General features: G+C 34.6%; 1 protein-coding gene across 1 annotated transcript; it reads left to right on the top strand.

Annotated features, from left to right (window-relative positions):
- The first annotated feature begins 25,059 nt into the window (after positions 1-25,059).
- Positions 25,060-109,737, top strand: PTBP2 (polypyrimidine tract binding protein 2). Its single transcript, XM_080801986.1, has 14 exons — positions 25,060-25,360; positions 27,038-27,068; positions 51,139-51,214; positions 71,842-72,014; positions 72,892-73,035; positions 77,142-77,306; positions 77,399-77,509; positions 83,413-83,608; positions 101,106-101,260; positions 102,725-102,758; positions 103,176-103,268; positions 107,572-107,788; positions 107,891-107,968; positions 108,142-109,737. Exons 1-14 carry the CDS (start codon positions 25,353-25,355, stop codon positions 108,272-108,274), a joined length of 1,614 nt encoding a protein of 537 aa, XP_080658112.1. The 5' UTR covers positions 25,060-25,352; the 3' UTR covers positions 108,275-109,737.
- Positions 109,738-144,179: the final 34,442 nt, after the last annotated feature.

The following is a 144,179-nucleotide window of genomic DNA, read 5'->3' as shown; positions in this document are numbered from 1 at the left end:
ATTGTCTTAATGAAACCACCAATCCAGTCATAAGATAAGAAAATTCACTGGAAGGTACCTTGTTTTGCTAAAATACCTCTTTTGAGGAGCCAAAAGTAACATATGTGAAAGTGCCTATCAAAGATCATGGCACATAGGAGTATAAGAAATATTGATTGACTTGGTGAATATTACTTTTAATAATAACTATCATTTTAGTTATACCAGGCAATGCTAAGGATTTGACATGCATGCACCTCTTTGTTTAATTCTCACATCAAATTACAATAACCATAATGATTAGTTCAGGGATGGACATATGACCCAAGCCATCCAGAGTGAATCTCAAAACTTTCAAGGAGTTACAGGAAAAGAGGCTTACTTTTTCCCACTGAACATGAAGTTGAAAGAATACAGGCCAGAATCATCTTCACGCACTTGATGAAGATCCTCTCTTTCTCTTTTTTTAAAAGATTTATTGATTTATTTGAGAGAGAGAGAGCATGCATGAGAGGGGGGAGAGGCAAAGGGAGAGGAGAAGCAGACTCCCCACCAAGCAGGGAGCCTGAGGCTGGGCTCCATCCCAGGACCCTGGGATAATGTCCGGAGCTGAAGGCAGATGATTAAGGGATTGAGCTACTCGGGTGCCCCAGTGAAGGTCCTCTCTAAGAATGGGACCAACACAGAAGAAACAGAGCTTAAGAGTTAAAGAAAAAGAAGATCTTAATGTAATCGTTTCAAGTTCCTCTGCTCAAAGTTTTCACATGTTCTGTATCAGTTATCTGCCACTATGTACAACAAAACAAAACTGCAAAGCTCAGTGGCTTAAAACAATAAGCATTTGTATTTGCTCATGAGTCCGTGCATCAGCTGAATACTTATGTTGTTCTGGTCAGGCTGGTTCATTTTGACTAGGTTTACTTATATGTCTGTGGTTGTCCGGGGACTGACTGGTCTGTGATGGCTTCATTTACATACCTGGTGGTGAGTTGTCTATAGGTTGCAGAGAAATAGAACTACAACTGATCCTTCATTGTCTGAGAGGCTAGTCCATGTTCACTCACATGGCAATGACAGTGTTTCAAAAGAGGGAGCAGACTGTACAAGGACTGTTTACTCTTGTATAAGAGCCATCATTTCTGCCAAATGCTACTGGCCAAAACAAGTCACAAGGTAAGCCCAGATAAAAGTGAGAGGGAATAGACTCTGTCTTGATAGAAGTCCCATCGGAACAGATGTGCATACAAGGAGGCATGAAGAACTGGAGACAGTTTTTAAAGAAATCTACACATGGGCCTAAATTGAGTTCTACTCTTAGATGTCTCAGTTATATGAAGCAATAAATTCATTTTTTTTTTAGTCAAGTTGATTTAAGTCTGGTTTCCTATCTCTCATGTCTATTGGAGTCTTAACTGATACAATGATTGCCTCCCCATTGTAGCCATATTTGGGGCTCCTATAGGGTGAGGGTCACATACATTTATGTCCCTCAAAGTTACTCTCATTAGGTGTTTGAGAAGTTTACTATTTTAGGCTACTGTAGTGGAGGAAATATCATATCAGAACTGTCCAATGGTAGCCACTAGTTATATGCGGCTATTGAGCACTGAAATATGGCTAATTTGTACAACAAACTGACTTTTAATAGTATTCAGTTTCTTAAAATTCATGTTTATATAGCCACATGTGGCTAATGATTAGCCTAACTGCACAGGTCTAGACTGATAATCTTACCTATTCCCCAGGCTAGTTGAATGACTATGGGTCAGTCATATAAACTTTCTAGTCTTAGGTCCTCCTTTACCTATTTGATGAAGTGACCAGACAAAATGTTTTTTAAACAAACTCTTAACTAATATTTTATGATTGCAAGTAATTAGTAACTTTTGCCAGAAGGATGAAAAATTCTGTAGGAATTTTGATATTTTGTGAGGATATACAAATTGTATGAAAGATTTTTTTCCTTTTCTAAAATAGTATTAATAACTTTTTTCCCTGCATTAAGATTGGTACATGAATGCTAGAGAAAATTGACAATAAAGGAAAGAGGAAAATAAAAGTTGGCTATAACTGGATCAGAATATAATTTATTGTCCAAATACAGACACTTTTGAGAGTGAAAAGGACACTAATGACAATTACAGTGGGAGAAGTGGAATCCAGAACTGTCCCAAACAAACTAGGCTATATGACACTCAGTATATAATTAACAATGTGCCTTAATATAAACTAACAACATAACATGGGGTTAATGTAATGTGTCCAGGTGTATATGTTTTTGGATGTTCTGTCATACTATAGGGATAGATTTTATAGTATATAAAGAAAGAAATGGATGACATAGCTTTCAGTCAATTCTTCAAAAGTAATTGTTTCTTCTGGCCAGTGCTTCAAAAGATATCAAACAATAATCAATTAAAGATCAGTATATCAGGAGAGAGTCTCTATAAAATACTGCAAACTAAAACCAGACCCATGTCTTCTAACAGCCAGTCAAACACAGGGTAGAAATTGCCTCTTCTATTAATTAGAATTAACAGTTTCTTGTGAAGAAGATACTTATTACTGCTTTAATTCTATGAAAATGGGGGGAAATTTTCTCATTTATGTGAATGAGAAATGAGAAGGTAGTTTAACTATGACAATAATAATGGTGTTTTAGACTTCTTCATTACAATATTAGAAATAATTTTACTTTGAAAATAAAGTGGACCTTAAAAAGATCAAATACTATCATTTTACGTAGCATTTCAATCTGTATTAACTAATTTCTTTTTTTAAAACATTTCTCTCTCTTTTTTTAAGATTTTATTTATTTATTTGACAGACAGAGACAGTGAGAGAGGGAACACAAGCAGGGGGAGTGAGAGAGGGAGAAGCAGGCTTCCTGCTGAATGGGGAGCCCAATGTGGGGCTCAATCCCAAGACCCTGGGATCATGACCTGAGCCGAAGGTGGATGCTTAACAACTGAGCCACCCAGGCACCCCTATATTAACTAATTTCTTTTCTTTTCTTTCTCAACCTAACTACATCTTTGGCAGACAGTATATAGTTGGTTTTGCTATTTATCCGGAACTGATAATATCTACCTTTTAATTGAACTATTTAGGCCATTAACATTTAATGTTAGTATTGGTAAAATTGGATTTAAATCTACCACCTTAGTTTTCCTCCCTCTTTATCCTATCTTTATCTTTATCCTACCTGCTTCATCATTTCCTTTTTCTTTTTTTGCCTTCTTTTTGGTTTTTGTTTGCTTGCTTCTAAGCTTTTATTTAAATTTCAGTTAGTTAATGTACAGTGCAATATTAGTTTCAGGTGTACAATGATTCGACACTTCCATTTAACACCCAGTGCTCATTACAAGTGTACTTCTTAATCCCCATTCCTTTCACCCATCCCCCCCCACCTCCCCTCTTGTAACCATCAGTTTGTTCTCTATAGTTAAGAATCTGCTTCTTGGTTTGCCTCTCTCTCTCCCTCTCTCTCTCTCTCTTTCACCTTTGCTCATTCATTTTGTTGCTTAAATTCCACATATGAGTGAAATTGTGTGGTATTTGTCTTTTTCTGACTAACTTATTTCATTTGGCATAATATGCTCTAGCTCCATCCACATAGTTGTAAATGGCAAGATTTCATTCTTTTTTATGGTTGAGTAATATTTCATTATATATATACTACATCTTCTTTATCCATTCATTAGTCTGTGGACACTTGGGCTATTTCCATAATTTGGCTATTGTAGATAATGCTGCTATAAATATCAGGGTGCATGTATCCCTTTGAATTAGTATTTTTGTATCTTTGGGTAAATACCTAGTAGTGTAATTGCTGGATCATAGGGAGTTCTGTGTTTTTTGTTTTTTTTTTAAGATCTTATGTATTTATTTATTTGAGAGAGAAAGAGAGAGAGAGGATGAGCAGGGATAGGCAGAGGGAGAAGCTAACTCCCCGCTGATCAAGGAGCTGGATCTCAGGACCCATGAGATGATGACCTGAGACAAAGGCAGCTGTTTAACTAACTAACCCCAGGTACCCCAGGGTAATTCTATTTTTAACTTTTTGAGGAACCTCTATACTATTTTCAAGAGTGGCTACACCAGTTTGCATTCCCACCACACTGCAAGGGGGTTTCCTTTCCTCCACATCCTTGCCAGCACCTGTTGTTTCTTGTGTTATTGAATTTACCTGTTCTGACAGGTATAAGGTAATATCTCATTGTAGTTTTGATTTGCATTTCCCTGATGATGAGTAATGTTGATCATCTTTTCATATCTTTTGGCCATCTGTATGTCTTCTTTGGAAAAATGTCGATTCATGTCTTCTGCCTATTTTTTAATTGATCATTTCTTTTTGGGGGGTGTTGAGCTTTATACGTTCTTTGTATATTTTGGATACTAAACCTTTTTATGATATATTGCAAATATCTTCCTTTCCATAGGCTTCCTTTTAGTTTCCTTGCCTCTTTTGGACTGAGTACTTTTATGACACCATTTCATCTTTTCTACTGACTGTTTAGCAAAAATTTAGCAATAATTTTTTTATATTTAGTAATAATTCTTTGTTATATCCTTATAGCAGTAGGCTTTACAATATTCATCTTTATCACAATCTCCCTTTAAATACTATACCACTTCATGAATAATGTAAAAAGTTCACATCATTCTTCCTTTCTTCCCCCTCCATCCCACATGTCATTATTGTCATATGTTTACTTCTACATGTGATATTTTTATTACAATATTGGAAAATGATTTTATTATTGAAATAAATAAAATACATTGAAATGAAATACATGAAAACACCAAATTTTATCATTTCATATAACATTTCATCCAATATTAATGACTTTATCTTCTTTTAACTCACAATAAGTTGTTATTTCTGCTTTAAGCAGTGAATTATCTTTTGAAGAAATTCTAAAAATAGAAAAATTTAAACATATCTACATATTTATCTTTCCCAAAACTTTTTATTGAGACTCAATTTCTCTGTAGTGTAATTTCTTTTTATCTGAGAAACATTTTTCTTGTTGTGTAGATTGGCTGAGAAATTTTTTCAGCTTTGTCTGAAAAAGAATTTTTTTCCTTAATTTTTGAAATATATTTTCTCTGGATATTGAATTCTAGTTTGATAACAATTTTTTTCAACACTTGAAAGATGACATCATATTTCTGAATTGAATTTTTTTTACCAATGAAAAGTCCACAATCATTCTTTTTATTTTCTGACTGCTTTTAAGATTTTGTCTTTATCATTAATTTTTAGCAATTTGCTTTTGATGTGTCTTAATGTGGGTTTTTGTGTGTTTATCTTGCTTGTGTTTGTTCAGTTCTTAGATTTGTGGTTTTATAGTTTCTATTAAATTTGGAAAAATTTTTAGTCATTAAAATTCCCCTCCTCCCCTCCAAGTCAAAATTTCAATTGCACATGTTTCAGACTATTTAATATCATACCATGGGTCTCTGAAACTTCATTTTTTTCCAGTCTTTTTTCCTTTTCGTGTATCAGTTTGTATAGTTTCTAATGAGTTCTATGTCTTTGAGGTCATTGATCTTTACGTATGCGCTTAAACCTCCATTAAGCCCATCTACCAGGTTTTTCATTTTAAATATTATCTTTTTCAGTGCTAAAAGTTCCATGAGACTTTTTTTTGTTATATATGTTATATAATAATGATTTTATATATAATAATCTTTATACTTTCATCTCTGTCATTACATTTATGTTTTTTCTTTAAGCACTTGGCTTTATTTATAATAGCTATTTAAAGTATGTGCTAAAACCCCTTATCTCTACAGTTTCTGGGTATATTCCTATTGATTGATAACTCTCTTGATATGAGTCTCATTTTTCTGCTTCTTTACATGTCTTGTAATTTTGTATTGAATTTTAGACAGCAAATTTTATGTTGCTGTGTTTCTGTGCTTTGTTGTCTTTAAAGAGTGTTGAATTCAGTTTGGTAGGCATTTAAGTTACTTTTGGATCAATGTGAGGTGTTCATGATTTTCTTTTTGTAACTTGGTCAGGGATGGTCAAGACCATTCTTAACACTAGTGCTAGTTGGCTCTACTGTTAAGATGTGAACTTTCTGGGGGTTTCTGTTGAATGCCCAAGGAGTTCAACAAAGGCTCTTTACTATGGCTTATTAGAACTCAAGTATCTCCCACTCTTGTGTATCTCTTGGCACTGTGTGAGTAATGGACATTGCTTAGTTTATAGCTCCTCAATCATTTTTGATGAGTCTTATGGAGTTTCACCCTATGCATGTGTAGCTCAGTATTCATCAGCAGACTCAAGAATAACTCGTGCAGATTTTTGGAGCTTTTTCTCTATTCTCTTTTCTATCCAGTTCTCATCAGCTCAAATTTCAGGTGTTGAGCCTCTCTTAAGTCTCATATCTGTCACCTCAACGTATTGAGAGTGTCATATTCTGCTTTGCTTACCTCTCTTCTTACCATATTCCAAACTATCTTCAGGCACAAAGCTAAAGAATTCATAACATTCATCTCATTTATTTTCTTTTTTCTGAGTTATGCATTGCCTGTTGTCCAATGTATGAAAACAGTTGTTTCTTTATATTTTTTTCAAGCTTTCTAGTGTTCATTTTATTTAATTTTTGTATTTTTAAAAAATATTTTATTTATTTATTTATTTGAGATAGAGTGAAAGAGAGAAAAAGCATGAGCAGAGCAAGAAAGGCAAAGGAAGAAGGGGAAGCAGACTTCCTGCTCACGGTTTGATCCCAGGACCTAGAGATCATGACCTAAGGTGAAGGCAGACACTTAACCAACTGAGCCACCCAGGTGTCCCTCTAGTGTTCATTTTAATGATAGAGGGGCAAGTCAGGTCCCAGTTACTCTTTAATGGCTAAGAATGCTAATGAGCCTAGCTCAGATTCTTATCTATGGTTGAAATGTCTTGACTCTTTGTTAGGGAAGTTTCTGTTTTCCTCTGCATGCTGCTATATTTGTTGAGAACCCTGATTTCATCATATAGAAGAATGTTCAATTTGAATTACTCGTCAGAGCTGGAGATGGAACATAGCAATCTTAGGGGAAAAAAAGAAAACAGAGTGACCTACTCCTTTTGGCCATTATTTCTGCCGTAGCTCAAGGATCTTGTCCCCAGTGCAGCTAAGCCAAGTGCCCAGACTGGTGAACTTTGTTGCTACCAGGGACTCATTCAGGACTTTTGCCATTATTTTTTAACCCAGATGGTATTAATGGTTAATTCCATTAACACTCTAAACTGCTTATGAACATTTGCATGCAGTATGTATGAAATAGTTCACAATACAAATTAAGACTTTTGCTTCCAGTAAGGATAAAATGTTGAAATTATGAAGTCCACATTTTGTATTTTAACCATTGTGATATAAACACATTCTGGTGGGCACAGTACTACCATAAAACAACAAGCAAGCAAAGAAACAAGCCAAGAAATAAAAATTTACTTGCCAATGGACCATGAACTCCAAAGGCATCCAGAGAAAATTTTTAATTATTATGATGATTTTGATTAAATATATTTCATTCTGTAGTATGGTAAGAAGAATTGGTAGATCAAGGTGAAAAAACGTAGTTTCTACAACTTAAGGACCTACAGGCTGTATGTGGTGGTGGAGTTGGGGAGCCTCAAGCTTACAGAGATAATTCAAAAATAATAGATAAGAATGGGTGAGGGAGAACCACAGAATATTACAGTAAAAAGGGAGAGATTTTGTGTTGAAGTGATATATTAAATGACTCCTATAAAATAAGCAGAAATTAAAATAGAGAAAGGGCATATGCGGTGTGGTGTGGTATCGTGTGGGAAAGTTGGAAAGGTCATAAACAGACATGAACAGGACACTGAAGCAAAAATGGAATGATAGGTGCAGGATATTGATGTTCTATTTGTCTGGAGCATAAAGGGGGAGAATGGCAGTGCCTGGAAATGAGGCTCAACAGTATGAAGAGTTTGTATACTATGTTAACAAACTTGGACTTCACCTACAGTGAAAAGGAGCCATTAGAGGATTTTAAGAAAGTTAGTTCCAGGGACGCCTGGGTGGCTCAGTTGGTTAAGCAGCTGCCTTTGGCTCAGGTCATGATCCCAGAGTCCTGGGATTGAGTCCCACATCGGGCTCCTTGCTCAGCAGGGAGCCTGCTTCTCCCTCTGCCTCTGCCTGCCTCTCTGTCTGCCTGTGCTCACTCTCTCTGACAAATAAATAAAATCTTAAAAAAAAAAAAAAAAGTTAGTTCCATATACAGACTTATTTTTGCACAGATGTCATGGAGTATAGCATTGATACAAATAAGAACAGTTGTTTAAAAAAGCCAAGTGATTATTATAGTAATTGAGTTAAAAGATGTCTGCCCCAGGGCACCTGGGTGGCTCAGTGGGTTAAAGCCTCTGCCTTGGGCTCAGGTCATGATCCCAGGGTCCTGGGATCGAGCCCCACAATGGGCTCTTTGCTCAGCAGGGAGCCTGCTTCCACCTCTCTCTCTCTCTGCCCACTTCTCTGCCTACTTGTGATCCCTGCCTGTCAAATAAATAAATAAAATCTTTGGGGAAAAAAAAAAGATGCTTACCCCTTGGGGGGAAAAATTGATAGAAGAGGGGGAGTAATTGACAGATCAAGGGCCCAGAGAGTATAGCATTAAGGAACTGGAAAAGGCACCCTTCCCTTCAAAATTAGAGGAAAGGAATATGTGTGAATGGTGTATGTAAATTATTTCATAGGTGAGAGATCAGCAAATTCAGGGAGATTATGTATTATGGCCTTATTTTGTCAATGAAAGTGGCCTGAAAGTGAGTGGAGAATTGGATGAGATTTGTCCAGATTTGGAATAGTAGTTGAGGGAGAGGAAGCAAAATACAGCTCAAGGGATTAGTAGAAGAAGCTGAGGATCTAGCTGCAGTTTGAAATTATGATTTTATGGTGGCAGCAGTTATAAGACTGGGAGATTTTTCGCCTAGTGGCACTCAACTGCTCAGGTGTAGGAAAGAGCAGATGATAGATTAAAGCTCTGATTTGGTTTTTGTTGCATTGAGTTGAGATGGTAGGGGTTCAGAGTTTTTCTGAGTAGCAATTAAAAGCTTTCTTTAGATAATCAAAACCTACCTTTTAAGACTTCTCTCTCGGGGCGCCTGGGTGGCTCAGTGGGTTAAAGCCTCTGCCTTCAGCTCAGGTCATGATCCCAGGGTCCTGGGATCAAGCCCCTCAGCAGGGAGCCTGCTTCCTCCTCTCTCTCTGTCTGCCTCTCTGCCTACTTGTGATCTCTGTCTGTCAAATAAATAAATAAAATCTTTAAAAAAAACCAAACAAACACTTCTCTTGTCTCCTATAAGGAGGGAAGAAAATGTATTCATCAGGGGTCCTCTTGGGAAGAACAAAGTATAGTATTATTTGGAAGAATTATTTCTTGGAGTGACCTCCAATTGCATATTGAAGCAATAAATGACGCTCACTAAAATGATAAGCATGAGAAAGGGAGGAAATTTTGCTTTGCTTTAACAGAGAGAGGAGAGAGTACAAAAACAAGAAGAAAGAAGGAAGAGAAAGGGGCTGCAGATATCTAACCTGCACAATATAACTCCTCATTGTCACCTCTAAATATTCAGGGACAATGTAACAAATACTTGGTAGAAACTAATTTATCATGTCATTAGATAAAGGATGGAATTTCACATACAGGTTAGTGCAAAATGTACAAATGCAGGAAACACAAACATAGGAATAAGAGGCAGAGTAGATGAGAATTCAAGCTCCCAAGAATGGACATTGGCGATCCAAGACAAGTTTACCTACAGTGTCAGGAAAGCCCCCCTAACAGCTTCTGAAGGACAGGATTCAAACTGATCCCTCTGTAACTCCTGACTGTCTAGCATACGCCTTATGCAGAGGAAGCATTCAGTAGATAAACTCTATTCTGAGTCATCCTTCTCAAGGATGAATGCTACCTTTTACAAGAGGAACAGAAGGAAAAAAAAGTGACTGGTTCTTTGACCTTTCACTGCCTTCAAATAAACAACTCAAAGCACAGCTCAGCCCTGTCATTTTCAAATAACAAGGGCACGACATTTTCAGACATTGGAATACTGTGATAGCACATGTAAATTTTCTAGGAGAGACTGTATAACCAGAAACATATGTGCATTCAGTAACTATTATAAATTCCTGTGACTAGGCTACAAGGAAAGCCACCCTTATAACAACTCTGTACCAAAAGCCACAGACATCTGTTCTTAAAGGTAAGTGCTGGCTCTCAGCTCTCTGATTGAGGTCATTGTCTGGAAGAAATTTTTAAGGTTGGTCAGTACAGCAGTTAGTATTGGATTAACCAATTATCAGGTTAAGTTTGTGTTTGGGATGCGAGCAAAGCTAGGATATCATATTTATTTATTTATTTATTTGTTTGTTTGTTTGTTTGTTTTTAATGAAAGGATTCCAAGTATAGTATAGGAAAATTTGTTGGGCAAGGTTTACTTTTTGTTTTTGTTTTGTTTTATAGAGTATATTGGGAGCTGATGAGATGTGTAGGAGAGGAAGAATTTTCCTCAACCTTCTTAGAATCCTTGGCTGGGTCTGAAAATTAAACTGGTAAAGATAGATTAAGAAAAGAAAAGCATACACATTTTATTGACTTTTTACATGTACATGGAAGCCTTCACAAGAGAATGAAGACCTGAAGAAGTGACCAGAGTAGGAAGCTGTTGTTCCTTTTAGGAAAAGAAACAATACATTTGTGAAAAATTGATAAAACAGAGGGGTTTGAGTTAGGGTAGCAAGTGGTGAAGTAGTCACTGGGAAGATAAGGATGAGTTTAACAAGGTTTGTTTGCACAGATTTCTCAACCACAAATTCTCCACCTTTGGTGATAAGAATGTCATCCTTCTTCCTTACACAGGGAGAGTATCTTTTATATGGGAGTTTCATGATTTATTTCAAGGAATAGGGGTGAGGTGGATGATGGGAGGTCAAAGAGATCTTCCTGCTTCTGCCCTTTTCTCAAGCTTGAGACATTCAACATGCCAAGTTTCCATATTTGGGGGTAGCATGTCCTGAACCCCATAAGATGGAAACCATACTTTTGTTAGTTTTGGTAGTAATTATGTCTTCAAAAATTATACTGTAGGTGGATATTTTCAGCAGACACAATGGCATTGCATCCTAAACAAAGAAGTACCAAACAAATTGGGATAATCGCTGAGGAAAAAGAAAATATCCAAGTTCATTTGACAAAGATAAGGGGCAGAAAATGTTAGATTTTGCCTTACTCATTCAGCTATCAAGTCTTAAGCAATTCAAGCTTACAGCTAACAATATGTTGACTAATAAAAATCCTTGGGAGACTGATTTAATGAATAGATAAGAACTATTCACATATTAATTATAATTAGCATATCAACTGAATGTAAATTAACTACTTTTTTGAAGCACTGAGTGTATTGAAGGTGCTTAGAAACAGTTGACAGTCTATGTTATCTTAAACACTGCTTACTCTTCTACAATTAAATTGTACTGTTCGTAAGCAAGGAATTATTTTGACAAAGATGAACTTTATTTAAATTTAACTCAAGCTCATGTTCTAAATTACACAAAATCTGAATATTATGGAGTATGTTGTAAGGTTTTATTGTAGCTTTTAAATTCTCTTTTTTTCTTTCTTTTTTTTTTTCTCTTTGTAGTGATACCAGGAGGGAGTTCCAGAAGATATACCCATACTTGACATGAGTAAAAAAAGGTTTAAAGACATATTTTATAAATTATTAAAACCTTATCTTAAAATATACCCTAACTGGTCACATTGCATTCCACAGCCTGTATAACATTTCAGTGGCCAGATTGGTATCTTCTTTTTAACTATATCCTTGTGCCCTATGGGATACAGGGGAAGGAAAAAAAAAAATCTCTTCCTCTGCCTACCTGAAGTTCTCCAACTGGAATCCTGTAAATTAGACTGACAAAAGAAGATTAATAAGAGAAAAACCAAAAGAAGTTTACTGCATGTATATTACACCTATACATGAGAGAAACTCAGGGATTAGTAACTCAAATGGGTGGCTAGATCTTGGGCCTATATAGCTTTATAACAAAGGAATTATATATATATATTATATATATTGTAAGGACCTATTGTATATTTTTATTTTAGCAAGAGGCTTCCATTGAAGTTAAACAATAACTTTGTTGTTTAACTCTTAAACTGTCCCTGTTCCCCTTCCCCCAGGGGACTTAAAAACAAGTCCCAGAAACCAGTTCAAGGTAACAAAGCCCAGGTACAAGGGTGGGTCAGGCCAGGTGGAGACATCCCATCAGTGGGGGCGCATACTGTCTCTAGCTACCAAGGTGATGGGCTAGTTTCCATGGCTACTGTAGGGTGAATTGTAATTCAATTAGCCACCTGTGTATGGCCAGGCCCAACCACATGGCCTTTCCTCTATAAAAGTTAGTCTGGAAAGCAGGGAGGGGTTGTCCTCTCTGTAGGGGCATCCCCGATCGGTCAGTTTGACAGTGGGTCTGATTCTTGATGCTTGGCGCGAAATAAAGCTTTGCTTGACCTTTGCTTTGTATCAATCTCGCTCCTTTAATCACGGACCCATTATTGGGGTACCCGTTATTGGGGGGACCTAACATATATTTTACATATATATATATATATATATATATATATATTTTTTTTTTTTTAAGAGGTAGCAAGACAAAAGGAAAGTACCTCGAGATTCTAGGGCTCAAATCATGGGAAGGCAAATATCTGGGAAACTAACCATAGATAAAGTCTGCTTAGTAAAGTTTGTTACCTAGAGTCTACCCTTGCTGTTTCCAGGCTGGTAAGGGTCTGAAGTTGTCTCCAGTGATCTACTTTTTTTGCTCCTAGTGGAGGGTAGGAAGAACATCTTTATAAATTTACGTCCTGCTTTTAGACAAATAGGAGGGGAGCAGATTACATTTTATATATTTGCTTCTTCTCAACTGCCTTCAGCTCAAAATCATCCTTTTGCCAAAGTGGCATATTTTGAGTGGCAAATTCTACGCTTCGAGGACAAGATTTTGCTTATTCCTGCCCAAACTTCACAAACGTCTCTGTATTTGTAGAAAATGTGAGAAAGGGATAGCTTTTGATAAGATACAAATAAACTGTTTTTCTCATTAATGTCAAAAGAAAGTACATCAGTCCATTGCATTTACCAAGGTAAAAACAAGGCAATATTATCATATTATTAGCAATAATATCGGTGGGAAAAATATCTTATTGGCCTATTGTAGATGCTTTAAATCAAAGATAGTTTCCAGACAATACTGTATCCTGAAAGAACAACTAATATAAATATCTTGCTTAAATATCCTTTATGCATTTCAATGTTAAAGAGAAACTATAAATTCATTATATTGGCTTTTATCCCTTCTGAGATATCAAATGTGTCAAAGAGGTAACAATTTTGTGAAATAGCCTTATTACTTCAAAAAAGTTAAAATTTCAATGTCTACTCTTAACGTTTACCCGAATATCTTTTAAGGACCTCATGTCCTCCCTTGTTTAAAACCTTCCAACAACTTCCTATTGCATTGCCTTTAAGTTAAGATTCAAACTCATCAGGATGGTGTATGCAGACATTTCAGGATCAGGTTTTCTCTTCACTCTCCATTCCTTATGCAGAAATCCTCACCACCATTAATATCTCTCTGTGTGCAGATTCTGGTTTCCTGCCTCACCTCTTGGCAACCTGACAGTTAAAGCTTCAACCACCCAGAAAACCTGACCATGTATCCTCAATCTTCTCCAGTTTACATTAAAACAAACAAACAAACAAAAAAAAACATTGTGTGGGAGATGTTTTCTGTGCTTTTCCTGGTTGTGCTGGTGCTGCACTGATTTTTTTTTTTTTTTGCACTGAATTTTAATAATTGATTTTCTCATCTCTTCTCTCTACCAGAAGTCAAATCACTTCAGGTTGAGGACAATTGGGTTTTTTTGTTTGTTTGTTTTCAGTACCTTGCACAGGGATTGAAATATAATTTTTCAATAAATAAATGTTAGATGCCTTAATTTTCAAAAATTTTGAGCAGACACAGTCAATATATTTCTATACCTTTATAGCCTGGATTATCATACCTGCAGTCTCATTCTCTTCTCTTTATCTTCTTTCAAGTCTCTGCTTAAATGTCACGTTATCGGGATGGCCTTTCCTAATCTCCCTATTGAAACCCATCACTCAATTCTCATCTATTACCCTCTTTCTACACTGCCTTGCTATTTTTCAATATTGCAGTTATCATCTCCTGACATACAGACATACATGCATAAATATTTTTTCTGTCTCTCCCACTGGAATGTAAGTTCCTTGAAAGCAGAGTTTTTGTTTTGTTCTCTGCTATATCTCTAGTCCCTAAAATAGTGTCTGAAACATAGAAAGTATAAATTTCATGCATTTAACAAATACTTATAGAAGCCAGGTACTGTTCTAAGTGCTCAGGGTACACTGGTGAACAAAGTAAGCTCTTTCCCTTGTGAGTGGCCAGGGGGAGGCAGTGGTGAGGGAGGAAAAAAAAAACAATAAAAAATGAACATAGTATATAAGGAAAATATTTGCTATATTGGAAGATATTATGAGAAAATGAATATAGAGTGAAGACGATCAGGTGTGCTAAGGGGGCAATTTACACTGTTAATAGGGTGGTCAAATAAACATTTATGAATAAATAAATATTTATTGAATAATACATATTTGTTCAATGAATGAATGAATATCTTCTATTCCATATGGTCAGCTATTTTATATATACTTAAACTTGGATTAGTTAAATAACTTCAGCTCGCTAACAACCACAACATGAATGAAAACCTTTGGAATAGAAAATTATTTTGTTTGAATGGGATATTTCACCTAATGTAAAAAAAAAAAAAAAAATCCTTAATGTTTCATCCTATTTGGTTTAGGCAGCTAGAGGAAGAGCAAATGCTCATGAATTGCCAGTCCATTGTTTTTTCCATTATATCAAACTGGTTCACATCCAAACTTACATTTCTGAGTTGACCTACTAGCCTTGTAGAAAGACAGCACATTTTATGTATATAGGTAAAGTCAACTTGTTTTTCTGTACTTCAGTCTTTTGAGCTATGAAATAGGATAAGAGAGAAAAGATTTGCCATCTGGTATGCGGGCATATCACTAGAAATATAATGTTCCTAAATGAACTTTCTGCTAACTTCCCACTCTAGCTCATTTGTCTTATATATCTATGTAATTACTTATTCATATATTCAAACATTTCTATTGAGTGCCAATTCTGGTCCAGGGACTGTGCTAAGCACTTAGGATGTAGAGATGATTACCACTTTTTTTAACAAAGCCTATTCATTAATTCATTCCATAATTATTTATTGACTATGTTCTTTGTGTCAGGCATTGTTCTAGGTGTTGGGAGGGCAGTAAAGAACAAAAAAATGCAAATTCACTGTTCTCATGTAGGTTGCATTTTGGGAGGAGAGACAAATAATAATCAACAAAACATGTAGATACATGATATAATGTTGGGCTGTTAATTCCTAAGAAGAGAAATAAAATACGGAAGGAAATACAGTGATGGGATAGAGTTGCTATTTTAAATAAAACTCTCCAAGGAGGCCCATCTGAGAGGGTCTCTTCTGAGCAAGACTTAAATGAAGTAAAGGAGAAAACCCTGTACAGATGTGGAGAAGAGCATTCATGACAGAAAGCACAGCCTGAGGCAGACTTTCTTTGGCTGTGGGTTCTAGACACAAGGTAGCCTATATCAGTGGGTATGCCCTTAAGAGCCAACTGTGCTTGGATATATTATGCTAATACGTGTTTAGTCATGTTTGTAGCTTAAAGTGACCATGGTGGAAGTATTTATGTCATGCAAATCAACAAACACAACAAATCAGAGTTTTTTTTCCCAGAGAGCCAGTTGTTAAACATTTATTAACATATCATTGACTCTGTTGCCAAGTACTGAGAGAGGGGAGAGTGATAGAGGTGAAACAGCTTCCTTAGGGGCCAGATCCAACTTCTGTGAGACCAGTTCTCTTGGTGGAGACCTAGCCAAAAGGTTCCGGTTGTTTCTTTATTTTTCCTTTCCTGGCCCCCAATGTTTGAGATCAGGGAGTAAACTTAGTAGTCGCTGTTCTGAGTAATTGGTAAATGATATCAATGAAAAAGCCCTTCCTCCCTACCCTGGCACTTCTGTGCCGCTTTCAATTTTTTTAAATGTTTAGTCCATAACACCTGTCTTATCATGTTCACAGAACCACCACCAACTAAACCTGAAAGAATCAAAAAGCTAAGTGGAGGACCGAATGGAAAATACTACGACCTCCTGCTCCCGCCAAAAGCAAGCAGGACATAACAGCATTAAGTTACCTAAATAAAAATATACAATACATTTGTGAAGCCCCCAAATACTCAACATTTTAGAACTGTTACCACAATTTTTAAGATTTTATTTCAAGTATTAATATGATGGAAATGAAGGTAAGGCAACTAATACATTGCAAAAAAAGTCATACAGCGTATTTTTTCCCAATTAATTGACAGTGTATGCAGTTCCAGTTAATGTGTAGAAAGAATCTTATTTTACCCATTTTATATGAATGATAGAGGATTCAATTAACCCAGATCCTATACACATAAACAATAGTTAAAAGCAAAATAAAGTGTTCTTGATTGTAACTCTTTGGCTGCAATAATAGAAACAACTTGACTGACTTACAGAAAGGGAAAGAGTTAGAATACCAATGGACCTTAGGAAGTACTGGAACTAGGAACTAGAAAGCCTGATAGCCAGGCTGTACAAGTATAGCCTCTGTTACTTAGTGTTGCTCTTTCTTTGTTTCAGCTTCAATTCTTTATTCCTTCCGCAGGCCAGTTGTCTCCACTCCTTAGCTCACATGGTAGAATATAATTGCCCATTACTTCTGAGTTAAGATGTTACCTTTCTAATCACTTAAGAACACTGAGTAAGAGTTTTTCCTCCTATATTTAAGTTTCTAGGTTAAAAGTTAAAGAATCCCATTGACACACTTTGCTAAGCTGCCCATGCTTGGTCTAACCAGCTATGTCCCAAGGAACTGGGTTCTCACCTTACAAATATGGCTGCCAAAAGCCCATCATGTGAAGAGAGTCAAGGAATTGAGAAAGAGATATTTCACAGAGAAAGAACATGTATTTATGGGCTAAGCAAACATACTATAAGTGCTCACATCAAAATACTTCATAGCAAATTCAAAAAAATCACCTAGTTCAATCCACTGCCCTGTGCTGTGATCTCTTCCATCCTGTCTCTGATGGATGCATTCAGCCTCTGCTTGAACATATAATAACAGAGAGCTGACTAAAGCATGAGACCACTCATTCCAATGTGAGACACTTTTATTGTTAGAAGGTTCATTCTTGCACTGAGCTGAAATTTGCCTCTCTATAACTTTAATCCATTCTACTTTGTGGAACAATAAATAATACACTAAATTCCTCTTTTTACATGACAGCCATTTACTTATTTAAGTATGACTAACATGCTCTTCACTGGTTTTCCCTAGGGTAAACATCTCCAGCTCCTTCAAACATTCTCTGATATGAATCCCTCATCCTTCCCTATTTTAGTGGCTAGTTTGCTTTTTATTGTCTAGAAAAGATATTCCTACTCCAAATGTATAAAGCAGTAAAGGAATCTCCCTGGCTCATATCACTGGCTTCTGCAGAATCAGTCTTCAGAATGTAGGTGATCCAGCAGCTCAGTTACTCATTCATCCTTCAGCAAATGCTTGGGGAGCATCTACTTTGTGCTAAGCATTTGTACTAGGCACTTACGATACATCAAGGCCAAAACAAGCTGTTGGTTCTAGAACTTATATTCCAACAGAGGGAGACATATAGTAAGCAATAAATATAATAAAAATTAATTATATAGTACATTAGAATGTGGTGAGTGCCTTTAATAAAAAGAGTAGATAGAGCAAGGAAAGGGGGACTGAGATGATTGGAGCAGGGTGGCTGGTGGCCATATTTAGTAGTGTGGTATCATTGAGATTAGAATAAAGACTTAAAGAGGAGAGAGTTGGGGGGGGGGGTTGTGCATGTGAAGTGGGCAAACGTATTTGCAAGAAGAGTCGAGTGGAGAAACAACTTAAGTGTCGGCCCTAAATGAGACAAGGCCTGGCATGTTCTAGGACCAGCAAAAAAATCCAGTACGTGGCAAAGAATCAGTAAATGGGAGTCATTAGGATTGAAGACAGAGGACAGGTGACCAGATCACATAGGATTATAAACTTCTGTAAGGGCCCTACCTTTTACTCAGAATGAAATCAGTTTCCATTTCACGGTTCTGAGCCCAGGAATGATATGATCTTAGTTGCATTTTAGAAGACCCTCCCTGGCTCCTATTCAAAATAGATTCTTGGGAGGTAAGAATTTCCTTTTGTTTTTCTGTAGTCTTTACATTTCGGTAACCACCTTCTTTTGTGATTATAGTGTGGTTGCTTGCAATGATCGGAACTATATGCTCCCACAGTTGTGTCCATCAAGCCGGAGATGATGATTATTACCACCATCAAATGATGGCAAATTTCATGTTGATTGACTCACCCCTGAACCAATCCCTGGGCTCAAAGGAACGTCATATTCTAATTGGTCTTACCTCTGAATTACCTGAAACTATCACTATGGAAGGGGAATTATTACTTTGTTGGCTTATCCATGAAGCTAGGAACGATGGTTTAACTACTCCACAGTGGAAAACTGAATGAACGTTGAGCTGCCAACAATAACGCCCTCTGTAATTATTCCAGTCTAACAGTTTCTTAACATTTATTCTAACTAAACATAATCTGCTGGCAAAATTTGAGTACAATACTTTCATTTCATTAACAAATCCTAAGATTATTTTGGTTCAATACTTTATGATTTCTTTTTTTTTTTAAAGATTTTATTTATTTATTTGACAGACAGATTACAAGTAGGCAGAGAGGCAGGCAGAGACAGAGAGAGGGGAAGGCAGGCTCCCCGCTGAGCAGAGAGCCCGGGGGGCCGGATCCCAGCACCTTGGGATCATGACCTGAGCCGAAGGCAGAGGCTTTAAAGCACTGAGCCACCCAGGCGCCCCTTTATGATTTCTTTATAGGATCTGTCATCAAACCATGTATCCCCTAATGTGTAGAGTATTTTGCAGCTATTTCTTTTAACCTAAATAGGAGACCTCACATCTATATTCCTGTTGGATTCCTTTCAATATCATCTGGAATGCTGATTCTATCTTCCTAATATAGGTTATCTGTGATTTGCAAATTTGGTAAACATATTCATTGTAAATATTAAGTGACAAAATCATATTCTTCTTTTATTAAGAAGACACTTTCTTTCCCTAATAGAATATGGGTATAGGGGGTCGGGGAATCATAGACAGAGATGACAACACTCCAAGAGAGACATCTATTGCAAAAATAATTAAGAGACTTAACCAAATCTGAACTTTTTTCAGCTCTCAGTTCTCAGTTTTTCATTGTCAGTGTTAAGGAACAAATGTATCCAAACTACTTTTAAAACTTTCGAAATATTGAAAGATTTTGAAAAGGCTGATGGTTTCCATTTGTTATTTTGTTCCTTTCTTTGTGAAGTTATCAAAGAAGAACTCATCTGAGAAGAGTTACTTATTCCAGGAATGAGTGTATAACCTGTATTTTTATTTGCAAATTGCTTGTCAGTTGTCATTTATATCATAGAGCCATATAACTTATTACATGGATTTTATAATATGTTTATAACATTTCATAATTTATAATACTTTAAAGCAAAATAATGTTGTTTCCTTTGTATGTAGGATTTTTTTCATCTTTTATTTTTCTGTGTATTTTTCTTTACTTTCCTCATTCTCTCTCCTAGTTTAGTCCTTTATGCATGATCATTCTAAAAACTGCTGATCCACTCAAACTATTGTGTTCTCTTCCAAGAATAATCTCTATTATATGCACAGTATAGGAAGGACAGCCAGCTATGCTGAGCTTTTTTCAGTGAGCATGTAGATAAGCAGTCACTTTTGCTGAATACAAAAGAGGCAATGTTTGTGCTAAGACAGTTCTTTGCTCACTGCCATCTAATCCTTTCGTTTTTTAATGTAAAATGTATTTTTATCAAAGTAACACATGCACAAAGCTTAACAAGAAAATAGTTCTGGAAGATTTATCATGAAATAAACAAAACCCAAACTATACTCTTCTGTTTCACCCTTTTCTTATCCCCAAGTACCATGCCCCAGAAACAACCACTTTGAACTCTTTTCCCTGATTCTCCTGGTATTTACCTCTATGTGTCTGAATGATATGATCATTTGCTATTTTCTCACCTATCAATTCTAGACGTATTCTGTTGACTTCCTATTTTGGAATGTGAGAATTTATATTTCACCACACACACATGCACACATCCATACTTCTCTTCTCTCCCCCCATGAAATTATTTCAAAATCTTAATTTTATTAATAGTCAGTGCTTACATTATTATGAAGATATAACTATTTTTACTATTGATCCATAGAGTGCGTTGTGATTTATTCACTTACAACTTTTTATTTATCCCAGAGTTAATTTTTTTTCCCCCTAAGCTTGCCAACAGCACTACAAAACTCTGCTCAATATAGTCAGACATTTTTGGTATATAAGTTCCATACTTTTCCTTGGAGAGATCTTTCGTGCGTCCTTCTGGTCTCACATTGTACTGGAACCCAAGGACTGCTGTACCACAGTACAGCTCTTGGCCTAGGTCTTCTTTGATCAATATCTGATTTATTTTTCCTCTCTATATGTTGGACCTCTGGCTTCATGGAAACCATATGTTCTTTATTGATGTATTCCCTCATTGGGAAATACATCTTCCAGAAGATTTCCAAGAAGAATGCATAGGGAACAAATTTTTTGACATACAAATATAGTATATTTAGAAGTATCTTCATTCTATTTTATACAGATGGATAGTGTGGAAAGGAATTCTCGTTCTCAGTACTTAGGAAGCTTTGTGCTATGTCTGTCGGGGAGGGAGACAGGTGAAAAAGGGTATCTTAGTACAGTTTTATCTTGAATTTCTCTTATTATAAGGGAGGTTGAGCATTTTTGTTTTTACTTTTCTGTAGTATTTATCCATGTTCTATTTGTATGCTTACTTATTTTTCTATTTGGTTGTTGACTTTTTTATTTGTAGGAACTCCTTATATATTAAAGAATCAGACCTCATTTTTATAATAGGAATTACTAGTATTTTCTCACAAGGGCTCAAGGATCTGGAAGACAATTTGGTAGCATTTTTAAAAATTAAAAATGCATTCTAGGGTGCCTGGGTGGCTCAGTCATTTGTGTCTGCCTTCAGCTCATGTCATGATCCCAAGTTCCTGGGATCGAGTCCCGAATTGAGCTCCTTGCTCAGCAAGAAGGCTGCTTCTCCCTCTCTCTCTCCCCTTGCTTGCATTTCCTCTCTCGCTGTGTCTCTCTCTGTCAAATAAATAAATAAAATCTTTAAAAAAAATTAAAATGCATTCTACCCAGGAATTTAGTATGTGGTATTTTTCCGGCAGATATATTCACACATATGGGAAATAACTTAGCAACAAGAATATTGATTGCAGAATTGCTTGTAAAAAATAAGACTGGAGGCAACCTTAATGTTCATCAATGAGATCCAGTGAAATAAATCATGATTTACTCATTTGGTAGAATATTATGTAGCCATATATAAAGAATGAGACAGTTCTAAATGTACTGATAAGGAAAGAAGATCTCTATGACATATTTCTCAAGTTAAAACATAAGTTGGGGGCGCCTGGGTGGCTCAGTGGTTTAAGCTGCTGCCTTCGGCTCAGGTCATGATCTCAGAGTCCTGGGATCGAGTCCCGCATCAGGCTCTCTGCTCGTCAGGGAGCCTGCTTCCCTATTACTCTCTCTGCCTGCCTCTCTGTCTACTTGTGATCTCTCTCTGTCAAATAAATAAATAAAATCTTAAAAAAATATATATAAGTTGCAGAAAAGTGTGTACTGTAATTACTACTTGAGAATAAAAACTAAAACTATATATGTAATCAACTTATGCATTAGAACATTATGCAATAAACTGGTAACATGGGTTGCTTCTGGAATACAGTGGCTGAGGAGCAGGAGTAGAAGGTATACGTGTTTTCTTTTTGTAACTGCTTTATTGATATATAATTTATATATGATGAAATTTGCCAATATTAACTGTATAAGCCAATGAATTTTAGTATGCTTAGTATATTGTACAACTACCACTACAATCTAGTTCTAGAAAATTTCCATCAGCCTAAAAATAAACCTATGTTCATTTATAGTTAGTCCCCATTTTCACTCCCAGTCCTAGGCAATCACTAATCTAATTCTGCCTCTCTATATTTGCCCTTTCTGGACATTTTATATATGCTTTTATATCTTTTGAATTAACTTTCCCTATTTTGAATTTATATCACCTATTCAAAAATACATACCAAAAACCCTGATCTAATTGATCATATTATTACTCCTTCTTCTCATAAGAAGAAACTGCTTTATGAAAAAGTTAAAGGAAGTCTTTGGTACTATAAGCAGATGAGAGGTGGAGATAGGAATAAAATCAGAACATTATGAACAAGATCCTATTTCCTACTTTTATTGCATCCCTATTAGATCTCATTCTGACTTAGCATACACTGAAATTTAGATTTAATCATTGTTCACATAAGTGTAAATCTCTGTAAAAGGTCAAAACATTTACCACTCAGAAGGGAAAGAACAAATCATTACACTGAAAAAAGATATGGGTATGAAAATAATACTGTACAGGCACTTCACTTTTTATTGCCTTATTTTGTTAGGAATCCATAAACACTAATATAATCCTGTCATATATTACAAAGGTTGGCCATCTGCTAATGTTGAGATTAATAATCTGCCCCATAGTTAACTCATAAAATCATACAAATTTAGATTTGGATGAGGTTTCCGAAATTTATCTATGACATTTTCCCAGATTTATTTCACTAGATACCAGCCAATCTAATTACTTCAGTGACATGTTTAACCTTTGTGAAAATCTCTATATAGATTTATTTATACCAATATTGTTGGCTGTTAACAATCCAAGAGCTAAATTTGTTACCAGTTTCTTGTCAAGTGAATAATAATAGTTAATAACAAAAATAATAAATATGATTATAGCACCCTTTATTGACTATTTACTGTAACCCATCGCTGAACTAGAGAGGTGCTTTACATACATTAAGGCATTTCGATTTCACCACCATCTAGAATAAAGGCCCTATTTTTAACCCTATTTTCATTTTTAGTAAAGTAAATCCCATTATTTTCAGTAATGGAAACTTTTTCCTGGAGAGTTTAATGAACATGCCTAATGTCACACAGCCGCTAAATTAAAGAGCTCAAATTTGAACCCAGTTTTTAATCAATGTGCTTTTGTGATATACATTGTTGCATTAGCCTTATTCCTGACTCCATACTATACTTTTGTTCTTTTATCTTATTGCCTCTTATTTGACTTTGTTATTTCATCTAGTATTTTATATGACTTGACTTGTAAAGAATCGTAAATCTCTTCTACTTGGTGATGGGTTTAAATAAGCAAGCATATGACTATTGTTTGTTCATAGTCTTGCACTTTATTAGGAGAAAAAGCAAAGAAAAACATGTTTTTGTGAATACTGTAACTTCTTTTGGCACCTACGGACAGGCCTCCCCTCATAAGATAGTTTGTTTTTGCCAATAGATCAATATTGATTGAGTCAATGTGGAGAATACAGAAAATTATGCTAGAGTTCTTGCCCTTTGGGAGCTTACATATTAATTGTTGAAGGAAAATACATGTATAAAACCACAAATAGGTGAAAAGTGATTATTAATGGCATATAAAGGGCCCCTTATGTATTGTTAAGTCAATGGTGAAGTCAAAGGGAAGGTATTGTGGAAATAAATATTTTTAAGAATGGCCAATCCCTGAGGTAAGTCAAGAATTTTTAACATTTGTGTGCTTTGAATAGTTCCATAGCAAAATATTTGGACAAGATGCTCTTTAAGGTTTGTCTGCCTTAAAAATAATATAATTTTATGAATTATATAGAAAGCAGCATTTAATGTACAGCGAAATTCCAATTAATAAAGGAGTAAGAGGGTTGCATGAAGGATGCACAGGAAAACCACACTGGACACTGAGAGTAACTGGGGAAATATAGGGAATATTTTTCTTTTCTCAGGATTCCAAGTACATTTCTGTTTGTGTTGTGGTTGGGGGTGATGGGTGAAGAGGGCAAATAGCTGGCAAAGTAGTCACCCACTGAGCAAATTTCCCCCAAACGGATGCTTGTTCAAACTTTGTTGAACCTCTGAAAAACATGTTAAAGAAAAGGTCCAATATGGTATAATTAAAATGGAGACTGAGATACATGGGAAAGGGAGTTAATTTGTGTAGCCCATTTTAACGTTCCTTTCATCTCTAACCAATGGTGAAGACTGAGGTACCACTCCCATCCCTGCTTTCCCTTTGAAGCCCCCAAATGATAGATCCTAACTTATCATAGCATTTTTCGTACCTACTCTATCACACGGCTCAACCGGTCTTCTTTTCCATCTAGGGCATTGTGACTATTTCCTACAGGTGCCCACTAATCATCAGCTGAGGTGAGAATCACATTTTTCTCCAGCTGGCGTGGAAGTGTCTGGAAGCAAAAGCCTAGGTTTCGGTCTGATACCTAATAAACAGTGGTCTCATTCAATGGGGTAAATGTGTTTTGTTTTTTCTATCTGTTTTTGTTTTAGAGGATGGAGAGGGTCTGCAAATAAAAGATGGCGTAAAAGGAAAACTATCAAATAGTTTTTCCTCGGCTCGGGTAGGTCGAGGGTAGCCAAGTTGGGACCTGGTTTGGAGTGAAAAGTGGAGGCTGCCTGTGGTAGTCCTGCGGTTCAAGGACCACCCTCCTAAGGTGCAGGGCAGTGGGTGTGGAAGGTTGAGAGGTGCACCACTCACGCCTCTCAGGAAAGACATCAGGGACTTCTCACAGGCAAGCCGCCGCGCTCTACAGCAGTAGGCCGGGGCCCAGAGGGCGGAGGGCGGAGGGCGGAGGGCCCCAGGCGCGCGGCGGCGCGGAGGAAGAGACGGCGGCGGCGCCCACTCCCCCTCGTCCCCGCGCCCCGCCGCTCTCCTCCCGCAGCCGGGCGCCGGCGCGCTCGGGTCTTTCCGCCGCCGCCGCTGCCGCGCGCTGCCCCGTGCGCTCCGGCACCTTCGGCAATTTCCGTCAGGCCCTGGCCGCCATTTTCTCGCCGCTTGTGTGTCTCGCTGGCTGCGTGGCTCGGTTCTTGTGAGCGAAGCTTTGTCCGGTTCGGCAATGGACGGGTACGTAATGGGGCCAGCGAGGAGGTGTGTACGAGGGGAGTTGTACGGTTCTTCGGCCGGGTCCGGGGTCGTCCAGAAACCCTCCGGCGGCCCCTCCCTGGGCTGGGCTGCCGTTACCCAACCCCCGCCCCATCGCACACACCCCTCCCTTCGTTTCCCCCGGCGGGCTCCGGTCGAGAAAATGAGAAGAAAGCGGGCTTGTAGACCGGGGAGGCATTGGGGCGATGGCGGGGGCGACGACCTCGGAGGGGGAGCAGGCACCGGCTTGACGGCGGGGGATGGGGCGGGAACCCCAGAACGCCTGGCCCGTCCCTGCCCCCTCTTAGGAGCCATTTCGATCCGTAACCTGGGACCCGAACCCTGGGTAGCCGCGCCTGTGGAAGCGAGTGTAGTGCAACAGAGGCCTGTGTGGGGATTGTTAGGGGAGAGAAGAGAGGCATCTGTGTGCACCCCAGCCGTCCCCAGCCTCCCCGGCCTCGCCCGGCCCGCCCTGGCAGGGGGAGATGCCGGTGGCGGGAGCTCGGGGAAAGCTAAGTGGGAGCCGCTGGGGAAGGGGGGGGCGGGGAGGGCGTGCGGCGGCGCGAGGAAGGGGGAAGGCAGATGTCATACTCCTTTGTTTTCACTTGAGTCTGGTAGTGGGGGCGGGAGACAGAAAAAATGCCTTTTTGTGGGGGCCTAAGAACATTCAAGGCTTGGCAAAAGGGCCCAGAAATTAAATCATCTTAAAAAACCAAGTGTTTGTGGTCGACATCAGTCACATGGGCAAAGGCCAGCCATGGCAGAAACAAGAGCAGATAAGTCAACACAGGGCCATTTTTTTTGTCACTTTGACCAGTTTCTGGAAAAACAGAAACAACTACAAAAAGCAAGACCCGTGCTACATCTTTGAGAGCCCGAGTGGAGATAGAATGTTGAGGGACGTGAGGCAAGGGCTTTGGGAAATGATACTGACCCGGGTCTCCCTGGTACTTAATGCTCTACATCTGAAAAGACTCAGTGATTTAGCTAATTGTTAGAAAAGAGGCACCCTTGAGGGCGAAAATATAGCTTTATTCAGCCCTTCTGGGGGTTGTAAAATCCGTATCATTTAAAGAGCACATTTATTAGAGTCAGTGACAACATACGAAGAGCCAAATAAAATATAAATTTATTTTAAGTGTTTGCAGTTTAGTGTTTTTAAAAGATATTAAGGATAGACCATATCAAAGTTAACAGAGTAACAAAACTTATATTATCCTAGAGGTTATCTAGAGATTGTTTTCCACATGAAACGTAAATCTAGAGAAGTTCTCTATTTCACCAGATAAACATGGAAATTGATGACAGAACTTGGCAGTGGAATTAATGTTTCCTGATTCTATCAAGATAAAGAGTTGGTTTAAGTTTTAAATTATTTAAGTGTACAAGCTTTGAGTAAATGGCATAGTGTTTGGGGTTTTGTTCTTTTTGATATTTAAAGGGTTTAAAAAATACAGGAAGTTTAGTGAATTTCATCTCAAGTTTGAAAGTAATTTCTAGAAAACAGATGAAAATAGTGCAAGGAAGTGTCAATGACTTGTTTTCCATTTGCATGGTGAGTGGATGATTTATGAATGATGAACCACCCTAAAAAGTTTTAGAGTCTAACAGTGATCATTAGAAAAATAATGAGGTTGAAACTATTTTTTTTCTTCACAGAATTGTCACTGAGGTTGCAGTTGGCGTGAAGGTAGGAAAAAATTGAAACTAATGAAAACTGAATTGCTGAATCTGTTGTTACCATTGATGGAAATTTTCAGTTAGCTTTTGAAGTTACAGTTAAGGAAAGTGTAAAGTGCTTAGCTGAATTTTAAAAAAGTTGGGTTATATAGTTTATAATCTAAATAGACAGAAACTAAGTTTTTCTAGAAAAGCAGTCTGAGAACATTTTAAAAAGTAGTTATGAATGCTGTTTAGGGTTGAAAACGCTATCAGACATGGCTTTTTATGAATACATAAATGATATCCCAATTTTCTGAGGGAAAATTATGGTTTTAAATGGACAGATACATGATTTGACCTAAATCATGTAATTTTGTTAATCTAAGATTTTTTTTAACTTTTGATTATGTAAAATATGTATGTCAACAATGAGCTACATTAGAAATCAGTTATCTTGATACTTAACTTAAACTTGTTTAGGCAATTAGCTTCAAATTAGAGTCAGAAGTTAAAAGCTGGTTTGGCTTTCCATTAAAGGAAAATAGGCCTTATGGTACAGATAATTTGGAATCTTTCCTCACTTTCTGGCCAGGAAAACTACTCCTTTAGACCTTAGTTCTAATGCCTAGGCCTTTTATTTCCTTGAATCCTTGCATATTTGAACAGATTAATATGTTAAAATTTTTGTTTGCGAACCTGTCTACCTTGTTGGGTCCTTGTCTTCTCTTTTTTTAAATTTTTTCAAACCTGGCACATTCTTACAGGCCTCATATACAAATACTTGTTGATGCAATGACATTTCCCCCTTTGAAGTGTGAGTAGTCTTGAGAGGATGGTGACTATTTATAATATTTTTTGGAATTCTTAAAATTTCATCCGCAACAATGTGGTATTCTTTAGAACACTTTAAGAGATACTTTGTTTTTTCTTATTTTCTGTTCTCTGCCCTATAATGCACTAGATATTTGTCTATACTTTAGTATTTAGGCTTATTTTTTGAGTTCATATTATGTAGATTGGGGGAGAAATAGTGAGCTTTTTCTGGGGGAAGGTATTCTTATTTGGCAATGATACTTTCTAAGTTGAGGTAGTTGAAGGATTTGAAATCTGGAATAGGCCAAAACTGCAAGATACAGAATGTATACTTACCATCCAAATTGGTATCCTCTGAAATTTTGTAAAAGAATGAATGATACAAGTCTGGGTTGCCCACTTGTTAGTGTGGATGAGGAGAGAAGGAACTCAGACAAGAGGCAAGAGAATGAGAAAAAGAATTGGATGTCCAGGTATGGTTTATTGGTTTTACCAGTTTTCTTTGGTAGTAGTTCGAGGAGAAAAAATTGGAAAATGATGTAAAAATAATTGCCAACTTTTTTTTTAATCCATTTTTAACATAAAACTTTGAATAATGGAAGTTTTGTTTTATGAACTTTACTGAGGTAGTGGTTAAGAATTTTTGCTTGAGAGTCAAGCCTGTGTATTAGTAATTAAGTTTTCATATGTATTTTTTTTTAATGTGCATGGTTAAAATTCATAGTGGTAAATATTTCTCCCTGAGTCCTAGTCCTGTTTCTCAGGTGTAGTTAATTATGTTAAATTTTTTCTGGTGCATTTTTTCCTGAAGTGTTATTAGTTTGTATCTTATCAAACAGTGTCATCCTTGCTTGTTTATACAGAGGAGTTCATACCATGTGTACTGGCTCACATCTTGCCTTTTTAAAAAAATAGCTTTATTGGAGCGCCTGGGTGGCTCAGTGGGTTAAGCCTCTGCCTTCAGCTCGGGTCATGGTCTCAGGGTCCTGGGATGGAGGCCCACATCAGGTTCTCTGCTTGGCGGGGAGCCTGCTTCCTCCTCTCTCTTTGTCTGCCTCTCTGCCTACTTGTGATCTCTCTCTCTGTCAAATAAATAAAATCTTTAAGAAAAAAAAAGATTTAAAAACAACAACAACAAAAAATGGAGCTTTTAAAAAAATAGCTTTATTGAGATAAAATTTGATGTAAAATAAACTGCACATATCTAAAGTGTACAATTTTTTGATATATGAATACACTTAGGAGACCATTACCGCAACAGAGATAATGAGCATTCATCACCCCTGTTAGTATTGTTTGCCTTGCCTTTCCTCAAGCAACCATTGATCTGCTTTCCGTCACTGGAGGTTAGTTTGCATTTTTTAGAATTTTAAATGAATCAAAATGTACCCCCCCCCTTTTTTTTGGTCTTATTTCCCTCAGTGTGATTATTTTGAGATTTACTTATGTTGTCTATCAATAGTCCATTACTTTTTCTTGCTTAGTAATATTACATTTTATGGATATACAGCAGTTTGTTTATCCATTCAGCTCTTGAACATTTGAGTTGTTTCCAGTTTTTGACTATTTTAAATAATGCTGGCGTGGATATACTTATAAAAGTCTTTGTGGGAACTTTCATATCTCTTGGGGAAATACCTTTGATTGGAATGGCTGGATTATATGGTAGGCATATGCTTTTAACTTTTTAAAGTTTTAAGAAACGGCATACCATTTTCCAAAGTGGTTGTACTATTTTACATTGCCACCAGTAGGGTATGAGATATCCAGTCCTTCCATATTCTCTCCAATTCCTGTGATTGTTTTTGATTATAGACATTCTGGTAGGTTGTGAAGTGGTAATCGCCTTGTGGTTTTAATTTGCATTTCTCTAATATCTGTGATGTTGATTATCTTTTCATGTACTTTTTGCCAGCTGTATATCATCTTGGATGATGTGTCTCTGTATCACTTGCCCACTTTTTGAACTGGGTTACTGTTGAGTTTTAAGAGGTCTTCATTCTGCTTATAAGTCCTTAATCAGATACATGGTTAATATTTCCTATTATTTATGTTCACTTTCTCAGTAATGCCTTTTGAAGAACAGCAGTTTTCAATTCTAATGAACTAAAGTTTACCAATTTTATCTTGTATGTCTCGTGTTTTTGTTGTTATATTTAAGCCATCTTTGCCTAACCCAAGGTCACAAGATGTTCTCCTTTGATTTGTGATTGAAGTTTTACAGTTTTTTGTTTTGCATTTAAGTTTCTTTGAGTTAATTTTTTTTTTGAAGATTTTATTTCTTTATTTGACAGAGATCACAAGTAGACAAAGTGATAGGCAGCAGGGGTGGGGGGTGGGAAGCAGGCTCCCCGCTGAGCAGAGAGCCCCATGTGGGGCTTGATCCCAGGACCCTGAGATCATGACCTGAGTGTAAGGCAGAGGCTGAAGCACTGAGCCACCCAGGTGCCCCAGTTAATTTTTTTTAATATGTGCAAAAAGAAGTCAGCATTTTTTGTTTTGGGATATGGACTTAAACTTTTTCCAGCACCGTTTGTTGAAAAGGCTGTCCTTTGTTCATTGAATTGGCTTTGCACCTTTGTCAAAAATCAACTATCTTTGTATGTATGATTTTATTTCTGTAGTGTATCCTTTTCTATTGACCCATTTTTGTCCTTCCAGATGCCTAAAACCTGATGTCTTAATTACTATGATTTTATATTAAATAGTCTTGAAATCTAGCCAGTCATGGTCCTCTTTGTTCTTTCTCAAAGTTGTTTTGGCTCTTCCCATGTCCTTTTTTATATGAGTCAATTTCTACAAAAAAGCTTGCTGGGATTTTATTGGAGTTAACTTGAATGTGTAAAGCAGTTTGAGGTAAACTGATAATCCTAACAGTCTTGTTTTCTCACTCATGAACACAACTCATCTTTCTGTTTACCTAGATCTTTTAATTTCCTCCAGAAGTGTTTTCAGTGTACAGTTTGTATACATTTTTGTCAGATTATCCCTATTTCATGTTTTTTGGTGCTATTGTAAATGGTGATGATTTAAAATTCTCAGTTTCCAGTTGTTACTAGTGTAAAGAAATACAAATATTTTTGCATGTTCTTGTATTCTTTACTCTTGCTAAACTCACTTGTAGATACTATCATTTTTTGTAGATATCAGATTTTCTACACACACTTACCTTATTCATTTCCTGTCTGAATGCCTTTTTTTCCTGCCCGTGGCATCTTGTACAGTGCTGAGTAGAAGTGATGAGAGCAAGCATCTTTCCTATGTTCCTTATGTCAGGGTGAACCCCTATATGATATTATTTCCTAAATGTTTGGGGGCAATTCACCAGTGAAATTGTGTGGGCCTGATGTTTGTTTTCTTTATGGAAGTTTTAAATGATACATTTATTTAATTAGATACAGGGCTATTTGGGTTATCTATTTCTTCTTAAGTGAGCTTTGATAATTTGTACCTTCCGTAGAATTGGTCCATTTCATCCAAGTTACTGAATTTATTTGCATAGAGTCATTTATGATACTACCTTTTTATACTCTTGATGTCTGTAGAATCTGTAGTGATGTCACTTCTCTCATTCCTTATACTGATAATTTGTCTTTTTTTTCCATGTCACTTTAGCTAGAGATTAATTTATTAATATTCTCCAAAAATCATCTTTTAGTTTCACTGAGTTTTCTATTTCCTATTTTATTGATCTGCTGTTTTAGTTTTCTTCTGCTTGCCATTTAGTTCTTTTTCAACTTAGTTATGTTGATGCTGGTATCATTAATATGATACCTTTTCTAATATAGAGGCTTACTGCTTTGTATTTCCCTTTTAAGTACAGCTTTCATGGCATCTCTCAAATTTTGACATGCATACTTTTTATTCAGCTCAAATACATTCTGATATACTTTTGACCCTTGTATTATTCATAAGTATATTATTTATTTAATTGCCAAATATTTGGAGTTTTCCATAGATGTTCCTGTTACTCTAATTCCATTGTAGCTAGAGAACATATTTCAAGACTTGAATCGTTCGTAAGTTTGTTGAGACTTGTTTTATCACCCAAATATGTATCTTAAGTTTTACATGTACTTAATAGGGATATGTATTCTGCTGTTCGGTAGTGTTGTATAAATATCAATTAGATTAAGTTTATTGATAACACTGAGGGTGATTTCTGTATGGGAGTATCTGTTTCTCCACCCCTTATGCAATTCTGGGTTTTAGAAAAATTTAGAATGTTAGCTAATTTTAGTCTAAAAGAGTGCTTTTTATAATTTACATTTTTGAAATGGATAAGATTTTAAGAATGTGACCTTATATTTCTTGTCCTGTGAACTGCCTCTGTATACCTGACCTATTTTAATGTTCATCTTTGTTAGATTTCTGTGTAAAAATTGACTGATACCATATTCATCATTGGTACATTTTCTTCTGGTTTATTTGAATTTTTTTCCCTAGCTTTGTGCAGTGACGGTATTGTATCCAATGAGATTTATCCGAGGTGCTGTTATTGCTAATTGGATTTTTTTTCTGTTGGGTTTCCTCAGGTAGTTTTGGGCATATAGACTTATTTGTATTATTAAGTAGTATAATTTCTTTTTTGTAGTTTATTTAATCTTAAACGTTTTTAGCTTCTTTTCGTCCATCTTTTAAATAGGATTATAATAGCTTTGAAGATTAAATCTGATTATGTAGGAAAAGTATTTTTCACAACTAGGTCTTCAGTTAATGTTAACTGATTTACACTACATATAGAATATTCAAATTTTATAGCTTTAGGATATGTTGAAATTTCACTTTTCATTATCTTTATAAATTTGCTGTAGTTACTCAGTTGATTTGAGACTCCTTTTTTGGTTAGCCTAGTGAGAGTATAAAAGGAAATTTGTAAATTTTTAATAAGAGATTTGCATTTCTTTAAAATGGTTTTTTACATTTCTTGTAATTCGTAATTTCAGGGTTTAATTTCTATACCCTTAACCATTTGCCACTGTGAAATCTTTGCAAAGTAATTGGACTGTTACATAGGAAAACAAAAATTCCTGAAGTGATTGCATAGTAATTCCAGATGATACTCAGTATGGTAAAATGTTAACTTTTTGGATGGAAATTTTAAATAGTGAAATTTGTTATAGTTCTCTTACTAAATGAACTAAAGGAAACCTTTAAGACTGGACAGTTAATAAAGAACATAGTTGTTAAAATAAGTTGTTAGCATTTTCCAAGTTGGATTTCACTAGTATTTTGAAAGCACTGGTTGTAAAGTGCTGAACTTAACTGTATAAGTTTTGGTATAGCTCTTGAATTTATCAACATTGGCTGTTTAGATAGTTGAAATGAAGTAATGCCAACTGTTACTTGTTAACAATTGAACATACGTGATTATTTATAATAGGTATGTTATTGAAAACTTTTATTTGGGATTTTAGGTTCTGATATTTCTTAAAATGCTATATAGATATTCATGCTTAGGTATTTACATTAGAATTTCCAGTTGCAGACCTTTTTTTAGTGTGTCTACTAAATGACAACGTTGTTAGTTTGTAACTCAAAGGCTGAGAGAATATATGCTTCTTGAGGGTAGAGGTATTCAACAACAATAAGTTGTTTTATTGCTCCTCCATCATCAATAGTATGTGTTAAGTAGTACATACTCAGTAAATAATTAATGACTCCTAAAGGGTCTCTGGCTTCAGTACTCTTATAATCTTGTAAGCCCCTTATCAATAAAAAGATAGACACCAATTTTATTTTACAACTTTCTTCCTTTTTGCTGTAAATATGAAAGAGGTATGTCTTTTAGGACTTCGTGTAGTTGAAGAGATGAGTACCTAACATTTAAGCATGTGCCATATGGCCATGATAGGAGAGATTGGTTTGGTTTGGTAGGATCTGAGTAGAGTTCACAAAAGTAGTGAGTTGTGATATATGCATTGTAAATAATTTGGGATAGGAGGTAAGTAATATATGTTGAGGGAATGACATGGCTAAAGTTGTGTTGATGGGCTGGCGCAAATTCACAAACACTGAATAGCTTCTGTAGCAATAGGTTTGTATAAGGGTTTGTGTGTGGATATGAGAGAAAGAGAAGATGGCAATATGTTGTAGAAAGCCTCAAGTGCAGGTTATGAAATTTGTACTTCATCTGGTAGGTACTACTCTGTATACCTTTAAGTTCCCATTCATGAAAGTAGCTCACTATTATGCTGTTTTTGGAATTTGGAGAATGAACTCTGAAGATTGGTTTTGGTATTACATGGAATGCTATGAATTAGAATAATGAGTCTTTGTAAATGTTAATATTTCGATCTCTTATTTGGTCGATTTGTATTGCTAAATTGTAATAGCTTTCTTAGTTTTGGACGTACTGCAATAGGGGTTAACGTGGCTGAGTAATATTTTTACTTTAGAAGTAATAAAGTGTCACAGAAACTTATGACAAATGAGTGTTTTTGAAAAATGATTCGTTTAATATATTGTGAATTTTGAACATAGAAAAAGGCAATAGTTATCATGAACCAATATTTACCTGTCACTTAGTCCCAATAATCATCAGTAAACCATTGGTAAAATTTGCTATATCCACTCTACTTTTCTCTTCCTGTAGTATTTTGAGACAAGTTGCAAATACTGCATTTTCATTATTACTGTTATTTTTTTTTTTTTAGAGAGAGTGCTTCAGCAGGTGGGGAGGGGTGTAGGATAAGGAAGGGGAGAGAAGGAATCTTAAGCAGGCTCCAAGGTGAGCATGGAGCCTGACATGGGACTTGATTTCATGACCCTGAGGTCATAATCTGAGCTGAAATCAAGAGTCAGATGCTTAACTGACTGAGCCACCCAGGCACCCCTGTTTTATTTTATTTGTAAATGTTTTGGTGTGTCTCTAAAAGAAAAGGACTCTCTCTTTCTTTCCTATTTCCTTTTTAAAAAAAAATATAACCACAGTACTGTTAGGATGTCCAAAAAAATGAACAATTCCATAACGTTATCAAGTGCCAAATCTGTGTTAAAATTTTACTTGTCTCATAAAAGTTAGTATTTTTACAGTTTTTTTTTCTTTTTTTCTTTTTTTTTTTTTTTTAGTGGGAGGGGAAGATCAGGATCAAGTAAGATGAACACATTCAGTATATCGATATGCCTGTTTTATTTCTTTTAATCTGTAAGTTCTCCTTTCACCCCTGTGGGTTTTTTGGTTTTGTTTTGTTTTGTTTTACATTGCATTTTATTTTTGAAGAAAACTTGTTGGTCCCACAGAGTTGCCCCAGTCTGCATCTACTGATTGTGTTCTGATGTTGTAATTTAAAATGTTCATGTATCGTGGGTATTGGATCTAGAGACTATCGTATTCTCTTTTTGCTTATTTTTTGGTAATATTTTATAAGCTGTGGTATGTTTTTTCATTAGAAGACATGTGTTGCATGATGTGTGTGTGCGTATGTGTTTATGTACAGTGTTATTCCCAGTAATATTTCTTGTAATAACTTCTTTCTCCTTGTTTGTGGTCAGCATAGTCTGTGTGCAATAAACATCTGTTCATCAGTTTTCTTAAAGCATATGTAAAAGAAGTGTATCTTAAAGTTCACTTATAATTTGTATAATAGAAACACAATATTTAATGTAAATTGAAATTATTGATGGTGGACAAGAATGTTTTTTCAATGGAGGTTTTGTCAAGTTAAGAACATGTGATCTAGAATTTGCTAGTAAGCTAGGGTTTGGCCTCTATAACATTGAAGGTAATCTCTAATCTTTAACAAATTTTTAAATGGTTTTAATTTAATAGGACCTACCTCAAAAGTTATTTTGAAGATGAGATAACACATAAAATTTAGCACAGAAGGGCACATAAGTGCTCAAATGATGATCACTATTGTTACTATAGTTCTTTATATACCTTATTTGGAAGGTGCACCACTTCTGGATGCCAAATAATATAAATTTTTTACATAGCTATTAGAGATAATTTTTTGTTCAAAAGTTAAATTTTTTAAATTGAAGTGTAGTTAACCTATAGTATTAGTTTCAAGTGTACATCATTTTTAAAAATAGTTTATTATTATTATTATTTTTAGTAATATCTGTGCCTACTGTGGGGCTGAAACACATGATTCCATGATCAAGAGTCACATACCCCTCTCACTGAGCCAGCCAGGTGCCCTCTCAAGTGTACATTTTAAATTTTTAAGAGAACCTGGAGTCTTCGTTAAAAACAGCTAGTCAGATAACACTAAAGAGAGAATTGGTTAACTGAAAGATAAAAATTACTCGATTTAACAAAGAGCAACAAAAAGATGAAAATAGTTGAGGGGTTAAAAGATAGGAAAGGAAGAGGAATTCTAACAAGTATCTAATTAGAGTACCAGAAAGAGAAAGTAAAGATTGCAAAGAGAAGCAGAATATGAAAGTTTAAAATAGAAAAGTCATAATTTTCCAGAATTGATGAGTTTTATGCATTTTTAGGTTTAGGAAGCATAAGAAAACTTAAGACACATCATAGTTAAAAGAGCAGACCATCAGGCACAGAGCTCTTTAAAGCAGCCATAGAAAAATCAGATTTCTTAAGAAAGAATAAAAACTGGAAAGACACAATATGCTGCTTCAACATAGGGGTGCAGAAGATAGTGAAATAGTATCTTCAAGGTATTGAATGAAAATAACTACCTATTATTCTATAATCAGCTTAATTATCAGAGAGAAAAACAAAATAGTGACATTGTCAGAAGCACTTCAACCACTTCCTCTCTGCCAAGAAAAGCAACTGGGGAAATTGGTCAACAGACCCACTGAAGAATTTCTAGAGGTTGTACTTTAGAAAGTAGGTTGATGACTACAGAAAGGAGGTTTTGAGGTGGGAGAAGTAAGGTTAACCAAGAAATTGGTAGGACTGTGGGTAAATTTAATTGCAGTATAAGAAAGTAATGGCAGTGATTGATTTGGGTTTTAAAAAATAGGACTAAAAATATTAAATCATAATAACACAAAAGTGAGTATCAAGTAGCTGATGTTTAAGTTCTGATGATTGTAGTATTGTTTTGAGCTGTGTTGTCCATTGTAGTAGCAACTAGTCATACATGGTTATTGAGCACTTGATGTGTGACTAGTCTAAACTAATCTCCAGTTGTAAAATGCACATAAATTTCCAAAACTTAGTATGATTAAAAAAAAAGAATGTAATTAAAAAAAAATTTTTTTAAAAGATTTTATTTATTTATTTGACAGAGAGATCACAAGTAGGCAGAGAGGCAGGCAGAGAAAGAGGGGGAAGCAGGCTCCCCGCTGAGCAGAGAGCCCAATGTGGGGCTCCATCCCAGGACCCTGAGACCATGACCCGAGCCGAAGGCAGAAGCTTTAACCCACTGAGCCACCCAGGCGCCCCAAGAATGTAATTTTTATACCTATTACGTGTTGGCAATATTTTGAATTAAATATCATTTGTATCCTTTTTACTTTCTAAAATATGATTATTAGAACATTTGTAAGATCTTATGTGTCGCTCATCTTACATTTCTTTTGGACATTACCAGTCTGGAGGATGGAAATTTCAAGTCCAAAGTGAATCAGTTAAGTTTACATTTTAAAATTGTAAGGGTCAGCATAGTAAAAATAGGGATAAGGGCATATAACTTCTAAGATAATTGGAGGATGGGGGTGACTAAAATTAAAGACATCCAAAAGAAGTTGGGGGAATAAAGGTAAAATACTAGGATGCAAAGTGAATTCATTTTAATGGTATTAAAGGTTTTGTGGAGGATTCCTTTGAAAATGTAGAGTTTTGGAGGGCATAGAGTTGGGTCTCATTTAACCCTAATTATCTCCCAAAGTCTCCATTTTCCAAATACCATGACATGGGGAGTTATAACTTCAGCATGTGAATTTTAGGCATCATTAACGTTCAATTCATTGCATCTTCTATATACTTTCCCTCTACTTTTACCTTAGGTAACCATTATCTTGAATTTGGTGTTTACCTTTCCTGTGTATACTTTCCCTGTGTGTGTTATTTATCTTTTTGTATGTTAAGCAATATATGGTTTTGTTTTACATGTTTAGCTTATGTCTGTGGGCCACATACTATGTATGTATTCTATAACTTGTCCTTTCTGTTTAGTATTATTTTTATTTTTTTAACCTAATCTTATATGTGGCTTTAATTCATTCGCTTTCATTGCCATATGGCATGTGATTATATGAGTGTACCATTACCCTATTGATAAATACTGCGGTTGTTTCTAAATTTTTCCTGTTATAAATTGTGAGTATTCTTGTGCATATATCAATAAATGTTACTATTCAAGTTTCTCTGGAGGTGGAATCACTGGATTATAGTGTGTGTCTATTTTCAATTTAGTTACATGTTGCATTTCTAAGTGGTTGTACTAATTGATACTCTACTAGCAGTATATGAGAAATTGTTTCTGCACATCTTTTCTGATAATTGGCATTGTTGGACTTTTTAATTGTCTAAGGAACATGTTAATGGTGTCTTGTTTAAGCTTGAATTCCCTGAGTATGAATGATACATTTTCTTAGATTATAGGCCACTGATGTTTCTACTCTGTTAAATACCTGTTTATACAGTCGGTCCATTTTCTTTTCAATGTAATTTTTAGTCTTTTTCCTGGGAGTTTTTATATATTGTGGATACTAAAGCCAGGTTGCTTACATATACTATAATTAACTCATGTCTATGGCTTGTTTTTTGTTTTTTTTGTTTTGTTTTGTTTTTTTAATTGATGAATAGAATTTGGAAATTTTACATTATACTTATGTTTTAGTTTTAAGAAATTTTTCTTTAACTCAGGTTCTTACATACAGTGATTTTATTTTGAAAGTTTTTTGAAATTTTTGGTTTTCACATTTAAGGCCTCAGTCTACTTGGAATTTAATTTTTGTATGTGTATGATCAAGGTTTAATGATTTTTTTCCCCCTACGGGTAACAGATTTAGTATCAAATTAATTGAATAGTTCATGTTTTTTCCCCAGTGATCTGCAGTGTCAGCTCTCAGGTTTCCATACATGCATGGAACTCTTTCTGAACTATCTATTCTGTTTCATTGTTTATTTGTACCATTGTGTCTTAATTTACTGAAGCATCTTGGAATCTTGTGGGGTGAATTTCACAACTTTGTTCTTCAGAATTGCTTTGAAGAACATTTTCTTTATCATGTGTATTTTAAGATCATTTGGCTGAGTTCCATGAAGACTTTGGGTTTCTAGTGTATTGCACTAAGTTTATAAGATAATGGGGGGAGTATTTACATTACCAGTACAATAAGATGGCAATACTTAAAGGGAGAGACCTATAACATCTCTTTGAAAAATTTAACTCTTTCTTCCATATAACATTTTCTCTAATTATAGAGGTTGTGCTTAATGCTTTAGGCAAAAAGGAAAATAAATTAAATCAGCAGTGATTTTACCCAAGTTAATCAGCACTATACGTACTTCCATCATTTCCCCTGTGTATTACAAGGATTTTAAGCAGCTTATATGTAAAGGGTGAGGAAAGAGGGATACTTCTTTGACAAATAGTTCAGTTTCTTCCAAAGTTAGTGGTTTGTTCAATGTTTTCCTAGAAAACTATGTTTTACTGGGCTTCAGATTTCTCAGAATTGTATAGCATTTTTAAAATTCTCCCCTTTGTATTGCTGATATCAAACATTTATATTCTGTTTATTTCTCTTGTCAGAGACATTATTTTACTAGTCTGTACAATGAACCAGCTTTTCTATTTTTTTTGTTTCCATAATTCATTAATCTCTGTTTTTATCCTTATTTTTCTGCTTCATGCCAGACTTGTTTTTTAGTCCACTTTAGATCCTGAACTCATTGACTTTCTTGTTTAAAAAATACATTCAAGATGAAGGAAGATTAGGTGATACTTTTGGCAATCAGCTTTTGCTTTTAGAGGTCTCTCTTAAGTTGAGAAATAATTGACATATAATGCTGTTAGTTTCACATGTACAGCATAATGATTTGATATATGTGTATGTTATAAAACAATTACCTGGGTAGGTTTAGTTAATTGTATGGGGTGATAAGTATATCACCCCATATAGTTAAAAATTTTTTTCCTTATAATGAGAATTTTTAAGATTTTACTCCATTAGCTCTTCAACGCGTACAATACAGTAAACAGTAACAGTGCTGTTCATTGCATCCCCAGAATTCATTTATCTTGTAACTGCCAAGAAAACATAACTTGTATGTTTTGGCCGCCTTCATCCATTTTGTCTATCCTCGACCTCTGGCAACCACCCATCTGTTTTTTGTATATGTGAGTTCAGTTTTTAGTTTTTTGTTTTTGTTTTTTTAAATCAGATTTTACATATAAGTGAGATCATACATACAGTATTTGTCTTTATCTGACTTAGCATAATACCCTCAAGGTCCATCCAAGTTGTTGTAAATGGTAGGATTTCCTTTTTTTTTTTTTTTAATGCCTGAATAATATTCCACACCACATTGTCTTTATCCGTTCATCCATCGAAGGACATTTAGGTTAGTTTCCATGGCTTGGTTGTAAATTCTGCAGTGAACATGGGGATGCAGATATCTTTTTTGAGATAGTGATTTCCTCTCCTTCAGGTAAATTCACATGAGTGGGATTGCTAGTTTGTATAATGATACTTTTAAAAAATTTGTGGGCGGGGGGGACCTTTACTGTTTTCCATAGTGGCTGCACCAGTTTACATTCCTACCAGTAGTACACAAGGAATCTCTTTTTTCCACATTCTCACCAATGCTTTTTATTTCTTGTCTTTTTGATAATAGCCTTTTTGACAGGTGTGAGGTGGTACTTCATTGTGGTTTTGAATTGCATTACTCTGATGATCTGTGATGTTGAGCACTTTCTTACATACCTATTGGCCATATACCTGTCTTCTTTGGAAAATGTTTATTCAGATCATCTGCCCATTTTTAATTGTTTTACTTTTTTCTGAGTCATATGAGCTCTTTATATTATAATTCTTGGATATTATCAAGTACCATAAGTATCCCCTTATTCCCAGGGGGTACATTCTATCCAGTGGATGCCTAAAACTAAATAGTACCTAATTCTGTATATATTGAGTTTTTGCTGTACATGCATACTTGTAAACTTTAACTTACAAATGAGGTACAGTAAGTGATTAGCAACAATAACTAATAAAATAGTACCACTTATAGTTAGGTGAATTTGATCTCTCTCTCTCTCTCTCTCAGAACGTTTTATTGTACTGTACTTACTCACCCTTCTTGTGATTCGATAAAATGGCTATGTGATGAGATGAAGTGAGTGAATGACATAGGTATTGTGAGGTAGGATTAGGATGGTATTGATCTTCTGACAGTACTTCCGAAGAGGGATCATCTGCTTCCAGACTGCGGTTGACCACGTGTAACTGAAATTATAGATAAGAGGGGACAACTGTTTATGACTTGCAAATATTTTCTCACATTCTGGAGATCTTTAGGTTGCCTTTACTTTTGTGTCAAATCCAAAAAATCATTACCTAGGCTGTGTTAAGCAGCTTATCACCTATGTTTTTTTCTAGGAGTTTTATGGTTTCAGGTCTTATGTTCAAGTATTTAATCTGTATTGAGTTAATTTTTGTGTATGGTATGAGGTAGTAGTCTAGTTTCATTCTTTTGCATGTAGCTGTTCAGTTTTCCTAGTATCATTTATTTAATAGACTTTGTTTCCCCATTTTATGTTTCTGGCTACTTTGTCATAAACTAATTGACCCTAAATATGTGGGATTTTTGTTCCATTGATCTATGTATCTGGTTTTTATGCCAGTACCATCCTATTTTGATCACTAGTTTGATTCAGGAAGTGTGATGCCTCCGCTTTCTTGTTCTTTCTCAGAATCGCTTTGGCTATATGGATCCTTTGCAGTTCCATACAAATAGTAGGATTGTGTGGTCTATGTCTGTGAAAAATGCCACTGGAATTTTGATAGGGATTGCATTGAAACTGTAGATTGCTTTGGGTAGTATGAACATTTTAACAGTATTGATTTTTCTAATCCGTGAGCACAAAATGTCTTTCCATATATTTGTCAATCTTTTTCATTTTAATTTTTTAAGCTTCATTATTAAACATTCAAGATAACATAAAAGTGGTATGAATGGTACAGTAATACACAGATCCTTCCTTTTGGAGAATATTAAAGGAAATCTAGATAATTTCATACCATCCCTAAGTATTTTATTGTGTGTCTCTAACAGATGTAATCTTCTAAGGTTGCTTTTCATACCATTGTTATACTTAAATAAAATATAAAATAGTTTGTTAATATAATCTAATTTCCAGTAGTAGTCCAACTTTCCCAATTACCTTGAAAATGTCTTTCCCCCCTTTCAAATCAGGAATCAAGGGAAGTCGATATGTTGATTTAGTTAATGCCTTCTAAAAAAATTTTTTTTGAACATTTTTAAAAAGATTTTATTTATTTTTTTGACAGAGATCTCAAGTAGGCAGAGAGGCAGACGTGGGGGTCCAGTGGTGAGGGAAGCAGGCTCCCCACTGAGCAGAGAGCCCCATGTGGGGCTTGATCCCAGGACCCTGAGATCATGACCTGAGTGTAAGGCAGAGGCTTAACCCACTGAGCCACCCAGGCCCCCCTAGTGAATGCCTTTTAAGTCTCTATAAATCAGTTTACCTTCCCCTCTCCCTTTATTGCTTTTTCTTTTATTGATTATTAGAGAAACTGGGTCATCTATGTGATTTTATACTTTGTTGATTTCGGTGATTATACCTCCGTGTCATTTTATATGTTCCTCATACCCTATTTCTTGAGATGAGGCTTGATCAGATTCTGACTGACTTTTTAGCAGGGATATTTTGTAGATGCGCTCTTTGTAATTCCTATTGTATCACACCAGGAGGAATACGTTTAATTATCTTTGTGATGTCAACATTTATTAGTAGGTTCGGGTTTTGTTGGTGTGATGCATCTAATATAGAGTGCGCCATCGTTTTTTCACCTTGGTTTTATTAGCTAACGATTGCAGTTCATTGGGCATTGCAAATATAGTTACTCTCTTTACTCCTGCATATTTCAGATTCCTCTGTTAACTTTTTACATCAAGTATTTGTCATGCTGGGATATCCTTTTTTATAAGAAAACAGGTTAGATTTTGACTTTAAAAACATTTCCTGATGAGTTGGTATTGTAGTAATTTCCAGTTTAGCCACTGTGAGTTTTTTTGTTGTTGTTGTTAGAATTATTGTGGTGGCAAGGACTTTTACATTTATTTTGCAGTCTTATTGCAGTGATCCTTCTTTAGAGTCTTTGTTTCATCTTGAGCCAGTAAGAACTCATAACACAGATAGCTTTTGATACTTACTTGCTTGAAGTACCGTTGCTTGGTCCAGACCTGTCTTAGCGATTTCTTTATGAAAATTCTGGTTCCTTTGGGTGGGTAGTGGTCCTTAGAGACCACAGTAATGTGAGAGCAAATGTGTTAATTGCTGTTAGGTTGTTATTACTTCAAAGCTCTTTTAGTGGACAGAGCTAGTAGTGTTTTGAAGACAAATACTGTGAGCTCATTTGTTATTTTCAGTTCATATTTAACTTTATAATTTTTACTTTTCTGATTTTATATTTGTACCCTCTTGTACATTGAATGTTTTTGCTTGCTAATATTAACAAAATACTACATATGTATACTAGCTTTTTTTAAAGGAACATCAATACTACACTGACATTGTAATTACTGAATATAGTTTGAGGTTTCTTTGCAGTTATTTTTGTCCTTATAGTGTAATTACAGAATTCTGAAGTTTATTGAGAGAATTCTGTGTGTGGTTGTACTAACAAGTTGATAGTTAGGTTTAATGGTTTCATTTTGCTTTTGATTTTTAAGGATCCCCCCATTTGGGGCTTAATTTTCCCAAGTGAAAGTAAAACAAACTACATTTATAATGATCCTTAAATTCCTGTCTACTCTAATTTGCTGTTTCTGTCCCATTATAGATATCATTTTCATTAATTTTTGGTTTATACTCTTATACAATAAAACAAACGTGACCTGCTTCCTACATTCTCTCTCCCATCACCCTAGAGAGAAAGTGGCAGTGTATACAGACTATAACAGCTATAACTTCCTTTTTAAAGATAAGTGTATCCTGGAAATCATTCCATGGCTCTACATGGAATTTTTTTTTTTCCTGGTACCTCTATATAGAAAGTACATGAGTGCCTCTGTTCCCAGCAGCCTGCCCAATTTTTAGAGTATATTGTTCAGTGATTGGGGTTTTGCTAGTCTGATACATGAGATGGCACTTAAATGTATTAATTTGAATTGGTTTTTATTGTGAGCAAGATGAAATGGCTTTTCAGTTTAATCCTTTGCCTATTTTTTTTAATGGGGGTAATGTCTTTCTAAATTTTCTCAGGTCTGTATTTTAAGTTTATATGCTCGTTTTGATCCAAGGTATTTGGGAACCATTTCAAAATTTCATTTAATCAAGCTAAAACAATTGAATTTTTATTTTTCTTTTTCCTCATCAAACAAAATGTCTTACTGTGTTTGAGCAAATATGGTTTGTGCAATTTCTTCTTTATGGAATTTATTGAGTTACTGGTTACATAGATTATGATCTGCTTTTGTGACTTTCATGGGTATTTAAATACAAGGATGAATTGCACATAACTGAAACATAACAGCTTGAGAACTTAAAAAACTATGGTACACCAGTATACTAGAATGCAATGAAAATGTTGATAAAATGAAGTGTATTAGTAGTGTTGAGTTTTTAAAGAATCTCTAAACTGTTTTGTTAAATGAAAGGAAGACGGTGTGAAGCAGCATTTGTGGTGTGATTCTCTTCTATGAATATTAGAAACAGATAAGTATAAGTTTTTGAAAAGGAATTATAATAAATTTAATGATTTTTGAGCTGGGGAGAACTTCACATTTTCTAATTTTTTGGACTTGAATTTTCTAAATATTTGGATTTAATTAATTGAATATTACCAATGCTGTTGCATATGATTGGTGTTCTTTTTAATTTCCCTTCTACCCTGCCATGAGTAGTGACTGCCAGGAATTTTTTATCCTTTTTATATATGATTTTGTCATGTATATGGCAAAAATATATTATTCTGTGTTTTCTTGAGTTTTATGAAAATGGTATGCCCATTTTATGTTTTCTGTGACTTATGTTTTACTTTAACAGTGTTTTTAATTATTAGCTATGCTTTTGTAGTAATATTCATTGCGTTATAGTATTAATCTGTGAAAATACCCTGATGTATCTCTTTTCTTGTTGGAATTCACCTGGCTCATATACCATTTTGACTTAAGAAGAGTGCTGCTCTGAACACTTTTGTACTACTTGGTGCATGTCTGCAAGTTTTTGAGAGTATATATTTAAGAATAAATAGTGCTACAATGTGTAGAGTATGTTGAGCTTTTCAAGCTAATACTAGATTATTTTTCAAAGTATTGCTCCAATTTATGTTAACATTAGTATATAAGAGTTCTTGCCATTTCACATTCTCATCAGCCATTGGTCAAGTATTAAATTCATTAATTTTTAACATTTTAGTGTGTAATATTTTCTTTGGTCTTTCTTTATATTTTCCTAATATTAGTGAGGTGTTAGATCTTTATTTTTCCCTCAGTATGTTTATGGCCATTAGTGTTTCAACTTTTGTGAAATTTTGTCAAATACCTACTTGTATCTTTGCCTAATAAAAATTATTTAACCAGTTTTGTAGGTTTTTTTTTTATGTATTATTGTTACTGATTTTCTATTGATTATATGTGTTGCTAATATTCTCTCCTAGTTGGTAGTTTTCCTTGGCACTTCTTGATGCTGTGTTTTGATGAACAAAAGCTGCTAATCTTAATGGATAGAGTTTTAATATGGCTACAAGTTCTCTGTGCCATCATAATTAAAATTATTTATGTGTTCTTTTTCTACCCATTTAAATATTTCCCTTGTTCTTTTGGGAATCTTAGCTGTTGATTGATGGAAATCTTTAAAGCAGTCTCTAATAATGGTTTTTAAGTTTCTATCTCTTGTTGGGATACAGTTTCTTTTATAGAGATTTTGTGGCCACTGTAGGAGAATTTATTAGTAGTTTTCATGGTTCATTTTCTTGTGTTTTAATTTAAAAAGTCCCACATATTCAGATCATGGAGATATTTTCATACATTAAAAAAATTTTAAAGTTATGCCTTTTACAGTGGCCTCTAATTCATCAGAAAATTATTTTTTGTGTATTGTATTATGGATCCAATTTCTTTTTCTTTCTTTCTTTCCCACCCCCCACCCCCCTTATAGAGATAGCCAGTTAAAATTACAGTGCCATTTCTTCACATTTTAGGTAAATATATGTTAGGGTGAAGGCTAAGTTACTGTATTAAATGCAGAACATAGTGTTATAAATAGACAAGTTTATTTCTCATAAGCTAAAGTCCTGCTGGTTTAAGAAAATGGTATCAGTCTCCTTGATGAGGTTATTCACTGGTTCAGCTTTCTATCATCTTGTTGCTTCATTATTTTCTAAGCTTTTTTTGTTGTCTGCATGGTCTGATAATATATAATTGTGCTGTTTATTTTTTCCTTTGGCTATTCTCACACTGAGGTTTGTCTGTTCTTTTATTTTGTTTAAAACTCAATTTTGTTTTTTATTGATCCTTTCATTGTATCATTGCCATCAGTAGTCTGTATTTTTATTGCGTTGTATGAGTTAGTGCTTCCCCACAGCTTCTGGTAGGTAGCTAGCACCCAGTGCACATCTCCTTGGCGCAGCACCTCTATGTTTAAAGAAATACTCACTAAGTACCTGCTTTTCTGAGAATCTGGCTTTTCTCATGAACTTGATGTTGGTTGGCATCCTTGCCCCCATGACTTTGGGTCATGGTTCCTTCCTCTCCAGAAAAGAAAGTCTTTGGGCAGTTCTCAGTCCTGAAACCTAACAGAGCCCAGGGACTCTAGTCAACCTGCCTCAGTCTTCAGTTCTTGCTTGCCTTCCGGGTAGCTTCAGCAGGCCTTCTACCTGCGAGTGGTAGATGGTACTTAGAAACCTTTCAAGTACTGGAATGAATATAAAATGTCATTTAATTTTTCTACTCATACTGTTTTTTACACCTATTTTTTTTCTTTTACATGCAGATCGTATCTTTGCATGTTAACATTTTCCTGATTTGTGGGATGTTCACTTCTCATGAAATGTTTTTTTTTGTTACACAGGAGAAAAAGTTACTGTGGTCAGATTTAAAAAGGGACACCAGTGTCTATCTTAACACTTAATTTCCTTTTTTAATTGAATCTACCATCACTTGACATCCATCTTAGGTGAATTTTGTGAATATGTATTTTTAGTAGAGATTGTTAATCCAAATTTAAGTTTTAATTCAGTTTGTTTCAGCAGTCACTACTGTGGAATATCTCTCAATCACTATTTTGTTGAGTCATTTGATTTTTTTTTTTTTAAGATTTTATTTATTTATTTGACAGAGATCACAAGCAGGCAGAGAGGCAGGCAGAGAGAGAGGAAGGGAAGCAGGCTCCCTGTAGAGCAAAGAGCCCCATGCGGGGCTTGATCCCAGGACCCTGGGATCATGACCTGAGCGGAAGGCAGAGGCTTTAACCCACTGAGCCACCCAGGAGCCCTGAGTCATTTGATTTTTTATCTCTCTTCCAGCTTAAGTGTCTATGCCAAGATAGATCAAGTAAAACTGTGCCATCAGTTAATGTGGAAACATTAATATTTTCAGTACTATAGAATCACTTATTTTGGGCATAGAACTGGTGAGCTTTATACTCAGTGGAAAGACCAACATAATTTAAAAAAATGTTTATAAACATTTTCAGTAATTTTGGTAAAAATATCTAGAATTTCAAATAACTTGATATTCTGCTCACTCAGTTATGAAGGCTGTTAAACCTGCTCTTGTAGCAGCATGTGTGAAATCGTTTGAGGGAGAAAGAAAGCCCACAAATAAAGGATTTTTTCTTTTAAGAAATTAACAAGACTTTGTCATTCTTAAACATACACCGTAGGAAGGAGAGGGTGTCCTGCATGCATCACATCAAGATTACAGGCTTTCTTTTATACTTCAGTAGATCTAAGATTCCTCACTCCTCATATCCAGACTTACTTATGAATCCACTGGGATGGAAGCATTTTGACTCATACAAACATCTAAAAAGCAAACTGATAAGATGTATTGAAAAGAATTCAGGTATACTTTTGAAAAGTATGGGAGTCTTTGTTTTTTGAGAACTAGGGCAATTGTTAATAAGCATTCATTCACTTATTTAGTCAACAATTATATGTGCGCCCTGTGCTTGGTTGTCACTTGGGAATATTATAGTGAACACTGCCCATGTGGGCCAGGCATGCCGTCTGATAATCAATGTTTGTGTATCATAACATTTAATCCCAAGGATTTTGATGTAAATGTTCTCTCCATGTTACGAATGAGGAAGCTTAGGATAGTTAAGTAATTTCCTAGTTATATAGCTGGTAGGTGGAAGCTAAACTATGAGCACCTTTGCTTAATGCCGTACTGCATTCTTGGCTGTAAAAACAATGAAAATTCGGGTGCCTGGGTGGCTCAGTGGGTTAAAGCCTCTGCCTTTGGCTCAGGTCATGATCCCAGGGTCCTGGGATCGAGTCCCGCATCGGGCTCTCTGCTCCGCGGGAAGCCTGCTTCCTCCTCTCTCTCTCTCTGTTTGCCTCTTTGCCTACTTGCGATCTCTGTCTGTCAAATAAATAAATAAAATCTTTAAAAAAAAAAAAATGAAAATTAGGATAATCTCTCACATCAACAGTCCAAAAAAAAGAAAAAAAAACACATGATAATAGCAATAGGTACAGAAAAAGCATTTGACGGAATCCAGCATCCACTTAGAAAACCTAGAAGTAGTTTCTAGTTTTAGGAGAACTTCCTCAGCTTGATGAAAAAACATCTACGGGGCACCTGGGTGTCTCAGTCGATTAAGCATTTGCCTTTTCAGGTCATGATCCCAGGATCCTGGGAGGGAGCCCCACATCGGGCTCTCTGCTTGGCAGGGAGCCTGTTTCTCCCTCTGCCTGCTGTGCCTGACACTCCCTGTGCTTGTGCGTGAGCGATCTCTTTCTGACAAATAAATAAATAAAATCTTTAAAAAACTCTACAAAGAAACTACAGCTAACATCATACTTAATGTGCAGAAACTCAGCACTTCGTAAGATTAGGTAGGAGCAAGGACATTCCCTCTCATCAGTTCCTTTAAACATTCTATTGGAAGTTTTTGCTAATGTGGTAGGGCAAGGAAAGGAGACAAAAGGTATACAGATCAAGAAGCAAAACATAAAATTATTGTTTGCAGATGATGTGATAGCCTGTGTAGAAAATCTGAAAGAAATGACAAAAAATCTGGAACTAATACACTATTGCAAGATACAAAGTTAATATACAAGTCAGTTGCTTTTCTATGTATCAGTGGTGAACAAATGCAGTTTGAAATGAAAAACAGTACTCTTTTTTTTTTTTTTTAAGTGATAGAAGTATATTAAGTGAAGATACAGAAAAAGCTCTCAAGAGTGAGAGGGGTCCCAACAGCGTTGCCTAAAACACAGTACTCTTGACAGCATCCCAGAAAATGAAATAGCTAGGTATTAATCTAACACATAATATAGAAGATCTTTGTGAGGAAAACTACAAAATTCTGATGAATGAAATAAAACCCAAAATAAGTGGAGAGATAGTCCATGTTTGTGGATAAGAAGACTCAATAGTGTCAAGATGTCAGTTCTTTCCAACTTGATCTATAGATTTAATGCAATCCCATTTAGAATCAGAGCAAGTTATTCTGTGGATATCAGCAAGCGGTTTCTGAAGTTTCTGGGCAGGTTGGGGGGGGCACAGAAGATACAAAATAGCCAACACAATATTGAGGAAAAACAAGACTATAGCTTTGACACTACCCAACTTCAGCACTTACTGTGAAGCTACAATAATCAAGAGAATTTTTTTCTGGTGAAAAAATAGACAAATAGGTCAGTGGAACAGAATAGAGAGCCCAGTGTAGAGCCCCCTGTAAATACAGTTGACTTATCTTTGACAAAGGCTCAAATGCAATACCATGGAGCAAATACAGTCTCATTAACAAATGCTCCTGGAAACAGTTGGACATCCACTTGCAAAAGAATGAATTGAGACACAGTTAACGCTCTAAAGAAAAATTAATTCCATGGATTTAAGGTTTCTCCTTATCTTTTCATGGTTTGATAGCCCATTTTGTTTTACTTCAGAAAAATATCCCATTGTCTGGACATACCACCGTTTAGTTTTTCATTCAATCTACTGAAAGACTTTTGGTTGTGCCCAAGTCTTGACAACTATGAATAAGGTTGCTATAAATATCTCCGTGCAGGGTTTTGTGTGTACATTGAATTTTCAGTTCCTTTGGCTAAATACCAAGGTGCACAATTGTTGGATTGTGTGGTAAGAGTATATTTGTTTTATAAAACTTCCAAACTATTTTTTAAAGTAACTCTCCCTCACCAGTGATGGGGTTGGGGGAAGGATGAATAGAGCAGAGCATAGAGAATTTTTTTAGGGCAGTGAAAATACTGTATACAACACAGTAATGATAGAAATATGTCATTGTATATTTGTTCAAACCCATTGAATGTACAGATCAAGAGTGAACCCTCAGGTAAACTGAATTTTCAGTGATTATAATGTGTCACTGCAAGTTGATCCTTGGTAATAACTGTACCACTGTGCTGGGAGGTTTTGATAATGAGGGACACAGTGTATGTTTGGGCACAGGGAGTATATAGAAATCTGTTGCTGCCTTCTCATTTTTTTTTTAATTTATTTATTTGATAGAGATCACAAGTAGTCAGAGAGGCAGGCAGAGAGAGAGAGGAGGAAGCAGGCTCCCCACTGAGCAGAGAACCCGATGTGGGGCTCCATCCCAGGACCCTGGGATCATGACCTGAGCCGAAAGCAGAGGCTTTAACCCACTGAGCCACCCAGGTGCCCCTGCCTTCTCATTTTTATTGTAAACCTAAAACTGCTCTTAAAAAATAAAAGCAGAAAAAGAAAACATTTTTATTGTTGATAGTGAACCAATACTTAGGTGAAAGGTTGGCTTTGTGGAAAAGGGAGAAAGATTGACAAGAAAGTAGAGTTAATTTTTCTTTTTTAGGGGTTGAAATTTTAAGCTTTTCCCAATAGTATAACACCTGACATTTGTTTTTCAGTGAATATTTGAAAAATATAGGTAAGTGACAGGTTCATATTTTTAAAGTTAAGAGATGTCTTATGCTAGTATGTTTTTGTTTTTTTATAGAGAGGATCTGACGAACTACTCTCAGGCAGTGTTCTCAGTAGTCCAAACTCTAATATGAGCAGCATGGTGGTTACGGGTAAGTGTTTCTTTCTTGGGTTGCTTAATTATTTGCCATTTTATGGGGCAGAATATTAAAACTAAAATTTAGTCTTTTATGAGAATAGCCTTTTCTAAATTTATGTTAAGTGTTTTAAATGTTTCTGTTGAAATGCTACAGAGTAAAATTTTAATAGAGTATATATGTGTAAAAAAAGTGTAAAAAATTGTGTAAAGTGTGTAAAGAATGTATTAAAGTAAAAAACCTAAACTTGGTGACTTCTGTGGGCAAGTACCTAAGTCTTATTGCCTTTTTTTAATCACAAAAATATAAACCTTTTTCTTTCATGTTCTAAATCCTCTCATTCTTGCCCCTTTTGTACTTTTGTTTTTAGTTTTTGTGTTTGCGTGTCTTAGAATATTTTTTACATAGTCCTCACCACCCACCCCCTGCCCGCCCCACTTCCCTGAGGCATATGTTCCAAGACTCACAGTGGATGCCTGAAACTGCAGGTGGTATAAAACCCTAAATATACTATGCTTTTTCCTATACATACATACCTATGATAAAGCTTAGTTTATAAATTGGGCATATTAAGAGATTAACAACAACTAAAAATGAAACAATGATAACAATATAGTATTATGAAGGGTGTACTCACTCTTTGTCTTCCTAAGATGATGTGAGATGATAAGATGGTTGTGTGATAAGATGAAGCTAGGTGAATGATGTAGGCATTGTGATACAGTGTTAAGGTACAGTATCTCAGAAGGTCTGCTTCTGGGCTGTGATTGACAACTGGTAACTGAAACCATGGAAAGCAAAACTGCAGATAAAGGGAATTACTGTGTTTTAAGTATTCTGCATCCCACAAGCTCTAAAGCCCAACTAAATAAAAATAAAGTTTGAGCTACATAGTTGTCTTTTTTGGTGTGTTTTCGCCCTTTTTTCTTTGCTCTAATAATATTTTAATTCTTTGAATTGAGTTCTTTAATGTTCTCTCCCTATGATCTTCATACTTAGGATATTTTTCTTGTGTATGTGTGAAATAACATTGTTAGTTGTTTGTAATGTCTGTCTAAACAAATATAAACTCTAGTTTAGTTTTATGGACCAGAATTTGAATCTGATGATGATGATGACAACAACAACAACTGAATTAGTTTACCTTATAACCCTGCATTTCACATTGTTTACCTAAAACCAGAGTTCCTTTCGTGAATTACTTGCTTGAGGAATTAATTGTATTGGATAGTAAAAGGGTTGTAAAAGACTAGAAGCATTTTGATTTACTTTAGGTAGCTACTGCTTATGTTATGTACACTTCGGCACACACATGCACATGCCTGGCAGTTCAGTTAAATAAAAACTATAATGAAGTACTTACCAAATATAGTCATAATGGTATGAAAATGAATTTGCCCACACATCATTATTATTGGCTTTTCCATGATTATGAAACAAAGTCACTAGGCCATAATTTTGATAGTCAAAGTATGGTATACAAATAATTAAACAGGTTCAAATGTCTGTAATGCTGCTTTGCTCGTTTCATTTTTTAAAACAATAAATGTAGTGATGAATAGTTGAAACATTTTAAAAATTAATATGTAGGGCTATGACAGAATAACTGATAATAGCCTTCCCTTCTCCCCCCAAGATGCCCTCCAAAATCAAAAACTATGAAATTGTATAAAGTATATTGGAAAACTGTTGTCTGGAATTAATGAACAGACAGTAGTAGATAATCTCTGAAAGAAGGGAATAAGATCATTATCACATGAGGTGAATCCCTTAATCACTTTGGCTTTCTGCCTTGGTTTATATAGCACAGGAAAGGGGAATCTAAGCAGAGTATGGAAGTCTTACTGAGCCAAAAAGACAGATTGGAATTCAAAGCTGTTCAGACATCTGGGATTTGTGGAGAAGGGTCCTGGAAAAGGTAGCTGTCCAGAGGTTTAAGCATGGAGCAGGGATCAGAATTCAGTGTGGGGATTCATTTGATTGAGCATTTTTGCATAATAGCTGGGCTGCCTTTGTGCAGGTTGAGAACTCCGCATGGTCTGTCAGAACTGAGCTGCTTTGGGGCTGAGAGCTAGAATGGTGGTTCCAAAAGGTGTTTAGTGCTCTGAGACCTTAGAGTTCTGGAAAGTCAGAATGCAGACATCTTGGCGAGAAACTCAGGCATTTAATTTAGACTACAGAAAGCCCAGTCTTGTAGAGAATGGATCACACACTATATTAAGTGCCAACCTTAAAACTAAGTTAAGAAACTGAGATAGTTTAGCCTTACAACACATTAGGGATCACCAGTAATTTAATTGCTTGCCTAAACCAAACAGTACCCCCTAAGGAAGACATGATTCAGTCTTCATTTTGTGAACTGTCATTCACAATATCCACCATACCATTAAAAATCACAAATTATGGAAAGCATGTAAAGCATGAACTTTACTTCCATAAGGTAGAGAAGTATTAAATAGGAGCAGACACCAAAATGATAGATAATGAAATTAACGGACAAGGACTGTAAATATTTTTAAAGCTATAAAGGAAAATACTGTGTAGTGAGTGAACACATAGAGGGATGTGTTAAGAGAGAAAAGAGAGGTAGCATATAGAAATCTCTGAAATATATTTGAGATGAAAAACTCATTTGGGCTAACAGACTGGAGACAACTGAAGAAAAGTTATTGAACTTGAATGTACATGGATAGAAATTAAGTTTCCCAGAGAGAAGAAAATGTATCAGTCTAATACATGTATAAGCTGTCTAATACATGTATAATTGGAGTTCCAGTGAGGAAGTAAAGAGAATGCAGCCAGGTATATTAGTTCAAGTAGTAATGGTGGAAAACTTCTAAAATTTTACGAAAAATATCAAGTTGGATAAATAAAAAGAACCATGCTTAGGCACATAATAGTCAAAATATTGAAAACTAATGATAAAGAGCAAATCTTACAGTCAGGAAAAAGCCATCTCACAGGTGACCAACACCTTTACTAAAGGAGGGGGGGAAGCTAACTTTAGATTGAATAGAATGACACTACGTAAAAACTTGGATTTGCAGGAAGTTACCAGGTGTACCGGGAATGGCAAATGTGTGTGTAAATTAAAAAGACTTTCTTTTATTCCTTTGAATCTCTTTGAAAGATTGTTTATGTACATTTAAAAAAAACCTTTGTATTATGTGGCTTATTTATATATGTAGACGTTCTTAGGACAACAGTTAGCACTAAGTGAAAATAGAATTTTACAGTTACAGTGTTTTTATTACTTATATAAAATGATAGAATATTAACTCTAATGTAGATTCTATTAAGGTTGTATATTGAGATGATCGCCAAAAAAAAAAGATACAAGGAAGTATAGTTAAATGTGAATAGAGAGAAAGTTGGAGGACTGATTTCCTATTTTCAAACGTTATTACAAAGCTGAGTAATCAAAACAATGTCACATTGGCGTAAAGAAAGATAAGTAGATTAATAGAACAGAATAGAATCCAGAAATAAACCTATGCAATTATGGACAGCTAGTTTTTGACTAAGGTAGCCATATGTTTAAATAAAACAAAACACCAAAGTTGGATCTATATCTCATACCATAGTTAAGAATTAGCTCTAAGTGGGCCATACATGATGTAAATAAAATCTAAAATTATAAAGCTTCTAGAAGACATAGTAGAAAATCTTTATAACTTTGGGTTAGGACCCTAAAAGCATAATCTATAAAAGAACAAATGGGACTTTGTGAGTTTTTAAAACTTAAAGTATTTCGAAAGACATTGATAGTAGAATGAAAAAATAAGCCATAGAATATCTGAACATCTTTCTGAAGCATATAGCTGATAAAGAACTTTGATCCAGGATATATATAAATTTGGACTGTATAAGCTCTAAAACTCTAAACAACCCAATGTAATAAATTGACAAAAGTACTTGATAGTTCAGCGAAAACATATGGCAAATAAGCACATGAAAAAGATGCTCAAGTATTAATCATTAGAGAAATGTAGGTTAAAACTTAAGTGAGGTAACATTACCCCTTATTACAATGCTAAAATTTAAAAGATTGAGAAGATTTAAAAGTATTGGAAAGGTTGTGGATGAACCATAGCTCATACACTGTTGGAAATGTAAACTTGTAGAACTACTTGGGCAAATAATCAGGCCATTTCTTAAAATTTAAACATCTATGAAATGATGCAGCTGTTTGTCTCTTAGGCATTTATGCATGAGAAATGAAGGCATATGTTCACTTTAAAAAAAAACTAAAAAACTCAGACGAATGTTCATAGTAGTTTTTTTTGTAATACCCAAAGCTCAAAACAATCTAGATGTCCACTGGCAGCTGAATAGATAAATAGATTGTAGTTTTGGCATTGTATTCCATTGTATATCATGAAATACCACTCAGTCCTAGAGAATAATCTATTATCCGCCCAACGTGGGGCTTGAACTCATGACCTCAGGATCAAGAAGAGTCTCATGCTCTACCAACTGAGCCAGCCAGACTCGCCTAGAGTAAGCCACTGATATATGTAGTAGCAGGGATAAATCTCCAAATAATTATGCTGTGTGAAAGAAGTGGGAAAAAGGAGTATGATTCCATTTACATAAAATGCAAGGAAATGCAAACTAAAGCAGTTTGGATTTGGGTGTGGGGAAGTGCAAGGGGGACTTGGTTGCAAAGAGTAAAAGGAAATTGGCGGGGGAGGGACATGTATACTTTTAGTATTTCTTAGAGAAGATTTCATGGATGTGTGCATATATCAAAACTTGTCAAATTGTATGTCTTAAATATATGCAGCTTATTGTATGTGAATAAACCTTAAAAGGGCTCTTTAAAAAGAAAAAGCCCATAGACAGTTTAAAATGGAATACTATCAAATATTAGTGCAGTGCAAGAAAAGAACACCACCAAAAACACTGGGTAGTTTAAAAAATAGATGTTAAACTAACCTCTAAACACAAAACTATTGTGTAAAAGTAAACTGGCAAAAAAAACCCCAAAACTTTATTCTAGTGTAGTAATCACTAGCTAGCTATATGAGGCCATGAGCACTTGAAATGTGCTATTCCCAGTTGAGATTTATGTCTGGTGCATGTGTATTTCAAAGATTTAGTATCAGAAGTAGTAAGAATGCAAAATACTTCATTTTTTAAAATATTGATTGTATGTTGATACGGTAGTATTTCAGATATATTGAACTGAAATATAAAAATTGATTTTATTCCTTTTTACTTTTTGATGTGGTTAATAGAATATTTAAGATTATATGATTTGCTGAACACTTCTTTCAGACATTACTGATCTGAGAAGTCCAGTTAAAGGCAGAGATTGTCAGACTGGATTGTCAGACTGGTGCTAACTGTAGTACCTATTACTAGAGTCAGACTGAGGTAGAAAGACGCAGAATGAAAGTAAAAAGGGTGGAAAATAATATCTGTGCAAACAACAAGCACAAGAAAGTTGAGATTATTTTAACTTCAGTCAGTAGAATTCAAGACAAGGAGTATTACCAGATACTAAAAAAGCATCTTTCATGTGTTTAAAGGGTTAATGTATTGGAAAACGTTTGTATGCTGTAATAACAGAACTTTAGCATTCATTAACTATATAAAGCTAAAGAGAGAAATCTATAATCATTGTTGGATATTTTAAAATTAGTTGATTTAACAGTAATTGATAGGACAATTAGATCTTTAAAATAAATACATAGAGGATTTGAACAGTGTTGTTTTAGCTGGACTTAGCTCATATTCAGGAAACTGTACCCTGACTTCAGAATAACTTTTCAAGTGTACATAGCACTGTGATAGACTGACTATATTTTAGGACATAAAATAAACTCAATAGATTTCAAATGGCTGAGAGCTCATGTAGTATCTGATTGTCGTGAAATATAAGTAGGAATCAAAAACAGTAAGAAATCTAAGAAATTGCCAAATAATTTGAAATTGAACTATGTGATTCTGAACAATACATGAATTAAGAAAGGATAAGGGTATCTTTCTGACTGAATAAAAGTGAAAATATATCAAAATTTGTTGGCTGTAATGCAAGAAAGTACATGGGGGGAAAATATGTCCACACCTATATACTTATATTAGAAAATGCTTATATTAGGCCAAAAGTTTAATAATCCTATATCAAAACTATAATACCGATATCAGGAATGAAAGTAGAGGTACCAGTACAGATCCTACAGAATGTTAATAGGAAAATAAGGCAGTATTACAAACAACAGTGCCAATAAATTCAGCAACTTAGGTGAAATAGACAAAAATGCTTTAGAAACCTGATTTATCAAAAGTGATATAAACTCCATAATAAATACAGATTAGCTCTGTGTCTGTTACAAAAATTGAACTTAAAATTTCTCCATGAAGATTACTCCAGGCATAGGTGATTTCAGTCAGGTATGAAGCTTCAAAGTACACTTTTTCTTCAGTATACTTTTTCGGAAAATAGAGAAGCAGGGAATACTGCAAATTCTACTTTATGATGCTGCTATAACTGATGCCAAAATCTAACAAAGAAGATGTAAGGAGTCAAGGTTTCAAACTAATATATTTTATTAACATAAATGCAGACATTCTTTTTTTTAAATTTTAAATTTTTTATTAACGTATAATGTATTATTAACCCTGGGGGTATAGGTCTGTGAATCTCCAGGTTTATACACTTCACAGCACTCACCATAGCACATACCCTCCCCAATGTCCAAACCCCAGCACCCTCAAGTACAGACATTTTTTTTTTAATTTAATTTCTTTTCAGTGTAACAGAATTCATTGTTTATGCACCACACCCAGCACACCCAGTGCTCCATGCAGTACGTGCCCTCCATAATACCCACCACCAGGCTCCCCCAAGCTCCCACTCCCCACCCCTTCAAAACCCTCAGATTGTTATCAGAGTCCATAGTCTCTCACGGTTCATCTCCCCCTCCAATCTCTCTCAACTCCCTTCTCCTCTCCATCTCCCCATGTCCTCCGTGTTATTTCTTACGCTCCACAAATAAGTGAAACCATATGATAATTGACTCTCTCTGCTTGACTTATTTCACTCAGCATAATCTCTTCCGGTCCCATCCATGTTGATACAAAAGTTGGGTATTCATCCTTTCTGATGGAGGCATAATACTCCATAGTGTATAGTGTATATGGACCACATCTTCCTTATCCATTCATCCATTGAAGGACATCTTGGTTCTTTCCACAGTTTGGCCACCGTGGCCATAAATGCAGACATTCTTAACAAAATGTTAGCAGATCACATCCAGCAATATGTAAATAATAATTCGATAATTATTAATTGAGGCTTACTGGAGGATTGTAAGGTTTAACATTTGCAAGTGAACTCAGTATAATTTATCACAATAATAGAATGAAGAAGAAAAAAATTTCATGTCAATAAAAAGAGAAAAAGCATTTGATAAATACAACATTCATTCATGATAAAAATCTCAGAAAACTAGCAAGATAAGGGAACTTCCACAAGGCAAATAAAGGTCTAATAAGAGCCTAAAACAAATTCCATTCTTTAATAGTGAAATACTGAATGTTTTTTCTTGAATTAAACAGGAATGAAGTAAGGATTTCTGTGTTCACAATTTTTCCAGCTTTTTGCTTACATAAGTGCATGTAGAATAAAAACCATAAATCTTAAAAAGGAAGAAGTAAAACTCTCTTATTCACAGTCAGCATTTTTGTTTTTATTTTGAAATTGAGTTTAATTTTATTATATTTATTACGTTTGTTTAATTTATTAATTACAGAGAAGTGTAAGTGTTTCTGGCAATTCACAATACCGTATATGATATTTGGTTACTATTTTTAAGTACCTGACTTTGTATAAACTTGCCATTCAACTATTTGCTATGTAGTTTTTTAAAAATTTAAATTCAACTAATTTAAGTTAGTTAACATACAGTTTCAGAATTTAATGATTCATCACTTCCATATAATACCCAGTGCTCATCCCAACAATTGTCCTCTTTAATATGCATCACACATTTATCCCATCCCTCTACTCTTTTCCCGTCTAGCAACCCTCAGTTTGTTTTCAACTATACACTCTCTCATGGTTTGCCTTCCTGTTTTTACCTTATTTTATTTTTCCTTCCCCTCCCCTTGTTCATCTGTTTCATTTCTTAAATTCCATATATGAGTGAAATCACATATTTGTCTTTCTCTGACTTACTTTTCTTAGCATAATACAATCTAGTCCATTCGTGTTGTGCCAGCATGATTTTTAAAATAAAAAACCCAAGGGAATCTACAAAATATTTCATAGAACTGATCACCGAATTTAGAAGGGTTACATAATACAAGTTCATTATACAAAAATAGTTTCCTGATATTATTAGCTAATTATTAGAAAATGAAAATTTAAAAAATGCATTTATAAAAATATAAAGACAAAATATTAAGGAATAAATTTGACAAGTAATGTGGGAGACATGAACACCAGTAACTATACAAGACGTGGCAGAGAGATTAGAGACCTAAATGAGAAAGAAACCATGTTCATGAATCAGAAAGCTCAATATGTTAAAATGTCATTTTCTCCTAAATTGAATGGAATTGAATCTTCAAGTCAGTCAAGCTCAACAGGCTTTTAAATTGAGATTGACAAGTGGATTCTCAAATTTATGTGGAAATAAAAAGGAATCTAGATGAACTAAATAAAACCATTTCCAAAAGAAAAAAGTCAACACGATCTAATTTCAAGATTCATAGTAGACTTATAGTAATCAAACAGTTTAGTATTAACAAGATGAGTATTTACAGAATAGTGTGCAGAAGTAAACACCTACATTTAAGGTCCACTGATTACTTACAAAGGTGTCTTGGTCATTCAGTTGGAGAAATGGTGCCAGAAAACAGTTGGAAACACATATGAAAAAAAGAAACTCAAATTACTTAATACAGTACAGAAATAATAGATGAATATATACCTAAACCTAAAAAATGAAATGTAAAAGCTTTTTTAAAATAATTATAGAATATATTCACAACTTGAGGTAAAGATTTATTAGGGAAGACACGAAAACCACTACCCATAAAGCAATAGTTTATAAACTCCACATCTTACCTAAATGAAAACCTTCTCATCAGAAGATGTTGTTAAGGTAATGAAAAAGCAAGTCACAGATTGGGAAAAGATACTAATATTCACATATTAATACATATTTTTGACAGAGGACTTCTCTGCAGAATATAGAATTCTTTCTTTCTTTGAAATAATTATTTCCCATCTATAAATACAAATAGCCTAATTTTTGAAATAGATAAAAGAAGGTATATGAATGGCTAGTGAGCACATGAAAATACATACTAGTCATCAAGAAAACACAAGTTATAACTGCTATGAGGTATCTTGTCACGCCAGCTAGAATCTTGGCTAAAGTTAAACAGATTGGCAACATAAATGATGCAGATATAGAGCAAATGGAACAATTCACCATGGCTGGTAAAAGTGTAAAATAGTTTGGAAAACAGCTTGGCAGTATCTTATAAAGTTAAACATAAACATGGCCTATCACCCAGTACTTCTACATTTAGGTTTTTACCCAATGAAGGAGACTTGTACAATATGTATATAAAAAACTTTATTCATGATGGTCCCAAACTTGAAATTACCAAATGTCTGTGACACAGAATAGGAAGATGGGTCAATGAATTGTGGTATAATATAGTAGAGTACTAATTAGTAACAAAAGAATGACTATTAACAAATACAAAAACATGAGTGAATATTAAGACAGTATATGAAGCACAAGAAGCCAGACAGAAAACAGAAATCACTGAAATGAATCTGTGATTCCATTTTTATAAAGTTTTATAAAGAACAGATAATCCATTTTAAGTATAAATGTTGCCTGTGGGTGTTGGGATTAACAAGAAGTACAAGGGAATTCTCTGCAGTATTGGACATGTTCCATATCAATTAACTAAGTTGTGCAATCCAAAATTTGAAACAGTAGGCTATCTCTGGGAATCATGAACTGCCCTTAGTTTCTTGTTTTTTTTGGCTGGAATGTGAAATATGAGGGGGGGAATGACTGAAGTTGAGTCCATATAGGTAGGGGTTTGGATATAGGATTTGATTTGCTGAGGACTTTAAACTTTACCAGATTTACATTTTAAAAAGGATTTTTTTTCATTTGTATTTTGTGTGTGTGGGAGGGGGTCACTGCTGTACATAGGGCAGTTAAACACTTTTATAATAATCTGTTCCAGAGATATTAAGGTGTCCTCAGTTTTAGGTTCTTAGAATATGGAGGACATGATGTATCAAGAAATTAGAACTTCTCAGTTATTTGGAAATAGACTAGTTTGGGAGAAGTATTAGTTTAGGCTTAGATTTGATGGATTTATGGATGATAGTCCCATTAAAGGGAGGATAGTGGAAAGGGGGATTTGTTTTTGGTGGAAAGAATTGTCTGTTAAAAGCATGTTTAGGAATGATACTTAATGCATTTTATGACCAAAAAATGAATTAAGTCTTGGAATGATGGAATAATATTCCTTAAAGCCCTGTTTTAACATAAGAAATTTATATGCATTCAATTTATTTTACCTTTATTCACAGTGGAAACATGGAGTTTTAAGATTTTTCCCCCCTTAACATAAAAAAGATGAGAATCTGTTTATGTTCTCAGAGTCTGATTTGAATATTGTTGCATATAAGAGCAAATGGCAAAAAAGACCTTTAAGAACTAGTGATTACACTTGCCTGGAAAAATATGCTATTGTCATCCAAGTGTCTCAAAAAAGGTACTTTTATAGACCATATTAGGAAGAAATTTCTATGGTTATCAGATACAGAACAGCATTTCATTGTTATATTCCAGATTTATCCAAATTGTTTCCTCAAATTTACCTTACTATAGAATTTTGTTTCTAAAAAAATCTATCTCAATGGCCTTTCCGTTATCTGTCTAGACTTTCTTTCTAAATATATACCTACTTGGTTTTTGTGTCAAAAAAATAATTTTAGAAGTAACAAAAGTTAATGTCATGAGAACCTTAGTCTCAGGTAAATATCTACTAAGTTAGTGTATTAAGATTAAATGGTAAAGCGTTAGTTCCTTCAGAAATAAAAGTGAAACATTATAAAAGAAAACAACTAGCTCCAATAGTACTGAGATTAGATTTCATTGAAAGGAGTTTATAACTATTTGTTAGTGGGAAGGAGCCTTGACAACTGTAAAATTTTTGAGTCATTTCTTTATAGCTGTGGATATGGAATATTCCTTTAAGTTAAGTAATATATATTTCTGCCAGTGCCGCTAATTGTTATTCTATAATAGCAGGATTTATTATTGCTGAAAGTGTGACATTTTGCTTTATGTGAAAGAACTGAAATCATTCCACGGATTCTGATACATGTTACTCAGAACTCTGGGGTTTTCATTTTAACTTCTATGTGAAGACATTTTTATGTAATGTCATTTCATTTTGTTATAATGCTTTGAGAGTATTTCAGCACATGAGACTTCTAGTTTAGTCTAGGCTTCTATTTTTTCTAGCTCACACGTAAGGTGCTTTTGGCAAGTGGGCTGTGCAGCTTCTTTAAAATGCAGTTACAGCCAGTTTTTACAGTAAACCTAAGATTTTTTTGTGTGGTGGCTGTTAGTCTTGACTAAACAGCTAGCAGAATAACAGAAATATCTCTCTGAATATACCTGCATTTCTAGTTAACCCTTTTTTTGAATTTCTGTTTTCCCAAATAGGAAAATAAAGTGTACAGACATTCATTTTTCATAAGTCATATTCTTTTGATTTTTTTTATTTTTTCTAAGGCCAACAGCCTCTATAACATTATGCTTTTCCCTGAAGTCTAACTTAAAACTGCTTGGAATTGAAACTGTTTTTCTTCTCAGTTTCACATTTGATAATGGATGCTACCAGTGCTCTTTATAAATGCTTGAATGTGAAAGACTTAAGAGATTGAGAATGTACTTACATTTTGTTAGTTTCTACTATATAAATAAGTAGAAGTATAAAGTTTTGAAATGTACTTCAGGTTGATACATAGTTGGAAGCATAGAATTAGAATATTGGTGAATGAGTGGGACTAAAATAATAGATTTACAAATTAAATGAGAAGGTGGGTTTTGAGACAGAAGTGTTGGAGTGTGCACATGAGCAAGTAAAGCTAGGACTTGGGGACCAAAACGGCTTGAGGAACTCCCAGCTATTACTGGGAATGAGTATATAAGCAGAGGGTTTGAAGCAGCTGTAAAATGAATCAGGGAAGTAAGAAAACAAGAAATGAATTGTTAAGGATGTTGTGAGAACAGAGAGATTGATAAGTGTGAGAGGTCTCACAGTATTTTGATCATGGATGGATTTAACAAATGACAAATTAGTGAGACCGTTTATGTCAAAACTGTAGGTAAATACCACTAAAGAGCAAAGGTCAGTGAAGGAAAGAATAGACTGATCAAAGGTGAAGATGTTCACTATAGAATTGAGGTAGAAAACCACTTGGGAAGTATTCAAATAGAAATAGTTTTTACTTTTTTTTTTTTAACATAGTATTTCGAATTTAGGAAGAACGTCTTAAGCAAAAGACTTTAAGAAGGCTGAATAACATGTGGAAAATGTTGTGATTAGAGATTTCTATAATTTATATACAACCTATATGCATGAATAAAAGCATTACTACATTGTTGTTGCTTTGGTTCTTCAAAATCATTTTAATTATTACTGGTTTTACATTCAGAAACCAAAAGTTTGTGGGTTTACCTGGGGAGTGGAAGGGAAAAGATCATGGAAAGAAGTCCAAGTTACTGCACTTTGTCTTCTGAGAAATCACAGATCTATAACCCAGAGACACCCTGACTTCCTTACTTCTCTGATAGGCTAATAAATGGCCTATGTGTTTCATGAGCTAATACGGGCTATATATTTTCTTGTGTCCTTTTTCTTTTCCAGGTATGGAGTATTTTTATATGTGGAAGTATGCTTAGTCATATGATTAAAAAGTCCACATTCCCTCATTTTATGTTCTTTTCTTTTTTGGTTTTTATTTATATATTTTTTTATTAACATATAATGTATTATTTGTTTCAGGGGTGCAGATCTGTGATTCATCAGTCTTACACAATTCACAGCGCTCACCATAGCACATACCCTCCCCAGTGTCCATCCCCTAGGCTTCCCATCCCTCCCACCACCCTCCACTCCAGCAACCCTCAGTTTGTTCCCTGAGATTGAGTCTCTTACGGTTTGTCTCCCCCTCTGGTTTTGTCTTGTTTCATTTTTCCTTTCTTCCTCTATGCTCCTCTGCCTTGTTTCTCAAATTCCGTGTTGATGTCAGTGAGATCATATGATAATTGTCTTTCTCTGATTGACTTACTTCATTTATCATCATACCCTGTAGTTCCACCCATGTCGTTGCAAATGGCAAGATTTCATTTTTTGATGGTTGCATAATATTCCTTTTCATCTATCTATCTATCTATCTATCTCACATCTTCTTCATCCATTCATCTGTTGATGGACATCTAGGCTCTTTCCATAGTTTGGCTATTGTGGATATTGCTGCTGTAAACATTGGGGTGCACTTGCCCCTTCTGATCACTACATCGTATCTTTGGAGTAAATACCCAGTAGTGCTGGGTGAGAGGGTAGTTCTATTTTCAACTTTTTGCGGAATCTCCGTACTGTTTTTCAGAGTGGCTGCATCAGCTTGCATTCCCCACCAACAGTATAGGAGGGTTTCCCTTTCTCTGCATCCTCGCCAACATCTGTCATTTCCTGACTTGCTAATTGTAGCCATTCTGACTGGTGTGAGGTGGATCTCATTGTGGTTTGGATTTGTATTTCCATGATGCCGAGTGATGTTGAGAACTTTCTCATGTGTCTGTTAGCCATCTGATGTCTTTTTTGGAGAAATGTCTGTTCATTTTTCTGCCCATTTCTTCCTGGGATTATTTGTTCTTTGGGTGTTGAGTTTGATAAGTTCTTTGTAGATTTTGGATACTAGCCCTTTATCTGATATGTCATTTGCAAATATCTTCTCCCATTCTGTTGGTTGTCTTTGGTTTTGTTGACTGTTTCCTTTGCTCTTCAAAAGCTTTTTATCTTGATGAAGTCCCAGTAGTTCATTTTTGCCTTGCTTTCCTTGCTTTTGGCGATGTGTCTAGGAAGAAATTGCTATGGCTGAGGTCGAAGAGGTTGCTGCCTGTGTTCTCCTGAAGAATTTTGATGGATTCCTGTCTCACATTTAGGTCTTTCATCCATTTTTGAATCTATTTTTGTGTGTGGTGTAAGGAAATGGTCCATTTTCATTCTTCTGCATGTGGTTGTCCAATTTTCCCAACACCATTTGTTGAAAAGATTGTCTTTTTTCCATTGGACATTCTTTCCTGCTTTGTCAAAGATTAGTTGACCATAGAGTTGAGGGTCCATTTCTGGGCTCTCTATTCTGTTCCATTGATCTGTGTGTCTGTTTTTATGCCAGTACCATGCTGTCTGGTGATTACAGCTTTGTAATAGAGCTTGAAGTCTGGAATTGTGATGCCCACAACCTTGGCTTTCTTTTTCAGCCTTTCTGTGGCCACGCAGGGGGTTTTCTGTTTCCATACAAATTTTAGGATTATTTGTTCCATTTTGTAAAAAAAGTTGATAGTACTTTGGTAGGGATTTCATTAAATGTGTAGATTGCTCTTGGTAGCATGGACATTTTCACAATATTTGTTCTTCCAATCTGTGAATATGGAACGTTTTTCCATTTCTCTGTATCTTCCTCAATTTCTTTCATGAGTATTCTATAGTTTTGTGAGCACAGATTCTTTGCCCCTTTGGTTAGATTTATCCCTAGGTATCTTATGATTTGGGGTGCAATTGTATATGGGTTCAACTCCCTAATTTCTTTCTTCTATCTTGTTGGTTTATAGAAATGCAACTGATTTCTGTGCATTGATTTTATATCCTGCCACTTTACTGAATTCTTGTATGAGTCCTAGCAGGTTTGAAGTGGAGAATTTTGGGTTTTCCACATAAAATGTCATATATCATCTGCAAAGAATGTGAGTTGCACGACGACTTTGCTGATTTGGATGCCTTTTATTTCTTTTTGTTGTCTTGATTGCTGAGACTAGGACTTCTAGTACTATGTTGAATAGCAATGGTGATAGAGGACATCCCTGCCATGTTCCTGACCTTACGGGAAAAGCTCTTGGTTTTTCTCCATTTATAATGATATTCTCTGTGGGTTTTTCTTAGATGGCATTTATGGTATTGAGGTATGTTCCCTCTAACCCTACACTGTATAGTTTTAATCAAGAAAGGATGCTGTACTTTGTCAAATACTTTTTCTGTATGAATTGGAGAGTATCTCATGTTTCTTGTTCTTTTATTTTTTTATTTATTTATTTTTTTAAAGATTTTATTTATCAGATAGAGATCACAAGTAGGCAGAGAGGCAGGCGGAGAGAGAGAGAGGAAGGGAAGCAGGCTCCCTGCTGAGCAGAGAGCCCGATGCGGGGCTCGATCCCAGGACCCTGAGATCATGACCTGAGCCGAAGGCAGAGGCTTTAACCCACTGAGCCACCGAGGCGCCCCCTTGTTCTTTTATTAATATATTGTATCATGTTGGTTGATAGGTGCATGTTAAACCAACCTAGCAGCCCAGGAATAAATCCCACTTGGTCGTGGTGAACAAACCTTTTAATGTACTGTTGAATCCTATTGGCTAGTATTTTGCTGAGAATTTTTACATCCATGTTCATCAGGGATATTGGTCTGTGCCTCTTTTTGATGGGGTCTTTGTCTGGTTTTGGGATTAAGGGTAATGTTGGCCTCAAAAAATGAGTTTGGAAGTTTTCCTTACATTTCTATTTTTTTGGAACAGTATCATTTCTTCTTTAAAAGTTTGGTAGAATTCCCCTGGGAAGCCATCTGCCCTGGACTCTTTTTTGTTGGGAGATTTTTTATTACAGCTTCAATTTCCTTGCTGGTTATGGGTCTGTTTAGGTTTTCTGTTTCTGCCTAGCTCAGTTTTGGTAGTTTATATGTTCCTAGGAGTGCATTCATTTCTTCCGGATTGTCTAATTTGCTGGCATAATTGCTCATAATAAGTTCTTGTTATTGTTTGTATTTCTTTGGTGTTGGTTGTGATCTCTCCTCTTTCATTCAAGACTTTATTTTTTGGGGTCCTTTCTTCTTTTTAAGTCTGTCTAGGGGTTTATCAATCTTATTAATTATTTCAAAGAATCAGCTCTTAGTTTTGTTGATCGGTCTGCTGTTCTTTTGGTTTCTGTCTCGTTGATTTCTGCTCTGATCTTTATTATTTCTCTTCTCCTGCTGGGTTTAGGTTTTTTTGCTCTTCTTTCTCCAGCTCCTTTAGGTTTAGGGTTAGGTTGTGTATTTGAGACCTTTCTTGTTTCTTGAGAAAGACTTGTATTGCTATATACTTTCCTTTTAGAACCGCTTTGGCTGGATCCCAAAGAGTTTGAACAGTTCTGTTTTCATTTTCATTTGTTTCCATGAATTTTTTAAATTCTTTAATTTCCTGGTTGACCCAGTCATTCTTTAGTAGGATACTCGTTAGTCTCCATGTATTTGAGTTCTTTCCAATTTTCCCCTTGTGATCAAGTTCAAGTTTCAAAGCATTGTGGTCTGAAAATATGCAGGGAATGATCCCAGTCTTTTGGTACTGGTTGAGACCTGATTTGTGACCCAGGATGTGATCTATTCTAGAGAATGTTCCATGTGCACTCGAGAAGAATGTGTATTCTGTTGCTTTGGGATGGAATGTTCTGAATATATCTGTGAAGTCCATCTGGTCCAGTGTGTCATTTAAAGCCTTTATTTCCTTGTTGATCTTTTGCTTGGAGGATCTGTCCATTTCAGTGAGGGGGGTGTTAAAATTCCCTATTATTGTATTATTGTCAATATTTCCTTGATTTTGTTATTAATTGGTTTATATAGTTGGCTACTCCCATGTTAGGGGCATAGATATTTAAAATTGTTAGATCTTCTTGTTGGACAGACCCTTTTAGTTTGATATAGTGTCTTTCCTCACCTCTTATTATAGTCTTTGTCTTAAAATCTAGTTGATCCGATATAAGGATTGCCACCCCAGCTTTCTTTTGATGTCCATTAGCATGGTAAATTGTTTTCCACCCTCTCAGTTTAAATCTGGAGGTGTCTTTGGGTCTAAAATGAGTTTCTTGTAGGCAGCATATTGATGGGTTTTGTTTTTTTTTATCCATTCTGATACCCTGTGTCTTTTGATTGTGGCATTTAGCCCATTTACATTCAGGGTAACTATTGAGAGATATGAATTTAGTACCATTGTATTGTCTGTAAGGTGACTATTACTGTATATTGTCTCTGTTCCTTTCTGGTCTATGGTACTTCTAAGCTTTCTCTTTGTTTAGAGGACTACTTTCAATATTTCTTATAGGACTGGTGATCAGTTTTTTTGTGATCACCAAATTCTTTTAGTTTCTCTTTATCCTGGAAGCTTTTTATATCTCTCTCTATTTTCAGTGACAGCCTAGCTGGGTATAGTATTCTTGGCTGCATATTTTTCGTGTTCAGTACCCTGAATATATCATGCCAGTCCTGTCTGGCCCACCAGGTCTCTAGATAGGTCTGCTGCCAATCTAATGTTTCTACACTTGTAGCTTACAGACCTCTTGTCCCAAGCTGCTTTCAGGATTTTCTCTTTGTCTCTGAGATTTGTAAGTTTTACTATTAGATGTCAGGGTGTTGACCTATTTTTTACTGATTTTGAAGGGAGGTCTCTGTGCCTTCTGGATTTTGATGCCTTTTTCCCTCCCCAGATTAGGGAGGTTCTCTGTTATAATTTGCTCCAGTATACCTTCTGCCCCCCTCTCTTTCTTCTTCTTTTGGGATCCCAATTCTAAAATTGTTTCAGTTTCTCTTTTGAATTCTCCCTTCGTGTTCTAGTAGTTGTTCATTTCTCTTTTCCTTAGCTTCTTTATTTTCCATCATTTGGTCTTCTTTATCACTAATTCTCTCTTCTGCCTCATTTATCCTAGAAGTTAGAGCCTCCATTTTTTATTATACCTTATTAATAGCCTTTTTGATTTCAACTTTGTTAGATTTTATTTCTCCAGAAAGGGATTCTCTAGTTTCTTCTATGCTTTTTTCACACCCAGCTGGTATCTTTATAGTCATCATTCTGAACTCTAGTTCCAACATCTTACTAAGTCCATGTTGATTAGGTCCCTGGCATTTGGTACTGCCTCGTTCTTCTTCTTCTTTTTTTTTTTTTTTGAGGTTTTTCCGTTTTGTTATTTTGTCTAGAGAAGAATAGATGAGTGAGAGAACAAAATGCTGAAAGGGTGACAATGATCCCAGAAAAATACACACTAAACAAATAAGAGACCCAAAACTTGGAGGGGGTGGGGGAGAAAGAATATGATCAGGCTAGTGAATAGAACAGAGTCACACACTAGATTTGATTTGGGATGTCTTTTGGTCTGTTAGAAGAAACTGCCTCCCAAATTTAAAAGAAAGAAAAATGTATGTGTGTGTATATATGTGTGTGTATATATATACACACACACACACACACACAGATAAACAAAAATAAGGGTAAATACAGTAAAGGGATGGAATATGACTATAAAAATGAAAACTAGAAAAGATTTTAAAGAATTGGTAAGATAAAAAGTTGGTTGAAAAAAGAAAGGAAAAATTTAATAATAAAGAGAGGGTGATCAGACAGGTGAATAGAACAAAGCCATACACTAGACTTAGGGTATATTTTGGTCTGTTAGAAGAAACTGTATCCCAAAATTTTAAAGAAAGAAGAACTTATATACAGAAAAATAAGGTTAAATACAGTGAAGGGATAGAATTTCCAGAAAGTGGTCGCTTTTCTGTTCGTAATTGCTGCTGTTCTTTTCTTTGATCTGTTGAGTTTGTAGGTGCTTAGAATGGTTTGATAACTGTCTAGCTAAATTCCTGGGACCAGATGAAATCTAGGTCTCTAACTCCTCCACCATCTTGCTAACCCTCGCCTCATTTCATGTTCTTATATTCTCATCTGAAATGAAAATTTTCATAATATTTAGCACTAAAATATAAATTTTTATTAGCTACCCCTTCTAAAAATAGTCACCAACTGAGGGATTAACAGAGTATGAAGAGAATGTAGGTTTTGATGTTACATGATCTTTGGGATAAAAGTATAAATCTTTGTTGGCAGTTGTATCTAATGTTATATTTGTTTTGGAGATCCTCCTGTAGTGTAGTGAACTAGTCTACCTCTACCAATAGACTGTAAGAGAACATTGGGGATCTTACTAATTATCTTGTTCACTGCTGTACCCCCAGAGCCTCAAACAGTGCCAAACACGTTCTTGATACTAATTAACTCTTCTGTTTATGATTTACTTATTTTTAGAGCATGCACACTCCAATGGTGGGGAGTGGCAGAGGTAGAGGGAGAGAGAGGATCTTAGAGCAGGCTCCACACCCAGTGCAGAGCCTGACCTGGGGCAGGATCTTATGACCTGAGCTGAAATCAAGAGTCGGACGCTTAACTGACTGAGCCTCGCAGGTGCCCCAATACTCAGTAACTCATAAGGAATCAATGTGTGAATGAACTTTAAGGACACTTAGAAATCAAATTGATCTTAGAATTTTATAGATGTTGTTGTATATATACATACATACACACACACGCACACACACACAGCACGCATATGTTTATGGGTAGTTTTGATTTAGGGAGTACCATGAAGTACCTAAAGTTACACACAAGTGGAGTGTACGTGTATATTTCTCAGCTTATTAAGTATCCTTCGTTTTAGTTTCAGAAATATCCTTTAGTCCATAGACCATTTGGAACCACTGATATGGAATAGTGGATAGACTACAAGGTCTTCAAATGGTTCTACCTAAAACATCACCTATTTTATTGTGTCTTTAGTAGGACTTTTATTTTTGGTGAGGCTTTGGAATCAAGGCAGGTAACTAATTTTTTGATTAAAATGTATCAGTTTACTTTAAAGGTCAGAGTAACAGAAAAAGTTAATCAAGTCCATGAGTGTTTTATAGAATATAAATGTTGTTAGTGACAAAATATTTAGGTAGATTAAGTGGTATTATGAATAAATTAGGAGAGGCTCATTGTAGGTAAGCCTGTGGATTGACTGCATAATTATTTTTACAGCATTGCCTTCTTTGTTCCCAGTTTTGAGTATATTTTCTAAATTGAACCATTTATAATTTTCCCAGGTAAAATTACAATCTCCTTAATTTTTGCCAGGTCAGAAGTTTTACTTTTTTTTTCATTTCTGTTAGTCTATAGTAAGATGATTAAATTACAAGATAATTGTGTTCTTTAGCCACTAGACAATTTCTTTATGAAATTTCATTTTAATATTTTTACTTATCATTTGTTACTCTGTGACAGTAACAGAAACTGTTCTGTTCAGAAACATTTACCTAATAGTTATCTTAATTGATAATGTAATTTTATTTAAAAATAATTGGTGAATATGATTTTCTCTATTCCTTTGGAAGCCTGGCTTTTGAATTTCTAGGAATTATTCAGGTTTACTCAGCTATGTTCTTAAGTTCTTTTTTAAACTTTGTTTTGTGTGGGTTTTTTATGCAAATGGGGAGAATTAATAAAAACTTTTTAAAATGTCTTTCAGCCAATGGTAATGATAGCAAAAAATTTAAAGGAGAAGATAAAATGGATGGTGCTCCTTCTCGTGTACTTCATATTCGAAAATTACCTGGTGAAGTGACAGAAACTGAAGTTATTGCTTTAGGCTTACCTTTTGGTAAGGTGACCAACATCCTTATGCTGAAAGGAAAAAATCAGGTAATGCTACTTTCAGGTCCTGTAAAATGTTAAGCCCCAAACTACCCAGTATGAGGGAATTAGCGAATTCCTAATAAAAGGATAGAATATAGGAGGTCTTAACTTTTCTAAAAGTACATAACAGAAGTCTTATTTTGACTTTTCCTGGTAATGCTATTTGAGAAACTAATGCTAAGGAGCCAAAATGAGTCAATGTAGTTTTCAGATTTTGCCTTTTGAATTCACTTTTGGATTGTTATAATGAGATTGTGGAAAATACAAATGAAGGATTTCTTTTATTGTGGCTCTACTTTGTAATAACACAAACCAGTGGGGGCACTAGTAGCATCTTATCTTTTAAGTTTATCAGATGGAAATATTTATCTGATAGCATTAGAAGAAAATAGTCACTAATCCTAGGTATTCTTCACTGAATAAATGTACCTGTGGCAGAAAGATGCAGGCATATTAAAAATGAGAGTTGGTTTTAAAATTTCCAGTGATACCATTTAAAAGAAATTATGAAATTTAGCATTCATTTAAATATAATTAATGTCACTAATAATCTTATATTTAATTTTTAATTTTTTCCCTTTTCTGAGTTACACTGCTTTAAAAATGACTTTGAAATCTCTTTTTATGTTCTTTGGTATCGGAATGGTAAAATTCTAATACTGAAAAATGTTTGGATTTTATTTTCTCTAGCTTTTCTTTGGTCACATTTATGGTGTATGGAAAATAAAGATAACTAAAGATAACTTATTTGGCTGTCTAAGTGTAACTGGGAAGGTTATACTCTAGATACTGATTTTTCTCCTTAGCTGAATAGGTTACACAGATATTGAGGTTTACTTGAATATAATTCATAGTATTCCAATTTTTGCTATTTATTTTACAGGCATTTTTGGAACTAGCAACAGAGGAAGCAGCTATTACTATGGTTAATTACTATTCTGCTGTGACACCTCATCTCCGTAACCAACCAATTTATATCCAGTACTCCAATCACAAAGAACTAAAAACAGATAATACATTAAACCAAGTGAGTATGTGTAGGTACATAAATAAAATGGACATATTAAGAATCTCAAACTTATAACAGAAAGATGTAATTATGGGTATTTCCTTTTTATTTTTAAGATATTCTCTTGCAGTATGTCCCTAAATATTAAATATTATGTTAATTTACAAAAAGTATGTACAGTCTATTATTTTCATGTTTTAAATTGGTACTTGATGAATTAAATATTTTTTCAAAGCCTGAAGGTTCTGGTCAAAATGTTCATTTTCATGTTGCAAGTTCAGATTTCTGTACAGAAACTGTTTTTGAGATTGGGCTCACTATTAACATAAACTGTAGAACTCTGCTGCTTAGACTTTTAAGGTATGATATTTAATGCCTTTAGTTATTTTATAACTTTTTATAGGACTCAGGTTTCTCATGGGAATATTTTTATTGAAGATCTGTTAATGGTTTTCCTTGGGGAGGGAATGTGAGAATTGAGAATATATGAATATATTGATTTATTTTTTAAAAAAGTGTTGTAGAAGATACGAATTATTTAAAATCAATATTTAAAAAAAATAATATAAGAATGGGTTTATACCTAAATACATAGCATCACAGGGATGGTCTAAAAACTAGCTCTTTTAATATAGTTTTTAGCTAATTATATCTTTTCTGTTTCAGTAAAATCTAAACTATGTCTTACTCTTTGTCTTATGGAAAATGTAATGGACTATAATTCCTAATAGATTTTAACCATCCTAAAAAGTGACCTTTCAAGATCATTTTGGTAGTTTATATGTAAATAAGCATTTAAAACTTTCTGTCTGAAGATAAGACTAAATTTTCTGCTGTTTTTTTTCTTTGTTTTAATTTGGTATTAATTTTTATTACTTTTGAACCAGAAATTGTACTTCTAAAAATTTACATTGGAAATACTCTAAAAGAAAATACTCTGTTTTCTTTTTACTTAGAATTTAAAATGGTATTTATATATCAATTTTATTTTATATATTAGTATTTTTAGTAAAGTAATTCATATAAGGCATTCTCATTTTAAAAGTTTCCAATGCAAGGAACATGAAAAGGATAAAGATAAGGCATCTTTATTTATTATCTTAAATAGGATAAACAGTGAAAGCCCCATGAAGAAGGGACATTTGAGTAACAAACTTAAAAGTGGTTAGGAAGTAAATGTACTTATTCTGGTCTAGGTTATTCCAGATAGATATAGGGAACAATCAATGAGAAGTTGCTTCTGTTGGAAAAAGAAAAAAAGAAAAAGAACGTGGTTTTGCAGCCATATATTTAGTTTTCAGAAGCCCTTTAATCTTTTCTGATCATTTTTTTTATGTTGCAATTGATCATGTTTTATGATTTCACAGTTCTTTAAGGATTCGAATTAACAGCACTTTATTTTATTATTTATTTAGTTTAAAAAAACATACTTTAAAAAAAAAAAGATTTTATTTATTTATTTGAGAGGGAGAAGGCGGGGGTGGGGGTGGGGTTGGGGGTGTGTGTGCACAGAGGGAGATGCAGACTCCCTGCTGAGCAAGGAGCCTGATCCCAAGCTTAATCCCAGGACCCCTGAGATCATGACCTGAGCCACCCAGGTGCCCCTAGTTAACAGTATTAAACAGTATTAAAAAAAAATACTTCACTATGTGTAAACTACTGAATTTCCTTCACTGTTAGCTGTTATGTTTATCGTGTATCCATCTGTCTGCTCCTCCTCCCCTATTCATATTTCAGAATTAGGTTTTACTGGTTATACTGGTATGCTTTCCTTCAGATTAAGTAATGAGTTTGGATACTAAACTGGGATTCCCCAGAAAGGTCTGGGCCAATAGAACTCTCTTTAGAATTCCTCTTTCTTTAAGGGAGCATTTTGTTATTTTTGTTTTTTAATGGTTAAAGGAGAGAGATGATGGGGGAGGGGAGGAAGAGGAGTTTAATTGTTTGTTCATTAGGCTGACTTTACTTTAACCCTTTTATTTCCCCTCCTCTCCCTGCCCTCTGTAACTCTCCCAGTTTCTCTGATTCATGTGGCTGTCAGTGCAAACCCTGTTTGCTGTGTGTTCACTATGTCTTCTGTGTCATTCGTTTCTATTAATTTTGTGTATTCCAGGAATGTGATGAAAGTGTTCTCAGCCAATGATGACGTTCTCTCTATTCAGTATTTGGGTTTATTCCATTTTGTATTGATTTACAGGCATTTTTTATTAAGTTTTTAAAATTCCAGTATAGTTAATATATGATGTTATACTAGTTTTAGGTGTACAGTATAGTGGTTCAACAATTTTATACATGCTCATCCTGATGAGCTCATCATGATCAGTGTACTCTTTCATCCCCATCACTTCATTTATAGGCATTTTCTTTTTTTTTTTAAGATTTTATTTGTTTATTTGACAGAGAGATCACAAGTAGGCAGAAAGGCAGGCAGAGGGGGTGGGGGAAGCAGGCTCCTTGTGGAGCCTGGAGAGCCAGATGCGGGGCTCCATCCCAGGACCCTGGGATCATGACCTGAGCCCAAAGCAGAGGCTTAACCCACTGAGCCACCCAGGCGCCCCATTTATAGGCATTTTCATGGGCATTCATAATAGAGGCAAATGAATATGAGTCAACAATGAATTCTTCCATGATCATTCATCAGATTACTAAGTCTTTTCAGTATACTCTTTTTAATTGTCTGCTTAGTTTTCATCATCTTTCTTGTTACTTGAATAGCTCAAACACACACAGTCACCTCTTTGCTATATTGTTACAATAGCTCTCTTACTGGGGAAAGCAGCTAGGGTGATAGGGTTGCAGAGGAAACTTAACCATTTGTACCATTTGGATAGTATATCATGATCATGTGATTCCTATTTTAAAAAGACATTCCATTATTTGAAAGAGGAGATGTTAGTATTTTCCTACATTGTGATATTTCTTTGCTTGTAATAACATAAATATATCCAAGGACATGGTTTACTAATGAAAGAAGTAATATTGCAGTACATTACTTAAGATACTTTGAGTCACGTTAGCCAGTATATAAGTTCATAGGCCATATTATTTCATTAGCATTTAAATAGTGAGATTTAACCATATAGGCATGTGGTCCTTTGAATTCCAAACTCTGTGATCTCCTGGTTATGTGATATTTCAGTGAACTATTTCTTTTTTGTTTCCAGCTTTATTGAGATAAAATGGATATATTGTGTAATTTAAGGTATATAATGTGTTGATTTGATACACATACATCGCAGAATGTTTACCGCCATAGCAAATGTGCTGCTAGAGGGAGCACTGACTATTTTTGTTTATTCTTATAAGTGTTGGCCTAATTCTTTTGTGTTCTCCTTCCTTTTCATTTATCAAGGTGTTTAGTTGATATTTCTGTTCATCTGCTAATACAGCTTTTTTAAACTCTAAAGCGATATAACGGTATTTGTCATTGTTACTTAACAATTATTTGCCTTTATGTAGGTTTTTTGACTCCAGATAGAAAAATTATTTTCTTTTTAATGGAATCGGTCACAGTAGCAATACTCTATTCTGTATTTTTTTTCACATGTTAAAATCTCATAAATTAAAAAAAAAACTCAGAAATTAAGAGGTGTCTTAACAGTATTACATCTCTCCTGGTTTAATTTAACAGTATCTTAGAAGTTATAGTAATATGTATTCCTCCTTTAAGATTGTATTAAAAATAATAAGCTTTATGGGAGTTTTTTTGGGTAATCTAGTAATCTTGCTGAGGTTTACCATGTGCCTTTTTTATGGAGTGAATAGTGTTAGGTTGAAGTTTTATTCTCTAAAAGTTTCTATTTAAAACATTTTCTGATTATGTGAATCGGCCAAACTATATTCTGTTCTTTTAAAAATAAATTACATTGCCTGTCTTTGCTTGTTCGGTATAGGTCCCAAACCCTAGATAATTGCTTTGAAGTAAATACTAGTAGAATACTTGAATTATAAACAGGTGGTACCTGGCTCATGGCAGATGCTCAAAGGTATTTATTGAGTGACTATTAAATTTCGTTTACTCTGTATATGTTCTAGAAGAGAAATGAGCTAGTAGTATAACATACAGCAGAGTGTAAGTGGAAATACTGAGTGTGTTTCTAACTTGTTTATCTTCCGATTTTCAGCGTGCTCAAGCAGTTCTTCAAGCTGTGACAGCTGTCCAGACAGCAAATACTCCTCTTAGTGGCACCACAGTTAGTGAGAGTGCAGTGACTCCAGCCCAGAGTCCAGTGCTTAGAATAATTATTGACAATATGTACTACCCTGTAACACTTGATGTTCTTCACCAAGTAAGTTTAACTTAATTTTCATGTTTACCTATGAACTGGAGAAATAATGATACAGTAGATAAATAATACTTTGATTTTAATGTTTTTAACAGATATTTTCTAAGTTTGGTGCTGTATTGAAGATAATCACATTTACAAAAAATAACCAGTTTCAAGCTCTTCTCCAGTATGGTGATCCAGTAAATGCTCAACAAGCAAAACTAGTAAGTCTGGAGCATTTCTTTTTTCTTTTGGATATAGCGATATTTTTCAGTGGCAGATAGACATACATACACACACACATATGTATAGCTAATGTTAGTAATACTGACATAACTTGGCAATACCTTATGGCATTATAGATGGCCCAAATTGGTGTCATTTAGATACTATTAGAAAAGCTTAAATTTGTGATAAAGAACTGTTTCTTTTTAAGGATAATGATATGTGTAGTTATCTATAATACATACTTTTATTATTTTGCGTTTTTTGTTTGACTTAGGTACAAAGTTTTAAGCTCCTGAGGATATAGCAGGATTAGATTGTACATGCACACCAGTAAAGATTTTAAATGTTTTCCAATGGGAGTTTCAGAGTAATTAATTTAGCTGTCAAGAGAGTTTGGCTAAAGTATATCATCACACATGTGGCTCAGATGTTATGATAGGCTCTCAGTTTATGTAAGACTACAGTATATTTAATATTCTTTTTGAAGATTGTTTTAAAAAGACAGCTTTTTTAAATAGGTTCCTAGTCTACTTCTTACTTACATCCTTTATATTTTTATATTTTTATATATGGAGGGTAAGAAACCTATTAAAAGAAGTAAAGTATGTTCCCATATCATGGCCACCCTTGAAAACTACATACCATGTCTTTGCTTCTAAATGCCTTAATCTTATGTTTGTGTATCATATTTAAATCTGCCTTTGCTCTAGTTCTTTAACTTCTTGGGTCATATTATCTCATTGTAATTATTATTCTGTTGTTAAACCATTACATATTCATTATTAAACCATTACATCAACTCTCTTCACTTATCTTCCTTTACCTTCTGTCTTGCCTCTTTTTCTCCCTTTTACTCTTACTTTAAACCAATTATGCTGTGTAATACTTCAGTGCTTCCTCTAGATTAAGATAGATTGTATGGAACTTAGACCATTTTTGATTGTTTCATTGTGTTTCCATCCCCAGAATCTCATTTGGGGAGCAAATATAGCTTTATACTTAAAGCAAAGTCTGTACTGTTAATATTGGCAAATTGAAATGGTTTAGCAAGTGCTATTCTCTCATTTTTTTCTGATATTTTATGTTGTAAACAGAACAGGAATTTTTCCTGTGTTACAAGGGGAGGCTAATATTTGAAGAGATAAAAACTTGAACTTAAAGAGGTAAATTATTTGAGGTAGACATATTTTCAGCTTGTTTTTCTCCAATATGTTGCTACTTAACTGGTTCTTAAGTTACATTACCTAATCTTCTATATTTTCCTTTTCAGGCATACATTAACATTTGGAATTCTTTTTTCTAAAAATAATGATTTCTCTTTACATGTCCCAGCCCTCCAACTTTGGAGATATTTTATATTTAGAGAGTAGCCAAAATCCATGTGGTATGAGGTTTGGTCAGTAGCAGAGAAAATCTAGAAGCCATGATCTTTATGGCATTTTTTTTTCCACCTTGACAACATATTTAAATACAGTGCATGTTTTTCTTAATGTGGAATATTTTTTATCATCCCTTCTGGTGCAGAGGGAAGAGTATTTGGTAAAAGACCAATGAAATGGAATTTGATTTGGAATTACACTGCATTTGGGCTATAATTCAAGGGGAAAGTAGTTTATATGTGTGTTTCATCTGAAATAATCTATAATCATGACAAAAGATTATCCTTTAATAATGTTATCAGATATTTGATGTTTTCATTTAACCAATCTTCTGTGTACAGATAATAAGCATCAGATATTTGTGAATATTGAATACACTTATTCAGGTCTTTTCTACAAAGGTGGAGAAAGGTGTAGGTTTCTACAAAGGTGAATATTGAATACACTTATTCAGGTCTTTTCTACAAAGGCGTACAATTGCTCTTACAATTCTAAGAGCAGGTAATTATTTAGTATTAATTGTTAATGAACTATTCTGGTATCTTAACTTCATTTCACTATTATTACAGAAGGAAAAAAGTTTATTTCCCAAACTTGCTTGCCCCATTATTTTATAACCCTGACACCTGACTGTAGTAATCTTTCTTCATGCCTGTATCTGGACTGTTGAGTATACCTAGAGAATATCATATAATCTAGCAATTGTTACCGGTTGAAATTTATCATCATCAACTACAACTAGACTAAGCCCTCTACTTAAAAAAATCTTACCCTATTTCTCCAGTCAGCATGCTGTCCCATTTTTCACAGTGACTGTATCAGAAAATTCTCATTCCACCAAGTCTCTCCTTATTCCCCCTTATGACCTTGCCTCCTGCTTCTCAGGAAAAATAGGTGGAAACTCCCATCAGCTTTTCTCACAAAATCTACTTATACCACACCTATCTTTCTCTAATAAAAGGCGTAGATATTTCTAAGATCAGTAAACACCCCATCCTATCCTTTTCTGCCCTCCAAGAGACTTTGCACTGTCATCCCCTCTTTCTCATATTTTTCTCTCTGTTGGTTACTTCTCACCAGTGTTTCAAACATCCTTGAATCTCTCATTGTATGTGAATTTACCCTGAACTCCACATAACTCTCCAGCTATTCACCTATTCTTCTCTCTTGTCATTTATAGCCAGATTTACTAAATAGGCCCTTTGTTTGCTGTTTATACTTACCTCCTTTTTATTTCTCTTCCTCTTGCAATTTGGTTTCGACCCCCCTTTACCCAAATTGTTCTTCCTACTGTCGGCCACGATTGCCACAGTGCTAAATCGTGCTAAATCTCAACAACGTTATTCCGTCCTTATTGTCCCCGTCCTCTAGGTAACATTTGACTCTGAGCCATTCTCTTAAAATCATCTCTTCTCCTGGTCTCTAACACTTCTCGCTTAGATTTTATTTTACCTCTCTAACTATATCTTATCATGTCCCTCCCCTTCTGCAGGGGGGACTTCATCTGTTCCCACAGCTGAATTACACCTTTGTGACTCTGACAGTGCCCACGTGGCTCTCTAGCATCAGATCCTTTCTAAGAGACCCAGACTAGGAAATTAGTGGACCATCAGGCACCTTCCAGACTTAGTGTGTTCAGTTCAACTCCTGTAACTTACCTTCCCTGGCCACCCCCTCACCTCGCTCCCTCCCCCCCAAAAAACCCTGCCCTCTGTGCTGTTCACTGTGGTGGTAAGTCTCAGGGTACCAAATTTGACATCAGTAACAAGCCAGAAAACGTGACTTTTATTCCTTTTACTTTCAGCCTATCACCCAATCTTATTGATTCTCATCCTAAATTTCTGTCGCATCCATCCTTTTGTCTCCCAGCTCGCCACCACCCTAGTCTAAGCCAGGTGTTACTCAGAGTGCCGGTCTCTGATGTTACCAGGAGCTTTTGTCAAAATACAAGTCAACATACTTCTAGCTATAATGTGTTTAGTGTGATATTGATACAGATTCTGACATAGACTCCTTATCTTTAGGCGGATAGGTTTCGGCTGCTAGTCCATGAAACACAGCTTGAGTAAAATACCAATCTAAGCCATCATCTCTTAAATCCTTACTTCAGTGGCCTTCTCACTCAGCTCACAACTTTGACTTCTTCCCCCACTCTTGTTTTTCCAGAGTACTAAGAATGATCTCAACTTAAAGTCCTATAACTTCCATTCTCAGTGCCCTTCAGTGACTGACTTTTGTCCTTAGTATAAAGTGCTGTCCTTAACGTGGCTTACAAAACTCTTAATCAGTCCTCAGCTTGTCTTGCCTTTTACTGTATTGGACTTTTTAAAATAGCTTTCATGTGCTGTATTTTTTCTGATTTCTCAGGCTTAATAGCTGGATGTTCCATTTGCTTCTACTGCTTTCTCTTTGTCTTTTTATGTCCAACTCTTCCTGTCTTTCAGGTTTGCAGGTCTCAGAGAGGTCTTCCATAAACTTCCATCTACATTATATCCCTTCCTTTCTTAGTTCTCACTACCACAAATCAAATTTGTATTTCTTAGATGTCTGTATTTCCAAGTTTTACTGTAAGTCACATAAAAGTGGGTACCTTGTCTTCTTTTTTCTCTGCTGTATTCCTAGAACACAACACAATATATGGCACATTGTTGGTATTAGAACTTTCCTCTCATGTCACAACTCTCCCAGCATCTGCTGTGTTACAAATCTCTTCCCATTTTGCAGTCATCCTTATATATCTCAGTATGTTATGGAATGAGTTGGTTCTAAACTTTGTAGTTCAGTTGCTACATTTTTATGCTTGTTAAAACAATGGAAATTATATATAATTATGGGCAAAGAATACAAGTTTAGAAAGAGAATCTCAAGCCTACCTTCTAGTCTTTTAGTGACAGTTCGATATGAGTAGGAGATGAAAAATACATCTTAAGCACTGGGAATTCAGTTAGCCGGCAAAGTGTACCTTTAGGTTTTAAGAGAATTTATAGTTTTCTTCTGAATATGGTCCAGAGCCCACCTAGGTTCTTGTCATGTAGATTGCTTGTTAAAAAAAAAACAAAAAACATCGGGACTCTTGAGTATCCTGAACTAAGAAATCATAATCTTTGGGGATGGCAGCTCAGTACTCTGTTTTGTTTTTGAAAGTTCTGGGTACCACTGCTGTGTAAAGGCAGCTTGAGTGATAGAGCCAACGAAATTCTTTTTATACACTAGTTAAAATTTTTGGCAGTTATTTTCAGTTAATTGGAAAATTTTGCCCCCTAGCATTTTGCTTTATAAGAGAAGAATAGCTCGGAAAAAGACTAACAATGGAGGTATTAGTAGTGAGGGCTGAAGGGGGAAATTCAACAATCTCTTGAGTTTGTCCTAAGGTTCATGTGTGTTTCAGTCCCATTTCTAAAAAGGTCATGCAAAAACATGTTGGTCTACTATTAAAATCGTATAGTTCTAGCTTTACATACCTAATGGATCTTGGTCTGTATAAACATCAGGCTTAAATCTATTGATGTATTATCAGAAGAACTGTCATTTTCACGGTGATTTATAGAGGTAAACATATTTTTCATTTCTGAACCATTATTTTATACAGTAAATGTTTATTCTTCTAATAAAAAATTAACAATATATTCCCTTGTTCTTTAGTTTGTTCTAGCCTTCTATCCAGCTGGAATAGAAATGGTGATTATATAGTACCAGGAAAAAAACCTCATAATAATCATAACAGCAGCAATTATAACTCACATTGTACTTTGACATATGTAATCTTTTATTTAATCCTCAAGGTAATCTTGTGAGGATCCTGGCAGCCATTATCTTCTCTGTTTTCCAGATTAAGAAAGATCCTGAGATTCAAAGAGGTTAAGTAACTTGTTCAAGATGACCTGATTTGAGTGTAGGCTTTCAGATCTAGAACTTGTACTCTTTATTCCTGAGCTTTCCTGGGATAACGTTGCATTTTCTAATTCAACAATCTATTTGGATTCAGGTTGAACACCTCAAGTTAAGGAAATAATAGTGTTTGCATTACTACTATGCATTATAGTGATACTTATTTGGCTTGAGGCACTTCATAAAATGTGACCTCAAACAAAAGTTACGTTATAAAATTACACCAATTCTCCTAAGTACTACCATCCAGCAAAAAATGTGTATGCATAATAAAATTAAAGTATTATGCAGGCTATTATGGTATGACTTTTGGCAGGACTGACTATATTTGTAATCCTTGTTCATTTTTTTAAAATTGAATTATTTGCACATTTTTTAAATTAAAAGCATTAGCATATGCATTTAACTGATTGTATTTTAGATTTAAGTAGTATTTTCTATTTCAAAAAGATAGTATTTGTGGAAACAAATGCATGTACAACTGGGATAACAAAGAATAATGTATGATATTTGATCCCTTTCCTGGTGTCTTTTATGTGCAGGTCTTCATTGCTGGGTTTTGTTGTTGAAGTCCTGTTTCTTACTAATTTTCATTCCTTAAGACTGCTGATATACTTTATTCACTTTTACAGGCCCTAGATGGTCAGAATATTTATAATGCTTGCTGTACCCTAAGGATTGATTTTTCCAAACTTGTGAATTTGAATGTAAAATACAACAATGATAAAAGTAGGGATTATACTCGGCCTGATCTTCCATCTGGGGATGGACAGCCTGCATTGGACCCAGCTATTGCTGCAGCATTTGCCAAGGAGACATCCCTCTTAGGTATGATTTTTATTGTCTATACCACTTTTCTCCCATTTTGCCAAGTGGAAAGGTGCCTGTTAAACTCCAGTAAGTATAATGAATCCCCCATTTTGGAATTTAAGAAATTGTGTTAGGTTTTCCTTTTTTTTTTTTTTTTTTTTTTTTTTTTAAGATAAGGGGCATTTGAATGCTGTTGGGAGGAAAAACCTAAAATGTTATGAAAATTCTATCAGCTGTATTCCTTTCACCATCCTCATTTTCTTTCCCAAAATAAGAGAAGAAAAGCTCTAATGAAGAGATACTATACTGTAGAGTTGTTATTTCATGTTAAATTTGATGTCACACTGTCTAGGTCTAAGCCCAGGTTTAGAGTCCTTGTGCATATTCTTCAGGGCTAATCTGAATGTTATAATTTAGCTCTGCATAGAAACAGTGAAAAGTGAACAGGCAAAACACATAATGGAAGTAGTCATATGGATTTTTTTCAATATATTATAGCCTGTATCTTAAAAAACAATTTAGTAAGAATTTTCTATAAAATTTATTTTGGCATTTATGTTTTGTCTTATTCATTTATATTTCACCTCATTCTGCGATGGATTTGACTCACCTCACACACAGAAGAAAAACAATGCAAAAATTTGCAACTTCTGGTAGATGGAGTCAAGATGAAGAAAAAATAAGGGAAAATGTTATTTTGCAAATAAAATGAGTAAAGTGATCTATAACTTAAGATGAAATTTTACAGTTTTATTTGCTGTGTTTGGGAAATTCTTGATTTCTTATATATGTGTAAGATTATCTTTACATCAGCATTTCTGTCCATATGGAACCCAAGATTAATGAGTTATAAATTAGCTCTTAGAGTTCAATTTATGCCCCTCAGAAAAAGAAAAAGTGTATTATGATGAAGTAATTCTTGCAAGTAGATATATATTTTTTGTAGATATGTAACAGTTGTGCTGTCCATTATAAATATGTAGTAATATAAGTGATACTTCAATGAACAGAGACACCTTATGCACAAGAGAAGCAATTGATATTTGAAATTAATTCTGGTAATAGACAAAATTTACCCTTTAATTCTAATTTTCTAATATATCTAGCACAAGCCATAATTGTTTATCATGATTTTAAAGATTCTTCAGGTTAATAACATTCTTTTCTGACAGAATCTCTTATCACTGTGTGGGCTTAGTTTAAACCTTTATTTCCTCAGCTTGGCTTGTTAAGTTGACTGTTTCATAATGTACCATTTTTAAAGGTAAAGTTAAGAGTGAGACAGTGGGTGATACAAGGTTGTAATTATTACTATAGATTCTTAAATTATTTACTGATAGAAATTATTTTATAGAAGAAAAAAAAATCTATGTTTATTGAATAATTCCCAGGTCCTAGGCATTCTGCTAGGTACAACAGTTCTACTGGATCAGATACATTATTTAATACTTAACACAAAATAGGTAACATCAAGATTTTTACATACAGTTTCTGAGAAGTTTAAAAATTCACCTGCAGCTCATTAAACAACTTAAGTGTAGAATAACAAGAAATTCCGGTTACCATCAAGCACAGGACCATAACAGTCACTTCCTTGGACTCGAAGGAGTTGTGCATTTTGCCCATTTGGGTATAGTTAGACATGTCTGTGTGTGTTTGGATTCTGGGTGGAGTCCTGGTTAGAGGTCACCTGATTCTTCTAGGGAATTCATCACTGTTTTCCTTGTAACCTCATGGCCCTGGTGAAATTTCTTTTAAGTAATAATGAAATGTCTTTCTCATTAAAGATTATGAGTCCCTGGCATAATTTTATCTTCCTCTATACTTTTATTTTTCATTTTTCAGGTGTTCTGCATATTTTGCATTAAAAGCGTATGAGTAAAGTTGCCCACTACTTAATAAATTTGTCTTCATCTTCTAGCTCTATTTTAAATATTTCAATATATCTTTATTTCTTCACTCTGCTTGATAAGAAAGATGAAAGTGAAGATATGTGAATTCACCTTTTTTTACTAAATGACCTTATTGTTTATATGTTTTAATGGTTTTGTATCTTGTTATAATTTGGTTTTTATATTAAGTATCCTCAGATATTTTTTGAATGTTAGATACGTTAAAAGTTTCAAAAATCAAATAATAATAGTTTTGATAATTTACAAGAGGTAACAATTTTTTTCATTTTCTGTTTTTTGTACAAAATTTTTGTACATATTTTTATACATTTTTGTACAAAATTAAAGTCACTGTATGTGCAGTTCTTTATTGTGTTTTATTGTAATTATTATTTTGGTAAGAATTTAAAAAAACTTAATAGCTGTCTAGCATGCTAGTGTATTTGTAGTACTTTTGAAAGTACCTTTATTGGACATTTGATTTACTTCCATACTTTTTATTAATATATACATAGCATTGTGGCAAACACCCTGTGCATAACATTTTTATCTTTCAGATTATTTCCTGAGACTAGATTTCTAGAGCTAGATTTATTGGGTCAAAGAAGATGTTAGAGACTCCTGATTCTTACTGCAAATTTCTTTCTAGAAAGATGATACTAAACTAATATGAATGGTATATGAGACTGGTTATTCCACTTTTTTGCTTACCAGCATTGAGTATTATTTTTTGGATTTGCTAGGATATTAATTAGGAATAGGAATGTGTCAAATTATTTTAATTTTTATTATTTAATGAGCCAACTTATAATTTTTAAGTGCTTATTAGACATTTTCCAAGTCTCTGAATTGGTTGTCTAGGTTCTTTCTGTTGGGATGTACAATACATGTAAAGTGTGTATTAAGGGTATTCATACTTAGTATGAGCTGAGTCTCCAACTTGATATCACGATATTTAAGACTAGCCAGTTTATAGAAAAATTATTTTTTAATAATTTATCTCAATCTGAAAGTATCCATTTATGGAACATGAAGTTAACTTTTTTTGCCATACATTTGTGGATATTGTCATCTTTATAAGGAACCATCTATGTTTTGCCTTTTAAAGTAGTTTTCAAACACCCTTTATAGTAACATCCAGTATTGCCTTAATGAGGTCATGTCTTCTGGAATGGTAACTAAATCTTCTCTATGCTTATTTGCCTCCAGTGAAATTTAATAAGTCAGGTGACTTCAACGTACAACTCACTAGTATCGATGGGATCCATTTCCTGTTGAGTCTTCCTCAGACAGTAGTTGTTCAAAATGAAATAATAGATCTCCCTTTGTTTCAAAGATTGTATAAGAACACAAGTACTTAGGTGATCCTCCTCTTCTGCAAATATTTAGGGGGATTCACTTTACCTGGTATAATTTTTATATCTAAGAACTTGGCTGAATTTGGAATCAATACAATAATTTTAATTGGTTTATTTTACACAGTAATTTTTTTAAGACTAGCTTTTATACTTAGCTTCTCTTTTTTCTTTTGGTAACTAAGGATTACAGTGTCTCAGAAAATATAATTTTTTCCAGGAAGGAAGACTGAGGGCTTTGTAATTAATTGGAAATCTGACATCTAAATACATAATCACAAACCTGGCAGACTATTAGTTATTCACATATTCTACTTCATAGAACAAAGTGATAAAAATTCTTGAGATTTATAAATTGAGACATTGTTACTATGATCATTTTATCATGTTTAAGAAGTGTAGTTAATTTATTAAGGGGTGGCTCACTTTTAGAAAATATTTCTAGAAGTAATTTTTCATGATCATGTTGTCTACCTTTTAAAAATTAGGGAAGATATTTTATCTTCCCTAATTTTTAAATAACAGAGGATATTTATGTTAAAGCTTTCTGTGCATTTTGAGTTGAATAAAGTAGCAGTCAGCCATCCTATGGCAACTTAACAGAAAGGCTAAACAAATTTTTTATGAGAAATATGTTGACCTTAAAATAATTGATAATGGAGAAAGTATAATAAACCTTTGTTCATAAAGGCAAATCTGTAGTTCCATTGAATAGTGTCTCGGGTTTTTCTGCACACTGAAATCACCAGGCCCTACCCTAGACTGAGAATCACGAATAGAGTCTTCTAGGAGTTTGTAGTTTTTTAAGATCTCAAGATGGTTTTATTATGTAATGTGAGTTGATAGTTACTGCTGTAGAGAAAAGTTTGTAATTTTTAGATCCTAAGTTTTAGCTTTTTAGCAAAGTTAAGGGTGTTCTCAAAAAAAATCTTAATAGCTATTGAACAGTATTTTTATACTTCTACATTTATTCATGCCAAATAAATATATCTTGGTATAATTGTTCTGATAAATTGTTTAGCTGATAAATTGAATTTGTTTTTTTCTATGTGTTCGTGATACATAAAATTAACAAATAAGCTTTAAAATTTTCTTTGAAAGCTATTTTTTTAAAAAAATATTTTATTTTTATTTATTTGACAGAGATCACAAGTAGGCAGAGAGGCAGGCAGAGAGAGAGGAGGAAGCAGGCTCCCTGCTAAGCAGAGAACCCAATGTGGGGCTCGATCCCAGGACCCTGGGATCATGACCTGAACTGAAGGCAGAGGCTTTAACCCACTGAGCCACCCAGGTGCCCCGAAAGCTATTTTTAAGTGATTTCTGAAACTTGTTACTTTTGAGTGGGTTATTCACATGGTAATTTTTAAAAAGTTTCTACTGTCAGAGTTCAGTCATTATATAGCAATATAGTGAATCCCACATTCTCATCATCTTGATTTAGTAGTTTCTACACTTGTTTCATCTGTTCATTTTTTCTATTGTATTTTGAAGCACATCCTTGACATCATGTCATGTCATCTCAAACATCATCATAATATCTTTAAAATAATGACATTTTCTTATCAAACCATAATATGATTATCATATCCATCAAATTTGACAGTGATTTCTTAATGTCATTGAATACCCAATCTATCTTCAAATTTCCCCAGTTGTCTCAAAAAAATGTATTTTAAGAGATGATTTGTTCAGAATAGGATCTTCTCAAGGGCCATAGATAGCATTTGGTTGTTATTTCTCCTGAGACTGTTAATCTGTGGTAGTCCTCTCCATCTTCACCCTCAGTTCCACTGACTTAATGAAGAAACCTAGTTATTTTGAGAAAAAGTCCTTTAGTCTTGATTGGTGTGGCTGTTCTTTGTAGTGTCATCTTAACTTGTTCCTCCATCTGTTGGCATTTTTTATGTAAACCGGAATTTAGCTCCAAAAGCTTCATTAGATTTAGGTTCTGTTATTTATTCATATTTTTCAAGCAAGAATACTTTATAGGTATTCTTATGTTTCATAAAACATCTGGTTATCCCATGTTTAGTGATGCTTTAAGATGGATTGTGGTTCAGATGGTGACATTCTCATCCTTCCATTATATTTTTCTACTAATGGTTTGAGTATCCACTAATGATTCGTGCCTTGATTTATTTCATTTGGGAGTTGGGAATGTTGCCTTTCCCCCCTAATTCACATACTTCTCTACATTAATTAGTTGAAAATCTTTATAGAGTTTTCCTTCATCAACTAGGTCTGTTTACTTTGTAATACAATTTGTACAGGACCATTAAATTGTTGCATTTATTTGTTGGGTTTTGGTGGAAGAAATTGATGCCCAGCTTTGTTTTTTTTCATTAATTATTTAAACCAGTGTGTGAATTGGTACAGCCTAGATTCTTCCCAGTACTCCTTTAAACTTAAGAGACTGCAGGTTGCCTCCAGGTTCTGGTAGCCCCAGAGTGATTTGAGATAGTGACTTTAGTCCAGAGGTGAGTGGTTTGTTTATTAATGTAATAATTATTTTTTATTTTGGTCTTAACTAGTGGTCGAAAAAAGGGAATGGGTGGTAGATAAGGGACTAAACAAAGTTAATTAAAATTTAGTATGTTCCTCTCAGGAAGGAATTCGTCCCCCTAAAATAAAGAACCAGGAAGCAATAGTATTTCCTTACTAAATACCAACAGAATATAAATCTCTTCTCTCTTGTAGCTAAGTGTGAGAAAAAATGATCTACAGATCAGTGTGAGTTGTTTTCTCGAAGGATTAAAAACCTCAGGTGGTGTTTTTCCTTGTATTCATGTGTATGTGTAGTCTGTTTATACTTTTTAAATATTCTGTAGGATGTGCAGTAAAAACAAACATCTTCTGTGAAACATCGCTATCTTACTATATGCTATTTCAGTAGATTGGTGAGGAAACTGCAAAGCTAGACTGATTGGAACTTAATTAGTATGTAGCAGTGAGCTAATAGAGCAGTACTCATATTATTTTCTTATATTTAAGTGATGCCTATGTTTTCCCATGTGTGTATTTTTAGAAAATAAAACATTCATTGTTTATTAGGTATTTAGTAAATTTGAGCTGTTTCAGTATCTTCCAAGTTGAATATCATTTGGAAATTATTTGTTTTTCTACTGAACCATTCAGTAGCCACAGAGCTTAGGAAGAACAAAATTATCACTTGGTATTTTCATGAATTTATAAGGCTACTTTCAGTTAATTATTGTGATGTGTAGTCCATTAAGTAGACTTTCCTAAAAAGAAACACTGGTAGAAATGAGTTTTAAGGGTACTTTATACCAGCTTGTAAAAAGTGGGGTCTTTTAGATGATTGGTGTTGGTGGAAGGGATTAGCTGTTTTTTCTACTGCTATTTGTTTTCCCTGTAAAAATTCGCACTGTCTTTTGGGGTAATTCCTGTGATAGGAATAAATACTTAGAAAATTACTAGTTTGAAAGGAGTTACTTAGGTGCCACCTTAATTGCAGCAGTTCTTCATTTCATATATTTTGTAGCAAAAACAAAATATATGGTTTAGAATGAAATTGTCTCAATGCCTGGAACCAAAAGGTTGTCTGATACATATGGATACTAATCACTAGCCATTTCTTGGCTATGTATTAAGTGCCTGCATCATTCTTAGCCCTTATGAGTTAATCCTTACATTATCCCTAAAAGAAGTTATTCTTATTGTCCCCCACTTTATAGATTTGGGAAGTGGGACACAAAAAGATAGGCAGTTTGCTCATATTCCCATAATTAGTGAGTGGCTGAGATAGTTAGGCATTCTGGCAGTCTGGCTCCAAAGTTCATGCTCCTAACAAACAATTGAATAAAATATACTATAGATTAGCTGGGCCTTTTAGCCTGTCACCTTTTCCCCGTGGAGCTAATAATAGAACAGTGTTATACATGTAATAAATATGTAAATCCTATAATTTTAATTTTCCCCCATATACTAATTCCCTTTTTCCTGCATATACTAAGGTATTTTCTGTTGCTAAGACAGATTGTTTTTTGTTGCCCAGTCCATTCCATGTTTAACCTGGTTATTATATGATTGCAAAACCAAGGGTATTGTTCATATGTCCCTTCAAAATTGAATCCAAAATAGAGATACATATATAACATGCAAACCAAAATGTAGTAAACTGAATTTGTAGTTTTGTTTTCACAAAATGTACATTAAAACTTAAAAACCAAAATCCTAATTTTCGCAAAAGCCTAATCTATAATATCCCATTATAAGACTGCATTATAGCAAAGAAAATTATGGTCATAAAATCAGACTGCATAATTCATCTGTTACACATTTGCGAGTCAGTGTCCAACAAAAACTAAATTACAAAAACACGAACATTCTAGAAATATTTCCTAGAAATATTAAACTACATAGATTTTTAGAGTGTATCGCTGAATGCCATAACATTAAAAAATTTTTTTAAAGCCATATAATTAGAAAAGCAGTATTTTATCATGTTCAGTAGAAATCATACTTTTGGTCAGAAGTCACATGAAAATACTTGTACTAACACTGTCCCATAACTCGGCTTTCTCATTTATTTCTGTTTTAACATATAAGAAGAAACTATAGAAGTTGAGTTGAAACTTCTCTTATGTTTGCATTCTTAGAAAATGATGTTGAGTTCTTTGAATTATTGGCCTATCCTCCATTTTGCTGTGGCTTAATTTTAAAAATATTTCTCAGTCTTTAAAATATTTACTTTAGAAAATAAGTAATGAGCTGAAATAGAATTGTTCATTTAAAATACCTGTCAGTGGATAAAATTTTAACTTCTAAATCAAAAATTAACTTGAAACAATAATCTTTAGAGAGTTTAACTCTTTGCGCCCTTTTTAAATAATATTTGAATGAGTATGTGTTAAATCTGGAATTATTTTTGTTTTCTTGGCAAGGAAAAGGTGTTGGTAGTAGTTGCATGCTTTGGAGGTATAACAGACCACAGATGTGATATGAACATTAGAAGAAATAACATTATCATGTTGGTGCATATTTACTTATTTGCTAGCATTCTCAAATAGGATAAGCTTATTCTTATAGGGCTAAAATGTTATTCATAGATTGCCTTTTAACTATCCAAGATAAAATTTTCATATAAAGTTCTTAATGGATGATCACATAGCCTTTGCTTGAACTAATCTGTTAGGTTCACCCATTATAGTGTTCTCGGCTATAGTTTTAAGAAATTTTATTTACCGTCATTTTCAAGACAGTCTGTCAGATATTTGAATTTATCCTAGTGTTATTGTTCATATTTTTCAGGTTAGTAATCAATGCTAGCCTTTGGATATAAAAGGTAGGTTTAAATTAAATCAGACTGTAGATTTTCAAATGAAAAGGTGTTGATTTTTAAGAGTTGACAGTTACATTGTATGGCTAAACCAAAGAAGAACCTTTCTGAAGTATGTTACTATTGTTTCTATAATTAATAGAAGAATAACTGTGTTTGTGACCACAGTATAAAATGTGCCTCTATCTAAAGCAGGTAAAAATTAGGCAGAAGATTTTCACTGATTCCTCTAAAGATACACCAAGAAAACATAGGAAATCTCATTTTGATTCTTCTTTTTTTGATCTTTTCCCCCCTGAATTCTTTTTTTTTTAAATTCTTTCTAACTTCATGTTTAGCTTCCTTTTTATCTTCTATACTTTATTTTCCCAGTTGATCTTGATTTCAGATTAAAGATATTACTCTTCTACCTTTCCTCTATGCCCCACTTCCTAGATATTTCTGGTACCCTTGTTAAGTAATTGCCTGAGCATTTCATATCCCTGATAGGATTCTGCCTCACCTCAGTGGCATCCTGGTTAATTCATTCATTGAATTATTCAACATTCATTTTAGCACTATCCTAGGCACTGAAGGAATTCAGAGGAATTACAGGGTTTCTCTCCTGTAATCTGGTTTACAATCTGGTAGAGGCAGCAAACATCTGAATAGCTCTCATGTGAGGCAAAGTGAAATCTGTAATAGAGTTGGTGTGATATTAGAGCATAATGAAATGCATGATGAGATTCATTATCTGAAGGAGAAATTGCGAGAGTTTAATGGGCCAAAAGCCATTTGATTTGGTTATGAATAAGAAAAAAGAGCACGAGCAGATGTGATAAAGTATATATCATGTTCAGAGAGTGACAAGCATTCAGTTATTAATAAGCCATATTGGAGACTGGAGACTCTAAGTAAGATATAGTTGTGAATCTAATCCAGGGACATGAAATGTGAATGAAAACCAAATATGGAAAAAAGTAAACATAAAAGAATAGTACTTGACATCTTAGTGATATGAGTACTTACAAAAAATTAAACTAGGGGAGAAGTCCACTAGACAGTAGGAAATTCTGCGTATAACTTGGACAATAGTTCCATGAACTTGTGAATTGGGAGAACAGATGTGTGATATTTTAAAATCTAGGCTTAAGATTCTTCAGGTATAAGAGGGCAAGAGGATTAATGACTTGAAATTAAAATTGAGACTTAAGCAGTGCACATTTATATTGTGGGAAAAAATAAGAACTTGAGGGATGAAATAAATAGGATTAAAATTAGAAGTTCCTATTCAGTTCAGTAGTTCCCATAAGGTTATTCATGAGGGATGGGTATAAATCAAATTAAAATGGATTAAGGATATAAGTATGATAAGAAAGCATGTATTACTGTTTGAAGAAGTGTGCTATAAAAAAGGAAGAAGAAATGGAATGGTGGTTGAGGAGTAAAGCAGGGTGGGAGGAGATGTGCTTGCACTGAGGAACTATATATAATCATAGGGGCTCCAAATCAAGATGTCCTGAGTTCAAAATCTGTCCCAGCTTCACTGTCTTGGCCTCCATATTTGTAATGGATATAATAACAGTGTTACAAGGCCATTGTGAGGATTAAATGTGTTAATAAGTGCAATTTGTATAGTGCTTGGCATACAATGAATGCTCATTTTATATTAACTAGTATTTGGTTTTTTGTGGATTGTTTTTGAAGATTTATTTATTTTAGAGAACATGAATGGGAAGGGGAAGAGAGGAGGAAGAGAGAATCTCAAGCAGACTCCATGTTAAGTGTGGAGCCTGACACAGGGGTTGATCTCAAGACCCTGAGATCACGACCTGAGCCGAAACCAAGAGTTGGATGCTTAACCAACTGTGCTATCCAGGCACCCCTGGTATTTGTTTTTAAGGTTAGCATAAGTCCTAGAACTGATTGTAGAGGATTGGTTCTAGAGTATAGTTTAAATGTTGGAGCCTAAAAAATAGAAAAGTACTTGCTTGCTTAGGATCATCCTGAGAACTAGAAGGGATTATTATCAAGCTCACATAGAATTGTTGGGGGGAAATGTAAGGGTGGAGCTAGGGCCAGATCTGAAGTTATCAGCTGTGTAGTCCATATTCTTTCTTCTCACCATTCTTTGTTTTTATGAAGAAAGGGAGAAAGGGGAAACAGATTAAAGAAGGGAGTACTTTTTAAGTTGGTTGAAAAACTTGAAGTTCTTTTTTTTTTTTTTTTAAGATTTTATTTATTTATTTGACGGACAGATGACAAGTAGGCAGAGAGAGAGGAAGGGAAGCAGGCTCAGCAGAGAGCCCTATGTGGGGCTTGATCCCAGGACCTTGGGATCATGACCTGAGCCAAAGGCAGAGGCTTTAACCCACTGAGCCACCCAGGTGCCCCAAAACTTGAAATTCTGATCTCATTCTTAGACTTTCTGAACATAACAAGATTGAGAGTAGGATGTGGCACTTGAGTCTGGTGGATTTATAGGGGACCTGAAAATAGACTTGGATATCAGCTAGTGTTAAATACCAAAATGTTTATGGAATCAATTTTGGGGTGTGTATGTGTCTTTTCACTCTAGTGCTCACTTGGGCAGCACATACACTAAAATTGGAATGTTTTCACTCTAGTACTTACCCCGGTGAAAGTTTAGCCAGAATACAAGATTGGATTTATCCATGTCTGGCATTGAAGAACATTTTAAAAAAAAAAAAAAATACTTGGGCTATACTGTAAAGTCAAGCCAAGGAAAAATAGAAAGGGACTAGTCAACGTAGAGGCTAAGAGTGGGTTTAGTAATTGTATGGAGTAGGAGAATTAAGGTGGAAGAATGAAATCAGGAAAGTGGATTTTAAATACTAGAAATGAATGGCGTAACACAAAAAAGAGAAAAATCAAAGATGTGGCAAGAGAAGTTGCTAAAATGGATTAATGTAGTAAAAATCGTCAAAGTAGTTTTAAAGAAATTATGAACTAAGGGTGTTTGACATATCATAAGATGATGATGGGCTGCGAGAGGAGGAGGAAATAAAGCCAGGTGCTGAAGTCTTTCTGTGATGAGAGAAAATGTTCTAGTGGCCTGATGGTTGTTTTGATGAGAAATGATTGGATGCAGAATCTGTCTTAATTGATGGTGGTAGAACTGCAGTTATGAAAGCAACATTGGGTGATGGGGTAGAATGATGAATAGTGCATCCTTTTTCCTTCCTTTGGGGAAGGGTTTAGGGAGATAAAAATGACTTTTCCAGAGAGTTATAAGAAAAGTTTCATTGGGGTAAAGCAAGCTTTTAATTAAAAAGTTTCTCTAAGGAACACATTGAATAAAAATGCAATTGTTAATGATAGAGGAGAATGGATTCCAGCAGACAAAATAAGGAATTGAAAGGAAGGTGGTAGAAGAGGAGGAGTGGATTGTTTCAGGGAAGAATAGTGTTTGTCATTTTTGTCAAAAGTGAAAGTTTCAGTTTCAAATCAGAAAATAAAATGTAAAAACTGCCCTCCCCACCCAAGACCCTATACTTTTTGAATTAGAAAGGGCCTCTGAGTTCTACCCCAATCTTCTATTTAGTAGTATGTGAGACAGCTACCAGATATCTTGAACAGATTAAAGAAGTAAGGCCAAAGGAAATGTAATCAACTTTGGATAGAAGTTTTAGAATGGGAAATGAAGGGATAAAACAAATTCTGTATCTTGAAAAATCATGGATAAAATCATCATAGTCGAGAGGAGCCTAAGAAGACATGACTAAATGTAATATGGGATCCTGGAACAAAAAAGGATATTACATGCACACCAAAGAAATCTGATGAAGTATGGACTTTAGTTAATAATAACATATCAGTTTTGGCTGAATAATTGGAGCAACTCTACTGTACTAATGTAAGATATTAATAATGGAAAAGGAAGTACCCAGGTTATATAGGAACTCTGTAGAATCTTCAGTTTTTCTTTTTTTTTTTTTTTTAAAGATTTTATTTATTTATTTGAGAGACAGTGAGAGAGAGCATGAGCGAGGAGAAGTCAGAGGGAGAAGCAGACTCCCCATGGAGCTGGGAGCCCGATGCGGGACTCGATCCCGAGGCTGGGGGATCATGACCTGAGCCGAAGGCAGTCGTCCAACCAACTGAGCCACCCAGGCGTCCCAGAATCTTCAGTTTCTCTGTAAATAAAGAATATAAACTTTATTAAAAATCATAGATAAATTTATAAATGATTTAAAGTAAGTTAGATTTTATTTATTTATCAGATAGAGATCACAAGTAGGCAGAGAGGCAGGCAGAGAGAGAGAAGGAAGCAGGCTCCCCGCTGAGCAGAGAGCGGGATGCGGGGCTTGATCCCAGGGCCCTGGGATCATGACCTGAGCCGAAGGCAGAGGCTTTAACCCACTGAGCCACCCAGGCGCCCCTGATTTAAAGTAAGTTAATAAGGAGTTTAATTCTTTAATTCTTCTGAGAAAAATGTTTATATGACCTTAAGGAATGAGGGATAAGTAAGTTAAATCACTTCATCCCACTGGACTTCATATCATATACATGGCTGTGTGTTCATCCGTTTCAGTGAAGGAAGGGTTAGTAATAATAGTGTGTCAGAACTAAAATGAGAAATTTATAAACTTGCCGAATTACTCAAAATGGCTGATTGGCCCACCTAATGAAGATCATTTCACATGGAAAGTTAACCCTGTGATACCTTTGTATAGCAGTTTATGAAGCTCTTCAACATTATTTTATTGTTCTAACAATCCTGGAAGTAGAATAGGCGTTTTTAATCTCTCATCATCAAAATGCATTAATAATTTTTTTCCAGCATACCTGATGTCTTAGCTAAAGATGTAAATCATTAGAGCTAAAAATAATTTATTGGAGCCAATGTATGTAACATGTTTTAAACAATTTTTAGAAAGGGAAGATGTTAAATTTATTGACTTATAGCTAGGAGTTAATATGAAAAATACAATACAGAATTTTTCAGAATTTATCATTATGGTATAAATAGTGCATCATGAAATATTTTGTAGGTTGTTTTTGTTGAAGAAGACATTTAGGTTAAACCTAATTTTTAAAAAATTTTCTGATTGACAATAATTTTTCAGAAAAGAGCATACTGAGAGAAATTGTGGAATCATTCATTAGAGGTTTAAAAGTCTGGTAAAAACTGAAGACTAATCCCAGGGATTCAGAGCTGTGTAAACATAGCTTAAATAGCTTTTCTAAGTTTTCAGCCTGGGGGAAGAAAAGTACATGCTAATGGCATCAAGGACAATGACTGCCCTAATCTCTTAAAGTACTCTTACACCATACTCTGGGCTTCCTAAAATGAAAAAAAAAAAAAAAAATGACTTGGTAGAAGAATATATCATAACGACATACTAGCACAGTGGCCGTGATGATAAATGATAATAAATGAAAAAGTGGGGAGACACTGAAGTAGCATTTGGATTGTAGTAACAACAGTGGGGCTCTCACAGCTTACATTCCACTTTTTGTTAAGCTTCCCATTATCTCCTTATACGAAGGAGGTAAATTGCATCTCCTTTGAGCCCATTTTCTCACTAGAAAATTTGCAGTCTTATTGTTACTAAAGTGCAGTGTTGTTTAATTAAAGGTGGCATTTTAAAAAAAGTCTTGCAGTCTGTCACACTAAAAAGGACTCCAGCCTGGACTTTTAATTTTTAGTTAATATTTTGAATTAATTTCAGTTCTCAAGTCTTCAGTGATCATTGTTCCGTAAGTCTTAATGTTTTAAAAAATACTGTGCCACCACAGTTTTCATTCTGAAACCCAAATTTCAACAGGAAATGTATTTCAAAAAACATTGTCTTGAATATTTAAAGTTTCTTTGAACAAATTTTCTGTCACCTTTGAATGTTTTGGTGAAATTTTCATGAGATTGTTGAATTGTATATTGACATTGTAGAGATGTATTTCAGAAGAAGCTTTCTGCAAAAATGAAGTATAAAGCTTAGACTGTCTTGTTTAGATTGATATATCAAATTTAGGTAGATTGGTATTTTATATTTCATGAATTAATAATTTTCCTTGAAATGTCAACAGGGAAAGATGAGTAATAGATGACTTAGAACTTAATTCTGGAAGTGTCAGTAGTGTGTAATCTATCTGCGTGTCTCACATTCTTTTTACTTTTTTTTTTTTTATATACCCAAACTCTATTACAGCATTTTCTTTGAAATGAATAAATGTATCTTTTTAATTCCCTTGTAATTCTTGAGAACAACATATGTATAAAACATCATATGAAGTATACATGGCAGTGGTTCACGAAATATCTGGAGATCTCTCAGACTCTTAACAAAGTCAAAACTATATTCATGATAATACCAAAATATTATTTGTCTTTTGACTCTTACTCTCACCTAGCATACATTTCTCTGAAGGCTAATAGAATATATGATCATGTGTTCTTGTTCTTTTTAAAACAGTTCTTGGTTTTTATTTCTGATGTGTTAAATATCAAATGATATAACTCAAACAAAATGTCTTTGTGGTCCTCAGTAATTTCTAAGAATATAAAGGGGTCCTGAGACCTAAAAGATTGAGAACTTTTTCAGTGTGGGGATACAAAGTTGAAGATAATTCTATTAGATACATAGGATTATTTTAATAAACAGAAGATGGTGTTAAGAGTCAAGTGATTTACAGGGAAAATGCTAGGCATTTAGGAATTTTTTTATATTAATTTTGGTATCTAATTATAATTAGTTCAGTAAATTATTTTGGTTTAGGGAGACCTAAAAAATGTTTGGTAGAGTTGGAAATCAGAAATTAAACTGATTTAATTTTTGGTTGTGGAGAAGAGCTGCTTAGGTGTCTTTGATGGATTTTTTAAAAGATATTTTATTCTTAACGAAATTTGAGAATTAATACTGAACTTTTTTCTTCTGCATGCCATGTATTGTTGCTGGTGTTTGTCTTAAGCCACTGACTGGACCCCATTAAGACCAAGGAATTTAACAGAATTTTAAGTTATTTTTTCTACTGAAGAGTAGCCAATTAAACACAGGGAAACAAGGGAATGATTTGACAATGCAATGACTACATCTAGAGTTTTTGCCACTATTGAATAATTGTGTTATCATCTTAAGTTGAATGCTATATGTACATTCATTGAGCCACAGCTATCTGAAAAATACTTTCAAGGAATGATAATTAAAAGAGGAGGGGGAGGGGTCATTTTCTAAGAGTGATCAAAAACAAAATTACAGTGAATGTTTGTGTAAGAATTGGTAATATATCTGTATACTTGTCATTGGCAGTAAATTAAGATATACATTGAATGTTAAATGGAAGCAACCTGTAAGGTATAATGAGAGCTACAGTATTTAAAATGGGGAAGTTTGACATGCTGTAGAATAGTTGGTTACAAAGATTCACACTAGTGAATCCAAAAAGTCATCAAAGACTACTAAAGACATGAGAAGTTTTTATTTTAAAATTTTTCTGGGATTTACTTTTAAAATAAAAAGGATGAAAAAATAAATACATAAAATGGATGAGTGGATGGAACAAGATTGGCCATGAGTGCCATGAGTTAATACTTGATAAACCAGTGTGATGAGTATGTGGGGTTTGTTATTCTAGTGTGTGTCTCTGTCTCTCTCTGTCTCTCTCTCTCTTTAATGTTGGATAATTTCCGTAACAAAGAATAAAATCTAAAAAAGAAAATAGAGAAATAAGAAAAAAGGGGAATCTGGAAAAGTGGGCAAAAGGCATTAAAACTCATCCACAAAAAGATTGAAAAAAGTACTATTCCACTGTTGAACTGCTTAGAGAGAAAAGATAAAAAGAAATTGGAGGGAAAAATTTGTAAGTCAGGAGCTGAAGAGATTAAGAATTGTGAATCTTAACCCTTCAGACTGTCAGTGAAATTATAGTTTCTATAAAGTAAAAAGATTTTTAAAAAACTTGGCTAAAATATTAAAGAGATCTGAAACCAAAGGCGACAGCACAACTTTATGACATACACAAGAAGGCTGGTGGAAAGAGAAAAGAAGAAATAAAACATGAACTTAACGGGACAACAGTACTCAGGGCCATGTCTATCCAGGTATGTCATGCATTAACTTCATGTAGGTTGGATATTTCCTTTTTCAGGGGAAGGAGAAAAATAAATAATTCATTAGTGAACTAGTATTTATTGAGATATAAACTGGTATCTAAGAATTGAAGGGAGGGGGAAGGATTTTGAGTTTATTAATTATAATGTGGATAAAAAAGGATGAGAAAATTCTCTCTAGAATAAATGGAGTATCTTAAAGATGATAGAACAACAGTAACAGAACTGGAAAGTAGAGCAATAGAAATAATGAAATGTTACAACTGGTAGGCTAAAGATAGGAAGAAAGAGAAAGCTTGTGTATTAACAGACTGGGGAAATGTGTTTGAGAAATTTGTTGTGTTCATTATAACTACTTGAGTGTGAAATTAAGGCAAATAAACTTTGGTAAGTCTTTCTTTAGGTCATTTGAATGAATTAAATAATGATGTTCCGGGTGATATGTCTCCAAGAACTGAAGAACTTACTATATTTGTTTCATAAGCTGTAATCATCTGATTTCAAATATGAATTTATGAAGAAGATAGCATTTGTATAATATGAGTTATTGTTGAAGATATTTATTTTAGATGTGCCTTCTTGCTATAAACCATGGAAGTGAATTTTTCAGGTTTCTGACTTTAGAAATATCATATTCTTTATGCTTTGTTTGCTTTTCCATAGGAAATGGAATATTGTATATTTAATTTTTTAGCATACTACAGGTATGTACCTTAGCCCTAATATTTAATGATTTCATTGAAACCAGTTAATTTTCTCTGCTACATTATCAGCAAACCATTTTTCTAAATGTTATAAAAATTAACTTTCAGGAACCATTTGGAATGGTCAGCCCTAAGCCATGCAGCCATCGTGCTTAAATTGGTTTTTGTAAACGACTTGTGTGTGTTTCGTAAAATATGCTTTATTTTAAAATTAGGGCTTCCTGTTGCAGCTGTTCCAGGAGCTCTGAGTCCTTTGGCTATTCCAAATGCTGCTGCAGCAGCTGCTGCAGCTGCTGCTGGCCGAGTGGGTATGCCTGGAGTCTCAGCTGGTGGCAATACAGTCCTGTTGGTTAGCAATTTAAATGAAGAGGTTAGTAAAATAATTTTCTAATGTTCATTCTTTAACTCCATTTCATTTGTGAAAGTTTCTCATGTTTATTTCATTTTGCACTTGCCTTTCTTTTTATGTACATTCATTAGTCAAAGTATTTTCTGTATGTTTCTACTTCTGAATAAAATCTATGTACTTGTTTAGGTAATATTTCCTTAGACAGTCATATCTATATCTATATATATTTATTATTATTATTATTATTATTATTATTTTTAACCTAACTACCTATTTTTCCTAAGAAAAATATGGTGAAGTACTATAGTATGGCTTTTTCTTTTTGTTGTTCTCAAAGGCAAATGTGATCTAATTTGCAGATTTAACTGTAAAACAATTTTGTTCTTTGCCTTTTCTAATTATTTGCTTGTTCATTTCATGCTTATGTGTCATTGCATTTTTTTAAATCTTATTTTATGTGAACTACTCTAATACATTTTTCTTTGAAGGTTCTTCCAAAGATCTTGACGAGGCACTCTTCCAGTCTTTCTTAGTAATTTTTTCTTTGCAGTTATTAGTCATTGTCTTCTAAAAATAATTTTCAACTTTATCCCCCCCCCGTTAAATAAAATTTATTGCTGAGTTATTTTCTTTAGTTGTACATTTTATGTCTGGTATATTTTATTTTGATTGCTATGAAAGCTGGTATGAAATGTGGGAAGCTCAATGTATCAGTTTACAATGTCCAATTTTAATATTTGTTTCATTTTTAATTGGCCTCTGTTAATACGAACATTAAGCTTATTTTATCATTTAATACTATTGTCATTCACAGTTCTGCATGCTAAAATGTTTGAATCAGAGTGCCTTTGTTTTTCTTTTAAGAATTTTGCCTGCATTTCATAACCAGCCATGCTTATGCAGTTAAAGTTCAAAGTTTAAAATTCCTGTGCATGCTTTCCTTCCCTATGTTGAGATGAAATGCTGTAATTTACTCTTTGATATAGATGTACTTTACCCATATTTGTCTTGGATGACTACATTTTACTCAGTTTTTCTTGTACAGTACATAAACCAACCATTTTCTGACCAAATTCCTGCATTTCCTATGTACTGACCTATATTTTATTTTTTTTTTTGTTCCCCAATTCCTTATTTTTTTCTTCTGCATTGCTGTTTCCCTTCCCCATTTCATCCTTTCCCCTGTGTGTTCACCTTCCCTTTCCTTGTCTTTTCCCAAATGCCCATTCCCTTCCCTGTCTTATCCTTTATTTTCCTTGTCCTTGTCTTCATTCCCTGTCTCCATTCCCTATGTTCATGCTTCTGTGCTTGAACAAATGTTCCTCGGACCAACTTGCCCCAATTAACCGCCTTGAACCATGATCCATGACCACCTCACCATTCTGCGGGAACCACCCTTCGTTATGGATGATCTGTTCATCTCCGCTCTTCCTCGACTCTTCTCTCTTCTTGTCTTACGCTGCTTGCTCTTCTCTCCTTCTAAAGATGGTTACGCCCCAAAGTCTGTTTACCCTCTTCGGTATGTTATTGTTAGCACTATACTTTTATTATTGATTTGATTTTTGTTTCACCTTAATTCTTATTTGTAGCTAGCACTTTGGCTTAAAGTTGAATAGTAAATCTTTTGCTGTTTTTCTTTGCTATTTAAAACTCTCCATAGACACAAAATTTGTTTTAATGCATGCTGATTTATTTTGCATGGTCTTTAATTTAATATCATTCACATAGCTTTGAGGGTTTATCAAAAATTATTCTTTTCAAAATTCACTGTTCAAAATCTTGATCTTCTTTATTCATTTGTGAGAATGATGAGTTTGAATGAGTGATCATGTTGATGTCTGAATGTTTCATTAATATGTCAGAAAGATAATCTTCAGCTGACTTGCATGTAAAATTAATTCCATTTTTGGATTACCTCTCTGTGGCTCCAAAAAAGGTGTTTATGGAGATGTGCAGCGTGTGAAGATTTTGTACAATAAGAAAGACAGTGCTCTGATACAGATGGCTGATGGAAACCAATCACAACTTGGTAAGATTAAACTGTGTGTTAGCTATACATCTTTAAATCTGAATCTGTTAATAAAAACAAACCCCTTCATGGAAGTAGAAAATCATTCTTTTTTATAGCTAAGCTCAAAATGTCATGTTAATTTTCTTATTTTAATGTATTTATACATGATGAACATGTTTGCATATTCTGCTGTCCTTTTACCAATCCTTAAGTACAATCTAATGGAAAAAGGTTTGGAGTCCAAAATTGCAGTAACAGTTTCACATAATAATGATACCATTTATATTAAAGATCTTTAGTATTTTTCTTTCCTGGTTACTCTCTATAAGTTAACTGTTCATATAATCTATGGAATCCTGATTTTAATTATTCTAAGTATTTGTCTAAACTTAGTAACGGAGAGAGTCACATGTAAAATGTATTTTAGAGATACTGGGATTTTACAAAATGAAAAACTTGTGCCACATATACCGTTGTTAATCCCTTTTGGAATTTTAAAATGTACTTGAGTCAAATTACACATATATTCTCTACTTAGGTGAATAACTAATGTTTCATTTGTCTTTATATACAAAGTCAGATCACATGAATCTGGAATACAACTGCATATTCACAATGTGCTAAGACTGTAAATGTCATGTTCTTATAATCCTGTTCATTGAGATTCAGGGATGATGATGCCTCACGTTGGTTGTTTTCACATTGTTAATTCTGAAATTTGTCATTTTTCATGTGAGGGCTATGTATTTTTGCTCTTAACACCCAGTAAAACTCAAACTTGAACAGTGTGATATATTTGGCCTTTGGTAGCAGATAGAAGTAAGTTTGAGTTTCATTGTTTCTTACGAACTATCATGATAGCTCAGACAACATATAAAACTATACATCTGGCTCTCTGCTTTTTAAAATGGAGATATCCATCTTCAGTGAAAGATTTATAAAAGTGCTAATCATGTCCTAGATGCCTAGTAAATGTTTCTTTCTTCTTCTGCTGTGTGTACGTCTGTGCTCTGGTAGGGGTAGTCATGGCCATTTGTAAGTAGCATTTTACAAAGCATTAAAGCTTTCTCAAATGTTTCATTTTTTCCATCACTGTGTGAGCTGTGGGTGGCATTACCCTTCATATAAAGGATATACAGGCATCATGGTTGAGAATTACCTGATGTAGAATTTAACCAAACTCTTCTGGATATTTTTTATATAAGGACTATTTTAAATAAGTAGCATTTTAATTTTTACTATAATTGTATTAGTTTGCTTGGGCTGCTAAAACAAAATATCACAGACCAAGTGGCTTAAACAACAGAAACTTGTGCCAGCAGATTGTTTCTAAGGGCTTTCTTCCTGGCTTGCAGATGACTAACTTCTCTGTGTGTCCTCACATGGACTTTCCTCTGAGCTCTCTGGGTTTCTCTTCCTCTTATAAGGACACTGGTCTAACTGAATGAGGGCCTCATCCTTATGACCTCATTTAAACTTTCAAAGTCCCTGTCTTCTAGGATTAGAGCTTCAATATATGACTTTTGGGAGAATATAATTCAGTGCATAACAGTACTTAGCATTTGTAATTCTTTTATGCCTGCTTCTTTTAAGACCTTTTTAATAAAGCTTTGACAAATTATATTTTTTGAACTATATGTGATAGAAAACATATTTCTCATTGTGCTTTTCCAAAGTAGATGACCATAAGTATATGTTACTCACAACATTAATACCTTTAATATTGAAAAAAATTAGAATCTTAAAAATTTAATATGCTTTATTTCTGGGCACTGTTCTCCTTTTGGTTTTCATAGGACTCTATTTGGAAAGACAACATGAAGGAGCTACTACTCTTTGAACTTTAGTAGAAGAATTTTAACAGAATACCGTTTAAGGATAACATATACAAATTATTCTTAAAACATCCAATTTAACACAACACTAAAATAGGCATGGTAGAATGTTTATTTAAAAAAAATCTGAATGTTTGCAAATCTTTAAACTGTGGTCTCAAATGATTTAACATGGCCTCTAAGGTTTGCAACAATCTCATTCACATTTAAACACTACTATCTCTTAATTCTCTGTATTTCCCTCATACTACTTCCTAAGCATAAAAAAAACTACTTATATCATGAAACAATATTTCCAAGTGGTATGACACAATTACCTTAACAGAATTACACATATATAGAGTTATGCATTTGTTTTTTAAGTACATAAGGGAATATTTACAAAAGCAGGCTTCAATAAAGCAAAAGACCCTATTCTCTGTTGACCCTATTCTCTCTTGCACAATTTAGAGTTGATAACAAAAAGATATATTTAGAATTTCTCAATTACATTATCATTTTAGTTTTAAGTATTCTAAATTATTAAAGTACTATACAAAGTAGATATGTATAGTACAGTGAAAGTGGTGTTTTAACAGGAGGTTGTTAACTTTATATGTTGGTATAAACCCAAGGAAAGGAGATGATAATAATAGACAAGACTAGAAATCATTGGTATAAAAGACAGTTGAGAGAAGAAAAAAAAATTAAATAGAGAAGTGGATGTTGAGATTCATTTTTTTTAAAAATGAGAGGCAACACAAATAATACTTTGAATTATAAAGGAGATACTTACTGGTAAACTCCAGTTCCACATTTTATAAACTCCTGTATAAAAATCTATAAAATTTTTTTTTTACCATCTCTTGAATTTGTTGTTATCTTCTTCAGAGATTAAGGGAAAAGTAAAAGATTATTTTCAACCGTAAGTGCCATTTCCACTGTGCAACATTGGCCATTTCCTCCTTTATCATTGATTGCTTTGCCCATTTACCCCATATTTCTTATAACCGATTTCAAGGTAAAAGCCTGTTATTTAAACTGGATTCAGTTTAAATTAGTAATTCAAGTAATCTGCTTTTTGTTTGATAATTATTATTGTGCCTCAGTTTTTGACAAGCTTCTTTTTTTAAAATACTTAAAACCCATGATGCTTGACTCCTCATCTTCAGCCCTCACCCACTTGAGATTACTGACTAGAATACCTCTCACTACCTGACTACTTCCAGAGTTAGCTCTTTGGTTATTTTGCTTTATTTAAATCCCAGTTCTCTATTATCCATCTCCTCTTGGTACAGGTACATAGTAGAGGTACTATGCCTAGGAGTTTATTGTTTTCTTATTTCTGCCCTTCAGTATATCAAAACTCAGCTGTTTGTGCAGTCTTTGCATAACTTTTCAAAGCTGAACTAAGATAGCTTTCTTTATAACAGCCTTAATCTACTTTATACCACTTTATTCTCCAGATTCATTCCTTAAAACACATTTGTGTGAGCTAATAGCACTTTATTATAAGCAACAGAATGATAGAACTTTAAAAATGTTTTGCAATTCAAGTAAATTTTAATAGCTGTATGTACCACCTCTGTGAATAATGATTTTATAAGTGAAAATTAAAAGTATGTGAAATGAAGTGGAACTAGTGAGAAAATTCGGGACTCAGATGATTTTAGATGATTTGGAAATTGTTATACATAGAACAGCATGCACACAGGGCTAAAGGTGAGAAAAACTAGCATGTCAAGGAGATAGGTTTTATATAGCTGAAGCTTAAAGTGCAAGGAAGTATAGTACTAAAATACCACAAGTTCCATGAGGGGTAGGATGGTTTTTGTCTTACACTTGATTATCAGTACTAACAAAGTAGTTGGTATTGTTTTACATCATCAAGAAATATGTTCAAAGAGGCTGAGGAGATTTCTTTCTTTAATATGGCTTATACCTTTCCTAGTCTGACCTTAAGGATTTTAAGCAGGTAATGACATCAGATTTGGAATTTATAGAGTTCATCTAGCTGCTATATAATAGAATGGGTTGGAGAAAAGTAGAAAAAATCCAACAGGAAGATAAATTAGGAGACTGAGTTATATAGATCAAAACATTGTGACAGTGAAAAGTGGAGAATAGAGAGATGAATTGAGGGATAATTAGGAAGAAGGGTATTCTAGGACTTGGCAATTAGGTTGTGGGGCAGAAGGGAGAAAAAGTTATAGATGAGTACAAAGTTTCTTTCTGCAGCAACTAAGTATATGACTTATCAGTAGGATTGGCAAGGAAGAGAGAGATTCATAATCAGGATTTTCATCCTATGACAGAAAACTGGCTTTTTTGCCAGAATGCTTGTCTAGTGCAAATAAATTTAAATCATCTGTCACCAAGGGCTGTTGTAAACTTAAGATTTATTTTAAAAATCGTAGAATTCAGTTATTTCTGCTATTATAAAGAATTCTTTTTGCTTTTGGACTTTGTTAATATTGTTTTTTAATCAGCATTTTTTCTTTTTACAGCCATGAACCATCTTAATGGACAGAAAATGTATGGCAAAATTATTCGTGTTACTCTGTCTAAACATCAGACTGTACAACTACCTCGAGAGGGACTTGATGATCAAGGGCTAACAAAGGATTTTGGTAATTCCCCATTGCATCGTTTTAAGAAACCTGGATCCAAAAATTTTCAGAACATTTTTCCTCCTTCTGCAACCCTTCACCTATCCAATATCCCGTAAGTATGAAACTTGGAGTTTTTTAAGGGAGTACATTTTAAGAGTAAAACATAAAATGTATTATTAATCTTTACCTTTTTTTTTCCATCCTATTTTCCTAGTCCTTCAGTAGCAGAAGAGGATCTACGAACACTGTTTGCTAACACTGGGGGCACTGTGAAAGCATTTAAGTTTTTTCAGTAAGCAAGCTTTCTTGTCTTTAAATTAGTGACTTCACAGAAGTTAAAAACTGTCTTCGTAGTAATTTTTGTCCTTTTTGTTTATGGAAATTGATTCTAGAATGGGTAAAAATTCAAGTATTTAAGCCCTTCCTAATTTTTATGAAGTATCTAATTTCATAATTTTGTTTCAGAAGAGATCACAAAATGGCTCTTCTTCAGATGGCAACAGTGGAAGAAGCTATCCAGGCCTTGATTGATCTTCATAATTACAACCTTGGTGAAAACCATCATCTGAGAGTGTCTTTCTCTAAGTCAACAATTTAAAAAGGGGGAGGTGAAGCTTGAGAGGGTGTATCACATTGTTTGGTGTCATCACCTATTGACTGTTCAGAAAAGTGGGGACCAGAGTTTGATTTTTTTTGTTGTTGTTTCCTTTTTTTTTTTCCCATGCTGTTATCATTCCTTGGTTATAAAATGAAATGGCATACGTAAAGGCAGAGTTAACTGCTGTGTTTCATCTGTTCTATAGGGAGGCCATTTTTATTGTCTGTTTATGATTTTAGTTTAGTTATACTTTCCTTTTTCAACTTAGTTGACATACGTGCCTTAAAAAGGAAAACTAGTGTTGCTATTGTGCATTTACTAGGAAAAAGGAATTGGTTGTCTAGGGCACATTGTTATATGGGAATTACAATATGTTTAGGCAGGGGTGTGTAAAAAGGTTAAGTTTTTGTTTCTCCTGCTTGGAACTTATTTTGAATTATTGGCTTGTCACATTTCTTTCTATTTAATCAAATAAGATACATGATACTGAAAGAATTAAAGCAGCATTTTTTTTTAGTTTTTACTACCTTAGGCTTTATTGCTTTAAAAAAACATTGGCCTTTTGTATCTCACAATTCTGGTCTAGATTCAGTTATGAATGTAGGCATTAGTTAAAATTAACAAGATGCAGAGTATTAATTTCTTAAGACTACAAAGTGATTTCTGTAAGTTTGAGCCCTATGTGGAAAGCATTGTGGAATCTTAACCTTTTTGTACACACTCTTGTGGGACGTATCATATAAATGTCAGCACTAAGTAATGTCTTGTTTGTGGCTGAATATTTTTCGTAGATGTTTTTGAAGTTGACATGACTTACGTGCATTTAAATATATATTGCCATCCTTAGTTTGTAATTAAGATTTGGAATATGGTTGTGGATTTCTGAGCATGTGCAGACTGGTCTAGCTAGTTCAGGAACTGGTGCATGTATTTTTCAAAGATAAAGAAAGTGTACTGCGAAAATTTGCAGGAAGATTAATTTTGTGGCAGTTTTCTAAAACTGACAACCAGGTGGGACCAAAGTTTATGTGCCTTTAGTCTTAATTTACCTTGCATTGTAATATTCAGTTTTAATAAATCTTCAAAATATTTTGTATTTAGGAATAGATCTGACTTTAATAAAAACATGGCTCAGAATCTACAGGTCAAATTAATTTGAACAGTTCTTGTCAATCTGAATTGTTGATTCTGTTTAAATGACCAATACTTTTTGAAATTGATGTACTTAGTTTCAAGATTCATAGATTCTGTTATCTATGTAGACAGAATGGTCATGTATATTTTCTATTAGTTGAGTTTTTACATCTTTAGAAATGTAAAATTCAGTATAGTTTGAAAGTGGCACAATTAAAAATTAATTTTCTAACAAAGTTGGGAGGTTTGATGGTTGTTTAATTTCCTTTTGTGTGTACTCTGCTTACCTCTGTAGCATGCTCAATAAACACTTCTGTAGCTCTGTATTCACCTTTTCTGTCTTTCTCTGCTGCCTTTTCTCTCTCCTCTTCTTTGTTTTTCACTCCACTGTGCTTCTGAATTCATGTTTATTCTCTGCCAGGGTGGGAAAGGAGTAATAATATTACAATTCTATGGCTTTATACCATAAATAAATCTAGATGCTGTGAAAATATACCAGCTGGTTTTTTTTTTAATTTAAAAGATGGTAACTGCTTTTCAGGAGGACACATATTAAACATTTCCCACCCTGTTATAACCTACTGCTTTAAAGACATAACTTTTACTGTATCTTGTTAATTCTTTCTATCTCTTTTGTTGTTGTTGTTTTTTTTTCCAGTAGATTTATGCACTAATAGATCTTTTGGATTTGCCATGCTCTCTTGCTGCAGTTTCATCTTTCATCTTTTGTGTCTGCTAAAGATTTCCTGCTAATCTTAGATTACCTTGTGAGTTTTAACAAATGGTACTAGGTGTTATTGGGAAGAAATGGTAACATTTGGTCTGTTTTTTGCCATGGGTGGGAAGATAATCCATTCAGGTATTTTAAAACTTAAGGGTAATTGTGATGTTACAACTTCCACTTTTTTTTTTTTTTTTTTTAAGGAGTTCATCTAGGGTGCTATTATGTGTAACTCACAATATTTTTGGTCACTTTTTAGAAATATATTGGTGTCAGGTAACTTTAGAGTTAATACATGTTCCATAGGTTTGTTTTGCTATGAAATAACTAAGAATTATGCAAAACTCATATAGTAGGAGAATAAAAAAACAAATGAGATAACTGAATTGTATTAATATAGCACATTTATAGTTATCTCCAAGAAAGAATATAGTAAATAAAACAATTGCTTACATTTGAGTCAACAACTTGGGGTTCTTTAGAAGCTAGGTGATCTCGTATTTTTTCTTCTTGAAATGGGATTATACAACAGAAGCACTCAAAGCAATAGCAGATGTGCCTAAAATAAAAAACCAATAAATACCATGGCTACTGAATAGTAACTGAACAAAATTTCTTCCAAGAGAACTTTTTTCTCAGTATTGGGTGGTGGTTGAAACACTGAAAGTAGGTACTTAGCCACCTTTCAAGTACTCTTTGTTGGCTGGCTTTGGGTTGAATGAAGAAAGGAAGGTCCTGAAATGTGCATGGGAGCTGGATTGCTTCAGTTGCTGAGCTGGGGAGAGTTCACAATACTTCTGACGGGGGATAACCAGACACCAAATTTCTTCCTCCTCAGGGAATGGCAGGTTCTTCAGTCTTTTAGAGTACACTGTGATTGATAACACAGCCTTCCTTCCAAAGCACCAAGTCAGTGAAGTGGTAGTTTTGACATTGTAGAATATTTAAAATTCAGTATATTAAATTAACCCAGTCCTTGTCATATCTAAGTTGCTGAAGTGCTAGGTGAAAATACTGTCAGCATTGTCATTACCTCTATATGCCTCAGTCTTTTACAGTGAACTAGCGAACAGTGTAGTGTTCTTATGACTTAGCTACTTGTTAATAGGCCTTACCTTGAATAGTTAGGTTTTTTTTTTTATGACTGTGGTAGAAAACCTGGTTTTTTGACATTAAGATTTATTTGGAAATGGGTTTCAAAGCATCTACTTAAGGAATGGATTCATAATGTATTTATATTTAACATTAGAAATGTAATTTAGCATTTGAAAGCCACTAAGAATACCTTGGCTTAACCAGGAAGGGTAACAAATCATTCTTTTTGTTATGTTAGGAATATGTTTTGAGGCAGTTTAAGATTTAAAATTAGTCTGACCAAATTACACTAAATTTGTTCCTGTAGTTCTGTTTGGATCACCATATAGTTTCTAGGCAAAGGGCAACTCACTGTTCTAAGTCTCAGTATCCTTCATCTATAAAATAGAGGCAATAAATTCTGCTCTGCCCAAGTCACAGAATTATTGTGAAGCTCAAACAGGATAAATGCAGAAACGCTGTGTAAGAGAAAATGTAACAATGCCAAAGTTCTAGGACTGCTAGATTAGCCTGTAGAAAATTTACCAACAATAAATCATATCCCACTGCCTTTTTTGCTACAAGGAAGTACTTTTTAATGGCCTAAAATTATTTTTTAAGTGTCAGTCCGGTAAAGCAAAAAGATGGAGAATGCAAGTATATAATGCATGCCAAAACCAAATGAAAGGAGACTAGATTTATTCTTAAATTTTCTGTTTGAACTATTTGATAGCCCGATAATTGAACATAGATAATGTATTTATTTATAGGCTCTACTTATAAATGGGAGATACATATATATACACACCAAAAAAACTTCAAAGGTTGCTGTGAAACTTGGACGTAATTCTAACACTTAAAGACTTTGAAGGCTATGAAAAGAAGAAAGGATATTCTTTTTTTTTTTTTTTTTTAAAGATTTTATTTATTTATTTGCCAGGGATTACAAGTAGGCAGAGAGGCAGACAGAGAGAGAGAGGAGGAAGCAGGCTCCCCGCCGAGCAGAGAGCCCTATGCGGGGCTCGATCCCAAGACCCTGGGATCATGACCCGAGCTGAAGGCAGAGGCTTTAACCCACTGAGCCACCCAGGCGCCCCGAAGAAAAGATATTCTTATGCCTAGTTAGAACTAAGTTTCCTCACTGACATTTTAAAACGAATCTGAATTGTTTATTCAGGAAAAAAGGGTACAATATTTAGTGAACATGAGCATACATAGGTTTCTTTTGTAGCTATATGTTTCTAGAAAAATATTTTAAGCCGCAGTATTAGAATTTGTGTACTTATAAAAATCTTAATTTTATAGTTATTTTCTATTCTAAATACAGAGCGTTTAAGTTTTTTTTTCACTTTAGGTTTTGCAAATGAAAGTATACATGTTGAAATATCAGATTATTCACATTAAGGACAAGAAGTGTTCAGATATGCAGAAGAATACGGAGAAAATCAAATGAACGCTATGCACTTAGCACTTGTTTCACACGTTAACATTTTCCATATTTTATAATTTTAATACATGACTTAAATAAAACATTACAGATTGAACTGACATCCCTGTGTACTTCCTGATCTAGTCCCTACTCCATACTTTCCCCAGAGGTAATCATTACCTTGAATTGAGTGTTTGTTTTTTGATTTTTTTTTTTTAATTCAGCGGTGGTTCTTGTTTTATATTTGTTCTATATTCTGTAGCCTAAATTTTTTATTATTGAGATATTTGGACATCTATACTCCCCTCATCAAATCTCATGACATTTAACCAATTTTAAGGCTTTTAAATCATTTTTTAACAAATATTGAATAAGTTGTTGGAGTATCAAGTTTCTCTTAATGTAAAGATGTGAAAAGCAAGGAACTGCTGATAGTATCTTAAAAGCTGAAATTATGTGTAAGATTCTTAAAAATGCATCCTTTCTTGATAGCCATTAAAGCCACCCTTCTTGCGACTTCTTCCCACCCTCCCCATTTCAATGGAAAGGTGCTTGGCATCTTTGTTTTCATCCCTTTAATTGGTGTTAGTGTTGTATAGGATTTTTTAGTGAAGGCATGTTACTTTTTATTAAACATTTCAAACATTTAAACAATAGAAGACTATAACTCCCGTCATTCAGCTTCATTTACCAACTTTTCTTGTTCCTCTACCCACTTTGCATCTCCCACATTAACACAAATTCCAAACATATTTCATCTTCAGACTTTCTGGTATGTTTTCCTTGCATTTCTGGTCATAGTCACTATTGTATAATAATGTCTGGGGTAGCCTCACTTGTCAGCATTACAATTTCTTCAGATCCTAGAAGCTTGCTACTAAAAATGCAGTCCCCAGATCAGCAGCAATTAGTATCACCTGGGAGCTTATTAGAAACTCAATCTCTGGCCCTGTCTCTGACCTGCTGAATACATTTTGACAAGATTGGCAGGTCAGATCCATTTGGACATTAAAGTTTGAGAAGCACTCTAGTAGAATATACTTTTTTCCAGTTTCATGAAATGTTTTTCTGAGTGAAAATTTGTTAGTAATTTTAAGTTACTCAGATAAGTACTGTTAATAACATGAAGGAATAACTAGAACTGAAAAGTACTCTATAATATATGTGTTATTGTTTCAAGTCTCATTTTAAATACAGACTTTTAGAATAGTCAAAAGAATTGTTTCACAACCTATTTCTGTTGACTGACCTGTAATTAGAATACAGATCCTTGGGTTCTCAGGCCCGTCCTCCAGTGTGTTTTACCAGATAAAGGAAATACAGTCCTGCTGTTTCTCAAAACTAATTTAGTTTTACAAGTCAAAAGGTAAACAGCTAATAGTAGAAGTCAGTATGATTTTTTTATTTAGTCCTAAACCTCAAATTTAGCTTGACAAGGAAAGAAATTCCATGTGAATTGATTTTAAACAATTAGAAATTAACAATCTTTTAAGTGCTGACTCAAAAGTATGGTATAATAAAGTTATCCCCATGGGTCATTTTAGTAAATAGGCAGCTTTTCTATTCACCAAATGCCTCTTCAATCCATTTCCTGACTACAACTAGATAGCAGTTTTGTAGGTGAAATACCTAAGCTTCGCTGAGTGATATTGCTGATACTCATAGTTAGAGCTGAGTACAGATTTAGTTTTGCCATAGCATGGCTTTAGGGACTCTTAACATACTCTTAGCATAGTTCTTAATGATTTTGTGGCTAGCAGTTTTCTCCAGTGTCCTGTCCCGCTGGATTTTTTTCCTGCTTTCCACCATTATTGCTGTCCCTAAACCTTGCTGCTTTAGCTGTCATTTATACTGTTTCTTTCTTCATTTTTCATCCATTCTCTTTTCTTCTTTGCAATTAAGTTTCTTGCTCATGTCACTTTTTGTTTTTATAACCATAACTGATTACATTATCCCTTTTTACTTCTGGTTAATGAACTGACAAATGATACTGTGTTCTATATAATCAGATGTTTCCCTGTTTTCGTCTGGTTCAGCTTAAAATCCTTTTGCCTTTATTTTTCTTTTTAAATTTTGGGATTGTAACAATTCCAGATGGTTCAAATAACTAGAAGTCTTTCAGAAACCTGTAGCATTCATGTATTTATCACTATGTTCAGTTCTAGTGGAGGGGAATCTGTCAAAGAATTGTGGTTAAAAGAGCTCCTTGAAGGAGACTTGTAAACTTCTAAAAGATAATTCTAATTCATTTAGTCATGATTCCAAGGAAGCAAAGCATACATGATCAAAGGAGTAATAATATTTTCTAAAGATGTAAGTGAAAGAGCTCCAGAGGGAAACAATAACATTACAATAGCTCTCTCTTCCCTGCCTTTGGAATTTTATAATGTGAGATACTGGGTGGTTTTTTGTTTTTGTTTGTTTTTTAATTCTGGATAAAGCATAGGCATGGATGCAAACTGTATTCAAGCCTCATTCTGCTACCTAGTATCTGTGAGACCTTTACAAGCCTTAACTTTCCCATCTGTAAAATGGAGATAACATGGGTCTCAAATATGCACTATGCAGATTTGTGTGAAATACAATGTGAAATCCCATTGATAGTTTTTCTTTTCCCTTGCTTGGGGAAGATTTTTGCATTCCATTTATGGGAGATTTTTTTTTCTTTCTTTGTAATTATTAGACCTCTTTTATTCAAAAGGCATTGGACACTTGCTACATGCATTGTAGGGAATTAAATAGAACCACGATATAGCTTTATAACACTTGGAAAAGGCAAACTTGTTCCAACATATTTGATAAAAGGGAATAATTTAAGCATTACATGAGTTTCACTCATCATGGGAAACATTGATAAAAACAAAAAACTGCACCCAGCTAAAGCAGCTGTATAGAACTATCTAGAAATTTAAAATGTGCTCATGTATACTCCTCAGACATCTGTTGTCTACCTCAGTTCTCCACATATATTAGGTGCCACAGTTAACACCAGATGTGATGTTAACTTTTGGTCTAGTTTCAGGTAACTTAACCAACACTTTACAATAATAACTAATAAGCTCTAACATCACTTCCCATACCGTCTTCCACAAAAGCAACTTAAGACCTTTTTCAAGATGAAGTCCTATTTATAGCAGTATTTATATTTTTAACCACTTAGCATATGTAAAACTGTGCTGCCATTTTTTACTATTTACTTTTATGTTCCTGATAAAGTTTTTGAATTGTGTCCCAACCCCATTTTTTATTTTGTGATTTTGCATAATGGGGAAGTTTCTGGAAATGTTTATGCTATGTTATAGTAGAACTGTCTACTTTCAAGGAGCTTCTAGTCTAATTCACATGACAAGACAATATATGGCAAAATACTGGACATGAGACATCAGGAAACAGGATTTGATGTTGGACATCACCATTTACTAATCATGGTAGCTAGAGCAAGGCCAGTTAGTTTTCTGAGCCCCTTTTCTCATCCATATCCTTTGTTATTTTTTAGTTCCTGTTATTTTTAGTTTCAGCCAAGATAATTTCTGCAAGCACTGTATAAAATATCAGCACCTGTAGAAATGATAGCTTTGGGAATGTCTGTAGTATATAAAAATTGCCTTTTGGGCCAGTTTTAAGGGGGGACAATTATAAAAATTTTTGAGCTAATGGAGGTATTTTTTAACCTCAGAGCCCATGCTCTTTTTACTTAATACCATGGTGAGTAGTAACAGAGTGTATATAAGTTACTTGTGGCTAATTTATTCCCTTACCACTTTTGTTTTTTTAAATAGTTGAATTTATCTTTAAAATTAATTACAGGAGAGCACCTTGAAGAGGTAGATTCTAGCTTTAAAGATGGTCAGTATAAAAAACCCAAGTGTGCTTTCAAATGAAATATTAACCCCTAAAACTATGACTTCTACCAACTAGAAATACAAATCAATTTTAAAAGGATTTTATACTTCATCTGGTAACATCTTTTAATCTCTTGAGAATTCATTTATTCTTTTATTCAACAAATACTACTGTTAACCATGTGCCACACCTTAAATGCTGTGAAATGGCACAAAAAACACAGTTCCTTTTTATCATGGGGCTTTCAGTCTGCTGTAAGTTAAGTAAACAAGCACTTAGATTGATATGTTTTATGGAGAAACTACTGGGTGCTATTATATCATACTTAACCTTTATCAGGTAAGGATTCTTGAAGATAGTTATACTTTAGAGCTGGGTTGGAGGGAGGAATGAGGAAGGGAACTGTTGACCAAAATAGTGTGTTTGAAAAATGAAGAGATACCCAAATCAAGATTATGGCACCCTAGAGAAACTAAAAGTTAACATGGCTAGGTTGTAGATTATGAAACACAGAAGCAGCAGAGAAAATGTGTCTTGATAGGAAAAGGTCAGATGATATGCCATGCTAAAGAATTTGGACTCTAAGATCAGTGGTTTTTAAACAATTACTGGTAACATGGATTTAAGAGAGGTAACATGGATGATATGACAACACTCACTGGTAAATTTATCCTGCTTATTAAAAAATATCCCTTCTAAATACGAAGTTTTTCTAATTCTAAAAAAAACACAAAATTTATTTAAACCTGTTCATCTAAGACTCAAAATTCAATATTAAATTATTTTAAAGAATACAAAGTTAAGACTTCCAGAATTTTTTTGTCAAATGCCTTTAAAAGGAAGACAATGACTCTAATGCATTATCCTGACAATCTAAACCCCATGACCATGCTTCTCTAATTATATAAGGATTAGACAAAGCCATGGAATGCCGTGTGTTTTTGAATTGTTTTCTTAATGGTAATTAAAACTATTTTCCTATTAAAACCAACATGGATATATCATTGGAAGAATGCAAAACATAAAGCCTGTGAGTTACAACATAAGACTTAAAATGAAATTTCAAAGCCATTTTAGCCACCATGCTTTAAGGACCATTTTAGACTGTGATAACCCAGGAATAATGGTTCACATTCCTATGCTGTTCAGGCTGCTGTTTCGCTTTAGAATTCTGAGAATCCTTACTTAAGTAATACAGAAATTTTTTTTTTAATCTGAAATGTCAATTTTGTTGAGTCAAAAGAGTTGGTGTATATAAGCAAATATCCCTTTTAAAAACATTTTAACCATTAAAAAGGAAGTCTCTTAAATGTTATTTGCTAATAAGATAGAAAAGATAGACTATGTTAACTGTGATTTATCTTTTAGTTCAAGTACAACTATATTGGCAACATACTGAGTTTAAAACCACACTTAAAACCAGTTTAATGATTGAAAATTCAACATACTTTTCTTTACACCTGTGGTCTCTAAATTTGCTACCTATCTTGGCTTTTCATTTTGTATACAAAAGCCATATGTAATTGAGTTTAGTGAAAATTATTTGAAGTCAAGAAAACAAGATATCTTTGGGACTATTTAACTTCGTAATAGATAAACAGAATGTCCAAAAATACTTGTGCTAGCGTTTGCTTTCTTTCTGATCACTGAGTTATCATACTTAACTTAGACTCCATAGAGGTTCCTTAACCAATATATTCTCTCTCAAGTATATTCTCTTTTGGTGTCTATGTTTTTATTAACCATCCTTAACTGGGATGATGTATATAGTTGATATCCAGGCCAAATTCTAGTTTAGGAACTCCAAAACACTCACATTTTTGACACCTACTTTAAATGAATTGTTCTTGAACAGATGTAATTTAGGTGTAAATAAGTTTAATACTGCTTCATCTAAGGAGATCAAAAAATTCTCATTCGTTCTTTAATATATTTACTGCATAAATTTCAGACCATCTTGGCCTAATAAGTATAAAATAACTGGCAAAATCCATCCAAATTTTGTTTTCATTTACTATGTATTTTTATTAAATTCTAAATCTGAGCCTGATATATGCAAGGATTATATACTAGTACACAAGAATTTTTTTCAATAGTAGAATATTGTCTTCTGAGGGGGTTGGAGAGCTGAAGTACATGGTTCCTTCCTTATAGAATCATTGAAGCAAATGCTAGGAAATCATTTAGCTTATAAAGACACAGATGAAGCAAAGTCATGTATCATGTAATGATTTCTAAAAGAACACAAACGGTTAGGTGTGTCCTTTCCCTCCTTTATTGCATGGAGATCTGAAATCAGGATGAACCCTTTTCTTGTCTTTTCTTTCTTCAAGGGAAGGGAGAAAGTATGTATTCTTTAAGAACCTAATTTGCTGGATAAAGACATGATCAGAGTCAACCAGGGACCTTATTTAACTTTGTTAGATTCACAGTGCCAAAAGAAAACAAATTCCTTTAATTTGTCTATACAACTATAACTAAAAGCAAATTATCCATGTGGTAGCTCTTCAGTCAAAGAGAGATGAAGAAAAGACCTTTACCGAATCTATCCGTCTTGGTCACTTACCTCTTATCCCTGACACAATTTTACATTACTTAACATTTTTTCTGTCCTTTGGATGTAAATCTTGTACATTTTTATCATAAGATCTAAATGGATGTTTGCACTAGAGAGCCAGAACTTTCTCTCAGCTGCCCTCCATCTTCTCTCCCAAAGGATGAGCATGACAACATCTGTTTTGCTTTTCATATAATGGGGAATTTTAGGAAATAACAAACATGTTGGAGCAGTGGTGACAGATAACACAAATCTGATGTCCAGTAGGTCTGATTTAGTTCTGGTCCTGTAGTAAATACTAGCTAGAATTTAAAAAATATTTTCTAGTAATACTTAATATATGCTGTACCTTATATGCATTTGTACATCTAATTCCTGTGGTAACAGTGTGAAGCAATTATTTCCATATTAGAGAAAATGAGGATTAGTCAATGTTACTATCAAAGTCACATAGTAAATGGCAAAGCCTGAGCTCATGTTTTAAAAACTAATACACTATCATCTCAGCCCAGAAACCATTAGCGATTGTACTTTATCATATGCCTTCATAAATACGAATGTTTTAACACATTTACTTTTAAGCCTGTCTTATTGCCCTGCCTACCTTGGGCTCTAAGGTTCAGAGCTATGTAATGGGGCAAATAAACACAAAACTAGGCACACTTTTCAGTGGGAGTGTTTTAATCGGGGTCCAGGTGATGGTATTCTTTGCTATTGAGTCTTTAAGCTGGCTATTTCTATTTTTATTCACATCACTATCATGAGGCCTCAAGTCCTGTGAGTTTCTCAAAATACTGGCCTCCATTTCTACCAGGGACCTTATCTGGGACTGGCTTCAAAGTCTATTGGTCAGACCTTTGTTTTCTAGGGCCTCAGCCTATACTAGTATATAAAACAGGCCTGTGATTGCTTCATTTAGCTTCCAACAACTTCTTTGAACTTCAGAATCTTGATAATACCTAATTAAGAATTGCTCTGTGTGAGTGCCATACAAAGCATTTTATATAATTTCCAGTCACAGAATCTATATAAAGTGGTAAAGCTGAAATCTACCTTAGAAAGTCTGTCTCTAGAACCTGGACTCAATCTGTTGTACTTATTTGAGACATTTTTTAAATATTTGAGTCGGCTAAGTCCATTCCTCGAACACTGCCCAAAGTGTAAGTTCCACTGTATATTCATCCTCATACTTTTCTGTGCTTTCTCTTTTCACTGGGCTGTAGAAACCTTATTCCTCACTCCATGGTCAACAAATCCCTTAGAGAGTTCATATAATGTCTTTTCCACTTCCTTAATTAAAACCTGGTTCTTCTCATTTTACATGTATCCCACAGGGTCAGAAGGTAGGGCTCTTTTTTTTCAACTACTGCTTCTATCTTCTACTTTCAAGTAAACATTACCATTCCATTGAAACTTTTGCATCTCACTATACTTTCCGCCCATTTCCATCTCTACAATGTAGCAACCTGTTCACTCCCTTACATTCATTGAAGACATTTGCATTTGGCTTTTTTCTAATCACCCAAGTGCCAACAATGTCCTGATTGATTTCCTGTCCATGTTTATAGCTTAGGGAATCTATTCTCATTAGAGTTTCTTGCTTTCCTAAACTCTAGTGACCCAGACCACAACACTTCAGCCAACTCTTCAAAGGCACACTCTCTGATCTTTGAGTCTTCCAGAACTACTTTACCTCTGAAAATATGAACTTTGACAAATACCTTGGGAACTCTTGTCGTTTTAAAAATCTGTTTCGGGGCACCTGGGTGGCTCAGTGGGTTAAGCCTCTGCCTTCGGCTCAGGTCATGATCTCAGGGTCCTGGGATTAAGCCCCAAATTGGGCTCTCTGCTCTCAGCAGGGAGGCTGCTTCCCCCTCTCTCTCTGCCTGCCTCTCTGCCTACTTGTGATCTCTCTGTCAAATAAATAAAATAAAATCTTAAAAAAGAAAACTGCTGTTTCCCTATGCTTAAAACAGTATTTGGCACATACTAAGTGTTTAATAATTACCTTTTGGATCCACAAATTAAAATGTTTGGCTTTTTAAAGATTTTATTTATTTGAGGGAGAGAGAGAGGAAGAGAGAATCTCAAGCAGACTCTGTGCTGAGCACAGAGGTCAATGCAGGACTCGATCCCATGACCCTGAGATCACGACATGAGCTGAAGTCAAGAGTCAGATGCTTAACCGACTGAGCCACCCAGGTGCCCCAGCAAATTACAACTTTAATTTCATGATCCCAATATATGAGACTTTTGGAAACATCCTGTCTCTCTTGATTCTTCCAGTTTTTATACCTCATCTGAACTACCTTACTACAACCTTCATTTCTCTTATACTTATCTATTTATGCCATACCTGCCCAGCAAATCTCAAGTTAGATTAATATCAAAATCTAAATCCTTTGTTCTATTTACTGAGTATAGTTGACCAAAATCATAAACTTTTAAATATTAGTTCAACCCATCTGAGTCCTTTGCAACATTGTTTGATCTTTAAAATGAAAGATTAAGGTCAGTTCTCTTTTTCTATTGCCTATAGCCTACATATATTTATTTCCAACTTTGCCTCTACCAAATATTGAGGATCACTAAACACAACTTCACTATACCACACTAAATGTTACACATTTGTCCTGTTGTAATGTTCTAAATTTCCTCTTTTCTAGCCTAGTCCTTTTTTTTTTTTTTTTTTTTTTTTAAGTAATCTCTATCCCCAATGTGGGGCTCAAACACACAATCCTGAGATCAAGAATACACTACTGACAACCAGCCAGACACCCTGACTTGTATTTATTCTTAAAATGGAATTGTGTTACTGGGATTTTTTACCTGATTTCTCAGCCTAGACTTGGTAATTTGCCTCCCTGAACCAAGTGTTTATCTGTATCATTGCACATGCCAAATTTGTTCTATTCAAGCAAATATTACAAAAATGACCCACAGTCTAGCGAAGAAAACACCCACATTGCCATGATTATAGTAGAGATGTATATATAACTGTGCTATGAGAACACATGGAAAGGATAAATTAATAGCACAAGGGACATGACATTTGACTAGAGAACTGAAGGATAAGTAACCATTTGCCAGAAGGAGAAATGGATAAAGAAGGCATCCTAGGTATGGTGAAAGATTTAGACAGAGAAACAGAGGAATGGAAAGACATATTTTTAGCTCATATGATAGCACAGTATTGATGAAATGTAGTATGGAAGATGAGGAGTGGTGAGAGATAAGTCTAGAAAAGTTGGTTAGTTTCCTTTTATACTGAGAATTTTTGTCTTCTTTATAGATAAAAATTGTGAATATTTAAATTGGGGCTCTGTGGCCTCAGGAACCTCCATCATCAGCTGTCCTGTGAAGTTACTTTATCCACAGAAAACCCTAGGAGACCTCCAGCCCATGCCTCCCCTAAACTTCAGCTGTACTTGTAAAACCCCCTCTGTATGGAGAGCAACAGGACCTGCTAGCTCATACTCGGTTCAGCTTCAGCTGTCCTGTCAGTATGCCCCCTGCATGGAGAGCACAGGGACTATCCCAACCTGTGCCCACTTCAGCTCCAGCTATTCCACCAGGGAGACCCCAACACAGAGTACTCTAGGACTCCCAGCCTATGCAGCTACATCTCCAGCTAGCCAGCCAAACTCACTACGCACACAGTCTACTCAAGGGATGAAAACACACAAGATCATTCCTTCAAGTTTAAGAGAGGTAACTCTTCCACCTAATTTACAGAATCAAACACAAATTCAAGCAAAATGGGGAAACAGAAATATGCTCCAAGTGAAAGAAAGAAAAGAACTCAGGAAAAAAAAAAAAAAAAAAAAAGAAACCAAAACATGCAATCTACCTGATAATGAGTTCAAAGTAATGGTCATGAAGCTGCTCACCAGACTGGAAAGAAAAGTGGATGAACTCAATGAGAACCTCAACAAAAAGATAGAAAATAAAAAATAAAGCCAAAAACTATCAGAATTGAAGAATACAATAACCAGAATGAAAAATACACTAGAGGGAATTTACAGTAGACGAGGGAATGTGGAAAAAATGGATCAATGATCTAGAAAACAAGGTAATGGAAAGCATCCAATCTGAACAGCAAAAAGAAAAGAATTTTTAAAATGAGGATAAAATAAGGGATCTCTTGGACAACATCAAGCAAACATTCACATTATAGAGATCCCAGAAGGAGAAAAGAGAAAGGGGCAGAAAACTTAACTAGAAGAAATACTAAACACTTCCCTAATCTGTGGAAAGAAACAGATATCTAGGTTCAGGAATCACAGAGAGCTTCAAACATGAACCTAACAAGGTCCACACACCATGTAATATTTAAAATGTCAAAGATTAAAGAGAGAGTTTTTAAAGCAACAAGAGAGAAGCAACTAGTTACATACAAGGGAAATCCAATTAGGCGATCAGCTGATCTTTCAACAGAAACTGCAGCCCAGCATCCCTAAAGTGCTGCAAGAAAAAAAAAAAAAAAAAGAAACAAAGAAAAGCAAAAATAGTCTACCTGGTAAAGTTATTCAGAATTAAAGATGAGTTAAAGAGTTTCCCAGATCAAAAAAAAAAAAAAAAAGACTTTATCATCACTAAACCAACATTGTGAGAAATGCTTAAAGGACTTATTCTTTTTTTTTTTTTTTTTAAGATTTTATTTATTTATTTGAGAGAGAATGAGTGAGAAGAGCATGAGAGAGGAGAAGGTCAGGGGGAGAAGCAGACTCCCCAAGGAGCTGGGAGCCTGATGTGGGACTCAATCCTGGAAGTCTGGGATCATGACCTGAGCCGAAGGCAGCTGCTCAACCAACTGAGCCACCCAGGCGCCCAGCTTAAGGGACTTCTTAAAGTGGAAAAGAAATGCTGTAATTACAAGCACGAAAATTAGGAAAGGAAAAAATGTCATGAGTAAAAGCAAACACACAGGAAAGGTAGTGTAGCAATCACTTATAAAGCTATTATGCAGGTTAAAAAAATGTAGTAAAATTAATTTTATCTAAAAAATTAGTTAAGGGGACTCAAAAATAAAAAGATGTAAAATATGACAATACATACATAAAATGTGGAGGGGAAGATAAAAAAGAAATCCTTTTAGAATGTGTTTGAAATTCAGAGACCGTCAACTTAATACAGACAGCTATATACTTAGGATGTCATATATGAAGCTAATGGTGACCACAATCCAAAAACCTATAATAGATACACAAACAATAGAGAGAAAGGAATCCAAGTCTAACACTAAAAAAGAAAGAAAGAAAGAAATGCCATTAAATGACATTTAATGAGAAGAGCACAAGAAAGGAATAGAAATACAAAACAACAACAACAACAAAAGCAGAAAATAATGACAAAAATGGAAGTAAGTACATATCTTTCAATAATTACTTTAAATGTATATGGTCTAAATGTTCCAATCAAAATATGTAGGGTGATAGACTGGATAAAAAACAAAACAAAACAAAACAAAAACAAAACCCATTTATATGCTCCCTGTAAGAAAATTACTTCAGACCTAAAGATACATGCAGACTGATAGGTCATTTGCCAATATCTTCTCTCATTCTGTCAGTTGTCTTTGGCTTTGTAGACTATTTCCTTTTGCTGTGCAAAAGCTTTTTATCCTGATGGAGTCTCAATAGTGCATTTTTGCTTTTGTTTCCCTTGCCTTTGGAGACATGTCTAGCAAGAGGTTGCTGCCTGTGTTCTCCTCTAAGATTTTGATGGATTCCTGTCTCACATTTAGGTCTTTCATCCATTTTGAGTCTATCTTTTGTATGATGTAAGGAAATGGTCCAGTTTCATTCTTCTGCATGTGGCTATCCAATTTTCCCAGCACCAGTTATTGAAGAGACTATGTTTTTTCCATTGGACATTCTTTCCTGCTTTGTTGAAGATTAGTTGACCATAGAGTTGAGGGTCCATTTCTGGGTTCCCTATTCTGTTCCATTGAACTATGTGTCTGTTTGTATGCCAGTACCATACTGTCTTGATGATGACAGCTTTGTAATAGAGCTTGAAGTCTGGAACTGTGATGCCACCAGGTCAGATAATGGGCTAGTATCCAAAATCTATAAAGAACTTATCAAACTCAACACCCAAAGAACAACTAATCTAATCAAGAAATAGGAAGAAAATAAACAGACATTTCTCCAAAGAAGACATACAAATGGCCAACAGACACATGAAAAAATGCTTTGCATCCCTTGGCCTCAGGGAAACATACAATGAGATACCATCTCACACCAGTCAGAATAGCTAAAATTAACAAGTCAGGAAATGACAGATGCTGGTGAGGATACAGAGAAAAGGGAACCCTCTCACACTGTTGGTGGAAATGCAAGCTGGTGCAGCCACTCTGGAAACGGCATGGAAGTTCCTCAAAAAGTTAGAAATAGAGCTACTCTAGGACCCAGCATTTGCACTACTGGGTATTTACACAAAAGATAGAAATGTAGTAATATGAAGGGGCACCTACACCCCAATGTTTATAGCAGCAATGTCCACAATAGCCACACTATGGATAGAGCCCAGATGTCCATCAACATGAATAGACAAAGAAGATGTGATATTTATATACGATAGAATATTACTAGCCATCAAAAAAAAAAATCTTGTCATTTGCAATGATATGATAGAACTAGAATGTATTATGCTAAGTGAAATAAGTCAGTCAGAAAAAGGCAATTATAGTATTTCACTCATATGTGGAATTTAAGAAACAAAACAGAGGGCCATAGGGTAAGAGAGGGAAAAGTAAAATCAGAGAGGGTGACCAACCAGAAAAGACTCTTAATCATAGGAAACAAACTGAAGGTTGCTGGAGGGAGGTAGGGGATTGGAATAACTGGGTAATGGGTACATGATATAATGAGCACTGTGCATTATATAAGACTGATGAATCACTGACCTCCACCTCTGAAACCAATAATACATTATATGTTAATTAATTGAATTTGAAAAAAAAAAAAAGACACGTACAAACTGAAACTGAAGAGACAGAAAAAGATAGTCCATGTAAACAGAAACAAACAAAAAAAGCCAGAGTTACTTGTGTCAGACAAAATACTTGTGTCAGATAAAATAGACTTTAAAACAAAGACAAGAGACAAAGAATGGCACTACAAAATGATAAAGGGATCACTGCAACAAGATAAAACAACTATATATATGTATGCACCCAGCACTGAAGCACCCAAATACATAAAGCAAATTTAATAGGTAAGTGGAGAAGTGGAGAATAGTATTAATAGTATTAACACCCCATTTATATCAATGGATAAATCATCCAGGCAAAAAATCAATAAGGAAATAGTATCTTTGAATGATGCACTGGACAAGTGGATCTAACAGAAATATACAGAACATTCCATCCAAAAACAACAGAATACATGTTATTATCAAGTGTAAATGGAACATTCTCCAGGATAGATCACATGTTAAGCCACACTGCAAACAAAATCTCAACAAATTTAAGATAGAAACCATTTCAAGTATCTTTTTGACCACAATGATACAAACCTAGAAATCAATTATAAGGAAGAAAAAAAAAACTGGAAAAAACACACAACATGCTAAACAATATTCTGCTAAACAACCAGTGGATCAAGCAACAAATCAAAGAAAAACAAAAAAAGTACATGGGAGACAAATGAAAAGGAAGCACAAAGGTCCAAAATCTTGGAACCCAGCAAAATCAGTTCTAAGAGGGAAATTTATAGCAATACAGTCCTATCTCAAGAAACAAGAAAAATCGTGATAAAAGAAACTAATATTACTCTTAAAGAAACTAGAAAAAGAAAACAAAGACAACCCAAAGTTAATATAAAGAAGGAAATAGTGAATATTAGGGCAGAAATAAATGATGTAGAGAATAAAAAAACATAAAAGATTAATGAAGCCGAGATCTGGTTCTCTGGGGAGGAGTTGGGGGTGGGGGGAAGGTTGATAAAACTTTAGCCAGACATATCGTAGCCAGAAAAAAAAAAAAAGAACATAAATAAATAAAATCAGAAAGGAAAGAGGAGAAATAAAAATCAACACCACAGAAATACAAAGGAGTGTAAGACATTACTATGAAAAATTATATGCTGACTAATTGGACAACCTAGAAGAAATGGATAAATTTCTAGGAACATACAAGTCTCCAAAACTGAACCAAGAAGAAACAGAAAATTGAGCAGAATGATTACTAACAACAGAATTGAATCAGTAAAAAATAATCCACAAAAAACAAAATTCTAGGACCAGGTGGCTTCACAAGTGAATTCTGACAAATATCTAAAGAAGAGTTAAGACTTACTCTCATCAAAGTATTCAAACAATCAAAACAAAACAAAACAAAAAGTCAAAAAACTGAAGAGGAAGGAAAATTTCCATATATATATTCTACAAGGACAGAATTACCCTAATACCAAACCCAGAGGAAGACACTACAAAAAAAGAAAATTACAGGCCACTATCCCTGATAAACAGATTCTGAGATCTGCAACAAAATATAAACAAACCAAATTCAACAATACATTAAAAGATCATTCAGCACAACCAAGTGGGATTTATTCTGAAGATGTGAGGACAGTTCAATAATTGCACATCAATCAACAGAACACATTAAACAAAATGAAGTATCAAAAATGAGATGATCATCTCAATAGATGCAGAAAAAGCATTTCAAAGATCAGGAACAAGACAAGGATGTCCACTCTCACCACGTTTATTCTACATAGTACTAGAAGTCCTAGTCACAACAGTCAGAAAAGAAAAATAAATATCATTAAACTTGACAAGGAAAAAGTAAAACTGTCACCATATGCAGATGACATGATAATATACATAGAAAGCCCCAAAGACTGCATCAAAAAACTTGATAGAATAATTAAATTCTGTACATTTGCCAGATATAAAATTAATATTCAGAAATGTTTTTCTATACACTAACAACAAAGTAGCATAAGGAAAAACTCAGAAAACAATCTCATTTACAATTGCACTGAGAAGAATAAAATATCTAGGAATAAACTTAACCAAGAAGGTGAGAGACCTGTATTCTGAAAACTATAAAACACTGATGAAAGAAATTGAAAACACTAACAAATGGAAGGATATACCATGCTCTTGGAAGTATTCATATTATTAAAATGTACACATCACCCAAAGCAATCTACAGATTCAATGCAATCCCATTCAAAATACCAACAGCATTTTTTTAAAAAAAGATTATTTATTTATTTATTTGAGAGAGAGAGAGAGAGAGAGACAGCAAGCGAGGGAACACAAGCAGGGGAGTGGGAGAGGGAGAAGCAGGCCTCCCACTTAGCAGGGAGCCCAATACAGCCTGATCCCAGGACTCCAGGATCATGACCTGAGCTGAAGGCAGTTGCTTAACCAACTGAGCCATCCAGGTGCCCTGCCAGCAGCATTTTTTTAAAGAGAGAGAGAGAGCCTATGCATAGGGGGGAGGGGCAGAGGGAGAGAGAAAGAATCCCAAGCAGGCTCCATGCCCTTGTGGAGCCCAATGTCCTGAAATCACGACCTGAGCTAAAATCATGAGTTGGCCACCCAAGTGACTGAGCCATCCAGGAACCACCCCAATGGCATCTTTGCACAAAACCAGAAAAATTAACCCTAAAATTTGTATGGAACCACAAAAGACTTCAAATAGCCAAAGTAATCTTGAAAAGAAAAAAGCTGGTATCACAATTTCAGAATTCAAGATATGCTACAAAGCTATAGGAATCAAAACAGTGTGATACACAAAAACAGACACATAGATCAATAGAAAAGAATGGAGAGCTCAAAAAACTGATGCATATATTGTCAGTTACAACAAATGAGGCAAGAATATACAATGGGTAAAAGACAGTCTTTTGAACAAATAGTGCTGGAAAAACTGGACAGCAACATGAAAAGAATGAAACTGGACCACTTACACCATCACAAAAATAAACTCAAAATGGATTAAAGACTAAATGTGAAAACCGAAACCATAAAATTCCTAAGGGAAAATACAGATAGCAATCTCTCTGACATCAGCCTTAGCAACAATTTTCTAGATGTCTTCCTTAGGCAATGGAAATAAAAACTAAAACTTTTAAGACTATGCCAAAATAAAAAGCTTTGATTACTAAAGGAAACCATCAACAAAATGAAAAGGCCCCCTGATGAATGCAGAAGATATCTGTAAATGATATATGGATTAATATCCAAAATGTATAAAGAACTCCTACAACTCAAACAAACAAACAAAAAAACAAAAAAACCAACCAAATAATTCAATTGAGGAAAAAGGCAGAGACATGAATAGACATTTTTCACATAAAAAGATGTCGACATCACTAATCATCAGGGAAATGCAAATCAAAACCACAATGAGATATCATCTTATACCTGTCAGAATGGCTAGTATCAAAAAGACAAGAAATAACAAGTGTTGGTGAAGATGTGGAGAGAAAAGAATCCTCATGCATTGCTGGTGGGAATGAAAACTGGTGCAGGCACTATGGAAAACAGTATGGAGGTGTCCCCGAAAAACAAACATAGAAAAATATGATCCAGTAATTCTGCTACTGGATATTTAATCAAAGGACATACATATACTTTTGAGAAAAGATATATGCACCCCTATGTTTAGTGCAGCATGATTTATACTATAATAATATTGAAGGAACACAAGTATCCACAGAGAGATGAATGAATAAAGGAGATAAACACACACACACTGGAATATTTCTCAGATATATAAAAAAGAATGAGATCTTGCCATTTGCGTCAACATGGGTGGACCTAGAGGGTATTATGCTAAGTGAAATGAGTCATACAGAGAAAGTCAAATACCGTATGTTTTTATTTTTATATGGAATCTAATAACAAAAAAGGAATAAATAAAAAATGCAGGAACAGATAAATACAGAGAACTGATGGTGCCAGAGAAGGGGATGGGCAAAATAGGTGACAGAAGTGGGAAATAGTGGGTTCTGGTCATGGAATGAGGAAGTCATGGAGATATAAATACAGCACAGGGAATATAGTATTGTAATAGCGTCATATGGTGACAAACAGTACCACAAGTGGTGAGACTATCATAACATACAGAGCTGTAGAATCACTGTGTTGTATATCTAAAACTGATATAATATTATGTGTCAACTATATTTCAATAAATTATTTTTTAAATTAAAAATAATTTCCAAAGGGGCTCTATGTGGTTAATTTGTTTTAAAAAATTAAAAATAGAAAAGCAAAAGAAAAACACGGGTATATGTATCAAAAAGTTCAGGTTAAAAGGTTATTATGGAATTTGATGTACTGGACATCACACTGTGATGGTAAATAGGTTAAAAAATTATCTATATATATAAAAAAAATGAACCAGAATAGTGGGAATGAATTAAAAATAAAAGTTTTATCTATTAAGTGGTGGTGGTTGTTCTCTTGTTGTCTCTCCCCCCCCTTCCGGTTGGCTTTCTGGGGGAGGGCCCTGCCACATGGGTTTTCAGGCAGTGTTCCCTAAGTCCTCCCACACCCCTCAAGGGGGTGGGCTCTGAGGAAACCAGTTTTTCAGGCTTTTGTTCTCTGGAGGTTTTTATGTTTGTTTGTTTGTTCTCGCCTTGACAGCTTTTGATGGTTTTTGGAGGTTTAGAGGAAAGCAAACTGCACCCAGACCTCCCTCTCAGAGAGAAGCCTCAGTCTATTCCCCTCTGGGTGCTGCAGAGCACATAAGTTCCCCCCAGCCGCTGGCAGAGCACGTTCCATGTCGCTGTCCCTGCCCACTGGCATCTTCTACCCCTGTAGAGATCCAGATGTGTATAATTCTAATCTCATGCTGATTTCATGGGTGATCGGGGTTCTTTGGTAGGTAATCAGCTCACTTTAGGGTACAGGTTGAAATGGCACCTCCTCCTACTTCCCCACCATCTTGTCCTAGCTATGTGGTTAGATTTGTATTAGATACTGGTAGGAAGGATGGGGACAGATTGCAGTGAAGAGAGCCTGGAGTAATCGAGATAAGTTGGGAAAACTCTTGGAACAGTATAGGCCAAAGATCATGCTGTGAACTTAGGCAGTGGAAATGGAAAGAATTTGGAACAATTTTCAGAGATAGGTTGGGGAACCAATTAAATGAAAGGATGTGAAGGAAAAGGAGGAGTTAATAATCAGAGTGTTATGCTATTATTTATATTAACAAAGTAGGAAAAGAATTAGCTCTTGTAGTGTATGGTTTTATACCATCAGTTAAAAGAACTGTCAAAATACCCATTTAGGTTGTAAAAGCATATATGAAGCACAGAAAAGAGGTAGGAGTTGAGATAATATCCCGGAAGTCTTTTGGCCATACACTTTACGTAACAGTTTAAGCAATAAGAGTGGATAAGATCATCTATAGAGAGTTGGAAGAGATTTTTATTTTTATCTGTTCTATTGGTCCTCTGTCTAAATAAATTGTGTCCCATTAAGAGCTGAAATTGAGTCAAATTTCATAGGCTTCTAAGAGCCCTGCAGAAGAAAATAGTATGAGTATTTGCTCAAGAACTTTTCCCCTCTCTTTGCTCTCTTTCCTTTGAAGGATTTGTCTTTCTTTGCTTATGCAATCTCTCTTCAATTTAGCACAGAGAGTAATTTGGAAAGTAATTTCTGGCAAGGTGTATAATGTAATGAAATTCCACCACAGGGAAAAATTTGAATGCTCCGTGGAACTTACTATATAACGTCAGACACAGTTTCACCCTAGAGGCTTTTCAAGAACATAGAAAAGTTACTATTTTGGGGGGGGGGGTAGTAATGTTAATGCTGCTTTGTTACTTCTATTGTTTGGCTTTGAAACTTAAATCCTAATCAGAAAGGCCACAAAATACAAACAGGTCTATGTACTATGTGGTTTGTACCAAGTATATGAAAAAGGGGTTAGACTACCAGTGTTTACTCTGTAGTGATATAAATTACTTTCAGATCATATCATAGAGAACTTATACAATTCTATATCTACACCTACATTCTAGGGAGATAGGCTAAATCTATATTTGTTGATACTTAAAATTCTATTCATTAAGATTTGTCATTTTTTGGGTGGCTCAGTGGGTTAAAGCCTCTGCCTTCGGCTCAGGTCATGATCCCAGAGTCCTGGGATCGAGACCCACATCAGACTCTCTGTTCAGCAGGGAGCCTGCTTCCTCCTCTCTCTGCCTGCTTCTCTGTCTACTTGTGATCTCTGTCAAATAAATAAATAAAATCTTTAAAAAAAAAGATTTGTCATATTTTTCTTTGTATTTTCCTTTTATCTGGTTTAGTGGGGTTTTTGCCTTCTTTCATTTTTTTCCTCACACTCTCCTTGTTCCCTTAAAATCTCAGAGTTAAATAAGCAATTTTCTAAGATGTCCTTGTCAGGAGACATTATGGAAATTATTTGAATATCATTGCTAAGCCAGGTGAGCCATTTAAAAATGTAAATAATTTGCAATACCATGAATCTAGCTGATGAAGAGCAAGCTTAATGCTGATTGATTTATTAGAATCTTTTCCTGATTAGTAATTACTTCAAAATGTCTTTTCTATGGTTCAGTTTATCATTTTTGTGCCAGTTCTTAATACATATCTGTATAACTGTCAAGTTTGTAATAAGCATTTCATATCATTAGTTACTCCGTAGTATTCAAACCAGTAAGAAGGGCTAGTAAATGTATATTTCTTACAGTTATTGACAAATTGTAGTACTTAGTTGATATTATTAGTGATCTGATTTATAAAATGTTTGGAAACTTTGGAGTTGTCCTACTCAGCATTTTGTTTTTCCCAGGGTATTATATTTTAAAATATATATTATGACGTCAAAACAGCATTCAGATTACAGACCCTCAGGTTTTCATTCAATCTTTAAAACTACTTTAAAGGAAAAGATATAATCATGACCTTGAGGCATTTTCAACATGAGCTTTATCTGAAATTCACAAACATGATTATAATTTCAAGAAGTGCTGTCTTAAAGTTGTCTTATTGCTATAATGAAGCTGCTAGAAAAGTTCATTTATTCTTAAGTTAAATCTCAGGAAATCTATTTTATCATAGGAAATCACTCAGTGCTAAAATCCTACTTTAACTCTGGGGTTCAGATTTATTCATATAACTCTTGGGGAATGCCTATCAGTCAATCACAGAAGTTTTATTGTCTATTATATTTATGTCTTAATATAAATTTCATTTTAACATTCTCTGAGGGTAAGTACTTGGAGTATTGCTTTTATCATATGTGTATCTTCATTTACTTAACTGTGGATACATCAGGAAGTCTGCCATATCCTACATATCACCATTTTAGTTGTGTAGTGATAACAAAAAAGATTTGAACACAATACATATTAACTCAAAAATCTATGATTATGGATGATTTTCAGCCATTTATTTAACAATGGTGAGAGATAATATTAGGTTCAGTATAAAAATGTTTTCCAGTTTGGAATTAACTTGACTGTGAAGTTACTTTGGCAGTTGTGATTATTATAACAGTTGTGATTATTATAACAACCATGATATACTGATGCCAAGTCTAATACTTGATATATCCATGAAAATGTTAGGAGAAATCACTTACTAAAATAAGAACAAATGCATATCTCTTTTAAAACTGTTCACCAGTAGCTCAAAATCTTATATACTGTTTGTCTCCAAAAAAATATCCTTTTGTGAACACAGTCTCTTCATTTCTATTAATTTCTCAAATGGAAACTACTTTAAAAAAGCATAATTTAATAAACAATTTGTGTGCTGGTACCTATTAATTTTAAAGTACTTTTCTTTTCTTCTTCTTTTTTTAAAAATTTATTTGATAGAGACACAGTGAGAGAGGGAACGCAAGCAGAGGGAGTAGGAGAGGAAGAAGCAGGCTTCCCGCTGAGCAGGGAGCCCAATGTGGGGCTCGATCCCAGGACCCTGGGATCATGACCTGAGCTGAAGGTAGACGTTTAACGACTGAGCCACCGAGATGCCCTAAAGTACTTTTCTTAAACGGAGGAATCTAATGTTTCAAAAGTCAGAAGATATACACCAAAATATTGAAAATAAAATAGGATTTCTGTTTGTTCATCTAACTTTTTTTTTTAACCTAGAGGCACGTGCCAGTTCTTTTGTCAAATTCTAAACCTTTCCTTATGAAGTATAGTTTAGTTCCATTACATTTATATTTGATGTAGCAAAAATCTGTGAGGCCTAAAAAGACTACTGAAATAACAGAATTTAAAATAAACATATAATTTCTAAGATCAGTGGGGAAGAAAGGACAAACTGGAAGGATTTTTTTTTTTTAAGATTTTATTTATTTATTTGACAGAGAGAGACACAGTGAGAGAGGGAATACAAGCAAGGGGAGTGGGAGAAGGAAAAGCAAGCTTCCTACAGAGCAATGAGCCCAATGTGGGGCTCGATCCCAGGACTCTGGGATCATGACCTGAGCTGAAGGCAGACACCTAATGACTGAGCCACCCAGGTGCCCTCAAACTGGAAGGATTTTAACTAAAAATGGCCTTGTAGATAATTGTATTAAACAAAAATCTCTTTTTTCTTCCAGCTGATTAAATAAGATATAGTTCAAAAATGATTAATTGAACTTAAAAGTAAATAAATACTTCCAAATGAAAAATTTATTTATTTAGACTTTTAATTTTATACTGAAGTTATTTATATAAACTAAAGACTTTGTGACCTCTATTTTACCACATTTATTTAATTCAATATTTTTTTCCATCTAGAAAATGTTTATTCTATCATAAAAAAATTCTTAGATTTTTTAAAAAGAAGTTTATTTATATATTTAAGAAAGAGAGAGAGAGAGAGCACAAGCAGAGGGAGGACAGGGGGAGGGCAGAGGGAGAGGGAGAAGCAGACTCTCCACTGAGCAAGAAGCCCCACACAGGGCTCAATCCCAGGACCCAGGAACATGTCCTGAACCAAAGTCAGATGCTTAAACTACTGAGCCACACAGGTGACCTGAAAAATTCTTAGATTTAAAACTGAAACTTAATATATAAAAACACAAACATTTAAAAATCCTCAAGAGTGATCCAATATTGCCACTGATTTAAGTCTGGCTTTGAATAAATCATTTAACCATTTAGGAGATAAAATTTCTTATGAATATAATTACTATAATTAATGCAGTTGCCAAGAAACTAAAATATCATTCTATCTTGGAAACATAGGAAATGCTGCATAGTTTTAAAAACATTCTGACAACAAATAATGCTTGTAATTATTTGGAGATTTAATCTCAAGGAAAAAAAGCACTAAAAAGATTCAGTGAATAGAAGCAAAACAAGTACAGTACCATGGGAGAAACACTGATTTAGATTGGAAGAATTGAATTCCTAAAACAGATGCTACACTTAACTACCTTAAGGACTCTGAGTGCTGATGCTTTTATCTTGAAAATCACAATTGGCCTAAAAAATGTCTACAGGAATTTTAAGTTCTAACATCTATGACTTAATTCATCAGAGGTATAGAATAATACAAAATGATGAAACACTACTATCATTGTTTTAGAGAGACGGGACGCTTTAAAGAGTAGACAGAATCTAAATGGCAAGTCTCTCCAAACCTTACTGGAAAGATCAGTTGTTTAGTAGTATGTGTTTTCCTACAGTGTTAATAAAGTCTCATTAATCAGATTTCTCTACTCACCTAGTGGGGCCAAGGATCTAAAACTGAAGACAGGTTCACACCTATTAGATTGAGGCCTTCACAAATTTGGGCTTTCTAGACTCACTTGGTCCTCAATGCTCCCTATCAGTCATTTCAATTGACCCTGATGAACTCCTGCTCCCCTTGTCCTCAACACATGCTACTCAAGCCCCCACCCCCACTTAATAAATGTATGCATACACAGCCTTAATCCATACATACATGTGCTAGTTGACTCAATAGGCGATCCTGTGACATCCTACTCATTTCCTACCCCAACTTTATAGTCAGAATGAAAATCATCAACTGAAAACTCTCAATTCCCTGAATACGTAATCATCACGTATGTCCTTCTCCACAGCCTCGAAGAAGTCTATCTTACTCTCCGTGCTTTTTTCCCTGCTCTTTTAGAAACTTCTGTATGAAGTATCTTTTCTTTCCTATCTCTTAATTTTCCATTTGGGTTTCAAACTCTTATGAAAAATACAAGATGAGGAATACTTCCAAGCTTATTTTATGAGGCATTACCAGCATTACCTAATACCAAAAAAAACTAGTGCATTGTTGAGGGAAATGTAAATTGGTGGAACAACTATGGAAAACAGTATGGAGGTCCTCAAATTATTAAAAATAGAAATTCCATATGATCAGCAATTTTACTTTGATGTGTATATCCAAAGAAAATAAAAATAAGATATTGAAGAGATAATTGCACTCTCATGTTCAACATTACTCACAATAGCCAAGGTATAAAAACAACCTAAGTATCTGTCATTCTACTTATGCATACATATCTGTGTATGTATGGTAAAATGATACAAAATTTCAGCTGCAAGATGAATAAGGTCTGAGGATCTAATGTGAAACATGGTTAATTGATAATACTGTATTGTATAATGAAATTTGCAAAGAAAATAGAACTTAAATGTTCTCACCAGAAGGAGGAAGAGAAGAAGGTGGGGGAGGGGGAGGCAGGGCAGGAAAGAAGGAGAGAAGGAAGAGAGGGGGAGGATGAGGAAAAAAAAAAAAGAAAAATGTGAGGTGATGGATGTATTAATTAGGTGGGGACAATTCTGTCACAATGTGTAAATATATCGAATCACCACAACATACATTTTAAATATCTTACAATTTTAAAATTATACTTTAATAAAGCTTAAGTTAAAAATATTTTTAAATAAAAATGCTTATTGAATTAGAGGAAAAAATGATCCTGTGTACCCCACCCCCTTCCCAATACAATTTTATAATCAAAATGCTAGTTGTCAAGTGAAAACACTCAACCTCCCCCCTGACAACATAACAATCACATAGACCCTTCTCCTCAGTCTCAGAGCATGAGTCTACCCTAATCAAGAATAATCCCTCTCAATGTCCTTCTTCCTGCCCTTTTAGAAATTCCTCTATGAATTACTCTTTTCTCTATCTTTATTTTATTTTTAAAGATTTTATTTATTTATTTGACAGAGATCACAAGTAGGCAGAGAGGCAGGCAGAGAGAGGAGGAAGCAGGCTCCCTGCCAAGCAGAGAGCCTGATGTGGAACTCGATCCCAGGACCCTGAGATCATGACCTGAGCCGAAGGCAGAGGCTTAACCTGCTGAGCCACCTAGGCGCTCCTCTTTTCTCTATCTTTAAATTGTGACTTTGGATTCTGTATCAACCTACAAACACATGCAAATTGTATAAATAATCACTAATACACACACATACACACACCTTCTTCTTCTTTTTTCTTTTTAAATATTTTATTTATTTACTTGACAGACAGAGGTCACAAGTAGGCAGAGAGGCAGGCAAAGAGAGAGGGAGAATCAGGCTCCCCGCTGAGCAGAGAGCCCGATGCGGGGCTTGATCCCAGGACCCTGGGACCTGAGCCGAAGGCAGAGGCTTTTACCCACTGAGCCACCCAGGCACCCCTATACTTACTCATTTTTTAAAGGCTCATCTTTTTTTCTTTTTATCATGTTATGCTAGTCACCATGGAGCAGAGAGCCTGATGTGGGGCTCGATCCCAGAACCCTGGGATCATGACCTGAGCCAAAGGCAGAGGCTTTAACCCACTGAGCCACCCAGGTGCCCCACACACCTTCTTCTATCTGATGTTTTCTTCTGATAGAATCTCCTCTTTACATTCACACTGTAGGCAGGTGCAGTCTATACCTGCTATTTCATATGACCTATTTTTTTTTTAGTCAAAAAGTCTGACTTCTGCCACCAAAATTCCATAGAAACTTCTCTTACTAAAAGACTAATGGTCATTAATGACCTTCTAACTGCCAGATTTATTTTATATATATCATTGCATTTAATCTGCTAACATTCTACTAAATGTATATTCTTAGTCCAGTTTTGCAGACAAGGAACTTCACTTCCTGGTAATTCCTCAAGTGTCAGAAGTTAGCCTGATAAGATCAGCTTGTGTCACTTGCCAATTCATGAGCTAATCATTATGACCAGAGCATAGAATCCCTTTGACTGGGCTAATTGAGGTTGTGTGCCTTCCTCTGAAATAATCACAGTAGATGGGAATTTGATGCTTTGATTGGCCGAGATTTAATCAGTTCCTCAATCCCTGGAGTCCTCAGCATGTAAACAAAGAATACTGAAAAGGTGCTTTCCCAAAGGAAATTCTACCACTTTTATATCTGTTATGATTTTTTTTTAATGCTATAGACTTTTTTCTACCAAATGCTATTTTATGCCCCTTTTTACAGTAGAAGATTTTCTGTAAAAATAATCTTCCTTAATTCTAAAAACTTTATGAAACTTGTGCTATGTCTTAGGCTTTACACTAAATCCTAGAGGTACAGCATAGAAACAAGAGATACATAACCCTTACTATAAAAGATCTTATTGTATATAACTGTAGTTCATTATTTTTTGCTCATGTACTTCCAAAAACAATTTTGAAAAAACATGAATGCCTGAGTATAATTTAAATTGACATCAAGACTTCTTGTTGCAAGTTTGAATAATTACATGATTTAATTCCAGAATATTATCAGTGTTTTTTTAAGGAAAAAAACCTGTATAACTTTTAAATAAAACTAATGGAATTTAAACCACTAATTGTTTGATATACACACCATCTTCATTCTAAAACCTATTTGTAAAACTTTTTCTTTGACATTCAAAATTTTATGTATTTCCCTTTACTCCCTCACTTTGTACTTTCTTTTTTCCCCAAAACATTTGTATTCTTTTTATTGATTACACTTACATCATTCTATGTAACCAAAATCTTTATAAAAATTTAAAATATCAACTGTATTCATTTTCTATTTTATACAAAATTTCCACAAGCAAGGAGGAAAGAAGATGACAGAGAAGAGGATACGGAGTTCACCCTGTCCCACAGACACAGTGAGATAACAGTTACATCTATACCACTAACTCTGAAAATAACCTGAAGACTGGCAGAACAGACCTTTCACAGTTAATCATAGAGAGAAGCCCACATTTAACCAAAAAACAAAACAGAACAACAACAAAACAAAACAAAACAAAACAAAACAAAACAAAAAACAAAGTATGAAGGCAGAGATGTGGCTGGGAACTAAACTCCTGGCAGGAATAACCACAAAAGGGAGGAACACCACATGCACGAGGAATAAGAGGATCAAACCCCATTCAGGCAACCCAGCACTGAGGACTTACACAGAGATGAGAAGTTCTCATATCATCTGGCTTTGAAACCAGTGGGGTTTACATTTAAGAACCCTAAAAATCAACAGACCTAACACTAGGAGAGCCAGAGGGTGATATGAAATTGATTCCCACCCTTAAAGACCCAGCATCATAATTCAGCCTAAGACACAGCACTGAAGCTCCAGTTTGAAAAGCATCTGTGGTATAAATGAAGGAGATTTACTGGCTAACTGTAGACTACATGCTGGTGGGTAGAAATCTTTAGGAGATTTCTCTGGGAACAAAAGTGATGGTGGATGCCATTTCTCTTCCACTCCCTCAGCCTAGATAGCCAGATATTTATGGGAGCCAACACTAACACTTTTACCTAACTTACTACTACCATGTATCCCACCTCAGAGTTCCCCTAAGAACCCACCCCATACAACACGTGCCTCAGCAAGTGTTCCTCCAAAGCAACTCCTGCCCTGCTATACCCTGCAGGCAGCTGCTGAAGGGACCAGCACCACTCCAAGGAGACTCCTGCTCTAGGGTGGGTGGAGACATAACCACATACACCACTGCACCTGCAGTTCCAGCAGCCCAGTATTTTAACTGGCTGTGCAGGAACCAATACCTGCCTTTTGGTGTGCCTGAAGCTGTGGCAGAGAGGCTAATTGCAGACACCAAGGCTGACTACTGATCACATCCACCAATAAACTTACTATGTCTTAGACAGGTCTCTCAACAGCATGAAGACAAAACCATGTCCGCTGCACCCATAGCAGGTAAAGCAGGTCACTGCATCCAGCTGGACTGAAGACAACATGGCTCAACTACACAGTAGGAACTTCGGCTCATACAGGAGATGCTCCTGGAGATCCTGATCCTAAAGACCAGAGAGGATTGTGCTACAGAATACCACGGGACCTCTTCTACACAAAACCATTGCTTTTAAGACCAGGAGACATGTGGACCTACCTGATATATAAAAAGAAATACAGACAGCTAGACAAAATGAAGAGGCAGGAAAATGTGTCCCAAATAAAATATCAAAATCACAGTAAAAGAGTTAAATGAAATGGAGATAAGCAAAGTACTTGATGAAGAATTCAAAGTAATACTCATAAAAATACTCACTGGAGTAGAGAAGAGTGGATGATCTCAGTGAGATCTTTAACAAAGAGATAGAAAATATTAAAAAGAGGGCACCTGGGTGGCTCAGTGGGTTAAGCCTCTGCCTTTGGCTCAGGTCATGATCTCAGGGTCCTGGGATCGAGCCCCACATCGGGCTCTCAGCTCAGCAGGGAGCCTGCTTCTCCCTCTTTCTCTCTGCCTGCCTCTCCACCTACTTGTGATTTCTGTCAAATAGATAAATTAAAAAAAAAAAGAAAATATTAAAAAGAACTATTTACAGTTGAAGAATTCAATAACAAATGAAAAATATACTAGAGGACTCAACAGCAGATTAGAGAATGCAAAAGAATGGTTTAGTGATATGGATAAGAGGGAATGGAAAGCAGCCAAGCTGAAAGGAAAAAAAAGAATACAAAATTAAAATATGTTAAGGGATCTCTGATATTCTCAAGTGTAATATATTCACATTAAAAGGGGCCCAGAAGAAGTGAGAGATAAAAGGGGAGAACATTTATTTGAAGAAATAGTAGCTAAAAACTTCCCTAAATTGGGGAATGAAACTGACATCTCAATCCATGAAGCACAGAGAGCCCCTAACAAAATGATTGAAAGGAGGCCCTCAATATGACACATGATAATTAAAGTGGTAAAAATAATAAGGAAAGAATTTTAAAAGCAGCAGGAGAAAAGAAAACAGCTATGTACAAGAGGAACTCCATAAGGCTATCAAGTAATTTTTCACCAGAAACTTTGCAGGCCAGAAGGAAGTGGCTTGATACAGTCAAAGTAATGAAAGAAAAAAACCCAGCACCAATATTACTCTACCCAGAAAGATTGTCACTGAGAATAGATGTAGTGATAAAATCTCTGAGACAAACAAAAATTAAAGGAGTTCATCCCCACTAAACCATCCTACAAGAATTGTAAAGGGAATTTTTTAAGTTCAAAGGCCATAGCTAGAAGTAAGAAAATTATGAAAAAAATCTGTTAATAGAAGATCTATATTAAAAGCAGTATATTAATTACTTGGAAAGCCAGAATGGGGGGTTAAAACCCCAAAGTAAAATCATTTATAACCTATAAAAATTAGTCAAAGAACATACAAAATAAAAAGGTGTAAAATATATCATATGCATAAAATGTGGAAGAGTGAGTAAAAATTTACTGCTTTTAAAATGTCTTTGAACATAAGTGGCCATAATTTAATACAGACTTCTATACACATCAGATGTTGTATGTGAACCCAATGGTAACCCCAAACAAAAACTTCTGATACACAAAAAATAAAGAGAAAGGAATATAAGCATGACACTAAAAACAGCCATCAAATGACAAGAACACAAGAGAAGAAAGAATAGAGAAGAACTACAAAAGCAAGCAGAAACAATTAACAAAGTGGCATTAGGGACATGCCTATCAATATTTACTTTAAATATAAATAACTAAATGCTCCAATCAAAAGAATATGGTGATTGAATGGATTGAAAAGCAAGACCCATCTATATGCTGCTTACAAGAGACTCACTTTAGACCTAAAGATGCATATAGACTGAAAGTGAAGGAATGGAAAACATACCATGCAAATGGAAGCAAAACAAACCAACCAACAAACAAAACAAAAAACCAAACAAACAAAAAAAGAAAGAATGAAAGAAAGAAAGAAGAAAAAGTCAGTGTAGCAATATTTATATTGGACAAAACAGACTTTAAAACAAAGATTATAACAATAGACAAAGAAGGGCATTACATAATGATAAAGGCTCAATCCAACAAGAGGATATAACAATTATAAATATCTATACCCCCAACTTTGGACCATCTGAATATATAAAGTAAATATTAGCAGACATAAAGAAGGAAATGTACAGTAATATAATAATAACAGGGGACTTTAATACCCCACTTACATCAATGGATAGATCACTCAGACAGAAAATCAAGAAACAGTGGCTTTGAATGACACAGTAGACCAGATCCACCTAAGAGATATATACAGAACATTCCATCCAAAAAGAGCAGAATACACATTCAAGTGCATATGGGATATTTTCCTGGATAGACCATATATTAGGACACAAAACAAGTGTTAATAAATTTAAGAAGACCGAAATGATCTTAAGCATTTTCTTTCTTACCACAGTGGTATAAAGCGAGAAATCAGTTACAAGGAAAAATCTGGAAAGAACACAAGAACCATGCTATGAAACTACCAATGGGTCAGTCAAGAAATCATAAGGAAGTGGGACACCTGGATGGCTCAGTTGGTTAAATGTCTGCCTTTGGCTCAGGTCATGATCCCAGCATCCTGGGACTGAGTCACACATTGGGTTCCTTGCTCAGAGGGAATCCTGCTTCTCCCTCGGCCTGCCACTCCCCTGCTTGTGCTCTCTCTCTCTCTGAAAATAAATAAAATCTTAAAAAACAAAACAAAACAAAAAAACAAACCCAAAACCTAAAAACATGGAGACAAATGAAAATAAAAAGACCATGGTCCAAATCTTTAGGATGCAACAAAAGCAGTTCTAAGAGGGAATTTTCTAGAAATATAGTCCTATCTCAAAAAACAAGAAAAATCTCAAATAAAAAACCTAACCTTACATATAAAGGTGTTGAAAACAAAACAAAACAAAACAAAAAAGAAACAATGTCCAAAGCTAGAAGAAAGTAAGTAACAAAAATTAGAGCACAAATAAATAAAATGGAGACTAAAACACAATAGAAAAGATCAATGAAAACACGAGATACTTGTTTGAAAAGATAAACAAAATTGATAAAGCTTTTAGCCAGACTCATCAAGAAAACAAGAAGGACTCAAGTACAATAAGAAATGACAAAGGAGAATAATGACTGACACCACAAAAATGTAAAAGATTATAAGAGAATATTATGAAAAAGTATATGGCAACAAACTGGACAACAGAGAAGTGGATAAATTCTTAGAAACATACAATTTCCCCAAACTGAACCAGAAATAAATAGAATATTGGAACAGACCTATTACTAGTAATGTAATTTAATCAGTAAACAAAAAACAAACAAATTAAAAAAACCCTTACAGGTGTGGCTGGGTGGCTCAGTCAGTTAAGAGCCTGCCTCTTAGTTTCTGCTTGGGACATGATCTCAGGGTCATGGGATTAAAATGTGTCAGTCTCAAAAAAAAAAAAAAAAAAAAAAAAAGTGTCAGTCTCTGTGCTCAGCACAGTCTGCTTGTCTCTCTCCCTCTGCTCCTCCCCCTGCTCTCTATTAAATTAATAAAATATTTAAAAAATTAAAGAAAACTTCCAACAAACAAAAGTCCAGGACTAGATGGCTTCACATGTGCACTCTAACAAATATTTAGAGAAGAATTAATACCTATCTCTTGAAACTATTGAAAAAAATAGAATGGAAGGAAAACTTGCAAATACCTTCTATGAGCATTACTCTAATACTAAACCACAAGAATACACTACAAGAAAGGAAAACTATAGGCCAATATCTCTAATGGACATGGATATAAAAATCCTCAATAAAATATTAACAAACCAAATTAACAATAAATTAAAAATATCATTTGCTGGGGACTTCCAGGGAAAATGGCAGAGTAGGAGGTTCTTATCTTGTCCTTTGAACACACCTAGATAACACCCATATCAGTATAAATAACCCAGAAAATGACCCCAAACTGGCAGAACAGACTCACCACACCTTAATATAGGGAAGAAGCCATATCAAAG

This window comes from Martes martes (genome assembly GCF_963455335.1).
Source record: "Martes martes genome assembly, chromosome: 4".
Classification (NCBI taxonomy): domain Eukaryota; kingdom Metazoa; phylum Chordata; class Mammalia; order Carnivora; family Mustelidae; genus Martes; species Martes martes.
This window is presented reverse-complemented; position numbering and strand designations above follow the sequence as displayed.

Coding starts and splice junctions, on each gene's coding strand:
- PTBP2 (XM_080801986.1), top strand. Junction 51,215..71,841: donor GAGCAGCATGGTGGTTACGG/GTAAGTGTTTCT, acceptor AATGTCTTTCAG/CCAATGGTAATGATAGCAAA. Junction 101,261..102,724: donor TTAGCAATTTAAATGAAGAG/GTTAGTAAAATA, acceptor CTCCTTCTAAAG/ATGGTTACGCCCCAAAGTCT.